The following is a 124,684-nucleotide window of genomic DNA, read 5'->3' as shown; positions in this document are numbered from 1 at the left end:
ACCACGCTTGAGAGTCCTAAGGGTTGGCTCTCACCAGCTCGCTACTGGTTTTTCTCTTCCCATTCCGATCCCCTCCCAAAGTCCATGCTGTGTTGTCTCCTAAATCTCCACTGAGCACTTAGGGGTAAAGAAAAACACAAGCTTGGGGCGCCTGGGTAGCTCAGTCGTTAGGAGTCTGCCTTCGGCTCAGGTCATGATCCCAGGGTCCTGGGATCGAGCCCCGCATCGGGCTCCCTGCTGGGCGGGAAGCCTGCATCTCCCTCTCCCACTCCCCCTGCTTGTGTTCCCTCTCTCACTGTGTCTCTCTCTGTCAAATAAATAAAATCTTTAAAAACAAAAACAAAAACAAAAAAACCTTAAAAACCAGATACAAGATCTGGAAGCTTATAGAAACCATAGACTGTGCCCATCCCCATAGATTCTACTCTTCAGCCACCTTTTAGTTGCCAGCCTGCTCTGGTGTGGCTGATAACATTTCTCTCACAGAGGGGAATGTAAATATAAATGGGATTTCTATTTAGTTAGTCAACAAATGAAAAGTCTATCACATGCTAGGTAACAGAATTTACCCAATTTACCTCAACCTGGTACATTGTTTTCTGCTAGAACACAGTATAACAGAAAGTTCTAAAGTGTCCTTTAATCTTCAGTTCTTTCCAATTTTTGTCTGTATCTAGAAACTGATAGTCCTGTATTACTGTTTTTTTCACAAATTGGGACCTTAGTGTAGTAAGTAACTCATTAACCCCAAGCCACAAGAACATACCTTTCCACATCTGCACAGAACTCCACCATCAAAAGACCAATTTATTGTTCAAATGACCCATGCCAGTCTGTATAAACCAAAATTAGGTATTCCAGTAAATGAGGTTTTGTGGTTAAATGAACTTATTTCTATAAAACACACAAGATCAAATAATGTAGTATAATAATATACTGGGGCCCCTGGCTGCTGGCTCAGTAGAGCATGCGACTCGACCTTGGGGTCATGAGTTTGAGCCCCATGTTGGATGAAGAGACATATATATATATAATCTTTGTCCCTGATTCCTAGCAGAGAGCTTCAAAAACCCTTGGAATTTCCTAGGGGATAGAAGTCTCTGTTAGGCTAATCAGGTGAGTAGTGGAGGACCATTCAGAATAGGGCCAGTTCCCAAGAGGACTAATCCTATGATGGTGATTACAGGGTTGGAACTTTGGGCCAGCCCAACCTTCTGGGAGGACAGGGACTGGAGATTTAGTTCAATTACAGTCACACTGGGCAATGATTTAATCAATCATACCTATATAATGAAGTCCCAGTAAAAACTGCACCAAGGCCAAACAGAGGTTCCCAGTTGGAGAACACTTTGTTGTGCTGGGAGGGTGACATGCCCTAACTCCACAGAGGGGCAGGCAGGCAGCATGCATGCGAGCTCTGTGCTCCCTCCCAGACTTCACCCTATGTTTATAATAAAAGTGTAATCCTGGGCGCCTGGGTGGCTCAGTCGTTAAGCGTCTGCCTTTGGCTCAGGTCGTGATCCCAGGGTCCTGGGATCGAACCCCGCATGAGGCTCCCTGCTCTGCGGGAAGCCTGCTTCTCCCTCTCCCACTCCCCCTGCTTGTGTTCCCTCTCTTGCTATGTCTCTCTCTGTCAAATAAATAAATAAAATCTTTAAAAAAAAAAATGTAATCCTAAGTGTGGTGCTTTCCTGAGTCCTCTGAATGGTTCTAGAGAATTATCAAACTTGAGGTTGTGGGAACCCCCAATTTTATAGCCAGTCAAAAGCATGAGTGTCCTGGGGAACCTCACTCACTTAGAGCTGGCTTCTGAAGTAAGGGCAGTCCTGTGGGGGAACTGAGCCCTTAAACCCATAGAACCTGTGGCTCAGTTGTTAAGTGTCTGCCTTCAGCTCAGGTCATGATCCCAGAGTCCTGGGATGGAGCCCCACATCAGCCTCCCTGCTCCTTGGGAGGCCTGCTTCTCCCTCTCCCCACTCCCCCTACTTGTGTTCCCTTTCTCGCTGTGTCTCTCTCTGTCAAATAAATAAAATCTTTAAAAAAAAAAAAAACCATAGAATCTGATGCTAACTCGGAGGGGGGGGGTCATCAGAATTGATTAAAACGCACCTACTTGGGGGTGAGACTGAATATAAAATTTAGATAACGCACACAAACTTCAATCTACCCTACTAAAGCTGGGAATTCTGGAGACAGTTCACCTCTGTAGGTGGCCTCTTAAAGTTCCAAAACCCAGAGCTTTAACATGAATTCAGGAATGGGGCCCCCGGGACGGCTCACTCAGTGGGTTGAGCGTCTGACTCTTGATTTCAGCTAGGGTCATGATCTCAGGGTCATGGGATTGTGCCCTGTATCGGGCTCCCTGCTCAGTGCAAGTCTGAGATTCTCTCTCCCTGTCCCTCTGCCCCTCCCCCTACTCATGCACATGCTCTCTCTCTAAATAAACAAATAAAATCCTTAAAAAATAATAAAATGCATTCAGGAAGGTCAGCTTTTGAAGTTAACATCAAATACCAAGTAAAGACATTGCCCCATTGCACACCAGGTATAACTAAATATATTTGAAAATACATGGGGGTGCCTGGGTGGCTCAGTCATTGAGCGTCTGCCTTCAGCTCGGGTCATGATCCCGGGGTCCTGGAATCAAGCCCCGCATCGGGCTCCCTGCTCAGCTGGGAGCCTGATTCCCACTCTCCCACTCCCCCTGCTTGTGATCCCTCTCTCACTGTGTCTCTCTCTGTCAAATAAATAAAATCTTTAAAAAAAAATTTAAAAATTAAAAAATTAAAAAAAAGAAAATACGTGTTTATTTAAATGATTGTTCTTCCCAGCTTTCACTTGTCAAATGTCAGCCCTGATCATTTGGTTTTACTAAAACAACATTATCACCACAACCAAAAAATCTCAGTAAATCCAGAGGTGCTTAAAGTCCCTGGCAAACAAGGATCAGACCTGATTTTTCTTCAGAAGAAGTGAGAGACCACTTTGAGTCTAGAAATACGCAAACTTTCCTGTAAAGAGCCAGATAATAGTTCAGGCTTTGTAGTCTACATATGGTCTCTCTCACATATTCTTTGAAATTTGTTTGTAGAATTCTTTAAAATGCCTGATTTAGCTATAATTTACCTACCCCTTGTCCAGATCCTTAACACCTTCTCTGAGGCCAATCATAGAAAAATATGTCTCCTTCAAAAGCCAGTGGTTCTCAACCCTGGCTAAACATTAGAATAACCTAAAGAGCTTTTATTTTTTAATTTTTTAAAGGTTTTATTTATTTATTTGAGAGAGAGAGATGAGAGAGAGAGAGCAGGAGAGGTGGGAGGGTCAGAGGGAGAAGCAGACTCCCTGCTAAGCAGGGAGCCCGATGCGGGACTTGATCCTGGAACTCCATGATTATGACCTGAGCCGAGGGAAGTCGCTTAGCCCAGGTGCCCATATTTAATTTTTTAAAAGATTTTATTTATTTATTTGAGAGAGAGTGAGCGAGAGAGAGAGAAAGAGCTGGGGGAGGGAGAAGCAGACTCCCCGCTGAGCAGGGAGCCCAACATGGGGCTCCATCCCAGGACTCCCGGATCATGACCTGAGCCAAAGGCAGACGCTTAATCAACTGAGCCACCCAGGTGCCCCAGAATAACCTAAAGAGCTTCTATTTATTTTTTTTAAGTTTTTTTTTTTTTTTTTTTAGATTTTATTTATTTATTTGACTGAGAGAGACTGCACAAGCAGGAAGAGCAGCAGAGGGAGAGGGAGAAGCAGGATCCCCGCAGAGCAGGCGGAGCCCGATGTGGGACTCGATCCCAGGACCCCGGCATCATGACCTGAGCTGAAGGCAGTTGCTTAACCAACTGAGCCACCCAGGCGCCCTTAAGATTTTCTTTGAGAGTGAGTGACAGAACACAAGCTGGGGGAGAGGCAGAGGGATAGAGAGAATAGGCTCCCCGCTACTCAGGGAGCCCGATGTGGGCTCAATTTGGGGCTTGATCCCAGGACCCTGGGATCACCACCTGAGCCCAAGGCAAGGCAGATGTTCAACCAACTGAGCCACCCAGGTGCCCCTAAAGAGCTTTTAAAAAAATAATTGATAGGGGTGCCTGGCTGGCTTAGAGGAAAATGAGACTCTTGATCTCAGGATCCTGAGTTCCAGCCCCAGGATGGGTGTAGAGATTATTAGAAAAAAAAAAAAAAATAGGGGCACCTGGCTGGTTCAGTCAGAAGAGCTTGCAACTCTTGATCTCAGAGTGGTGAGTTTTGGCCCCACATTGGGCATAGAGATTACTTAAATAAAAACCTCAAAAATAATAAAAAATAATATATAAGTTTTTTTAAAAAAAAGGGTTTTAGGGTGCCTGGGTGGCTCAGTCGGTTAGGCATCTGCCTCCAGCTCAGGTCATGATCCCAGGGTCCTGGGATGGAGCCCCACCTCCGGCTTCCTGCTCAGCGGGGACTCTGCCTCTTCCTCTCCCTCTGCTCTTCCCCCTGCTCATGCTCTCTCTTGCCTACTCTCCCTCTCAAATAAATAAATAAATCTAAAAAAAATCTTTAAAAAAAAGATTTTATTTATTTGAGAGAAGAGAGAGAGAGAGCACAAGCGGGGGTGGGGAGGGGGAAGCAGAGGGAGAGGAAGAAGCTGGATCCCAGGACCCTGAGGTCTGGACCTAAACTGAAGGCAGATGCTTAATTGACTAAGCCACCCAGGTGCCCCTAAATAAGTACACTTTTAAAAATAAATTTTTAAAAAACAATCAATCAATCAATCAATAAAATTGATATTGGGATGCTTGGCTGGCTTGCTGTTCTTGATCTTGGGGTCCACAATGGGCATAGAGCTTACTTTAAAATAAAAAAATTGATATGGGCTCTGTACTCCCACCCCCAATCCTGATTTAGATTTTTATACTGCTTTAGCACTTGCTCTCCAGATGGTTCTATGAACAGTCAGGGTTGAGAACCTTGGTTATAAATATTACAGTTATTTCTGTCACCTCCAGAAATGTAAGTTTCCCCCAAGGAAAAAAACCTTTCCCATTTCTGTGCACTCTGGTTTAGCTCATAATCTCAACTTATTTCCAGCCAGTTATATAATAGCATCTAGATTTCTGTATAAACAAAAGACTCATTAATAGTAATAATAGCTGGACACCTGGGTGGCTCAGTCATTGAGCCTCTGCCTTCGGCTCAGGTCATGATCCCAGGGTCCTGGAATCGAGCCCCGTATCGGGCTCCCTGCTCCACAGGAAGCCTGCTTCTCCCTCTCCCACTCCCCCTGCTTGTGTTCCTTCTCTCGCTGTCTCTCTGTCAGATGAATAAATAAAATCTTTAAGAAAATAAAAATAAATAAATACCCATGGAAAAAAATAGTAATAATAGCTACCATATAATGATTGTTTATTTTGTTCCTGGTACAAGGCAAAGATCTTAAAACTATGATCTAATTTAAACTTCACAACAATCCTATGAATACTTTTACTGGCACATTTTACAGTGCTGAAACAAGTTTACAGTTGTTTAGAAACTTGTCCAAGCCATCACATCTGGAAGGTGCTGAAGCTGAGTTTTGAACCCAGATATTTGGCTTCAGAACTCCTATGTACAACTACTATATTTCAATGCCTCTTCCCTCAAGAAATAAGTCAGAAAACTTCAAAACAGTAAATTCTCCCATGTCTAGCTGCTAATTTTTCAGAAATTTTGGGAGTCTAAACTCAGGACACTAATCCATATATTTCTCCCATAGACTAGAAAAGAATTCTTACTACTTATTTCAAGTCTGTATATATTCATGCACCATATTGATTCAAAAATTGAGTGCTTATGTTCCAGAAAGTGCATTTCATAAACAGGGAACAAAATGGGCAAGTCACTGTTTTCATGGCTTTTGCATCCCCAAACTGGCTGGTTCATTCATAAGAACATGCAACTTTTGATCTCGGGGTCATGAGTTTAAGCCCCACATTGAGTGAAGAGATTATTTAAAAAACATAAACTTAAGGGACACCGAGGTGACAGTCAGTTAAGCATCTGACTCTTGGTTTCTGCTCAGGTCCTGATCTCAGGGTGGAGACATTGAGCCCCAAGTCAGGACCTGCACTCAACAGTGAGTCTCCTTGAGATCCTCCCTCCCTCTCTTCCCTTCCGTGTCCTCTCTCTATATAAAATAAATAAATAAATCTTTTTTTTTTTAAAGATTTCATTCATTTATTTGACAGAAAGATAGAGCCAGAGAGCACAAGTGATGGGGGAATGGCAGAGGGAGGAGAAGCAGGCTCCCCGCTGAGCAGGGAGCCTGCTGCAGGACTAGATCCCAGGACTCTGGAATCAGGACCAGAGCCTAAGGCAGACACTTAACCAACTGAGCCACCCAGGCGCCCCAAATAAATAAATCTTAAAACAACAACAACAATTTGGGGGCACCTGGTAGCTCAGTCCATAGAGGATATGACTTGTGATCTCTGGGTTGTAAGTTCTCTTGATCTCAGGGTTGTAAATTCAAGCCCCACTTGGGTGTAGAGATCACTTAAAAATAAAATCCTAATGGGGTGCCTGGGTGGCTCCTGTCATGATCCCGGGGTCCTTGAATCCCTGCATCTGGCTCCCTGCTCATCAGGGAGTCTTTCTCCCTCTCCTCCCTACTGTGCTCTCTTCTCAGTATCTCTCTCTCAAACAAATAAATAAAATCTTTTAAAAAAATAAAATAAAATCTTAAAAAACAATCTGAGGGATCATTTATACATTATGGATAATGATATACAAGGTTGTGGTGAGAATAAAATACATATACTTGATTGTTTTTTGTTTTTTAAGATTTTATTTATTTCGAGAGAGAGAGAGAGAGGGAAGTGAGCAGGAATGATGTGGGAAACAAAGGCAGAAGAAAAATTATTAAATTTTCTTACTACCTACAGCCCATTGACAAGTCCTTGAAACAGGCAGAGTGACATTCCTCTAGGGACTCAACTGCCTCAGTGTTAATATTTTGCTAAGGGCAAAAGGCAATCCTAGCCTGACCGCCCCCCCACCAGCCCCCAGCCCCCCCGGATCCTGTAAGTCTACTTTAATGTATAAGAATTCCTTTGGAAACTTCCTTTATCTCTAAACCCTCCAAGATACGTGTTGGCAATCATCCCCCAAGCATATGGCCCACCGATATACATCTGAGGGGTCTCATGACTAAGGTTTTATTAGACGGTAATAAATGACCTTTTCCCAATAATAGCTAGCCCTCTCAAGGTCCTGGAAACATTGCTTCCAAAATTCCTTAGAGACTTACACTATCCCTAACCCCCTCCCAACTTGAAAGTATATAATGGGCCACTCCTCATGACCCTATTGCTGCTCTTTCTGTCCACGGGTCCTATCCCCGTTCTTGAATAAAATCACCTTTTTGCACCAAAGACATCTCAAGAATTCTTTCTTGGCCATGGCTTCGAACCCTAATAACCTCTTTCCTACATCAGGAACAGGAGGAGGGGCAAACGGAGAGGGAGAAGCTGACTCCCTGCTAAGCAGGGAACCTAATGTGGGGCTGGATCCCAGGGCCCTGGGATCATAACCTCAGCCGAACACAGACCCTTAATGGGGACTGAGCCACCCAGGCACCCCTACAACTGTAAAGCGCTTAGACAGTGCCTCACACATAGTAAGGGTTCAATAAATGTTAGGTTTTATTAGTATGTTCTAGTAAGAACTGAGCTGCTGGGGATATAAAAATAAATACCACTCAATTTCTTAAGATCAGTTGAGAAGAGGGAAACAGATATAATGGATATAAGGGTAAGATGTCAAGCACTGGGAAGGGGCTCAGCACTGAGATACAAGGTTGAGAGAGAATGCCTGCGCCGGGTCTTGAGGAATGGAGAGTTTTGCCATGTGATACTGTATTCCAGCTAGTGTTCAACTGGTTGGCTCCAGAGGAGGGAAGAAGGGGACCGGGAGGGGACAGTGCTAAAGGAAGATAAATCTTTATAAAGCAGGTTGAGAATATCAATGGGCTAGATTGGGTAAGCTCCTGTATCCCATCGCAACAATTTAGGATTTTTCCTCGTATGCAGTACAACGTCTAGTGATTTTTTGCAACTGATGAGCAACCCAATAGGAGACCTAAAATTTGTGCTCTAAAAAAAATTTACAAAAACATAAAAGACTCACAATTTTATTTAGCGTTCAACGTCATACCCAAAGCAAGCCACAATAATCGGGACAAAACTCTGGGAAAGGCCTGAAAAGCAGCACAGCTTCCCAAAGGCCAAAACAAAAACAAAGAAAATGAAAGAAAGAAAGAAAACAACAACGAACAGCCAGATGAGAATAGGGGCAAGATGGAGGACAAGGGGATAAAGAAAAGACTCCGCAAAAGACGCATGGGTGGAGTCCGACGTAATGTAAAGTCATTCTAACTCAGGCCCTCCCGCGCTATTGGCCTGACTCTCACTCTTTTTCTTTTTCCATTGGCTACTGGCTCCTTCAATGGATCAAAACAGCCAATCGCCTACCACCATGGGTAAAGCCCGCCCTTCCTCCCTCGCGGGGAGTACCAGAATAGCGTAGGGGACCCAAGGCGCTTGCGCGGGCGCGCGCTCCGCCGGTTAAAAGCAGATTCTCTCAGGAGGCGGTGTCGCGGTGCATGAATATTGATTACGCAGCGCCGCGCGGAGCGCCCGCCCCTCTCGGCTGGCCGACGCTCGCGGCTCGCGCTCGGGCTCGCGATGGGGAAGAAGTCCCGGGCGGTACCCGGCCGCAGGCCCATCCTGCAGCTCTCTCCGCCGGGGCCCCGAAGCAATACACCGGGCAGGGATCCGGAGCCGGAACCCGACACAGAACCGGACTCGACGGTGGCGGCGCCCAGCCAGCCAGCTCCGGCGGCGCCATCGACGGCGACGACCACGGTGACTACTGCCGCCGCGGGCCCGGACGACTCGCCTTCAGAAGGTAAAGGTGTGCGAGGGGCCCCGGTACTTAGGTGGGGGCGTCCGAAACTCGAGCTCGGGGCTTGCGGCCTACGGCAGGGCCGTGGGAGGAAGAGAAAGCGGGGCGGGCGGGCTTCCTCCGCATCCGAGGCCTGCTGCGTGGGGCCCGAAGGGAGTACCGCTGTGGGCCCCAGGGCGGCGGAAGGGGCCGCGGCGCCGTGCGCGCCCGCCCCACTGACCTAGAGGCGCCATCTCTGGTGCAGGGCTTGGCCTGGCATCGCGAGTCTCCTCGACGTGCACCTCAGCTTTGCGTAACTTACGGGATATTTGTGAAAGTACGAGCTTCTCGTCCGAGGCCTCGTGACCGGGAACCTGGCCTTTAATACGCGTCACGTGCTTTTCCTTTCGTTTTTGTTGAAACCGAGAGGGACCCTTGAGAAGTGAGCAACCCCATTTTATTATGCCAGCCAAAGCGAACGTAACCCCAAATTGGTGGGTTCCCAAGTACTTGTTTGTCCCCAGAATGGTACTTGGATTAAGAGGAACTGTTCAGCGTTGCTACGGGGGCCAGATGCCCGAGAAGCCGCGACCGTTTCAGGCGCTAAAAAATCACGTTGGGTAGTTAATGCGGGGGGAGAAAAATGCTGTAGCTGTGTTGTAAAGGCCCAGTAGGAGCCCGGAGATTTATTGTGTGTGTGTGTGTATTTTTAAATTTTTGAATTATTTCAGATGTACTTTTACGTACCATAACCATAGTCTTAAAGTCACTGGTCACGTGCTTGTTTATCCTCTCCCAATTTGGGTCAGTGATGGATTTACACACCGTGTTTTCAAATTGGTGAAATTTAGACTTGGAAGGTGAAATCGAAGATTGTTTTGTCACCTGTAGTGTTTTCTCTGGTCCACCGGCACACTAGTTTTCCTTTGTTCCTTTTTTAAATCCAGATGAACAGGAAGTGGTGGTGGAGGTTCCCAGAGTTGTTCAGAATCCTCCCAAACCAGTCATGACCACCAGACCTACAGCCGTTAAAGCAACAGGTACAATTTTTTTTCATGGTCTCTACAAGGTCTTTCTTTCATTAGGATCAAATTGGGTTTGTATATAAAATATTTTGTTGAATGTTGGGGCGCCTGGGTGGCTCAGTTGGTTAGGCGACTGCCTTCGGCTCAGGTCGTGATCCTGGAGTCCCGGGATCGAGTCCCGCATCGGGCTCCCTGCTCGGCGGGGGTCCTGCTTCTCCCTCTGACCCTCCCCCCCTCATGCTCTCTGTCTCTCATTCTCTCGCTCAAATAAATAAATAAAATCTTAAAAAAAAAAAAAATATTTTGTTGAATGCTTCAATGTTGCTAACTTATATTTCTCCCATAAAATGGAAATTTAAATTTTTTTTTTTTTAAGATTTTATTTATTTATTTGACAGAGAAAGAGAGTACAAGCAGGCAGAGAGGCAGGCAGAGGGAAAGGGAGAAGCAGGCTCTCCGCTGAGCAGGGAGCCCGATGCGGGGCTCGATTCCAGGATCCTGGGATCATGACCTGAGCCGAAGGCAGACGCTTAATGACTGAGCCACCCGGGCGACCCTGGAAATTTAAAATTTTTGAAAATAAAAATAAATTTTTGTATCTGAGGGCTTGCTGGTATATATACTTTAACCAAAGTAAAATCTGTTGTTGGTTTTTCTCTGTACCCAAGATACTTTGTACTACTTTGCTTTTAATGCTGTTTTGTAGTTTTCTGGCTCCTCCACTAGCTTGGTGTTTTTTAGAGACATCAAGGATGTCTTTCATTCTGTGCATTTCTTTTCCAGCACAGTGCTTTGATTGGTACCTAGCGAATATTTGTGGAGCTGAAAATTGCTCTTATTAAATATTTTTTAAGCATTAAGGAATATTTGGATATGCAGGAAGTGCCAAGAATGTTAGTTTTTTTTTATTCTTTATATAATCTTGAAAGATCAAAATATGTTTTGTACTAAATATAACTGATAATAATTTTATTCTTTTCAGTTTGGAATTCTCTCTATACTGTATGAATACCCCTGAAATAATAGATGCTTGTTCTTCTCTCCTCCCATTTGCCACTTCAAAAAAAAGTTGTTAATGGGGTGCCTGGGTGGCTCAGTCATTAAGCTTCTGCCTTCTGCTCGGGTCATGATCCCAGGGTCCTGGGATCCAGCCCCGCGTCGGGCTCCCTGCTCTGTGGGAAGCCTGCTTCTCCCTCTCCCACTCCCTCGCTTGTGTTCCTGCTCTCGCTATCTCTCTCTCTCTGTCAAATGAATAAATAAAATCTTAAAAAAAAAAAATTGTTAAAATATGTTGTTGTTTTTTTTTAAAGATTTTATTTTTTTATTATTTATTTGACAGAGAGACACAGCGAGAGAGGGAACACAAGCAGGGGGAGTGGGAGAGGGAGAAGCAGGTGGGAGAGGGAGAAGCAGGCTTCCCGCGGAGCAGGGAGCCCGATGCAGGGCTCGATCCCAGGATCCCGGGATCATGACCTGAGCCGAAGGCAGATGCCCAACCGACTGAGCCACCCAGGCGCCCTAAAATATGTTTTTATAATATAGTAGAGCAAGCATATCTAATACCTCTAATACCCCGATGCGGGGCTCGATCCCAGGACCCTGGGATCATGACCTGAGCCGAAGGCAGATGCTTAACGACTGAGCCACCCAGGCGCCCCGCATATCTAATACTTTTATGCAGAAGAATATTATGGTAATAGGCATGTGAAATTCTCTAAGGAAAAATTCAGAGTAGCCTCTGAAATTAGATTAATAGACTACTATGATATTTTATTTTATTTTATTTTATTTTATTTTATTTTATTTTATTTTATTTATTTGACAGAGAGAGACAGTGAGAGAGGGAACACAAGCAGTGGGGAGTGGGAGAGGGAGAAGCAGGCTTCCTGTGGAGCAGGGAACCTGATGCGGGGCTTGATCCCAGGACCCTGGGATCATGACCTGAGCTGAAGGCAGACGCTTAACGACGGAGCCACCCAGGCGCCCTGTGTGAAAAAAATTTTTGAATTATTTTGAGGGGTATATTCTCAAAGATGGGATTATCTAGCTGAAAGAAACTTGAAGAGTTTTGTGGGTCTTGGTATATGTAACCAGATCATTTTCTTTTTTTAAGATTTATTTATTTGACAGAGAGAGACACAGTGAAAGAGGGAACACAAGCAGGGGGAGTGGGAGAGGGAGAAGCAGGCTTCCCGCGGAGCAGGGAGCCCAATGTGGGGCTCTATCCCAGGACCCTGGGATCATGACCTGAGCCGAAGGCAGACGCTTAACGACTGAGCCACTCAGGCACCCCAAAAAGATTTTTAATTTTATTTTTTTTAAATTTTTTTATTTTTTTAAAGATCTTATTTATTTATTTGAGACAGAGAGAATGAGAGAGACAGAGCACATGAGAGGGGGGAGGGTCAGAGGGAGAAGCAGGCTCCCTGCTGAGCAGGGAGCCCGATGTGGGACTCGATCCCGGGACTCCAGGATCATGACCTGAGCCGAAGGCAGTCGCTTAACCAACTGAGCCACCCAGGCGCCCAAGATTTTTAATTTTAAAAATTTCTTTGTTTCATCTACTAAATCCTAATTGGCTTGCTTGTTTGAGATGGACACAAAGCAACAAATTCTAACATCAAGATTTACCATGTGCTGTTTTGACAGAGTATGAGGTTGAATGATTGTGTATTTTGAGAAGGCTCTCAAGCAACTATGTGAATGATTTTATTAGCTCTAAGTGCATAATGTAATTTATACTTCTCTGTGGTAGTTCAGTGATGATTTATTTTGAGGTTATGTTCCAGTCTGTAAAAGTAAATGTAAACTCTGAAGAACCATGTCATATTTTTTCTTGAGTACTTCCTGGGGCATACTGGCATTGTTGTTATTAACATTGTTTACCATTTTGTTTCTAGGAGGTCTGTGCTTGCTTGGTGCATATGCTGACAGTGATGATGATGAGAGTGATGTTTCAGAAAAACCAGCACAGTCTAAAGAGGCAAATGGAAACCAGTCAGCTGATATTGATAGTACACTGGCCAACTTCCTAGCGGTTAGTGGTGCTTTTGTTTGGGTTTTTAGTTATTGAAGCCACTTTGGGACCTGGATCTCAAGTGGTTGGCCTACTTTTTTTTATCAGTCTCTGTTTCCCCATCTCCCTTCTTTGCCCCTTCCATCTCTCTTCTTTAGTCCCTCCCCACCGCTCTCTTCTCTTTTTGTAAAGGTTGTAAGGAGGAGGAAAATGGAGAATTAAAGGGCTTGGGGAACTTTTATGTAATTGGAAGGTGAGAGTTTTGATTGGAGAAGCTGAGAACTGATTGTAGAGTTTTTTTGTTTTTTAAGATTTTATTTGACAGAGCACGTGCGCACAAGCAGGGGGAAGGGCAGGCAGAGGGACAAGCAGGCTCCCCACTGAGCAGGGAGCCTGATGTGGGGCTCGATGTGGGGCTCAATCCCAGGACCCTGGGATCATGACCTGAGCCAAATGCAGACACTTAACAACTTAGCCACCCCAGTGCTCCTAGAATTTTTTTTATGGTGATTGTCATTTCTTCAGTTTTCTGGTTTTGAGATTATTAAAGAATTTGTTAATGTTTTCATTCTAAAGGAGATTGATGCTATAACAGCTCCTCAGCCTGCAGCTCCTGTAGGAGCTTCTGCTCCACCTCCAACTCCACCTCGACCAGAGCCAAAGGAATCAGCAACATCTGCCCTTTCTTCTGCTACTTCAAATGGAACAGACTCAACTCAGACTACAGGGTGGCAGTATGATACTCAGTGTTCACTTGCAGGAGGTAAGTCTGATCCTTTGATTTTTAAAGAAATCTAAAATGCAATCTTTAAAGGTGTTCTAGGCGTTGACATTCCCAAAGATGAAAACCCCTATCCTTTAGCCCCAGACTTTAGGATTCTGACCTTTTAAGTACACTGTTTAGAAGATGATAAGGAGGACTGTTTTCTCTGAGAATTACTAGGATAATAATTGTATCTTTTGAAAATAATTGCAAAAAATAAAATTGCCCTTTTAACGGGTTGCAGTTTATGCCAAGTGAATAATAAAAGCCATTATTTTAAAAATTCTTTTGGGCTTCAAGATACATTTTTGGACTGTCAAACTACTTTTTTAAGCCATGGTGCAAAGAGGATTTGAGGAGGAGGAGTTGGACCCCCAGGAGACATTTGACAGTGTCTGAAGATGTTTTTGGTTGTCAAAACAGGGGGTGGGAAATTGTTAGTGCATCTAGTGGGTAAAATCTGGGATGCTGAACACTACATAGGACTGCCCCCACTATATCAAAGAATTATCTAGACCAAATGTTAACAGTGCTAAGGTTGAGGAACCTTGTTAGATTATTAATGGCTTTAGAGCTGACTTGGGATATGAGGTCAGAATTGTGGAGAAATTAGTGCTTTTTTTCTTTTTTTTAAGTTTTTAATTCTAGTATAGCTAACATACAGTGTTATATTAGTTTCAGGTGTACAGTATAGTGATTTAACAATTCTATCCATCACTCTGTGCCCATCGTGATAAGTGCATTCCTTAATCCCCATTACCTATTTCACCTATCCCCACCCCCACCTCCTCTCTGGTAACCATCAGTTTGTTCTCTATAGTTAAGAGTCTGTTTCTTGGTTTGTCTCTCTCTCTTTTTTTTCCCTTTGCTCATTTGTTTTGTTTCTTACATTCCACATGAGTAAAATCATACGGTGTTTGTCTTTCTCTGACTTACTTGCTCAGCATTATACTCTCTAACTCTGTCTGTTGTTGGAAATGGCAAGATTTCCTTCTTTTTTATGGCTGAGTAATATTCCATAGTGTATATATACCATCTTCTTTATCTGTTGATGGATACTTGGGCTGTTTCCATAATTTGGCTATTATAAATAATGCTGCTATAAACATAGGGGTGCATATTATCCTTTCAAATTAGTGTTTTTGTATGCTTTGGATAAATACCCAGTAGTGGGATTACTAAATCATAGTGTAGTTCTATTTTTAATTTTTGGAGGAACCTCCATACTGTTTTCCACAGTGGCTACACCAGTTTGCATTCCCACCAACAGTGTAAGAGGATTCTTTTTTCTCCACATCCTCACCAGCACCTGTTTCTTGTGTTTTTTATTTTAGCCATTCTGACATGTGTGGGGTAATATCTTGTTGTAGTTTTGATTTGCATTTCCCTGATGATGAGTGATGTTGAGCATCTTTTTATGTGTCGGCCATCTGTATGTCATCTTTGGAGAAATGTCTGCTCATGTCTTCTGCCCATTTATAATTGGATTATTTGGTTTTTGGGTGTTGAGTTGTAGAAGTTTTTTTTAATATATATTTTGGGTACTAACCCTTTATCAAATACGTCATCTGCAAACATCTCCCCCCATTCAGTAGGTTGTTTTTAGTTTTGTTGATGAGTATTTTGTGTTTTAAAATTTGTTATATTTTCTTCTAGTTGGAATTGAGATGGGAGATTGGCAAGAAGTCTGGGATGAGAACACAGGATGCTATTATTATTGGAACACACAAACAAATGAAGTGACTTGGGAGTTACCTCAGTATCTTGCCACCCAGGTACAGGGATTACAACATTATCAGCCCAGGTAAGAATAGACTTGAAAAAGAAATTACCTAAGAAGGAAGTTAGAGTCTTATCTTTTGTTTTTAATATTTGCCTTCTGTTTCTCTTGCTAAGTATATATGTGTGTGTGTGTATGTATATATAGATTTTGTTTTGTTTTGTTTTTAGTTCTGTAACAGGTGCTGAAGGTAATTTTGTGGTTAATACAGACGTGTATACTAAGGAGAAAAACATTTCTGTTTCCAGTAGTAAAAGTGGACCAGTCATAGCCAAGCGAGAAGTTAAAAAGGTCAGTTTTACAACTTCTCTCATTTGCTTATTTCAGATCTAAAGAACTTGACTGTTACTCTGGCACAGATGTAGATGCCTTCTGTTGCTGTCTTAAAACCAGATGTGAAATAGGATAAACTCTGATTCTGAAAGCTTTATTTAATTTAATGTTTATGTTTAATACGTAGCATTTATAATAGTTATCCAGTTCAGTGGTTCTTTTGGAACTTTCGAATGCCACAGAGGGTCATTGTGAAGGATGTGGGAGCAGCAGGCAGGGCTTCAGATCTTCTCCACTTCAGAATAGCTCTATTTTGGGACCCCCACATAAGTTTTTTTTTTTTGGAAAAAGATAAACTACCTTAAAAATTAAAAACTATTATTAGTAAAATGAGCATTTCTATAGTCTCATCAGTAAGACAAAGTAAGTTGTATTCTATAGTGTGTGTGTTGAATTTTAATTTATCCTGAGTTTTAAGTGATGGTTTAAATGGGGAGTGTATAGTAAAACGTACTTTCAGGAGGCGCTTGACTGACTGAAGTCAGTAGGTGGAGCATGCAACTCCTGATCCCAGGGTTGTGGGTTCAAGCTCCACGTTGGGTGTGGAGCCTACTTAAAAATACACACACACACACACACACACTTACAGAATCATTTGGTCTTTATAACTCTAGGAAGGAAGTAGAGCAGCTCTTACCCCAATAACTTTACAAAAGTAATTTGTAAAGAAGCACTTTAAGGGGGCACCTGGGTGGCTCAGATGGTTAATTGTCTGCCTTCGGCTCAGGTCATGATCCTGGGGTCCTGGGATCGAGCCCCACATTGGGCTCCTGGCTCAGCAGGGAGCCTGCTTCTCCCTCTGCCTCTCCCCCTGCTCATGCTCTCTCTCTCTCTCTCTCTCTCTCTGCCTCAAATGAATAAATAAAATCTTAAAAAAAAAAAAAAAAGAAGCACTTTAAGTTTAATCACACATTTCATTTTAGAATTTTTTCACTTTCCTCTAAATCACTTTTCTAGCATACTGCAGAAGAGTGGAGATTTATTCAGTCATATGTTGAGTTGACAAAACTCCGATCTTACTTAATTTTCAAATTCTGCTTCTGCTAACGTGCCTTTAGACTTGGAGAATAGGGGGGAGGATATGTATGAATTCCACCCAGAACTAGATTCTAGTTCAAACGCTGCTTTCCTAAAGTAACAATGTTTGCATTATGTTCATGTAAGAAAAATGGTACAACCATATGTACTAATCTGTTGGTAGTCAGTGGTTTTTGAGAATATCCAGTGATTGGGGGTGCCTGGGTGGCTCATTTGGTTAAGCATCTGCCTTTGGCTCAGGTCACGATCCCAGGGTTCTGGGATTGAGTCCCGCATCGGGCTCCCTGCTCAGCAGGGAGTCCACTTCTCCCTCTCCATCTACCTTTCCCCCCTGCTCATGCTCTGTCTCACTCTCTCTCTCAAATAAATAAAATCTTTTAAAAAAAGATTATCCAGTGATTGAAAAATATAGTCCTTTTTGGCATGAACAAATTGAATATATATTCAGGTGAGGGTTTGGTTTTTTTTGGTCTTTTTTTTTTTTTTTTAGATAAATGAGACTAATTTATTCTTTATAGGAAGTAAATGAAGGAATTCAGGCTCTCTCAAATAGTGAGGAGGAGAAGAAAGGGGTGGCAGCATCACTGCTTGCTCCTTTGTTGCCTGAGGGAATAAAAGAGGAAGAAGAGAGATGGAGAAGAAAAGTAATTTGTAAAGAAGCAGAGCCAGTTTCAGAAGTGAAAGAAACAAGTACAACAGCAGAAGAAGCAGCAACTATAGTAAAACCACAGGAAATTACATTGGACAACATGGAAGACCCTTCTCAGGAGGATCTTTGCAGTGTTGTTCAATCTGGAGAAAGTGAAGAAGAAGAGGAACAAGATACCCTTGAGCTGGAGCTTGTTTTGGAAAGAAAAAAAGTAAGGTTTTGAAGCTTTCGTTATATGCTTTTCTCTCTTGCATACTATTAGACTCTGGGATCATTGTGCTCAGTTAACTGCCATTAATGGGATTTTGTTTTTCTTAATCTTGTCTAGATATGTTTAAGCTTATGCAGTAAAAACTTGAACTGTGGAGTTCTTTTGGTTCCTGATGGTGCTTTTGATAGTTGACAACTAATAAGGACTGATACTGCTCTGATTTAAAGATAGCTGAATACAGTGAATAACTTTTATTTAGCTTCTTAACAAATGAGCATTGTAAATTCTTGGCGATAACTTGGTTTTTAACCCAACAGTTAAAGTACGGGTTGACTTCCACTGAGCACCTGTGGGATTGATCACATAGTTAAATGGGCCTTGTAAGATTAAGAGGAACTAATAATGTCATGTGCTTTCCTTTCAAAAAAGATGGTCCACAGGAAACTTTCCTGATCGAGAAATTGATTTTTACCTGTTTTCTGCCCTGATTTTTCTTGGAACAGTTTCATCTACTGCTACTTTGAATATGAAACAAAATCTTAATGGGTGTTATAAATAACAGCAGTATCTTCTTGAAGCTTTCCCCATTTTGCAAAATTTGAAGCTATGGAGAGGGACAAGCTAATTTAGGCTTTATCTACAGTGTTCATATATTGGAAAATTTGTCTCTTAGTGGATCTCTAAGACCCATCCCCTTCAAATCAGTATTTGTTAACTACAATCATGAATAAGCATTTACTGGATACTGATAAAAAAAAATACAAGCAAAATGCTTGGCTCTGATGGGGAAATGTATTAAGAAAAACTTCCTGTCCTGAAAGGTTTTTAATTCTCATAATATGTGGTTATCACTCTTGGTATTCACAAATGCTTAAATGTTGATAAACAGCTACTGACACACTAACTTTTTTGTCGTGTTCATCCTAGGCAGAGTTACGAGCCTTGGAGGAAGGAGATGGTAGTGTGTCAGGGTCTAGTCCATGTTCTGACATCAGCCAGCCAGCGTCTCAGGATGGAATGCGTAGACTTATGTCTAAAAGGGGGAAATGGAAGATGTTCGTTCGAGCTACAAGTCCAGAATCTACCAGTCGGAGTTCTAGCAAAACTGGACGGGAGACTCCAGAAAATGGAGAAACTGGTATGGTAATTCGTGTTTTACTTTAAACTTTCAGGGTTGAAAGATATAGAGTAGAAATCCTTTCCCTTTTTTGGTTCCCTCTTAAGCAAAAAGGAGGAGATAACACTTAACCTTTTATGGAAGTGCTGGAAAGGAAGCTTCCTTTCACTTCTCTCCTTTTCCTACTTCACCTCTAGTGGAGGAGTAAGAGTTAAGATTTGCCATCAGTTGGGTTGTAGATTCACTACTGATTGGGGACTACCTCTTCCTCAAAAACAGAAAAGCAAGATTGACTCCTCTTTTTTAAAAAATCCTGCTACAGTAGTCTTGATCTGTATTAAGCCCACGGGCTCTCCTGAGCTCATTGTTTACAGTTGGTAAGCAAGGCAGGCAAGGACCACCTCTGGCAAGCCCAGCCTCATCTCTCCTCTCTCTTTGTGTACAAGTTGCCCAGCCTCTGGTTAATTGTTCAGATGGATAGGTCCTTTCATAAGGACCCAACTTATCTCTGTTCAGGGTAATGTAGAAGAGAGAGACCCTGCTGCGTCTTTCCAGTCTATTATCAGAACTAGTATCTTGGGATGCCTGGGTGGCTCAGTTGGGTAGCATCTGCCTTCTGCTGAGATCATGATCCCAGGGTGCTGGGATCAAGCCCCAAATGGGCTCCTTGCTCAGCGGGGAGTCTGCTTCTGCCTCTCTCCGGGTTGTACTTTCTCTCTCAAATAAATGAAATCTTTTTTTTTTTTTTAAAGATTTTATTTATTTGACAGAGACACAGGGAGAGAGGGAACACAAGCAGGGGGAGTGGGAGAGGGAGAAGCAGGCTTCCCGCAGAGCAGGGAGCCCGATGCGGGACTCGATCTCGGGACTCCAGGATCATGACCTGAGCCGAAGGCAGTCGCTTAACCGACTGAACCACCCAGGCGCCCATAAATGAAATCTTTTTTTAAAAAAAAGAACTAATACCTTAATCTCCATTTGTCCCTAATTCTGTAGTGGAAAATTAGCAATAAGATTTGAGCACCAAACCTTAGTTGTGCATACCTAACAGAAGATACCTTTATAGCTATGGTTAAAAAACAACAAATAAAAAACACAGAAATAAGTAAATATAACATCCTTGTTTGAATTTTTTTCTTTTCAGTCAACAATATAGAAGAATATGAAGTAGAAATCTTAAAAGTCCCCCTTCGTCTTTTCCCTATTCTCATTCCCTACCCCTGAAGTCTATTTTCTCTCTCTTTTTTTTTTTTTTTAAGATTTTTATTATTTATTTATTTGACAGAGAGAGACACAGCGAGAGAGGGAACACAAGCAGGGGGAGTGGGAGAGGGAGAAGCAGGCCTCCCATCCAGCAGGGAGCCTGATGTGGAGCTCGATTCCAGGACTCTGGGATCCTGACCTGAGCCACCCAAGCGCCCCAAGACTAGAATATTTTAGAGGGCAATTAGGATCTATCAAATTAAAATACATACCCCCCAAAATAAATTTTTTTTTTTTTTTTAAGATTTTATTTATTTATTTGAGAGAGAGAATGGGAGAGAGAGAGAGCACGAGAGGGGGGAGGGTCAGAGGGAGAAGCAGACTCCCTGCCGAGCAGGGAGCCCGATGTGGGACTCGATCCCGGGACTCCAGGATCATGACCTGAGCTGAAGGCAGTCGCTTAACCAACTGAGCCACCCAGGAGCCCCCCCCAAAATAATTTAAAAAATAATAGTAAAAAAAATAAAATGTACATACCCCTTGACCTAGCAATATATCTCTAAGAATCTATACTATAACGACATTAAAATCTACATAAAGATATATATATACCGGGATGTTTATTGTTTTTATTGTTAAGTAACATAACAAATATAAAGAATGAAGTAAGCACTCAAGTAACTACAACCCAGCATTTTGGAGGACTATCACTGGCACTTCTGAAATTCACAGTGCCTCTGCTTTCACATCTACACCAGACATAATAATCTCTACCCCAATGGTGTTTAACCCCCGAGCCAAAGACAGATGCCCAACCAACTGAGCCACCCAGGTGCCCCAATTCTAATGTATTCTTGCAATTGAACACTAAACATCTAGTCTTAGGGGTGTCTGGGTGGTTGTTGGTTGGTCACCTGACTTCGGATCAGGTCGTGATTTCGGGGCCCTGGGATCAAGCCCCGCATCGGGCTCCCTGCTCAGTGGGGAGTCTGCTTCTCCCTCTACCTCTGCCCCTCCACCTGCTCATGCTCTCTCTTTCTCAAATAAAATCTTTAAAATATATATATATTCTAGTCTTAGAGCTCTAGTGGTGCTATAAATTGTTAAATTCTTTTTTTTTTTTTTTTAAGATTTTATTTATTTATTCATGAGAGAGAGAGAGAAGCAGAGGGAGAAGCAGGCTCCCAAGGAGCAGGGAGCCCGATGCGGGGCTCGATCCCAGGACCCCGGGATCATGACCTGAGCCAAAGGCAGACGCTTAACCGTCTGAGCCACCCAGGCGCCCCAAATTGTTAAATTCTTGTACCTAGCACCAAATGTCAGATGTCCTTTATCTCACTATATCCTAATATACCGATTAATTATAAACAAGTGAGAGAGAAGTTGGTTTCAATTTGAAAATGCAGAAGGAATATTAATGATAAAGAGCAAGGCCATTATATATTGAGGTTAAGTACTTAAGGTAAACTTTTAGGCTAATAAAATCTATTGAAAGTGATATTAAAAAGTCACATTACTTCTTTAGATCAAGGATTAACAAGAGTCAAGAAAAAACTAAAATTTGGTTATTTTGTTAAAAAATGACTGATAACCTCATAACAGAATGATTTACATTGTATATGTGGATTGGTTTGGTAAGCAGGTGGTAAGCAGATATAATAGAGTTCATATCTATACTCCATTTAAGTTGATGGTAAGCCTCTTCTCTTTTGAAGATTCCCACTAACAGACATCACCAACCAGGAAGAGTAGGTGGGTCCACTAAAGATTGTCTGCAGGTCTTAACCAGTTTAGAAATAAAGTTATCAGTTAGTTTAAAATTAATGTTCCTCTGATTTTGAAAGCCGTTTTTTTCAAAACCCAGTTCATAAAGAACCCTTATATATCCTAGTTTTGATATGTAGCTTTTTTTTTTTTAAGATTTTATTTATTTGAGAAAGAGAGTGAGAGAGAGAGAGCATGATGGGGGGAGGGTGAGAGGGAGAAGCAGACTCTCCGCTGAACAGGGAGCCTGATGTGGGACTCGATCCTGGGACTCCAGGATCATGACCTGAGCCGAAGGTAGTCGGTCAACCAACTGAGCCACCCAGGCGCCCGATATGTAGCCTTTATTTTTTATTTTTTAAGATTTTATTTATTCATTTGAGACACAGAGCTTCAGAGAGAGCATGAGCAGAGAGAGAGACAGGGAGAGGAAGAAGCAGGCTCCCCGCCGAGCCAGGAGCCAGATGCGGGACTCGATCCCAGGACCCTGGGATCAGGACCTGAGCAGAAGGCAGACTCTTAACCATTTGAGCCATTGGTACCCCCTGATATGTAGCCTTTAAAAGTAATTAAAGCAGTGGTATTCTGGAATAGAAGATTAGAAAAAATAAAATAAACAGGTGAAGGAGAAAGGGAAAGCAGAGACTACAGGGTAATGTAAAACAAATTGTTATTTATAGACATTTTAAGAAAGGTGATTATAAAGGATAAAGTTTTTTGGCTTTATAAAAACAGTAGGTAGGTAAGTCTTTATGGCTTCTTTAATAAGGAAAACAGGCAAAGGGAAAAGAAATAACTTTTTTCAGATATCTCTGCTATAAGGGTAAGAAAATATATATGGGGATGCTATGTTAGTATTGGTCCTTTAGTTTCACGTGGTTTCTTTTGTAGTAATTGGTGCTGACACTTCAGAAAAAATAGATGAGAATTCAGACAAAGAGATGGAAGTAGAAGAATCTCCAGAGAAGATAAAAGTACAAACAGCACCTAAAGAAGAAGAACAGGATTTGAAAGTATGTATATTTTTTAATACAGCTTTAAAGGGGGCAACCATTAAAGTACATTTTTTATTAGCAAGTACAGTGATCTTTACTTATCTCCATATACAAATCATTTATGTAGAGTTAGGTGAAAAGGCCATATTTCGGGCTGAAACATTGAATTATAAGAGACTCGTTCCAGAGAAATTACCTAGAATTCTAAATGCTTTAATTGCTTTCTTAAAAGTTAAGCCCTCATTGGAAAGCAGTAACAGCTTATCAAATGTAGGCTTCTCTAGTTTGGAAGTACTGAAGAGCCTAAAAGTCAAAAATTTAATTCCTGTGTGAACTACTTGTCCTTACACAAAAGTAAATTTGGTTCCAGTTTTATTTCAAGCCTAATATTTTAAGAATTGGACCACGTAAGTATGAGGCTCTTTAAGGATGGTCTGTTGGAAAAACTATTTAGCACATTTTTTTGACCTGAAAGAGTTGACTCAGTCACTGACTAGTTTACAACCATGTGAAAGGGACTGGGAGAATTAATTTTGTTCAGTGTGTAGGTAGTAAAAGCAATTAGTAATGCATAAATGATAGTTTGGACACTATTGGGAGTTGTATCATTTAACATCTATTTATACCTGTTGAATCCTGTGTTGTCTCAGAGTACATATGCATTTAATTTCTCTAGACTTGTCATTATTTATCACCTGTTATGTGAATTAGTTTACTTAGAATCTTGTCTTCTCCACATAACTCTTTAGATGCAGCTGTTCTCAAATGGGCTGTTTCTAGGCAGACCCATTTTTTTTTTTTAGCATATTTAACAATAAATGAAAGATTTTACATAATACAGAAAATATTGCTGATTCAATTTTATTTCTTCCTTTTTTTTCTTTCTTGCATTACAGTTTCAGATTGGAGAACTGGCAAATACCCTGACAAGTAAATTTGAATTCCTAGGCATTAATAGACAGTCCATCTCCAACTTTCATGTGCTGCTCCTACAGACTGAGGTAATTTAGCCATTTTTGGTATAGTTGGTTTTTGAGTAAAGTGCTGTATGTGTGAGGCATTTGTTTTACTTGTTCTATTTATTTATTTTTTGAGGCTATGTTAGTATTGGTCCTTTAGTTTCACATGTATTAGTTTTATTTTTTTAAAGATTTTACTTATTAGAGAGAGAGAGTGTGAGAGATCACGAGCAGGGGGGAGGGGCAGAGGGAGAAGCAGACTCCCTGTTGAGCAGGGAGCCCGATCCGGGACTCGATTCTAGGACCCTGGGATCACGACCTGAGCCGAAGGGAGACACATAGCCGACTGAGCCACCCAGGCGCCCTGTCTTACTTGTTTTAATCCTAAATTTAAATTTTTAACATTGGTGCATATTTGAACCACCAGCCCAGGAAATAAAACTGTATTAGCTAAAACAATATATCAATTATGAAGATAAATACTGAGATTCTGTGTGTGTTGATACCACCTTCAGTGGGCATATATTTTATTAAAAAAAAAATTTGGAGAGGACACCTGGGTGGCTCAGTCAGTTAAGCATCCAACTCTTGATTTCAGCTCAGGTCATGAACCTCAGGGTGGTGAGATTGAGACCCACATCAGGCTCAGCGTTCAGCATCAAGTCTACTTGTCCCTCTCCCTTCTTCCACTTGTTCTCTCTCTCCTCCTCTCCCTCAAAGAGAGAGAGAGAGAGGAAGAAAGAAAGAAAAATCTTTTCTTTTAAATGTAAGCTCTATGCCCAATGTGGAGCTCGAACACAAGGCCCTGCAAACAAGAGTCACATGCCCCACGGGCTGTGAATGGGCATATATTTTAATGTAGACCTGTTTTCTAACAAAATTCTATTGATAGTGATCAGATGAGGCCATGTAATGTTGAAAGACTTTATAAGTGCTACAGGATTATAAATCTATTTAAGAAGAAAAGTTCTGAGGGCACCTGGGTGGCTTAGTTGGTTGGGCATCTGCCTTTGGCTCTGTGATCTCGGGGTTCTGGGATCGAGTCCTGCATTGGGCTCCCTGTTCGGCGGGAAGTCTGCTTCTTCCTCTGCACCTCTCCCTGCTAGTGCTCTCTCCCCTCACCCCCAAGTAAATGAATAAAATGTTTAAAAAAAAAAAGGAAAGTTCTGAGTCCTATTTGTAACCTGTATAGTTTACAGCATGGCAGGTTACAATTAAGGAACCTCCTGTAGGAAACTGACTTCCCTAAGGACTGAACCTTTGTTTTTGATGAAGAACATTACTGAATTGAATGAACTATCTACCAAGCAAAGGTAAAATTGCTAGGGAATTAATATAGTCCAAAAGGGAAAACAAAACTGCGACTCATTTTCACAGATACTGGAGAGTTGGCAGTGTAGAAAGTACTGGAGTCCAGTGTAGTTTTTCAGAACTCTGCAGAGCAAACAAGAATTTTTATGAAATTAAGATGGGATTTCTTTTTTCTTTCTTTTTTTGGGGAGGGTCTTGTCTTCTCTCTTTTTGTGAGAATACAGTAATTGATAGAGTAATACAGTATGGACCAGAAGACATTTTTCTTTTATTTCTGCCTCCTGACATAACAAGAAATCTTTAACTTATTTCTCCATTTCTTGATTCTAGACTCGGATTGCAGACTGGAGGGAAGGGGCTCTTAATGGAAACTACCTTAAACGAAAGCTTCAGGATGCAGCAGAACAACTAAAACAGTATGAAATAAACGCCACTCCTAAAGGCTGGTCCTGCCACTGGGACAGGTACGCACTCTTCTCCCCTTTTCACCTTTCACCTTTGACATCTCAGACATGATTTGTGATCACCACCACCTGACGACATGACAGCCTGTCTGGAGACTGAGAGCAGCTGCGGTTAGCGGTGCTGGGCAGGCAAAGCACCGCAAGCACTTACAGAGTTTGGGCCAGCCACACGGAGAAACAAAAAGCAATGTTTAAAGTGTTCCATGTAACGGATTTTTTCCCAAGATGGACAAAGCTGGTTTTTACTCTCCAGAGTGTTGTTGCACGGAGTAGGGCGGGCTTGGGGGTTAAGCGCATGCGAGAGCTCTGTGCGCTTTACAGGACCTCTGGAAGCAACTACTCCTGATTAACCTCGGTGAAGTTAAGGAAAGCTTCGTGCCTGAAGATGTGAATGAAGAACAAGATTACTATCTTCTGCCAGCAGGTCAGATGAAAACATTTCTTTTTATATTTGGCTTTTCTTGATTTTTTTTTTCGTTATTTGAAATCTTTGCTCTTTTATTTTTCAGCTCCCAGAACCTCTCCCTCTCTTTAGCTTTCACTGTGTTTGATATCAAGAGTATGAAATGTGAATTCCACGGTCCAAGAGGGGAAGAGTCACCTTTCGCAAACTTCGTTGTTCTCTTCTTTGGAAGGGAAATTAGTGTTCTAGGAGATTGAGTCCCTTCGTTAATGAAACTTGAAACCCTGTTAAGCATTGGCAAAAAAAAAAAAAGAAAAGTGTGAGAGGTGTTTCCTAAGTCATCTGTTGGAATGAGAGGGCTCAGGGCTGTATTCACAGAGTTGCTGGCAGTGCAAATAGCTTTGAATTATCCTTGGTTCTTCATCCTCAATTGTCAAAGCTCTTTGTTGCCTTTGTGAATAGCAGTCCATTAAGAAGAGGTTCGTCCCTGTGAGAGCAGACTGCTGTCCTGGGACAGGACCAAATGGAAGTGTCTTTGTAGGAGAATGTGTCTTAAAACCTGTGTTTTCTTTCTTGTAATTTAGGGATCATAGACGATATTTCTATGTAAACGAACAGTCGGGCGAGTCTCAGTGGGAGTTTCCAGATGGTGAGGAGGAGGAGGAAGAAAGCCAAGCACAAGAAAGTAGAGACGAGACTCTTCCTAAACAGACCTTGAAAGACAAAACTGGGACTGATTCAAATTCTGCAGAATCCTCTGAGAATTCCACAGGTGGGACAATTTACCCTGTACTAATTGGAGAGAAATAATTTTAGAGAAAAAAAGACTTGTATTAATTGATATCCTAAAAGAAAAATATAATTCAAATCATAATATAAATTTCTAGTTAAAAAATAGTGGCTTGACATAAAATTGCAAGTTAATACTGAAGAAGACTAAGGCAGTGACTGCTTGGAAATCAGCATACTATTAATATCAGACTTTGCTAAAACGTGAAATGATGAGCCAACATACTTTTATTTTATTTTATTTTTTTTAAAGATTTTATTTATTTATTTGAGAGAATGAGAGAGAGAGAGCATGAGAGGGGGGAGGGTCAGAGGGAGAAGCAGACTCCCTGCTGAGCAGGGAGCCCGATGCAGGACTCGATCCCGGGACTCCAGGATCATGACCTGAGCCGAAGGCAGTCGCTTAACCAACTGAGCCACCCAGGCGCCCTATACTTTGATTTTAAAAGAGTGTCCCATAGGTGCTCCCATCTACTTGTTAGATGGGTTGCTTCCCGATTCATGCATCATTTAATAAAGCCAATTAGATCTCAACAACAACAACAAAAGGATTGTCCTATAACCACTCTTTATGCTACAGACGAAGCTGTGTATCCACTAACAAGAATGCAAATTAAAGTTAAGGAACTAGTAGCTGAATTGTCAATATCTGTGTGGGGTGATAATAGGAGATTTTGTTCTGCCTTTCTACAGAAAACTTTGTTGATATTGCAGCCTCATTTTTCACTCCACTCGTCTTCAAGACGTACGGTTGCTACAAATTAAAATGTTCGGAAGAAATGGTATGAAACTATGATCATTATTTCAGAGAAGCAGAATAATTGATGGGGTGGAAATTGCCAACAATATTCTAGTATAAAACAATCAGGATGGCTCTCAGCCTATTTAAAGTTTTCGTAGAGGTCTTTAGTTGTATACATTTAAAAAAAGGCTTTCATAGCTCCTCAGTTACTCTTGAGAGTCTGAGAGCTTCTCTAAAGAGAAATTGCTTGATTTCCACATTATGGAAGATTCATTTTTCCCCCTCTAAATCCACCATTCTTGAAATAACAAAAATAAGTGAATAGTGAAACATAGTCAAGACTATGATCAGCAACCGTTTTGATCTAAAAAAACTGGTAGCTATTTGTTAAAATGATAGATGAAGCAAGAGCCTATGGTTTGCTTTTAAAATAATAAACCTTTGAAGATAAAGACACGGAATTTGTTGGTAATGTAGGAAGTGAAGAGCTGAATTTTTTTTGTCCTCTGCTTATCAAAAATGATACTTTATTCATTTGGCTCCCTGATCCAATCAAAAAGTTTTGATAATGTACCAAATGAAAGTGATCATGTTACCAAATGATTCTGTTTATTTCTTAAATAGCGTAGGGGTAATTATCAGATCACTGAATAAAAAGCCACGTTTGGCTGCAGTGATAATTTTGCACATAGCAAAAGGATGTTTTTTTTCTACTTTATATTTTAGAAATACATTTTCTCAAGTTATAGGGTATTTTACTTAACATTTTCAGGAAGAGATTTTCTTTTGATTTTTTTTTTCCCCCTCATTCTTTTGGTAGTAATGATAAATATGTCTCATAAGTTGGTTTTATCATTTGTTTGCTTTTCAGTAGTTAGTGAACTGAAGAGGCTTGATGGTGGTTCTGGGAAGGAGGCTCCACTCCTGACCTGACCACTATCTAATGTCCGTTGTATGTTACAGAGCTGAATATTCTAGAAATACCAACTCTTTTAAGTGTTCTGTGAACACCTTAGAGTTAAAGTTATTTTTTCCGTTTGTTGATGACAAACATCGTTGGATACCGTGTGGTAAAGGGAAGACTTGGAGACATTCCTGTCTGATTAAAACAAAACTAATTATGCTGTAGGAAAAAGCCACTGATAAATCTGCTTATATTCTTAAGCCTCTTTAATGAGAGCCACTAAAACTTGATTTAAATAAAACCCAAATCTTGTACTAAGGTCTTTGGGATTTAAGAGTATTTCTGATCACTATTTTAAGCCTATAAAGAAAGTTTATTTAATATATTCTGTTTCTTATCTCAGCAGTGGTAAATACCATCTTTTCAAGAAGAAAAATTACTACATTGTGTAGAGCAGGGAAATTTCCAAGTTCTGTTCATTTTTAATCCTTGTTCATTGTTTGAATTTAACATCATGTCTCTAAAGACAAGTGATATTTGAAGATATCTAGTATGTCTGTCTTATTAGGCTTTGTCACTTAGGTTAAATTTAGCTGCTTTTCAAAAGTCTGTGAAACTATTTTTTGTATAAGTTCCTGCTTTAAATTGCTAAATTGGCCTCTTGGTTCAAAAAAGTTTTCTCTTTGGAGGAATATAGGAAAACAGTAAAGGAAGCCTGCCTTCAAATAAAAACAAAGATGCATAGAAAAAATAGGTTCGTGAAGAGCTCAAAATTTGTGTCCCCACACTGTTCTAAGCCTGTAGTTTTCAGATTTATTAGCGTGTAATAAAAGCTGTGTTTACCTTTAATCTCTCCTTGACTTCAGACTTAAATGTTGTCTTTAAGTGGCAAAATAATACCACCAACAGGGTTATATTTAGAAACAAAGAGAAGCATCACGTAATAGGACATCCTTGGATACTCAGAGATTTCTTAAGTTCTTTGTGTTTAAGCTAAAGGAGATAATTATCAGTATTAAGACACAGCTTTTGTGTTTTGAGCAAACTTAGTGTGCAATTGTGATATTAACCAAAAATGCTCCTTGTTTGCTGCTAAATTTATCAAGTCCAGTTTAGCTAGAATTCTGATTATCTGTTGGAAGTTGTAAACCACTTTATTAATCTTGAACTTATATTTCCTTGAGTTGCTTTGCATAGCAGCACATTATCATCATAAACATATTTGTTATTGCATTATGCTTCTAGATGAGAATATGTAAAATTCAACTTACTAATTTACCTACCAAATGTTGTTGAAAGTTTAGAAGAAAGTTTGAGAAGTTATTAATTCTTGGTATTTATTACCTTAGTTGTGATGTAATCTTGATGTTCTATTATTATGTGATAAAGTAGACTGCTTGGTCATACCCAGACTTTATTCGTCTAAAAGTGTGTAAATTCATATTAGATATGACCAAATATAAAAGTTAAATGAGGCAGTTGAAGTCTTTTAGCTGGAAAACTGCATTCTTGTTTTCTGGTGAATATTTTTTCAGTGCTCTTTTCCTTTAAGTAAGCAACTTCTCAAAATAATTATAGTAACCATGTGAATCATCTTAAAGTCTTTTATAGTAATATATATCTGCTCCATAAAAACTAAAGCTGTCCTAAAAGCCAAATGGTTTATGGTAGCTTTGGTTTTACCTTGGTGAGAACCAGTGTGGTGTCTTGAGGCAACCAAGGTAAAGGGTTGTATCATTGTTGAGAGCCTTTTGTAATAGCACCCTTATTTAACCCAGATTACCACTTTTGACCATGAAATTTAACAGGTGATTGCATTTGGATCTCTACTCCATGAGAAGTGAGATTTATTCACCTGTAATTTCTAAAGCTCTTAGACCCCTGGCATTTCACCAGGTCTTCTTGGTAAAATAGCACTAGACTAGGAGTCAAACCTGGCCACTGAGAGCTGTATGATCTTGGGCAAGTCATTTCCCTCCTGGGTTTCATTACCTTTGAAATGAGAGAGTTGAACTAGATGATTTCTCATGTCTCTTCTACTCCTAAATTCTATGATTTTTAGGGAGAAAATTCCCTTCAGCATTCCTGGGATATATATCTAATAGTCCCATATATTGTGAAACTTCCCTATTGACGATAAAGAGGGATGGGGAAGGCTACAAGTAAGTATATGCTCCTATTTTCTCTAATCCTTAAAGCTTTTCCCAGGAGAGAAAGGACAGTAACTAACTGGCTTTTGCAGAATTTAAGGAAAACTGATTCTGCAACCTTTTAGCTATAATTTCTTAACTCAGACTCCAGCATCAGTTCACATCCTCTGCATCTTCAGACACCTCTTTTGTGTGTGCCTTCATTATCATTTACCTTGAGGATTTGTTGTTCTAAATTTCCCTTTTCTCATTACAGAAATTAAAAAAAAATTACCTTCCTGATTTGTGTTGCTGTGATTTAGCAAATGTAATTCATACAAAGGTGCAAAGGAATGATAGAGTTGACAAGAACACCTTGCAAATGGATTTTTAAAATGTAGTAACTCAAATTAATTAAAATAGGTAGAATTCGAAATAGGTGTGAATGAGTACTCTCTGGGTCATCCCCAGTCCGTCATCTAGCTCACTAAAAAATAAAACAACATGGAATCAGTATTGCAGATGCACATTATTCATTCCCCTCTTCTCTTTTGAAATAAAAAAGACCCAGAGTGTTGCCTTCTACTTGTGTGTGTTGAAACTGTGAATGTTTGAAATAAAAAACTTCAGGTTCAAATGACCAAATTTCTCATTGAGTTGATGTGGTGTGCTTCATTTATTCATCCATAAATCTGGACCCAAAGAACGAGACTAGTATATAACATAGCTGGGGCGAGTGCTAACTGTGAGGTTCATAAATTCATCATTCCATGGTAGTCATTTTTTAACTGAATTGCTTAATATTTCAGTGACCTCAATGTAGAGTAGATGCCTGTGGGTCAGATTTTGTCTCACTAGTCACTTGAACATTGCTGTGGATATAAGCCACAGAGTTTTTGCCTTGCCTTTTCTCTGACTCCTGTTTGTTTTCATAGGTTCTCTTTGTAAAGAGTCCTTTTCTGGCCAAGTTTCTTCATCATCGCTCATGCCACTTACTCCATTCTGGACCCTCCTTCAGTCAAATGTGCCTGTGCTCCAACCTCCTTTACCTTTGGAAATGCCACCACCCCCACCTCCACCCCCAGAATCCCCTCCTCCCCCTCCCCCTCCCCCTCCTCCTGTAGAAGATGGTGAGATCCAGGAGGTAGAGATGGAGGATGAGGGAAGTGAGGAGCCTCCTGCCCCAGGAACAGAGGAGGATACTCCATTGAAACCCTCAACACAAACCACGGTTGTAACTAGCCAGGTGAGAAATACTGTGGGGCTTTTTGAAGACACTCTGGGGACTGGGGCATGATTTGACACCATGTTTTATTTTAGAAGAGGACGTTTAATCAGGGCTTTCAGCCACTAACTAGATTCTCTGTGTTTCAGAGTTCGGTTGATTCTACCGTCTCTAGTTCTCCTTCCACTAAAGCGATAAAAAGAAAAGCTACAGAAATTAGTACTGCAGTAGTTCAGAGGTCGGCTACCATTGGTAGTTCTCCAGTGCTCTACAGCCAGTCAGCTCTAGCTACAGGTAAACGTTGTGATTGAGATATTTTCCTCAGTGTGTTCTATCTTTGCTTTCAGGATTAGATGTCATAAAAGGCTTTTAGATGTCATGTAACGGCTTTTCATTACTTTGTTAAGTAGGCGCCACACCCAATGTGGAGCCCAGTGTGGTTCTTCAACTCGACAACCTTGAGATCAAGAGTCCAACACTTAACCACTGAGCTACCCAGGCACCCCAGAGGCTTTTCATTTTAAAGTACATGTTTCTTGCAGTTACTAAAAACTACTATGTATTCTTCCAGATTGTTTTCTGTGCACTTAACATGATTTCAGTAATTTTAATGTTTAAGTACCTTAATGCTGGGGCGCCTGACTAGCTTAGTCAGTAGAGCATACAACTCTTGAGCTCAGGATCATGAGTTTGTTTATTTATTTAAGATTTTATTTATTTGTCAGAGAGAGCACAAGTAGGGGGAGCGGCAGGCAGATGGAGAAGCAGGCTCCCCGCTGAGCAGGGAGCCCGATGCGGGACTCGATCCCAGGACCTTGGAATCATGACCTGAGCCGAAGGCAGATGCTTAATCAACTGAGCCACCCATGTGGGTTCCAGGACCATGAGTTTAAACCCCATGTTGAATGTAGAGCTTACTTTAAAGAAATAGGAAAACAAAAAAAAAGTACCTTATTGCTAAAGTATTCAGAAACATTTTGCTACCAGAAAATGTGGCTCTATCTATTTATCTTCTATCTATATTTAAAGGTTTTATTTAAGAGAGAGCCCGCGCACACGAGAGAGAGCACAAGCGATGGGCAGGGGCAGAGGGAGAAGCAGACACCCCGATCAGCAGGGAACCCAATGTGGGACTCCATCCTAGGACCCTGGGATCATGACCTCAGCCAAAGGATGCTTAACTGACTGAGCCACCCAGGTGCCCCTGTGGCTACATATATATATATATTTTTTAAGATTTTATTTATTTGACAGAGACACAGCGAGAGGGGGAACACAAGAAGGGCGGAGTGGAAGAGGGAGAAGCAGGCTTCCCGCAGAGCAGGGACCCGGATGGTGGGGCTTGATCCCAGGACCCTGAGATCATGACCTGAGCCGAAGGCAGATGCCTAATGACTGAGCCACCCAGGCACCCCTATATAATTTTTTCAAGATTTATTTATTTCGTTTAGAGTGGAGTGGGGAGTGAGAGAAATCCTCAGGCAGACTCCCTGCTGAGCGTGGAGCCCAGTGCAGGGTTCCGTGTCACCATCCAAAGATCATGACCTGAGTCAGACGTTTAACTGACTGAGCCACCTAGGTGCCCCGTGGCTGTATTTTTTGAGGAAAAGGTGTACTGACATTTTGTAAGTGATCTAACCCCCATGTCTCTTTTCCGTCTTTTCCTTGTTTTTGCTTTGTCATAAGGTCCTTTTTTTTTTTTTTTTTAAGATTTTATTTATTTGACAGACACAGCAAGAGAGGGAACACAAGCAGGGGGAATGGGAGAGGGAGAAGCAGGCTTCCCGCCGAGCAGGGAGCCCAATGCGGGGCTCGATCCCGGGACCCTGGGGTCATGACCTGAGCCGAAGGCAGACGCTTAACGACTGAGCCACCCAGGTGCCCCTCACAAGGTCCTTCTTACAGTTTCACTTTATGTTTTCCATGTTAGGTCACCAGGCAGCAGGGATTGGACACCAGTCTGCAGGGATTGGACACCAGGCAGTATCGGTTAGCCATCCAGCAACAGGAATGGGTCATCAAGCTAGAGGAATGAGCCTACAGTCAAATTACCTAGGACTGGCCTCAGCTCCTGCAATTATGAGCTATGCTGAATGTTCTGTCCCAATGGCAGTGACTGCTCCCACATTGCAGCCAGTCCAGGCCCGAGGTGCTGTGCCTACCACTGCCATTATTGAACCACCACCACCACCTCCTCCTCCTCCTCCTCCACCACCACCACCAGCTCCTAAAATGCCACCACCTGAGAAGACCAAAAAAGGAAAGAAAGATAAGGTATAGTAAATCTGCCTAAGTTTCTATTTAAAAAAAATTTTTAGAGCGCCTGGGTGACTCAGTCGGTTAAACATCTGCCTTTAGGTCACGACGTTAACTGACTGAGCCACCTAGGCGCCCCACGATTTTATTTATTTATTATCCATTCTGGCAGTATACGACTTTTAATTGGAGAGTTTCATTTATATCAGTAAATTACTAAATTTATTATCAGTAGTTACTAATATGGAAGGACTTACTGTTACCATTTTGTTGCTTGTTTTCTGTATATCTTAAAAGGCTTTTTTTGTTCTCATTTCTTCCCTTACTGCTGCCTTTTGTGTTTAGTTGAATTTTTTCAGTGACACATTTTGATTCCCTTGTCATATCTTTTTGCATATATTTTATGCATATTTCTTTGTGATTATGTGGGTATTATATATAATGTGCTAAAGTTATAATACTCTGTTTTAAACTGATACACTCCATTGCAGACAAAAGCTATACAGCTGCACCCCACTCCATTATTGGTGTTATAAATTACATCTTTATATATTTTGTACCCATTAATATAGATTTATAATTATTTGTACGCTTTTGTCTTTTAAATTCTGTAGGAGAATAAGTAGAGTTACAAACCAAAATCATAATTTTACTGGTTTTTATATTTGTCCATGTATTTCCTTTACCAGAGAACTTTATATTTTTGTATGACAAGTTACTTTCTAGCATCTTTTCATTTCAACTTGAAGGACTCCGTTCCCTTAAGCATTTCTTATAAGGCAAGTCAGGCAGTAATGAACTCCCTCAGCTTTTGTTTATTTGGGAACATCTTAATTTTTTCCTCATTTTTGAAGGAGAATGTTGCCTGGTATAGAATTCTCAATCGGCTCTTTTATTTTTTCTTTTCTTTTAACTTTAACAACTTTAAATACATCATCCTTGTGTCTTTTGGCCTATGCCATTTCTGCCAGAAATCCTCTGATAATCTTATTGAGGATCCCTTACATGACAAGTCACTTTTTTTTCCTGCTTTGTAGATGCTCTTTGGCTTTTTTTTTTTTTTTTTAAGATTTTATTTATTTGACAGAGAGAGACACAGCCAGAGAGGGAACACAAGCAGGGGGAGTGGGAGAGGGAGAAGCAGGCTTCCCGCGGAGCAGGGAGCCCGATGGCGGGGCTCGATCCCAGGACCCTGGGATTATGACCTGAGCCGAAGGCAGACGCTTAACGACTGAGCCACCCAGGCGCCCCTCTCTTTGGTTTTTGACAAGTTATGTCACAGTGTGGTCTTTTGATCCTACATGGAGTTTGTTAGGCCTCTTGGATATGTATATCCATGTCTTCCTTAAACTTGGAGATTTTTTGGCTATTTCTTTCTCTTTTTATTTAAAAAAATTTTTTTTAATATATATTTTTAAAGATTTTATTTATTTGACAGAGAGCACAGCAGGCAGGTGGAGAGGGAGAAGCAGTCTCCCCTGAGCAGGGAGCCCAATGCAGGGCTCGATCCCGGGACCCTGGGATCATGACCTGAACCGAAGGCAGACGCTTACGACTGAGCCACCCAGGCGCGCCCCGCCTTTTTGAAGTAGTCTCCACACCCAGCTTGGAGTCCAGAACAGGACTTGAACTTGTGACCCTGAGATCAAGACATGAGTTGATACCAAGAGTCAGACGCTTAAGTGACTGAGCCACCTAGTCACCCCATGGCTATTCTTAAAATAAGCTCTGCTCTTTTCTTTCCAGCCTCCTGGGACTCCCATAATGCATATATTGGTCCACTTAATGGTGTATTATAAGTCACTTAGACCTTGTTCATTTTGCTTCATTCTTTTTCCTCTGCAGACTCAGTAATTTCAAATGACCTACCATGAATTTCACTGATCCTTTCTTCTACCTATCAGTCTGCTGTTGAGCTAATGAATTTTTCAGTTCACATTTTTCAACTTCAGAATTTCTATCTGGTTTGGATTTTTTTATTTCTATCTCTTTGTTAATCTCATCTTGTTCATGTATAATTTTCCTGATTTCCATTAGTTCTTTGCTGATATTTTCCTTGAGCACATTTAAGACAACTGTTTTAGGGCTGTCTGGGTGGCTCAGTCAGTTAAGCGTCTGCCATCAGCTCAGGTCATGATCCCAGGGTCCTGGGATGGAGCCCCACAGTGGGCTCCCTGCTCGGCGAGAAGCCTGCTTCTCCCTCTCCCACTCCCCCTGCTTGTGTTCCTGCTCTCGCTGTCTCTCTCTGTCAAATAAATAAATAAAATCTTTTTTAAAAAAAAAAAAAAGACAACTGTTTTAAAGTCTTTATCTAGTATGTTTTCAGCATGTGTTTATGGTTGGTTTCTAGAGATTTTTTTTTTCCTTTGAATGGGTGTGTTTCCCAGTTTCTTTGTGTATTTTGTAGGGTTTTTTTTTTCTTTGTTGAAAATTAGGCATTTGAGAAAACAACTCTCTCCCAGTCTTTGCAGCCGGGCTGTATTTGTGGAAAGAGCTTCATTAATGAGCCCCGCATGAAGGCTCAGGATCTTTACTTGGGCTTTTTCTGGGCATTTGTATTCCTTGGATTTGTGCTTTTTTTTTTTTTTTTTCCCATTCCCCTGTATACATTCAATTTTAATTTTCCTGAGTCTCACACCTGCTTTTTTCCTAGGAGCCTTACATGCTGTATAGTATTCCTCTGCCCATAATTTCTTGCTCCCAGGTATCCACATGACTGCAGTTTCCCTATGGTTTTCACATGCCACAGTGCCTGCCATTGCCTTTCATGGCTTCCAACCTGAGATCCAAAACATACTGCCATTCCTGCTTGAGCTCCAAGTTAGGCATTATACAGAAACCAGTCCTTCAGGCCGCCACAGACAGGGTAGAACATTTCACCCTTTTCCTTCCCTCCTGAAGGAGGGAACTGAGAATTGGCTGTTTCACCCCAACCACGTGGGAGAGGGTAGTGCAAGGGCAAGCAGACATGCCACAAAATTTCCTGCTGTTTTGAGTGGGGCTGCTATTTCTTTTTTTTTTTTCCAAGATTTTATTTTTACATAATCTCTACACCCATTGTGGGGCTCAAACTTAGAATTCCGAGATCAAAAGTCTCATCCTCTACCTACTGAGCCACACCCCAAGTGTGGCTTCTTGATTGAGTGTTCTCTTGATTGCTGTAGCTCTTCAGCTCATTTTCAGAGTTCCCATAAAGTCATTTTAGTCAGTCTGTATTTGTTCACAGTAATGTTTCTGTGAGGAAACAGGGCCTGGAGCTTCATAGTCTGCCATCATTCTGATGTCATGTCACACTCATGGGCACTTCTGAATGTCCTGATCACCCAGAAAAACTTTCTCATCAGCCTTTCTCCTCTGTGTTAGCACTTCATCTTCTGCCTCAACTGTAATCTTTTGTCCTGGGGGTCAACTGGGCAAATTCATTTGCCTTACCGTGTTTCAAGGAATCTTCTTGAATGGGTTATGCATCCACACCAAATAGACAATGTTTCCAGGTTAAACCACTTGTCCAAGTTGGTACCATGGTTTCAGAAATTACCTGGAAATGAAGCAAATATCATAGAAGTCAATAATAACAATTAAGATAATGTGTAAACCAGACTAATATCAAGCTCTATACCAAAGTATACACAGTTCTCCTGAGTCAGAATACTGTTTACCACCTCCATTTCTTTACTTTGTCCACCAGTCCCGATACTGTTGTTCTTTACACAGTTAAATGTTAGGACAGCCAGTTCTTGGGAATCATTTCTTTTACAAAGCCTTCCTTGACATTGTTCTTCCAGCCCGCCAGAGATCATTGCTTCCTCGTCTTTTCATGCAGTAAGTAATTTTTTAACCAGTCATGCTTTTATGGTCTTATAGTTTGGAAAATCCAGAATTCTAACTTGGTAATACATCATTTTTACATACTTGATATTAAAACAAATGATGGCCTATCTCTGTGTTGTATACAGGCCATTTTAAAAGAATATAAAATAGGGGTGCCTGAGTGGTTCAGTCACTTGTGTCTGACTCTGTTTCGGCTCAGGTCATGATCTCAGTGTCATGAGATCGAGCCCCACATGGGGCTTCGTGCTCTGCTTGGGATTCTCCCTCCTCTCCCTCTGCCCCTCCCCCCATGCGTGTGCTCTCTCTCTCTCTCTAAAATAAATAAATAGGGGCGCCTGGGTGGCTCAGTCGTTAAGCATCTGCTTTTGGCTCAGGTCATGATCCCAGGGTCCTGGGATCGAGCCCCGCATTGGGCTCCCTGCTCGGCGGGAAGCCTGCTTCTCCCTCCCCCACGCCCCCTGCTGCTGTTCCTGCTCTCGCTGTGTCTCTCTCTGTCAAATAAATGAATAGAATCTTTTTAAAAATTGTTTAAAAAAATAATAAAATAAACAAAATCTTTAAAAAAAAATAGGGGCACCTGGGTGGCTTAGTTGGTTAAGTGTCCAACTCTTACTCTCAGCTCAGGTCTTGATCTCAGGGTTATGAGTTCAAGCCCCACATTGGGCTCCATGCTGGGCATGGAGCCTACTTAAAAAGAAAAGAAAGGGGGCCTGGGTGGCTCAGTTGGTTAAGCCGCCGACTCTTGATTTCGGCTCAGGTCATGATCTCAGGGTCATGAGCTCAAGCCCTGCCTTGGGCTCTGCCCTCAGCGTGGAGTCTGCTTGTCCCTCTTCCTCTGCTCCTCCCCCCACACCACACACACTCTCTCTAAAATAAATAAATAAAATTAAAAAAAAAAAAAAAGGAAAGAGGGCGCCGGGTGGCTCAGTCAGTTAACCGTCTGCCTTCGGCTCAGGTCATGATCCCAGGGTCCCGGGATCAAGCCGCACATCGGGCTCCCTGCTCTGTGGGAAGCCTGCTGCTCCCTCTCCCCCTGCTTGTGTTCCCTCTCTCACTGTCTGTCAAATAAATAAATAAAATCTTTAAAAAAAAAAAAAAAGAATATAAACTCATATACTTAATGCCTCGTGTTCAGGAATATTTGAAATACATGTTTTCAGTCTTTTTGCTGAAGGTTTTGTGTGCAGCTTACTAGAAAATAAGTCCTAACCATCCGGTCTTTATTCCTCTGACTGCAGTGTTCCCCTGTGAAAACGTGCATAACAGCCAGTGCAACTCTATATCCATGGTTTTGAATGTGATTGGCAATAAATAACTTCTAAAACATAACTAATTTTCCCATGACTGATAGGAATCAAATGTGATAGAAAATTTTTTTTCACAAATCCCAATAGAAGTCAAAATGAAGCCATAGTGACTACCCAGAGCTTTGTTTTTTAATCACATTTGCCAGTGTTCAGTGAAAGGTTATACCTCGGTGAGCCCTCTGTGCACATGTGACCGTTATTACTTCGTGTTACTTTTTATTCAGTTGGTTCCATGCTAAGCCAGAATGGTCTGTTTTGGTTGCTGGAAGGCTGTGTATGTAGTGTGTGAGGCTGTACCACAGGTGAAATGACAGACTAGATCGTGGGAAGGTGTGTGGAGCTAACGGTGTAAGCACAACACATGGGCCCTCATTTCCCCAGAAGGTTAAAAACTCTGAATTACAGTCAAAGTAGGGTATCGAGTTAGGGAGATAAGTAACAGAAGAAAGACTAAAAATATGAAACTTATTTTCTCAGATTTTTGAAGGCTTAAGAAATGTCTCTCACGTGCAGGCAGGAAGAATAGGTTGGGCCCCCATACCCAGTCCGAGGTGAGCACAGCTGCAGTTAATCACACCTGACCACTCGCGTGCCTGCTTGTCGTGCTTATGGTGTGTGACCTGGTCGGGTCTTCAAACACACAGTTCTGCTGGTCTTCAAAATACAGGGGATAAAGGGCGCCTGGGTGGCTCAGTTGGTTGAGCGACTGCCTTCGGCTCGGGTCATGATCCTGGAGTCCCTGGATTGAGTCCCGCATCGGGCTCCCTGCTCGGCAGGGAGTCTGCTTCTCCCTCTGACCCTCCCGACCCTCCCCCCCTCTCATGTGCTCTCTCTCTCTCAGTCTCTCTCTCTCTCAAATAAATAAATAAAATCTTAAAAAAAAAATACAGGGGATAAAATATTTCTAATGCATACGATTTGTCAGGCATTCTCCTTAGAAGCTTGGGATCCAATAGTGAGTCAGACAAACAAATCCTGTTTTTGTGGAGATTCCCTTCCGGAGGGCTGGAGAAGAAGGGGGAATGGGGAGACAAATAGGCAAGTATGTGCATGTTTGGTGCTTTAAAACAAAAAAAAATGCAGTGAGGCAAAACAATCAGTGTTAGAGGACAAAAAGTAGTCTTTGGGAGGTGGTGCTGTTTCAGATAGGGTGGTCAGGGAAAGCCTCTTAGCTAGAGTGCCTTTGAACAGAGGCCTGAGGGTAATAACAGAGCAAACCATGTTGGACATACATAGTTCTACTTTTCTAAGTATCACCAGCATATTTTTTTTTACTATGATAGTACATATTATAGATAATTTAGAAAATGAAGAAGAGCCAAAAGAATAAAAATAAAATCTTCTCTTAGAACTAATCTTACTAATATTTTGATGTTATATCTCCTTGCATTTTTTATATTTTGTTGCCATTGACTATGTTGCTCTTTACAGAAAAGCTGGCCATTTATTTCTCAGTTCTATTTTTCACTTGATGTGAACATGGCATCCATACTTGATGTGAACACGGCATCTATTTAAAACTTGCCAAAGGCAACACTGTAATTCTGAGCTGAGCTAAGGGCAACAGTTTTGAATTCCATAGAATAATGACGCTAAAGGAAATTTTTCTGACCCGATTTAATAAAAATATGTTTAAAGTTTTAGATTTTTTTTTTCTTTTTTACAGTTTTTAGATTTTCAACCAAGCATTAGGTGCATAGTTGGTAGAAATTTTTGGCAGGAACTTATAATGGTATTTATTTTCTGTGTTTCTGTCCCTTTGGTTTTAAAGTCCCCTTATTCCTTAGAACTAAGAAGGGATCTTGATCTTAGGTGGCTCTCATTTCCATGTTTTATGTATTATCTTCTTCCTGACCTTTAACCTTTGCCCTAGACAAAGAAGAGTAAAACCAAAATGCCATCTCTGGTAAAGAAGTGGCAGAGTATCCAGCGTGAGTTAGATGAAGAGGAGAACTCTAGTTCCAGTGAAGAGGACCGGGAATCAACCACACAGAAGCGAATCGAAGAGTGGAAGCAGCAGCAGCTGGTCAGGTACAGAGAGACTGCAGATGAGTGGGTTGTGCTGGTGGCTTCAGACACTTGTCATAGTCTTTGAATCACAGTCCTTAATGTTTGGTGTTTTTTTTTTTTTTTTTTACAAATGTATCGAAAGGTTTATAACTCACAGTAATGTTTATTTCCCTGTAAAAATTACGATTTACCCTTTTTCAAAATTAGAAATACCAGAGTTTTAACACTTTATCCTTCAAATTGTTTCTCTTAAGTAAAGGAGTGTTTTTAACTCTGAGCATACCAGGAAAAACAGATGTCCCTTTTACCATGTAGATCTAATAGACCCTTTTACAGTTTTTTTAAAAATTATTTTACAATAATTTAAGTTAAAAGGAGGGCGGCTGACTCAGTCCGTGGAGAATGGGACTCTTGATCTTGGGGTTGTGAATTCATGTTGCGTTGCAGAGATTACTTAAAAAGGGAAGGGGAGAAAACTCCATAAGAGATTCTGCTAAGAATTTGTAAACATAATTAACTCAAATATTTTTTTTTTCCTGGTTTTGAAGGTATATAGAGTAAACTCTGAGCAACATACTCATAAGTAGTGCTACTGTATTTCACATCCGTCTCGGATAGGTTCCAGCTTATCATTACTTCTGGTTCTCACACTTGCAACATCAATGAAAACATTTGGGAGAGGATCACCATCTTTTGTTTCATAATTCAAAACATTTTTATTTTTAGATATATAAATACCAATTGGAATGGTCATTATAAGGAAATTTTTTTGTTTCTAAAATGTCCATTTCTCCAGTTATTACATACCTGCTTTTAGCATTTGTCTACTTCAGAACCCTATGAAATAAATTGTAGCATACAGCATCATAAAACCTGGAAGATTCCTATCACGTGTCATTTTAGGGAAATGAGATAGTCCCGGTTATCATTACAAAATAATAGGGTGATGATGTTCCTTTTTTTTTTTTTAAGATTTATTTATTAGAGAGAGAAGAGCACAAGCAGGGAGAGCGGCAGGCAGAGGGAGAGGGAGAAGCAGGCTTCCCGCTGAGCAAGGAGCCCAATGCAAGGCTCAATCCCAGGACCTGGGATCATGACCTGGGCTGAAGGCAGCCACTTAACCAACTGAGCCACTGCCCCGCCGATGTTGTTCCTTTTTAATTCTTAGAAATTTTGTTCTTAGAAATACACTCTTCCGGGGCACCTGGGTGGCTAAGTCATTAAGCTTCTGCCTTCGGCTCAGGTCATGATGCCAGGGTCCTGGGATCGAGCCCCGCATCAGGCTCCCTGCTCTGCGGGAAGCCTCCTTCTCCCTTTCCCTCTCCCCCTGCTTGTGTTCCTTCTCTCACTGTCTCTATCTCTGTCAAATAAATAAATAAAATAGGGGGACGGGGGCGCCTGGGTGGCTCAGTCGGTTAAGTGGCTGCCTTCGGCTCAGGTCATGATCCTGGAGTCCCAGGATCGAGTCCCGCATCGGGCTCCCTGCTTGGCAGGGAGTCTGCTTCTCCCTCTGACCCTCCCCCCTCTCATGTGCTCTCTCTCTCTCTCTCAAATAAAAAAATAAAATCTTTAAAAAAAAAAAAAGATTTAAAAAAATAAAATAAAAAATAAAATAGGGGGACGGACTAGATTGGCATCAATGTTGCTGCACATGGGAACCACTAAAGGATCTTTAAAAGCTGCTTGGACTCCATTCCTCCCCCAATTCTGATTTAATGGTTCTAGGTTATGGCCTGGGCATTAGAATTTTTAAAGCTCTCATGTGCAGTGAAGCCTGACAAGCACTGGACTGGAAAACCACAGACTTGAGCCTGACAGCTTGGGAAATGTGTTGCAGTGCTGCTTTGTCAGGGAGGCTAATTAGCTTTGGCATTCAGAAGAAAGAGGTGAGGGGCACCTGGGTGGCTCAGTCGTTAAGCGTCTGCCTTCGGCTCAGGTCATGATCCCAGGGTCCTGGGATCGAGCCCTGCATCGGGCTCCCTGCTTGGTGGGAAGCCTGCTTCTCCCACTCCCCCTGCTTATGTTCCCTCTCTTGCTGTGTCTCTCTCTGTCAAATAAATAAAAAAATGGGTACTCAAGGGGCGCCTGGGTGGCTCAGTCGTTAAGCGTCTGCCTTCGGCTCAGGTCATGATCCCGGGGTCCTGGGATCGAGCCCCACATTGGGCTCCCTGCTCAGTGGGAAGCCTGCTTCTCACTCGCCCACTCTCCCTGCTTGTGTTCCCTCTCTCCCTGTATTTCTGTCAAATAAGTAAGATCTTTAATTAAAAAAAAGAAATATACTCTTATCAATCTCAAATTTGAGAAAATTCTTCTAGGATATGGTCCTCTTAATACCCATAGTCTGAAATTTTACTTACCCAGTGAGTTCTACCATCATAAATAGAATGTACAATGCCACTGTCTGTTTGCATTTATCTTCTGGCTTGTCTAATATTTGCGGGGTGGGGGCACCTGGCTGGCTCAGTTGCTATAGCATGCAACTCTTGATCTTGGGGTTGTGAGTTCAACCCCACGGTGGGCATAGAGCTTACTTAAAAAATAGTAATAATAATATTGGGGTGGGAGGGGACTATGAAGATGTTGCCTCCAGACTTTTTTACTACCTTGAAAGGTTGTATACTCTTTTTTTTTTTTTTTTTTAAGATTTTATTTATTTATTCATGAGAGAGAGAGAGGCAGAGGCAGAGGGAGAAGCAGGCTCCCCGTGGAACAGGGAGCCCAATGCGGGACTCGATCCCAGGACCCTGGGATCATGACCTGAGCCGAAGGCAGACACTTAACCGACTGAGCCACCCAGGCGTCCCGTTGTATACTCTATATTTGGGGCAGCACAATAAGAAAACTGAGGGGTACTGTTAGTGACAGTTGTATTGCACTTTTGCCTCATCCTTGTGGGTGATTCCATTATTCGGTTTTCTTATTATTTTTTTTGTCTTATTTAGTATTGCTGGGAATTGAGTAATGATTAATTCCTATAATTAAATAGCAGACTATTTCAAGATGATAGGTGGGGAAATCACAAAGATTCTGTAATTAGATTATTTTAGATTTATAAAAGGGTCCAATGCATCCATTCTAGTTATTGTAAGATAGAATCTGAGCTTAATCTATCTTGAAAATAATTGAATAAGCCATGAGGTATCAGTCCGTACAAATAGAACTGTTCATAAGAGAATTTCAAAAACCAAAGCTTCCTGACAGTAAATTGAGGGCTAAAATATACCTTTCCTAAAGAATTGGAACTCTTTGGGACTAAGATAAACTTTCACAAGAATTGTCGTATTCCTGGGACACCTGGGTGGCTCAGTGGGTTAAGTGTCTGCCTTTGGCTCAGGTCATGATACCAGGGTCCTGGGATAGAGCCCCGCGTCGCGTCGGGCTCTCTGCTCCGCAGGGAGCCTGCTTCTCCCTCTCCCTCTGCTGCTCTCCCTGCTGTGCGTGCTCTCTCTCTCTCTCTGTCACTATTTGTCTCTCTCAAATAAATAAATTAAAAAAAAAAAAAAGAATTTTACTCCTTCAGTGTGGCTTTAATGGTTACAGGAGATAGATAAAAGAAAATATGCATTTACGTGTTCATACAACTGTAGAGAGAGCGTGTGTGTCTTTGGTTGATGCATCAGAATTAAGAAATTTGATGAGTATATTGGTAGTTGAGAAACTTTCTGAAGTACATTCATGAACAAAGATGAGAGTTTCAGTGATAGGTACTGGTTTTTGTGAACAGTTTCCTCCTTTTTCTTCCCAGTGAAGTAATCTGTGTGTTGTTTTCACAGTGGCATGGCAGAGAGGAATGCTAATTTTGAAGCGCTTCCTGAGGATTGGCGAGCAAGACTGAAGAGGAGGAAAATGGCTCCAAACACATAGTTTTGTGGGGGGGGCGGGGGGTTTTTTATTACTGATTTTTTTCTTCTTGGCGTTCAGTTCAGAGTCTTCACCAGTTTTACTGTTGTCAATAAACTATAAATGTTATGAGGGAGAGCATATGAATTTCCTGGGCAAAAGCATACACACGTACAGCGTTTTCACATTTGTGAAATGTAATTTTTGTTTTGCTGAAGGGTGAGGTTGACCGAGTGCTTTGACGTGGCTGCCTTTATTCTCACACTGGCAAGCTCAGCATATCAGGTACATTAACCTCATTGATCTGGAACATGTGATTCAGGAGTGTGATACATCAGCAGAGGACTCACTGACAAAAAGTGAAGGATTTTCCGTCTCATAGAGGCTCACCTAGTTCCTAGTGCGGCTCTCTCTCATTAACTTCTACTCCAGAACAAGTGCAATTAAGAAGGCAGCTCTGTATTCTGTTTTGCTTAACTGGGATTATCGGAATCTGACCTCTTCCAGCCTGCCATCCCTCAAGTGCTGAGGTATAGTGAGGCGTTTCCCTTGTGCTGACAGATGACCACACACTCTGGAGAGCTCTTTCTCACACCTAGAACTGGTAGCTCAGTCATTTCACACACTAGTGGCGGATTCAAATTTCAGTACCGGCAGCAGCAGGTGATCCTATCTTTAAGTTTGAGGATTTCCCCTCATCTGTGTGGCAGGAAATACAACAAGAGCCACTGTATGTATTAATGTGTCTCCATTGTCTTAACTTTGTTCCAAAATTCACCTTCCTTTTATGTGAATGTACTCTCCATAAAATTCCAGTATTTAAAAAGCAGTTTACTGTTCTGTACTTTCTGTTGTATCACAATCAGGTAAAAGTCACTTTAAACTGAAGAAACGGCAAATTGTGTTTTAAAGCTGTTTGTATTTCTCCAGTTTCTGGCCTTGTAAATTTGTATATATGCTCTAATAAAGCTTTTTTTATACTTCTGATTGGTTATCCTTTTGCTCTTCTAAGGCTGTTATTTCATGATTGTGTCATCAAGACTTGTTTTAAGGCCAGTCTTAATTGTTTTTTCTTACCAAACACAGCGTAAAGCATGTGTAAACATTGAAGAACAGCTCTCAGGAAAAAGAAGAGCGGCAGGATCTTGAGTCAGTGGGAGTAAGAGTGGGGGTGGGGACAGGGTGAGAAAAACAGGTTTCTGGCACCAGAAGGTTCTATGACTTAAATTTTGGAGCTTGTACTGTATAATATTAGCTAATGTTTGACCTAAAATCCTGGAAATGATGTGATGTGGTTTTGAAGATCGCTTTTTTCTCTGATTATAGAGGTAATCTCTACCTTGGTTACATTCATATAAAGCTAACCAAAGATAACAATTAATAGTTTGAATTTTATTCCAATCTATTTATTTGCATGTAATTGAGAAGTTTTACCTACTCGATGTCCTGTATACCAGTGCGTTGAATTTTATTTACCCATTATGTAGGTTGGGGTGACATTTTGTATACAAACTTTTTCTTGTAATTTGCATAGAGCAAATTTGAAGAAATACCAACTAGCAATTAAAGCTTTTGCTTTAACTGTCTAGCCGTTTTCTAGACTTGTAGGAATTGCTGCAGAGCACCAGTACCTTTGTCACTATCTTTTTGTTGTTGTTAGAGTGAACGAGAGAGAACACTGAGGGGGGAGATGCAGTGGGAGAGGGAGAAGCAGGCTCCTGGATAAGCAGGATGTGGGGCTCCATCCCAGGACCCTGGGATAATGACTGAGCCACCCTTTGTTACCATCTTAACAGAATGGAGCGCTTTAGAGTCTTAACAATTTGATGGTCAAAAAGTGTGGTTTGCGTTTTCTTGTAATTTTTCAAATCTAGCTATGGGGTGGTGAGATACAGGGTCGGAGAGGGGAAACCGCTCCTTTTGAGCCAACACCTGACAGTTAACCTAAAGCTAAGGAATGGCAAAGAAGTTTGGAATTTTAAGATTTATTTTTTTAAAAGATTTTGTCAGAGCGAGCACAAGCGGGGGAGTGGCAGGCAGAGGGAGAAGCAGGCTCCCAGCGAGCAAGGAACCCTATTTGGGACTCAATCCCAGGACCCTGGGATCATGACCTGAGCCAAGGGCAGACGCTTAACGACTGAGCCACCCAGGCGTCCCAACATTTATTTTAGAGAGAGCACGAAAGGGAGGGAGGGGCAGGGGGAGAGGGAGAGAAAATCCTAAGCACACTCCTCGGGGAGCCCGAGCCAAGGCAGGGCCTGAGATCATGACCTGAGCCCAAGCCAAGAATAGGATGCTTAAGGAAGTTAAGAATATTTTTGAGGACCACTAACTGGCATTGTATTCACCAATCCAATTTCGGTGCCCCAGAAGCGGGGCTGCAACATCGGATGAAAGGAGCAATGCGTCTGCAAAACCGGAGGCTGGCGCACCCGGGTACATTTCCCAGGGTCCCACCCGGCCCGGGAGGCGGGGCCTCGCTCCCCGGAAGCGTCCTGCCGCCCTGCCCTCCCGTTTCCGCCTCGCGGTTGCTAGGCTACCGGGGCCCTAGCAGACAGCGGTGGCGGGCGAGCGCTGGGAGCGTGTTCTCTGCTTGCTGCGAGGCTCGGCCGCTGTCCCCTGCAGTGCGGTGGCCTCCCGCCTCGCTTTGGCGTCTCTGCCGCGGCAGGCGCGGCGCACACCCCTACTGCCGCAGACAGGCCGGGAGCGGAGGGGAATCGCACCCTTCCCTCTGCCCTCCTAGGAAATCTCTACGCTCCCTCTCCGACTCTTCAGAGAAACTACCCCTCCTCACCTTCCCCGGCACCAGGAAGCCCTGAACCCCTGAATTCCATTTTCAGGGCCCACTTCCCGGGCCCCTGACCTTTCTTATCTACTCCGAGGCAACTCCGTTGGATCCCTCCATCCCCATTTCTTTCACTTTCTTGTTGCGTCCTGGTGGTGGGCATCTCCCTCCTCCGAGAGGGAAGCATGGGAGCCCCAAGGGTCCAGGTGCCGCGGGAGGCCCAGACTGGAAGACAAGCCGCCCTCCCTCATTCCTCAGGTGTGCCTCCTCTGGGCCTCAGAGTAGGAACCAGTAGCCAGGTGCTTGTATGTTTGAGAGGCTGGATTGGCGGGGAAGAGGGAGCGCTGAGACAAGTTTTGTTTTGTTTTTGTTTTTTTAAGATTTTATTTATTTATTTCAGAGAGAGAGAATGAGAGAGAGCACATGAGAGGGGGGAGGGCCAGAGGGAGAAGCAGACTCCCCGCCGAGCAGGGAGCCCGATGCGGGACTCGATCCAGGGACTCCAGGATCATGACCTGAGCCGAAGGCAGTCGGTCGCTTAACCAACTGAGCCACCCAGGCGCCCGAGACAAGTTTTCTTAAAGTCGCGTGAGAGCCGCGCAGGTGGAGGACGGTGGGGTGAAATCGGCAGGTTTTTTTTCAGTTGTCCTGCTCTGGTTTTTTAGCTTCTGTGTAATCAGCTGCCCTTTTGGAAACTGGGCAGGGGTTGTGGCCGGATGCCGGTGTCACTGACTTGTCTTCAGCATACCATGCAGAAGTAACATGTTCCCAGCATTGGAAACCGAGCTAAAGCAGGAGGTGGGTACACTCCCCTCTCCAGGAACTCCACAGAACTCCACTACTACTAGATCAGAAGGCATATTCTGGTGGCACCTTTTTGTGGCAGGAGATCTTGATCCCCAAGATAGAATAATTTGCGTGAATGTCTTTCACTTGGTTTGTTTACAGATGTCCTCAGGAACTCAAGAACGGTTGTCCTTTGCAACAATTCTTGTGTGCCTTTTGTTAAGAGTTCAGTATTATTTGAAAGGACTTTCCTAATCGATAGGGCTTTTCCTTTCACAGGCTCTTCCTGATCCCTATGAAGATTTTATGTACCATCATCTTCAATACTATGGCTACTTTAAAGGTAATAGCGTATTCTTACCGAGCATCACCTTTCCTGCCTTCATGGAGTAAATGGTTAGATTAACTGGAGACTTACATTTGGATAAATTAATGACAGATTTTTCTAGCACCATGAGGGAAAGATGAAGGGAAGTGAAGAGTACTTCCTTTCCCCATTGATCTGCTATGTCACCTCTTTTGAGTGCCTGTGTATACAAGGGTCTGTCTATCCTTGTACCAATATTTCTTAATTACACTATATGGCATTAAAATAGTCTTGATAATCTGGAAAGACATGTCCTCCATCGTGTTCTTCAGAAGTGTCTTGGCTATTCTTGCCTTTTCCATGTAATTTTACAATTAGCTTGTGATGTTTAAAAAATTGGGATTGCATTGTATCTGTAGATCAAATGTCACAAGAAATGAGAGTTTTCCAATACTGGGTTTTGCAATCTCTTTTTTATTTTTATTTGGGGAGGGTGTTCTGCAACCTATGAATATACTCTATTTCTTCATTTACATAGATCTTGCTTAATGTCTCCCAGTAAAGATTTATATTTTTTTCATGGAACTTCATATTGTTATGTTACCATAAATGGTATCTCTTTATATTTTGATTTTCTAACTTTGTTCTGGTATTTAGAAATAAAATTAAGTTTCAATATTGATTTTCTATCAACCTTATTAAATTTTCTTACTATTTCATTTTTAAAGTCATTTCTAATTTGTTGAAAACTGAATTTCCAGTTTGCCAGATTCAACAGAGCCCTCAAGACAAAGCAGCTTTGGGCACCTTTCTCTTTCCACCCTACCATGCTGCTTCTCAGGTCTCTCCTCACTGTAAAGTGGAGAAAATGAGGCTTCACTCACGGAAATTGGAATATGAAAGTTCTTTGGAAAATGGGATATATTCATTGTAAAGGCCTGTGGTGGTGATGGGTGGTAACAGAAGCAGTGGCAGTTTGGATAGTACCAGTGGTTTTGGTATTGACCTAGATGTTACAGGTGATGAGCCGGCCTTCCAGCACCTTTAATTACATTGCGTATTTGTAGCTCAGAGAGGCAGTTTACCAAACTCAGCCACGCACCAGCATGTTTGGAAGAAGAATCCTCGCTACCTGGTGAGTGGCTCTTTTGGGGAAAGAGAGGATGTGATACCAGACCCGCTGCAAAAGGAGAAGCTACTATGTGAGTAATGATCAGTGGGTGTGAACCCCAGAAATCTCACTGCCTTGAGCCACTCCTTGGGGTATTCGGGAGAACATGACCTAACACGGCAAAAGCCAGAGGAACAGCCTTGGCCAGTTTCTGACATCACTCAAAAAAGTTATATCTAGATCCACTTTGGATTATAGGTTTAAATTAAAATACTATACATTCTGGATTACTTTTCTTCAAATTTTTGGAAAATTTGTTAACACTGTGGTCAAGACTAGCACAATGATTTTTACACAGTTTTGGCAGGTATATTTGTTAAGGCACTTTATGGAAGAGTGGTGGAAACGAATTTCAGCTAGCTTAAGCAAAAATAATTTTGTAAAATTTAATTAATTAATTAATTAGTTAGTTATTTAAAGACAGAGAGAGAGAGGAGGAGCGGAGGGAGAGGGACAGGCAGACTCCCTGCTGGGATTGGAGTTTGAAGCAGGGCCCGATCCCACAATTCTGAGATCATGATTTGAGCTGAAACAGAGTTGGACGCTCAACCAACTGAGCCATCCATGCAACCCCCCAAAAAATAATTTTTCACAAGGATTTCACAGGTTCCTTCTGGAATCTAAGGGCAGGAGTACAGATGAATTTCTCCCTCACTACATAACCAACCAAACATCAATTCACTTTTCCCCATATCCTCCCTGATCCCAGTTCAAGCTACCATCATTTCTCACTATTGAAAGAGCCTCAATAATTGGCCTCCTGAATTCTTCTCTTGTTTCATGCTAACCCCTTTCAATCCATTTTCCATACAGCATTATTCTTTTTTATATGCAAATCTGATTGTGTCCTTTTTCTAAGCCTTTGAATGACACAAAACCCAAAAGCCATAAAATACCGTTAATAAAGCAAAATAACAAACTTAAAAAAAAGATTGTGACAAATATGTCAAAGGATTATTTTCTTTAACATAGTAGCTCTTAATCAATATGTAGGGGCGCCTGGGTGGCTCAGTCGTTAAGCGTCTGCCTTCGGCTCAGGTCATGGTCCCAGGGTCCTGGGATCGAGCCCCGCATCGGGCTCCCTGAAGCCTGCTTCTCCCTCTTCTATTCCCCCTGCTTGTGTTCCCTCTCTCGCTGTGTCTCGCTCTGTCAAATAAATAAATAAAATCTTAAAAAAAAAAAAATCAATATGTAAAAGATGACCAAATACAAAAATGGGCAAAAGACATGAGCAAGCCTTTCATAAAAACAAACACAGTCAGGGTGCCTCAGTAGCTCAGTTGGTTCGGTGTCCGACTCTTGGTTTCAGCCCACGTCATGATTTCATGGGTCATGGGATTGAGCCCTGAGACAGGCTCCATGCTGGATGGGGTGTCAGCTTGGGATTCTCTCCCTCTGCCCCTTCTGCACGTGCATATGCACGAATGGGAGCTCACTCTCTCTAAAATAAATAAATATTTTAAAAAATGTACACAATCAATAAGCTTATGAAAAGATGTTCAATTTCACCTTTAATTAAAGATACAAATCAAAATGTCAAGGTACCATTTTTTAAATTAATGGAATTTGGGTAAAAAATTTTTTTAATTACACCTAGTACATAGAGGTCAGGGTATGGGGGAACACTCTCCTAACTGCTGTTAGGGCTGTGAATAGGTAGACTATTTTAGGAAGGCAATTTGGCGATATTTGGGAAATTTAATACAGTGCATAACCCTTAATGCAGTAATTCCATTTTCAGATAGATGTTTGCTCACACCCCAGTGCCCTGAAGGCTCTTCCATTCTGTGTCCCACAGCTCCTGGCAGGGAATAGAAAGGCAGGGGTTGAGCAAAGGAAACTCATCTTGGTGGGATGGCTTATGATTGCCCCCTTCCATTTCCTCCTGCCCCATTTACTCAAGATAATAAGAAACAATTGCCAGCCTCAATATCATAAACACCATGAAATTCAAAATCTGCTGGTAGAGGTAACACAATATGAATGAGTTTTAGCATGTAATTGATGATAGGACTTCTTTTATTCCTGTTTTGATCACTGGCATGAGGAAGACATTTTTTCATCATCTTTGTAGCAAAGCATTTTTTTTTAAGATTTTATTTATTTTAGAGAGAGAACATGAGCAGGGGGAGGGGCAGAGGGAGAGGGAGAGAGAAAATCTCAAGCAGACTGCATGCCCAGCATGGAGCCTGATGTGGGGCTCGATCCCAGGACCCTGAGATCATGACCTGAGCTGAAATCAGGAGTCCAACACTCAACCGACTGAGCCACCCAGGCGCCCCAGCAAAGTATTTTTTTTTAAAGATTTATTTATTTATTTTAGAGAGAGAGAGAGCAGGAGCACGAGGGGCAGTGGGAGAGAGAGAATCTTATACAGACTCGCCACTGATCGTGGATCCTGATCCCACAACCCTCTGAGATCATGACCTGAGCCAAAATCAAGAGTCAGTGGCCTAATTGACTGAGATACCCAGGTGCCCCACTAGTTTGCCTTCTTGCCAGCAGGTTCTGAGAGTACCTGTTTACTTAACACCTGTGCCGGGATGAATGTGAAAACACATAAATGTTTTTCCTGTCAGGTAAAAAATTAGTATCTACTTGTCATACCGGTTTCTAGTTCTTTATGAGTGAGATTGAACAGCTTTACCATCTTTTCAAATGTTTATTGTCCCCTCCCCCCATTAATCTAGGGAAAAGATTAAGAGATAAAAAAAATAGGGCCCTGAAATTTAAAGAAACAACAAAAAAAGTTTTTTTAAAGAAAAGACAGGTGTCTGGGTGGCTCAGTTGGTTGAGCCTCCGACTCTTGACTTTGGCTCAAGTCATGTTCTCAGGGTCATGAGATCAAGCCCCGCCTTGGGCTCTGCCCTCAGTGTGGAGTCAGCTTGTCCCTCTCCCTTTGCTCCTCTCCCCCCCCCCCCCCCCAGCACACTCTCTCTCTCTCTCTCTCTCTAAAATAAATAAATAAATAAAATCTTAAAAGAAAAAAAAAAGAAGGAAAGGGCACCTGGGTGGCTCAGTTGGTTAAGTGTCTGCTTTTGGCTCAGGTCATGATCCCAGGGTTCTGCTTAGCAGGGAGTCTTTGTCTCCCTCTCCCTCTGCCCACCCCACCCCCCACTCTCTCTCTCACTCTCTCCCTTTCTCTCTCTCTCTCAAATAAATAAACAAAATCTTAAAAAAAAAAAAAAAAAGGAAAGAAGGAAAAATGGGGCCCTAACTGGGGGTTGGGGAGGCGGTGAAAGGGACAGGGAAAGAGAGCAGAGAAAAGAAAGTCACAGATCCCTAGGACAAACTGAGCCTCCTCTTTCCTCTTTCTAGGGCCCACCTGTCTATCTTCAGCGGTGCACAGACAGTTAGATGCTGTGAGCAGAGGTATTCCGCGTCCTTCCAGACTTGAAAACTCAAACTGCTTTCCGGGAAGTGTCTTCACTTACTTCTCTCTCTGCCAGATCTGGCGCTCACCACACCCAGGGCCCTTCCGCCTTTCCTCCCTTTCGCCTTTCCTTTCTTTTTTTTTTTTTGCCTTTCCTTTCTTTTCTTTCTTCCTCTCATTTCCCTTCTTGTTCTCTGCCCTGGAAGCCTCTTTTCCTCCCTTTTTTCTCATTCTGTTTCCCAAGAACTCATCTCTCTCTCCTGCCCTGCTCACTCCTCTGCCCTCCCTTTGGTCCCCTCTTCATTAGTCTCTCTGTTCTCCCAATCACGGTTTTTTGATCTTGAAAGTTAATTTGTAGATTGTTTCACTGTAGTTAATAAAGCCTTAGGTACTTTTCTCCAAAATGCTAATGGGTGAAATGAAAGTTTCCTCTTTTGCCTCTCTCTAAGCAAAACTATGACATAATTTGATGTAAAAGACAAAAAATTTTCTTCAAGCTTTACATTTAAATAATAGACTACACAGAATGTTAATGTAACTTTTTGTAATTTTTTTTAAAGATTTTATTTATTTATTTGACAGAGAGACACAGTGAGAGAGGGAACACAAGCAGGGGGAGTGGGAGAGGGAGAAGCAGGCTCCAGGCTGAGCAGGGAGCCCGATGCGGGGCTCGATCCCAGGACCCTGGGATCATGACCTGGGCCGAAGACAGACGCTTAACGACTGAGCCACCCAGGCGCCCCAACTTTTCATAATTTTGATGCTATTGTCCTGGACTGACTCTTCTTTTTGAAGGAGACGCGTGTCTAGGATCGTGCTCCTGGGCTCATATTCTTTTTTTTTTTTTTTTTTTAAGATTTTATTCACTTATTTGACAGAGAGAGAGACAGCTAGAGAGGGAACACAAGCAGGGGGAGTGGGAGAGGGAGAAGCAGGCTTCCCGCCGAGCAGGGAGCCCGATGCGGGGCTCGATCCCAGGACCCCGGAATCATGACCTGAGCCTAAGGCAGGCACTTAACGACTGAGCCACCCAGGCGCCCCCTGGGCTCATATTCTAATACAGTGCTTCCAGTTAGTCGTCACAGTCGAGCAGCAAAGACCCCACGGAGGAAACGAAAGCCGTTCACTCATTCTCTTCCCCTCTGCAGATTCCCTCATGCTCGGTTCACCACTTAAGAGCAGACAACTTCTTCATGATGAATTTGGCGAAGTAAACCCATGTCTCCGAGAACCCCGAGATCTCTTTGCTGCCTTCTCTAGCAGCGGGCTACTGCAGGCTCCAAGGTGGCCGATAGAATGTGAGGTCATCAAGGAAAACCTTCATCATATCGGTAATGTGACTTATGTGTCGTGGTCCTGCTGTTCTGACAGACACTGTTTTTTTTAAAGATGTTATTTATTTAGTTGACAGAGAGAGCACAAGCAGGGGGAGCAGCAGGGAGTGGGAGAGGGAGAAGCAGACTCCCTGCAGAGCGGGGAGCCCGATGTGGGGCTCGATCCCAGGACCTTGGGATCATGACCTGAGCCGAAGGCAGACACTTAATGACTGAGCCACCCAGGCGCCCCCTGACAGACATTGTTAGGAGAACTTTTGAAGTCCAGCAATACTGAAGTACAAAGCAGGACAACATATATTAGCTCATCCTGAGCTGATTAAGCCCCGAGAAACTGATACATACTGGTCAAAGTAAAAAGTTACACAACTGTGTAAACGCAAATGCTTCCGAGGTATAGGAATTCGAGGATATCTTTCTAGAGGCCAAAATATATCAATACTTAAATCTGTTTTCTAGTATTCCTGTCTCAGTATTAATATGCTTGGTTGAGTTTTAGGAGTTGTATTTTTACCAGCCTTGGTATAATTGATGAACACTGTATGTACCAGAACATAGAGTTTATTGGTTTTAATTGTATTTTGAGTTTGTTGGAGTTTTTTTATCGGAATCATAGAGACTATTTTTGTGAGATTGCTGGTTTTATCTTTGAGCTATTGGTGGTGCAGATATAATCTTTAGCATTCATTACATGAGGCATTTCAAAAGTGGGTTCCATTGAAAAATGGGGACTTTTCTAATGGCTGGAACGCTTGTGTCTATCAGGCATTGTGTGTTCTAGGCTGCTAGATAAACAACTGGATGTTTCTTACTTTCACACTTCCCTCTTACAATATTCATTCAGTATATATTTACTAAGCCTCTGCCATATGGTAAGTACAGTACTTGGTGTTCAGATATAATGATGAACAAGATGGAGACACCCAGAATTCACATACTGGTAGGGATACTGATATAATGAGGCAATTGCATACAGTTTGGTCCCTCTGCGAACACTTAACCCGAGCCTGGAAGATTAGGGAGGGTTTCTTTTTTTTTTTTTTTTTAAAGATTTTATTTATTTATTTGACAGAGAGAGACACAGTGAGAGAGGGAACACAAGCAGGGGGAGTGGGAGAGGGAGAAGCAGGCTCCCTGCAGAGCAGTGAGCCCGATGCGGGACTCGATCCCAGGACCCTGGGATCATGACCTGAGCTGAAGGCAGTCGCTTAACCAACTGAGCCACCCAGGCGCCCTAGGGAGGGTTTCTGAGAGGAGTTGACATGTAAGCTGAGATCTGATGATAAGTTACAAGTGATCCAACTGAGAGGGTCAAAGAAAGTATTCCAGTTAGAGGACATGGAAAAAGAGCATGGCGTGTCTGGGCAACCAGGGAGCATTGAGCATGAAAGACATGAGCTAAAGCTGAAAATACAGGGATGTGCTCAATGCCTTAACTGGGACAGAACTGCTCTTCAGGTGATTGGAAATGGGGGGAGGGGTGGCATTTTGAGTTGGCACAATAGCTGAGAAGTCCTAAGAGCATTTGTCCCTGCCCTGTACAATTTTTAGATAAAAGTCCAAGTTGATAGGCAAAGAAAATTCCCGTGAGGATTTTGGACTCAGTTCCAAGGGAGGAAAAAAAAGTGGGAAACTGGAATTTAAAACCAGTGGTAATAGTAAAGCATGAGATTTTTTTTTTTTTTTTTTTTTAAGTAAGCTCTGTGCCCAACATGGGGCTTGAACTCACCACCCCAAGATCAAGAGTTGCATTCTCTATTGATGGAGCCAGCCAGTCACTCCAGCACTAGATCTTTTAAAAAGTATTTTTTTTTAATTTCAAGGAAATTTAATAACAAGCACCTTATGGTTTCAAACAAATTGACAGCCTCATCACTTCCTACCATCTTAAAGATAAGAAATTAGCATTGTTTTATTACTGAGCTGCCTTTATTATTTTTTCTTTCTTTTTTTTTTTAAGTTCAACCAATAAGAAGATGATACAAGAAGCAGTAAAGAAAATTTTAAGGACAGATGTTGGAGTAATACCAATGAGATTCTAGGCCCAGATCCACCACCTACTAGCTGTATGACCTTGAGCTAGTTATTTTTTTTTAATTCAAGTTTATTTAAACTGAAAAAACAGGGGCACCTCTGTGCTCAATCAGCTGAGCATCCGACTCTTGATTTTGGCTCAGGTCATTATCTCAGGGTTGTGGGGTTGATCCCCACATGAGGCTCTGTGCTCAGCAGGGAATCTGTTTGAGATTCTCTCTCTCCCTCTGCCCCTCCCCCCCAAAATAATAAATAAATCTTTAAACTGAAAAGACAAAAACAATTTACTCATTTCTCCCACCCACCTCTGGCAACCACCAGTAAGCTTGTTTTTTTGGTCTTGTTTGTTTTGAATCCAATGTGTAAGAGAGATCATACAGTATTTGTCTTTCTCTGTGTGATTGATTTCACTTATCATAATGTCCTCAAGGTCTTTCCATGTTGTTACAAATGACAAGATTTCATTCTTTTTTATGGATGAATAATATTTCATTGTATATTTATACCACAATTTCCTTGTCCATTCATTCATTGATGAACACTTAGGTTATTTCCATATCTTTGCTATTGTAAATAATGCTGCAATGGGAGTACACTTATCTTTTTGAGTTAGTATTTTCATTTCCTTCAGATCAATACCCACAAGTAGAATTAGTGGGTCATATGGTAGTTCAATTTTTAATTTTTTTAAGGAACCTCCATACTGTTTTTCCATAGTGACTGCACTAATTTACATTTCCACCAACAGAAGGTTCCCTTTTCTCCACATCCTCGCTAACACTTGTTATTTCTAGTCTTTTTTTTTTTTTTTTGGTAATTTTTTTTATAGATTTTTTTTCATTTAGTTTCTTTTTTTGATCTCAGGGTTGTGAGTTGGAGCTCTATGTTGAGCTCCATGCTGGGCATGGAGCCTACATAAAAAAAAAAAAAAAAAATCAGGGGTGCCTGGGTGGCTCAGTTGGTTAAGCATCTGCCTTCGGCTCAGGTCATGATCCCAGAGTCCTAGGATCGAGCCCCACATCGGGCTTCCCTCTCAGCAAGGAGCCCTCTTCTCCCTCTGCCTCTGCCTGCCACTCCCCCTGCTTGTGCTCTCTCTCTCTCTCTCTGACAAATAAATAAAGAAAATCTTTTTTTAAAAAACGAAAAAAAAAATAAATTCAAAAAAAATCAGGGAGCATGAAGTCTCCAGCTTTGTTCTTCTCTCAAGATTTCTTTGGCTATTCAGAGTCTTTATGGTTCCATAGAAATTTTAGGATTATTTGTTCTATTTCTGTGAAAAATGTTATTGGATATTTAAAAAATATTAATTCTTCCAATCCTATGAGCATGGAATATCTTTTCACTTATTTGTATCTTCTTTAATTTCTTTCATTAATGTCTTATAGTTTTCAATATACAAGTCTTTCACCTCCTTGGTTAAATTATTCCTAGGTATTTTATTCTTTTGATACAATTGTAAATGAGATTGTTTTCTTAATGTCTTTCTGATAGTTCATTACTAGTGTATAAACATGCAACATATGTTTGGGTATTGATTTTGTATCCTGCAACTTTACTGAATTTATTTATTCTAACAGTTTTTTGATCAAGTCTTTAGTGTTTTTTACATATAGTCATCTGCAAATAGTAACAGTTTGACAGTTACTTTTTTTTTTTAAGTGGTTCTTTTTGTTTTGTTTTGTTTTAAGATTTGATTTATTTATTTGACAGAGAGAGACACAGCAAGAGAGGGAACACAAGCAAGGGGAGTGGGAGAGGGAGAAGCAGGCTTCCTATGGAGCAGGGAGCCCAACGCAGGGCTCAATCCCAGGACCCTGGGATCATGACCTGAGCCAAAGGCAGACGCTCAACGACTGAGCCACCCAGGCACCCCGACAGTGTTACTTCTTCCTTTCCAATTTGGATGCCTTTTATTTCTTTTTCTTGCCTAATTGCTCTAGCAAGGACTTACAATACTATGTTGAATAAAAGTTGCAAGTTGATGCATCTTTGCCTTGTTCCTGATCTTAGAAGAAAGGCTTTCAGCTTTTACATTTTGTTTTTGAGATTTTATTTACTTATTTGTCAGAGAGAGAGAAAGATGCAGGACTCGATCCCAGGACCCTGGGATCATGACCTGAGCTGAAGGCAGATGCTTAACCGACTGAGCCACCCAGGCATCCCACAGCTTTTCACATTTGAGTATGATTTTAGCTGTGGACTTAACATATATGGCCTTTATTATGTTGCGGTTCCTTCTGTACTCGCTGTGTTGAGTTTTTATCATAAATGGATGTTGAATTTTCCCAAATGCTTTTTTTTTTTTGCATCTATTAAAATGATTATATGATTTCTACCCTTCGTTTTGTGAATGTGGTATATCACATTAACTAATTTGCAAAGGTTGAACCATCTTTGCATCCCTGGAATAAATCCCATTTGATCAGGTATATGATCCTTTTAATGTACTGTTGAATTTCCCTTGTGTCTTTATATGCTCTTGGTGTTCATCAATGGCTACTATACTTAAAATGATACTGAGAAGTTGCCCAAGTCCCATATAAGAAATCTTTTAGAATTGAGTGTTAATGAAAAGTTTTGTTTCCCCTGAAATAATTGATATACTTTTTCCTCTATAGTAATAAAAAAAGTACATAGCTAAACATATTTTCCTAATTTTAAAAAGAAGCTTGGCACACCTGGCTGGCTTAGTCAGTGGAGTATGTGACTCTTGATCTTGGGGTTGTGAGTTCAAGGCCCATGATGGGTGTAGAGATTACTTAAAAATACAATCTTAAAAAAAATAAAAAATAAAAATAAATAAAAAGCTCAGGGCTAAATTTTGAAGAGTTATTATAGCAACTATATTGACCTTTCTGGCGTTTTTGTTTTTGTTTTTTTTTAAGATTTTACCTATTCATTTGAGACACAGAGACACAAAGAGAGAGAGAGAGAGAGCATGAGCAGGGGGAGAGGCATAGCGAGAGGGAGAAGCAGGCTCCCGCCGAGCCAGGAGCTCGACGTGGGGCTCAATCCCAGGACCCTGGGATCTTGACCTGAGCTGAAGGCAGACGCTTAACCATCTGAGCCACCCAGGCGCCCCTTTCTGGCTTATTTTTAAGTCTTCTATTTAAAGTTTATACTTCTGTTATATATGCTTTTTGTTAAAAATCTCATAGTCTTTATGGAAAGAAGGAAGACGTAATTAATTTACAAACAAATTGGAAACTTAGAGTGGGAATTTGGTTTGATTCAACCAAACTAGTCACTTGAATAATAATTATTATAATTGTATATTACTTTTGGATAAAGAACCTTTTATATTATTTCTTATTTTTTGCTTCTTTAATGTTTTCTTTCAGAGTGGGTTCCACCTCAACCAGAATATTTCTATCAACCTACAGGAAATGAAAAGTTACCAGAAATTGTAGGAGAAGATAAAGGCACAGTTGTCTATCAATTAGATTCAGGTATTGTTATTACACTGAACAGTTGGTGATTAATCATGACAAGATTATAATAAACATATTTTCTATAATAACAGTGTTTTTTTAAAAATCTGTAGTTTAGTGATAAACTGTCTTTCCAGACCAACCTGAATAGGAACCCTGATATTCATGGCCAATCAGCTTTAAAATTTCAATTGTTTTTTTAAAATTATGGTACTTTGTCTTAATAGTTCTAAGCCCATTTTAGAGCTTCTTCTGTGTCATTCCCCTTCCTGAAAATCAGATATTGGATATTCGGGGAACTTGCTCTTCTTTTCTCCATCTCTGTATGTACTTTAGTGAGTACTTTGTAGTATGTGCAATGACTATCATTTACTATGTGGTTTAATTGATTTCCATTAATTTGTAAGCTTCCTACAGGTAGAATCCATGTGTTTTTTTTTTTTAAAGATTTTATTTATTTATTTGAGACAGAGAGAATGAGAGACAGAGAGCATGAGAGGGAGGAGGGTCAGAGGGAGAAGCAGACTCCCTGCCGAGCAGGGAGCCCGATGCAGGACTCGATCCCGGGACTCCAGGATCATGACCTGAGTCGAAGGCAGTCGCTTAACCAACTGAGCCACCCAGACGCCCGAATCCATGTCTTTTTAAAAAATTTGTAGAACACTGTACCCAACAACAATAGCAAAATACATATTCTTTTCAAAGGCACATGGTACATTCCCCAGGATACACTATATGCTAGGTTGTAAAGCAAGTCTTAATACATTTAAAAAGAATGAAGTCATACAAAATAAATTCTCTGACCACGACAAAATTGAATTAGAAATCAACAACAGGGGGCGCCTAGGTGGCTCAGTCGGTTGAGCATCCTACTCTTGGTCTCAGCTCAGGTCTTGATCTCAGGATCATGGGTTTGAGCCCCACGTCGGGTTCCATGCTGGGCATGGAGCCTACTTAAAATTAAAAATTTAACAAAAAAAATCCACAGCAGAATGAAATCTGGGAAATATACAAATATTTGGAAATTGAACAGCACATTTCTAAGTAACCCATGGGTTAAAGAAATCATAAGAGTTTAAAAATGTCTTAAACTGAGTGAAAATAAAACAACATATTAAAATTTAAAGGATGCAGCTAAGCACTGCAAGATAAATGTATGGCTTTGAATGCCTATATTTGAAAGGAAGAAAGATGTCAAATCAGTTACCTAAGCTTTCACATTAATAAATTAGAAAAATAAGCACAAACTAAGTCCAAAGCAACCAGAGGGAAGAACATAAAAAAGATAAGAATGGAAATCAGTGAAATAGAAAACAGGAAAATAATCTGGAAAATCAAACCAAAAGTTAGTCCTTTGGAAACATCAACAAAATTGACAAAACTTTAGCTAGACCAACCATGAAAAAAGAAGAGGAGATACAAATTATCAAAATCAGGATTGAAAGGGGACAGAAACATCAAATCTACAAAAATCAAAAGAATTACAAGGTACAACTTCATGCCAGCAAATTAAACAACATAGATGGGGGCACCTGGGTGGCTCAGTCGTTAAGCGTCTGCCTTCGGCTCAGGTCATGATCCCAGGGTCCTGGGATCGAGCCCCACATCGGGCTCCCTGCTCCATAGGAAGCCTGCTTCTCCCTCTCCCACTCCCCCTGCTTGTGTTCCCTCTCTCACTGTGTCTCTCTGTCAAATAAAGAAATAAAATCTTTAAAAAAATAAACAACATAGATGGACGGGAAAAGCTGTTAGAAAAACACAAATTACCACAACTGACTGAGGGAGAAAGTTTAAAAGTCTGAATAGACTAAAACAAAGAAATTGAATTAGTAATTAAAAATCTTCCTGCAAAGGGGTGCCTGGGTGGCTCAGTCAGCTAGTGTCCAACTTTGGTTTCTGTGCAGGTCATGTTCTCATGGATCATATGATCATGCCCCACCTCAGGCTCCACACTCAGTGGGGCGTTTGTTTGAGCTTCTCTCCCTCTGCCCCTCCCCCCACTTGTGCTTGGGTTTTCTCTTTCTCTCTCTTTCTCTAAAATAAATAAATAAATAAATCTTTAAAAAAAATCTTCCTGCAAAGAAATTCCTTGCCCAGATGGGGACAGGGTTTGTTTGAATTGTATCAAACATTTAAAGATGAAATAGTACTAATCCTTCATAAACTCTGAAAATAGTAGCAGGAGGAAACATTTCCAACTGTTTACGAAGTCACTATTCAAAGTTAGACAAAGACATCACAGGAAAACTGTATTCCTTATGAATATAAATACAAAAATCCTCAACCAGATACTAGCAAAGAGGGGTGCCTGGGTGGCTCAGATGGTTAGGTGTCTGCCTTCTGCTCAGGTCATGGTCTGTGGGTCTTAGGATAGAGCCCCGCATCAGGCTCCCTGCTCAGTGGGGAGTCTGCTTCTCCCTCTCCCTCTGCCTCTCCCCCTACTTGTGTTTGCTCTCTCTCTTTCTGTATCTCTGTGTCTCAAATGAATAAATAAAATCTTTTAAAAAACCCCAAATACTAGCAAATGTTACTGTGGGCTATGAATAGGATCATCTTTAATGTTGCCTGAGAGACTCAAAATTCCTGTATTAATTGTAGAGACTGGACCATGTGGGTCCCCAGCTTTTTTTTTTTTTTTTTTAAAGATTTTTATTTTATTTATTTATTTATTTGAGAGAGAGAGAGAAACAGCATGAGAGGGGAGAGGGTCAGAGGGAGAAGCAGGCTCCCTGCTGAGCTGGGAGCCTGATGTGGGACTTGATCCCAGGACTCCGGGATCATGACCTGAACTGAAGGCAGTCGCTTAACCAGCTGAGCCACCCAGGTGCCCCTGTGGGTCCCCAGCTTTTAATTGGATTACGTGTACTCTTTCTTTTTTTAAAAAAGGTTTTATTTACTTATTTGAGAGAGACAGCATGAGCAGGGGGAGGGACAGAGGGACAAGCAGACTCCCTGCAGAGCATGGAGCCTAACATGGGGCTCCATCCCAGGACCCCAAGATCATGACCTGAGCCGAAGTCAGATGCTTAACTGACTGAGCCACCCAGGAGCCCCGATTATGTGTACACTTGGGGCCTCTTCTGCTCCTGCCTCCTCTGTGCTTGCTTTCTTCTATTATGTGCTTCCTTATATGTATGCTTTCTCTTTTGCTCTCCTTTATTATCTAAATGTTTATTACCTGAGTCTCCACAGTGACAGAGTTGCCTATCAAAGCAAAAGTCATAATATGAAGATATTTGCTAATGAAATAATAATAAAATAATAAAATAAAAATAAATAAGCCCCCATGCTAATAAAATAAGCCCCCATACTGTTTCATGCTGGCATCTATCCTGCCCCATGGTCAGCATCTTTGTTGGTATCAGTCACTTGCTGATTGGTGGATATTATTAATATCTGACAATATAATGCAAGTACAGTAAAAATCAGTTGCAAAGTGAAATTATCCTTACAAGACATGCAGGATTTTATGAAGTTATGAATGTTGAAGAATTGCTTGAATCACTTACAAAGCTACTGACAAATGAGAATCTAGAAATTTTTTTTTTCAGTTAACAAAGAGAAAATCAACAAAAGATGACAAAACAGGTTCTTCTAGACACAATGATAAGAATATTGTGGTACAGGGCGCCTGGGTGGCTCAGTTGGTTAAGCGACTGCCTTCGGCTCAGGTCATGATCCTGGAGTCCCGGGATCGAGTCCCACATCGGGCTCCCTGCTCAGCAGGGAGTCTGCTTCTCCCTCTGACCCTCCCCCCTCTCATGCTCTCTCTCTCTATCTCATTCTCTCTCTCAAATAAATAAATAAAATCTTTAAAAAAAAAAAAAAGAATATTGTGGTACAAAGTCCTTGGGGAAACTATGAAGCCCTAAAATAGTTTTGCAAAAGTAACTGTAAAAATCAAAGATGTCATATGGCAGTCTCATTGAATTTGCCTGGCTGGCTCGTCAGTGGAGCATGTGATTCTTGATCTTGGGGTTATAATTTCAAGCCCCATGTTGGGAGTAGAGATTACTTAAAATAAAATCTTTAAAAACAAATTACAGGGCATCTGGGTGGCTCAGTTGGTAGAGCGTCTGACTCTTGGTTTCCGCTCAGGTTGAGATCTCAGGGTCCTGGGGTTGAGCCCTGCATGTGGGGCTCTGCACTCAGCAGGGAATCTGCTTAAAGATTCTCTCTCTGCCTCTCCCGCAGTGCTCTCTCTCTTCCCTCTCCCCAAAGAAATAAATATTTTTTTAAAGTTTCAACCCCACCAAAAGGATAGAAAGAGGTGATTATAATCTAATTTTTATTAAATAAATTTTATATTTTTTTGTTTTAGCATCACTTTAAAGATAAAATTTCAATCAGAACCTTTTCTTTTCTCTAATTACTATGATATTTTCGTTCCCTTCATAAGTTAATTCACCCATGCCAATTCTTCCCAAACTTCTAATTTTTTTATATTTAAATCTGGAAGGATATACCAAAAAATTATATGAAGTATACTTTATTATCTCTTTTTTGTTTTCTCCTTTACCCTTTTTTTAAATTAATAAATAGGTGCTTTTTTTTTTTAGAATTAAGACTGTAAATGATGTTCTATGTGGAAAATCATTTGTCCACATGCTTTTAAATTAGGGCTTAAGTGGGTACAAATAGTATCTGAGATGCCCAGGGCACAGCCATGCAGCAAAAGGAAGTGCTCTACACCACCTTAAAGGTCTTCAGAGAAATCCGATGTTTAAAATTAAAAAATCTTGGGGCCCCTGGGTGGCTCAGTCATTAAGCGTCTGCCTTCGGCTCAGGTCATGATCCCAGGGTCCTGGGATCGAGCCCCACACTGGACTCCCTGCTCCATGGGAAGCCTGCTTCTCCCTCTCCCACTCCCCCTGCTTGTGTTCCCTCTCTCGCTGTGTCTCTCTCTGTCAAGTAAATAAATAAAATTTTTAAAAATTAAAAAAAATAAAATTAAAAAATCTCAGCAGGGACGGTTGAAAATCTGAATATTCATTATTGTTAACCTAGTATGGCATCAAACACACAGAGGAGCTCAGTAAATATTGGCTGGATGAATGGATTCTAAGTGGAACCCACCCTAAATATGTCTGTCTCATCCACAGTACCCACTGAAGGTTCCTATTTCACCAGTTCCAGAGTGGGAGGTAAGCGAGGGATTATCAGGGAGCTTGCTGTCACGCTGCAGGGACCCGAGGATAATACTCTCCTGTTTGAGTCAAGGTTTGAGAGCGGGAATCTGCAAAAAGCTGTCAGAGTGTGAGTAACGGGAATTTCCCTAAGGGGCGATAACCGGAGGGACTGACCCATGTCTTCAGGTGTCATGTTAGGAGTCAGGAGTGTTTTTGAAAAAGAGAGAAGTGGTGAGAAATGGTCATGAGGATGAAGAATGGAATAATTGGGACTCATTTTCCCCCAGAGCAAAATTTATCTACACTGGTTTGTTTGTTTGTTTTTTCTTGTGAATGATTTTCGTGCTCATTTAAAATTTGTATTAATAGGGGCACCTGGCTGGCTCAGTCAGTAGAGCATGTGACTCTTGATTTTGGGGTCGTGAGTTCGAGCCCCACCTTGTGGTAGCAATTACTTAAATAAATAAAACCCTTTAGGGACGCCTGGGTGGCTCAGTTGGTTAAGCGTTTGCCTTCAGCTCAGGTCATGATCTCAGGTCCTGGGATTGAGCCCCACATCGGGCTCCTTGCTCGGCGGGGAGTCTGCTTCTCCCTGTGCCTGCTGCTCCCCCTGCTTGTGCTCTCTTTCTCTCTCTGACAAATAAATAAAAATCTTTAAAAAAAAAACACCCTTTAAAAATTTTTTGTATTAATAAAAATGCATAACATTAAAAAAATGAAGTCCTATAATCGTATCTCCCCAGATACAGCAACTGTTAACAGTTCAGTATATGTGCAATAATTTTCCCCCTCATTCCATGTATTCATAATATACAAAATTATTTATTTATTTATTATTTTTTTAAAAGATTTTATTTATTTATTTGACAGAGAGAGAGACAGAGAGAGAACAAGCAGGTAGAACAGCAGAGGGAGAGGGAGAAGCAGGCTCCGTGCCAGGCAGAGAGCTGGACACGGGGCTTGATTCCAGGACCCTGGGATCATGACCTGAGCCGAAGGCAGACGCTTAACCAACTGAGCCACCCAGGTGCCCCAGAAATTACTTATTTTTAAAAATAGGATAACGGTATTCATACTGTTTTACAAATTGCTTTTTGCCACTTAATAAATTTTAGATGTTTTCCTATGGAAGTACCGCAGATTTATCTCCGTATTTTTAATGATTCATATTATTCCTTTTCTTTCTTTCTTTTTAAAGATTTTATTTAGGGATGCCTAGGTGGCTCAGTCATTTTTTTTTTTTTTAAGATTTTATTTACTTATTTGACAGAGAGAGACATTGAGAGAGGGAACACAAGCAGGGGGAGTGGGAGAGGGAGAAGCAGGCTTCCCGTGGAGCGGGGAGCCCAATGTGGGGCTCGATCCCAGGACCCTGGGATCATGACCTGAGCCGAAGGCAGACACTTAACTGACTGAGCCACCCAGGCGCCCTGGTGGCTCAGTCATTTTATTTGACAGAGAGAGAGAGAGCACAAGCAGGGGGAGCGGCAAGCAGAGGGAGAGGGAGAATCAGGCTCCTGGCTGAGCAAGGAGCCTGACACAGGGCTCAATCCCAGGACCCCGGGATCACGACCCAAGCCCAAGGCAGATGCTTAACCAACTGAACCACCCAGGCGCCCCCCAAATAAACTTTCTTTACCCAAATTTCTGCCAGCCTAATAGTATGAGTTGGGGAACTACGTAAATTAGAAAATTAAGGCTTGAAGTAGCAGGCTTTCCTGTTGTAATAAGATCTGTTTTTGCCAGGGGGAAACAACACTTTTTTAGATTTCTTTTTTGTAGGGGTGGGGATGTGAGGTGACAGAGATACTCTTCTGTTTTCTCCATTACAGAGATACCTATGAGTATGAACTCACCTTGCGAACTGACCTCTACACAAACAAACACACTCAGTGGTTTTATTTTCGTGTTCAGAACACTAGAAAAGATGCCACCTACCGCTTCACCATTGTCAACTTGCTCAAACCCAAGAGCCTTTACACTATAGGGATGAAGCCACTCATGTACTCCCAGTTGGATGCCAGCACCCACAACATTGGCTGGAGGAGAGAAGGAAATGAAATCAGGTACTATAAGAACAACAGGGACAATGGACAGCAGCTCTTTTACTGTCTCACGTGGACCATTCAGTTTCCACACGACCAGGACACTTGCTTCTTCGCACACTTCTACCCGTATACATACACTGATTTACAATGCTACCTGCTGTCAGTGGTGAACAACCCCGTCCAGTCTCAGTTCTGCAAACTCCGAACTTTATGCAGGAGCCTAGCAGGAAATACCGTCTACCTGCTTACCATCACCAACCCAGCCCGGACCCCGCAGGAGGCGGCTGCCAAGAAAGCCGTGGTCTTGAGCGCCCGAGTCCACCCTGGAGAAAGTAATGGCTCGTGGATCATGAAGGGCTTTTTGGACTTCATCCTTAGCAACTCCCCAGATGCGCAGCTCCTCAGAGATATCTTTGTCTTCAAAGTGGTTCCTATGTTAAATCCAGATGGAGTGATCGTGGGGAATTACCGGTGTTCACTGGCGGGACGGGACTTGAACAGGCATTATAAAACCATTCTGAAGGAGTCTTTCCCTTGCATCTGGTACACCAGGAACATGATCAAAAGGTGAGCCCCTTTATCTGCTGATCTTCCCCCGAATGCTGTGAACACTGTCTGACAGGTGCAAGGGCTCTGCTTATATGGGACTTGGGCGCGGCTTTGGAGACTGTCTTTACCCTTCTGTTTGCAATCACGTGGGTGTGGTGTGGTCGGTTCCAAACTTTTAAGTCCTGTTTTATCTTTTTTTTTTTTTAAGATTTTATTTATTTATTAGAGAGAGAGAACACGAGCAGGGGGATAATACTACAGAGGGAGAAGCAGACTCCCTGCCGATCAGGGAGCCCGATGCGGGGCTCGATCCCAGGACCCTGGGATCATGACCTGAGCCGAAGGCAGACACTTAACAAGCTGAGCCACCCAGGTGTCCCAAGTCCTGTTTTATCTTTGGGTTGAACCTGAACATGCAATATTTCAGCTAGAGGCATTTCACTTATTAGTGAAACAATGGAATAGAGGGTTCAGAAGTCAGAGAAGTTCATAGGCCTTCGTCATGAGGCCTGTGTAGTAATAATAATGGTACCTAACAATTAGGTAGTGTTTGTGTAGAGGGGACAGGTAGTACTCTCAGTGCTTTCCACATGGGGCCCATGTAGTCTTCACATTAACCCTCTGGCGTTGGCACAATCAGTATCCCGTCTGTAAATGGTGAGGAAATTAAGGCCCCAAAAGGTCAAGCAACTTGCCCAAGGTCATAGAGCTAAAAAGCGACAGAGTAGATATTTGAACACAGGATCTCAGGTTCCAGAGTCTGAGTTCTTTATTACCTCTTATATTGCCTCTCGTAAGGGAAGAATAGTAAATAAATCAGTTAATATTTTCCAAGTTTGGGGCGCCTGGGTGGCTCAGTCGTTAAGCGCCTGCCTTCAGCTCGGGTCATGATCCCAGGGTCCTGGGATCGAGCCCCGCATCATGCTCCCTGCTCGGCAGGAGGCCAGCTTCTCCCTCTCCCACTCCCCCTGCTGGTGTTCCCTCTTTCGCTGTCTCTGTCAAATAAATAAAATCTTTAAAAAAAAAAATTTTTTTCCAAGCTTCTGTGAAAGCAGTTGAGGGCTATGGTGTAGTGGCACCCACCTTACCGGAAATGGGACCACAGCACAGAAGAATATGTGGACGTGCACACCTCGTAACTGTATCTGTGGGAGAGGGTGGGAGTCGGGTGGTGTGGGGCTGGCAGGCAAAATGGCTAAGAGCACGTGTGTGGGAGTCAGATAGGCCTGGCTTTGAGACCTGGTGTTGCTACGGGCCGGCTCTGTGACCTTGAAGTGATTGTACCTCTTTGCACTTCAGTTTTCCCATCTGTGGAGTGGGGCTAAGCTCGCCTGCCTCGGGTGGTTAGCGGATTAAATGGGAGGATCCATGTCATCTGGTTAGCACAGTGCCCTGCATGTTGTGAGTGTGTGGCATTACTGCCCTCCTCTTCATCCTGTCATCCTCATCGTGGAGAAGGTGACCATGTTTGGAAGACTGAGTAGATGCCTGGGTGAGGAGGAGACAGAGGCGCTGAGCCTGACAGGAGCTGGCCCTGGAAAGTCAGGGACCCAGGCTTGCTTTCTCAGTTTCAACCCAACACTTACAGCCTCTCTACTTCTGTCCCTCTTTCCCCAGGGCTGCCCCCAGGTGGGCTTTCTTTCAACAGATTTCCTCCCCTTCCTTGTCAGCTTACACAAGGCGTACCCACCACCCCCTTCCACATCCGCGCATTTTCATCTCAAGTCCCTGTGACCGGCAGGGGCAAGGAGTGCTGGTAGCATGTTTACAGCAGTGGCTGAGGATGGGCATAGGGTCCTTGGAAGGGGTTGACCTTTTCTTTAGAGGAATGGTAGCAACAGACATACTTAAGGAAGAGACTATAAAAGATTATTGTCATGCATTTGGATGTCCACTGAGTCCTTTGTTTGCCCCCCTCAATAGGCTTCTGGAAGAAAGGGAGGTTCTCTTGTATTGTGATTTCCATGGCCACAGCCGCAAGAATAATATCTTCTTGTACGGCTGCGGCAGCAGCAATCGCAAGCACTGGCTTCACGAGCGAGTCTTTCCTTTAATGTTAAGCAAAAATGCACCGGATAAGGTAAGCCCATAAGGTAATTTCTCATCCGTTGACTAAGGAAGAAAAGAACTCACTGCACCCTATATGCCACTTTGCATCTCTTTTCATTCTTAGGTAAATCCCAGCAACCTGGACCTCAAGAATTTACTCTGGTTTTCTTTTTGTTTTGTTTTTACAATATAATGGTTCAACAGTTCTATACATTATTCAGTGCTCATCATGATAAGTGTACCCTTAATCCCCCTTATCTATTTCACCCCTCCCCCCACCCTCCTCCTCTCGGGTAACCACCAGTTTTGTTTTGTTTTTTTTTTAAAGATTTTATTTATTTATTTGACAGAGAGAGACACAGCGTGAGAGGGAACACAAGCAGGGGGAGTGGGAAGGGGAGAAGCAGGCTTCCCGCTGAGCAGGGAGCCCGACGCGGGCCTCGATCCCAGGACCCTGAGGTCATGACCTGAGCCGAAGGCAGTCGCTCAACCAACTGAGCCACGCAGGCGCCCCTGTTTTTTGGGGTTTTTTTTAAGATTTTTTTTTTTTAATTTATTTATTTGAGAGAGAGAGAGCACATGAGAGTGGGGAGGGCCAGAGGGAGAAGCAGACTCCCCGCTGAGCGGGGAGGCCGATGCGGGACTCGATCCCGGGGCTCCAGGATCATGACCTGAGCCAAAGGCAGTCGCCCAACCAACTGAGCCACCCAGGCACCCGGGTAACCACCAGCTTGTTCTTTGTGCTTAAGACTCTACTTTTTTTGTTTGTCTCTTTTTCCTTTGTTTGTTTTGTTTCTTAAATTCCACATATGAGTGAAATCATATGGTACTTGTCTCTCTGTCTATTTCACATAGCATTATACCTTCTAGATCCATCCATGTTGTTGCAAATGGCAAGATCTCATTCATTTTTATGGCTGAGTCATATTCCATTGTAGATCTGTACCACAGCTTTATCCATTCATCTATTAATGGACACTTGGGTTGCTTCCATGTCTTGGCTATTATAAGTAATGCTACAATAAACATATGGGTGCACATATCTTTTTGAATGAGTGTTTTTGTTTTCATTGGGTAAATACCCAGTAGTGGAATTACTGGATCATATGGTAATTCTATTTTTAATTTTTTGAGGAACCTCCATACTGCTTTCCACAGTGGCTGCACCAATTTACATTCCCACCAACACTACAAGAGGGTTCCTTTTTCTCCACATCCTCCCTAACACTTGTTATTTCTTGTGTTTGGTTCTAGCCATTCTGGTGTGTGTAAGGTGATACCTCGTTGTGGTTTTGATTTGTATTTCCCTGATGATGAGTGATGTTGAGGATCTTTTTATATGTCTGTTGGCCATTTGTATGTCTTCTTTGGAAAGGGACTTCAAGAATTTAGAAAGGTGTGGCTTTAAGAATTACTCTGTGTAGGGGTGCCTGGGTGGCTCAATCAGTTAAGCATCCAACTCTTGATTTTGGCTTAGGTCATGATCTCAGGGTCATGAGATCAAGCCCTGTGTTGAGCTCCATGCTCAGAAGGGAGTCTGCTTGAGATTCTCTCCCTCTCCCCTCTGCTCCTACCCCCACTTGCACCCTCTCTCACTCTGTAAAATAAATAAATCTTAAAAAAAAAAAAATTACTGGGGCGCCTGGGTGGCTCAGTCAGTTAAGTGTCTGCCTTTGGCTCAGGTCATGATCCCAGGGTCCTGGGATCTAGCCCCGCATCAGGCTCCCTGCTCGGCGGGAAGCCTGCTTCTCCCTCTCCCACTCCCCCTGCTTGTGTTCCCTCTCTCGCTGTGTCTTTCTCTGTCAAATAAATAAATAAAATCTTAAAAAAAAAAAAAAAGAATTAATCTGTATATCCACAGAAAAACAGATAAATAAAAGGTGGTATATATCCACACAATGGAATGTTATTGGGCAAAAAAAAAAAGAAGTATGAATATGCTAAGACATGCGTGAAGCATGCTATGCAAAAGAAGCCAGACCCAAAAGGCCACATTTTGTGTGATTCCATTTTTTTTTTTTTAATTTTATTTATGTCTTTGAGAGAGAGAGAGTGCATGCACACAAGTGGGAGGAGGGGCAGAGGGACAGGGAGAGGGATAAACAGACTCCCTGCTGAGCGGGGCACCCAATGTGGGGCTTGATCCCAGGACCCTGGGATCATGACCTGAGGCAAAGTCAGACTCTTAACCTACTGAGCCACCCAGGCACCCCTATATGATTCCATTCTATGAAATCTTCAGAAGAGGCAAATCTGTAGAGACAGAAAATTGTTTAGTGATTGTCTGGGGCGGGGAGGAGGAGGGCAGCATGACTGCTTTTAGGTGCTGGGTTTCTTTTTGGAGGTAATGAAAATGTTCTAAACTTAGATTATGGTGATGGCTGCTCAACTCTGTAAATATACTGAAATCATTGAATTGTGTACTTTAAATAAATGAGTTTTATGATATGTGAATTATATCTCAATAAAGATGATTTTTTTAGAGCGGGCGAGGCAGAGGGAGAGGGAGAGAGAGAATCTTAAGCAGGCTCCATTCCCAGCGTGGAGCCCAACATGGGCTCGATCTCATGACTCTGAGATCATGACCTGAGCCAAAATCAAGAGTCAGATGCTCAACCAACTGAGCCACCCAGGTGCCCTTCAATAAAGATGATTTTTAAAAATTGCAGGGCTGCTTTGCTTGGGCACAAGTTCAAACTCTTAGTAGATAATTTGTCCTCTTTTTTTTTTTTTAATGTATTTCTTTTAAAGATCTTTTTTTTTTTTTATTTGTCAGAGTGAGAGCGACAGCGAGCACAAGCGGGGGAGCAGCAGAGGGAGAAGGAGAAGCAGGCTCCCTGTTGAGCAAGGAGCTCCATGTGGGACTCGATCCCAGGACCCTGGGATCATGACCTGAGCCAAAGGCAGACGCTTAACAGACTGAGCCACCCAGGTGTCCCGATAATTTGTCCTCTTTAATCCTGTGGTTGGCAGTGGAAGAAGGGATTGAAGGATAAACAAAGTGCTAATATTGAATGAGCCTCCACAGAATAGTTTCTGTAAGACAAGGTCACAGGGATGCCTGGGAGGCTCAGTCAGTTAAGCGTCTGCTTCGGCTCAGGTCCTGATCCCAGGGTCCCAGGATCGAGCCCCATGTCTGGCTTCCTGCTCAGCTCTCCCTCTCTCTCTGCCCCTCCCCCTGCTCATTCTCTCTCTCTCTCAAAATAAAATCTTTTTAAAAAAAGATCACAGGGTGCCTGGGTGGCTCAGTCGTTAAGCGTCTGCCTGCGGCTCAGGTCATGATCCCAGCGTCCTGGGATCGAGTCTCACATCGGGCTCCCGGCTCGGCGGGAAGCCTGCTTCTTGCTCTCCCACTCCCCCTGCTGTGTTCCTGCTCTCACTATCTCTCTCTCTGTCAAATAAATAAATAAAATCTTTAAAATAAATAAATAAAAATTTTTTAAAAATCACAAATAACTGTAAGATAGTAACAAGTGAATAAAAACAAGTTAAAGCTTCATCTAAAACTAATGATGTAATGTATAGGGATTAACATAAGAATTAAAAAAAAAAACAAAACCAAGTTAAAGCCTTAAACAGTTGGCTGAGTACCAGCTCTGACAGTTAGGCATATACAGAGTACCTGCATTGGCTGAGAAGTGGGTTTTCAGTATCATAAATAGATCCACAAAATGTAATGTCATTAGAAAGAAGAAGTTAGGTTGGATTTAGAAAAGTTTTTAAATGATAGTACATATTTTGTCCCATAAAGATATATAAGACAAATATTTTATTTTTCAAAGGTTTTATTTTTATTTATTTTACAGAGAGAGAGTGAGAGAGAGTATAAGCAGGGGGAGGGGAAGAGGGAGAGGGAGAAGCAGGCTCCCTACTGAGCAAGGGGCCTGATGCAGGGCTTGATCCCAGGACTCTGGGATCATGACCTGAGCCAAAGGCAAACGCTTAACCAACTGAGCCACCCAGGTACCCCAAGACAAATATTTTATATCTGCTATTCTTATCTGTTAAATAAGAAAAAGGAAAGAGGAAGCTTTTCTTTCTTCCTCTCTCCCTTTTTTCCTTCCTTCCTTTTTTCTTTTTTTTTAGGTCTTTCTATTTTTGCCAGCGATCTCTTTATTTTTTTAAGAGATTTTTTTTTTTTAATGATTTTATTTATTTGACAGAGAGAGAGACAGTGAGAGCAGGAACACAAGCAGGGGGAGTGGGAGAGGGAGAAGCAGGCTTCCTGCCGAGCAGGGAGCCCGATGTGGGACTCAATCCCGGGACCCTGGGATCATGACCTGAGCTGAAGGCAGACGCTTAATGACTGAGCCACCCAGGCGCCCAAGAGATATTTTATTTTTATATTTTTTTATTATTTTAGAGAGAGAGAGAGAGCACGAGCAGGTGGTGGGGAGAGGGAGAGAATCTCAAGCAGACTCCCCACTGAGCATGGAGCCCCACATGGGGCTTGATCCCATGACCCTGAGATCATGACCTGAGCTAAAATCAGGAGCCAGATGCTTAACTGACTGAGCCACCCAGGTGCCCCAGGGAATTCTTTCTTTAAATAAAATGACGTCCAAATATTCATCTTGTAAAAAAAATAAATAATTTAAAACATTTTTTAAATGACATCCAGGGGTGCTTGGGTGGCTCAGTGGGTTGAGCACCTGCCTTCAGCTCAGATCATGGTTCTGGAGTCTCAAGATCAAGCCCTGAGTCGGGCTCTCTGCTCAGCGAGGAGTCTGCTTCTCCATCTCCCTCTGCCCCTCCCCCCGCTTGTGTTCTCTCTCACTCTCTCTCTCCCTCTTAAATAAATAAATAAATAAATAAATAAATAAATAAATAAATAAATAAAATCTTAAAAAAAATGATATCCAGAACCCAGTATCTAAAACAGTTAAAAGCAGAGCTACACTAATTGAAGACAGATAGAGGGCTTGGGCTTGGAACCTTGCCCATTCTGCCTCCTTCAGTCCTTGTGGCAGGAATGCCCGAGGCTCCTCAATAGAACCCCTGGATTCCAGGGTGCACAACTTAAAAACCGCTAAGTGGTGAGATACCTTCCAACTGTAAGGCATTTTCAGCAGGATATGGTAGGTTGGGATGGGTGCCAAGTGTATGTTACAAACCCCCAGTAAGGAAAGAGGGTTGGGGTGGTCATGAAAGACAATGGAGGATATTGAACTCCAAGCCGAGAACATTAAGTAAGAGGGAGTGAGAATTCCAGGCAGAGATTACAGGGGTGAGGCATACCGGAATCCAGATAGAGGATAAACCCAACTGGATCCAAGAGCTCAAGTTGGGGAGGGGTAGAAAGAAACCTTAGAAAAATGTCTTGAATGCAAAGTAAGCCAGCATTCACAACCAGGAGTTCAAGGCACCCTCGTCCAGCAAAATGTCCCCGGGAAGGGTGGGAAAGGGAAGAAAAGGTCACTGGCAGTAAGAAACAGAATCTACTCTCTCCCCTTTGGAGACTCACAGTCGACAATAACATACTAAATGCTCTGAGAGATCCTGCATAGGAAGTCTGTGTAATTTTATTAGTCCTTCCTTCTTCTGACCAACATGACCACAGTACTCATTTTCTCCTCTGTAATACCTGTTAACATCCCGTAAAACTACTATTTTATGGAACATATGTTAGGAAATGATATATAGACCCCCCAGGAAACCATTCTTGTATTGTAGTAATGAATCTTAGGCATCTTAACGTTTGCCAGTTTATGTTTAACAGAGGATTTGGGTTTCTCTTTAGTTCTCTTTTCATAGTTGTAACTTTAAGGTGCAAAAGTGCAAGGAAGGAACGGGCCGAGTTGTGATGTGGCGCATGGGGATCCTCAACAGCTACACCATGGAGTCTACCTTTGGGGGGTCCACCCTGGGTAAGCTCTCATTTGTATATCATAGGTCAGCACGGCAAGGGGAAGCCAGGCAAAGCACGGAGGGCATGAAATCCCTTTGAATGCTGGAGAGATGATTGACCTAGAGGATTTTCCTAACTGTGCCTTCTGCTGAATTTGACAACCTAAATTTGAGTGTGAAATGTAATACTTGACAGGGCAATATAGCATAGCGGTTGCTCAGGACCTGGAATCAGGCAGATCCGGGTTTGACTTTCAGCTCCATTTCCAAGTGGTGTGATCCTGGCTAAGTTACTTAACTCTGTGAACCTCATTTTTTTAAAAACTGGCAATAACAGTAGTACCCGCCTTGTAGGTCCTACCTAATGAGATAATGCACATAGAGCCCTTGGCATAGCACCTACCATAGAGTAAAACTTCAGTAACTATAGCCATATGACTGCAGACTTATTCATTGTCAAAGATTCTTCTGAACCAAACCAGAACTAGAGGGAGAAAGACCCTGTCCAGAAGCACAATATTCTAGAATCAGAGGTGGTGTTGTTAAGGAAATATTCATAAATTAGATTGCATTTGCTCATTAGGATTTAATAAGAAATGTTTATGGATTTTTTTCTTCAGGCAATAAAAGAGATACTCACTTTACCACTGAGGATCTGAAGTCTCTAGGTTACCATGTTTGTGACACCCTTCTGGATTTCTGTGATCCTGACCGAACCAAGGTAAGAATGGGCTTTCAAGAACAGTGGTGATGCTACTGGGACCAGTTTCACATGGGGCCAGGGTCAGCCCAATGAGATTATAGGTGGTCTTTATTTTCCTCTTAATATCGTTCAGAAGTTTTTATTATCATTAAAAGTAAGAAAGCCCCCAGCCTGCACACTCTCCGCAAATGGCAAGACCTCATAACTTGCCAAGAAGGTAGAAGCCTTCGTGCCGACTATCCGTCAGCACACTTCTCCCTCACTTTGCTTTTCAGAAAAGCAGGAGTCCTTTCTCTTCTCCAAAACAAACCCTGCCCTTTGCGCACCTGCCAGCCCCCCACTCCATGGCCTCCCTAAGGTCTTGCCTCATTCATTCCCTCCTCCTTTTCTGTGTCCTCAGTTTTTTCATCCTCTTACTTCTTCTCCTCAACTGCACGTGTTCTTAGCTGCCCCTGTCCTGACTCATACACGGGTTTCCTTTGGCCTTGTTTCTCTAGCAGAGAGTCAGGAGGGTAGTTCTATTTCCCTTCATCGCTCAGCTTCTCAAAAGGCATTGCTCATGGGCTCAGTCTAACTCCTCTCTCATGCCCCCTCTCAGATGGCCCTGGGGACACTGGTACAGACTGCTCTGGATGCAACTGTTTAATAAAACATATTTAAAGGAGAATGAGACCACAACATGGCCTGTTAAATCACATCTGCCATGGGCCAAAATCTGAACAAACCCATTCCAACATTTCCTTCCTTGCTATTCAAAAAAATAAAATAAATCAGACCTTTGCATTATTTAAGAAGTTTATTATTGCCTTTAGCCAGAGAAAAGTGCCTAAAGCAGTGTTCAGTGATGTTCTGCCCTAGAGACACTTACTACAGCTCATGTAATTTATATGTTAATATGTCCTTACTAGCAGAGGTGATAGCCCACTCATCTTTATGTCCCCAGCAATAAATAAATTGCCTTTCAGCATATACTTAGTAAATATTTGATAAATAAATAAATAAATGAGTAATAAAAAATGTTTTTTTTTTCACTTCCACAGTTCATGCAGTGTTTAGCAGAGCTTAAAGAGCTCTTACAACAGGAGATCCGTAAGAAATTCAATGAACTTGGACAAGATATGGATTTAGAAGGAAGTTGGAGTGACATCTCTTTGTCTGACATTGAATCCAGGTAACAAACTTCATTTCAAAGAAAAACCAGAGAAGTTCTATTATTATTATTATTATTATTATTATTATTATTATTATTATTATTGTTTGCTCTTGTTGTTTCATTGGTTTTGAACCTCAGGTGCAAAATATTGAATAAATCTTGGCACACTTAAATATATTTCATTTCTTCAACAACTATGTATTGAGTGCCTGTTCTTTGACAGCCTCATTTTTTTTTTTTTTTTTTAAGATTTTATTTATTTATTCATGAGAGACAGAGAGAGAGAGAGAAGCAGAGGGAGAAGCAGGCTCCCAAGGAGCAGGGAGCCCGATGCGGGACTCGATCCCAGGACTCCGGGATCATGACCGGAGCCGAAGGCAGACGCCCAACCGTCTGAGCCACCCAGGCACCCGACAGCCTCATTTCTAAGTTAGGGAGATGGGCGGGCAGTATGTGTAGGGCCTTTAGGCGATTGTAAAGCCTTTGTCTTTTACTCCAAGGGAGGTGGAAAGCCTTTGGAAGGTTTTAAGGAGAGAAGTGTCATGTTCTGACTTGGATTTTAGTTTCAGTAGGAATACCCTGGCTGCTATGTGGAAAATAGATTGTAGAGAGGAAGGTGTGTAAGCAGGAACATTCATTAGGAGGCTCTTGCAATAATACAGGTAAATACAGACAGTGGTCTAGACCTGAGTAGTTGTAGTGGTTAGGGGTGTATGAATTGGTTGGATTCTAGGTATATTTTGAAGTCTCAAACATTAGGACTTTCTTGTGGATTGGATGTGGAGCATGAGAGAAAGAGAATGAGTCCATAATTGGTTGAATGGAGTTGCCTTTTACTGAGATGGGGAAGATCAAGGGGGTGGAGAAGGTTAGGGGAGTGATGAAGATCCAGAGGCTAGTGTTAGGCACGTTCATTCTGAGATGTCTATTAGACATCTAAATGGAGATATTGGATGGGCAGTTGAATATATGAGTCTGGAGTTCAGTGGAGAGGTCAAATAGAGTCATCATTGGATAGATGATATTTAAACCTAGAGACTAGGGATACCTGGGTGTCTCAGTCAGTTAAGCATCTGACTCTTGGTTTCAGCTCAGGTCACGATCTCAGGGTTGTGAGATCAAGCCCCGCATCGGGCTCCATGCTCGGCATGGAGTTGGCTTGAGATTCTCTCCCTCTCCCTCTGCCCCTTTCCCCACTCACATGCATGCACTCTCTCTCTCAAATAAATAAATAAAATCTTTAAAAAAAATAAATAAAAAAAATAAACCTTAAGACTAGATGAGATCCGAAGGGAGCAAGTGCAGCTAGAGTAAAGAGAAGGTCCAAGTCTAAGCTGGGTACCACAGCTCTAAGAGGTCACAGAGGTAAGGAGGAGCCAGAAAATGAGGTAAAAAGTCCAGGCTATAGTATCTGGCCACCTTATAACCCCCACCCTCAGCCTCTCACACGCCGCTATGGCTACACTGGCCTCCTCACTCTTCTGCCTCAGGGCCTTTGCACTAGCGGTCCCAGCTGCCGAGAATGCTCTTCCCCTAGATATCTACATGGCTCATCCCTCACCTCCTTCAAGTCTTTGTTTAAATGTCAACGTTTTCAATATGGCCTGCCCTTGTTACTGTACTACTGCCTCTTGTTCCCCAGCCTTTGCCTCCCTGCCTTTCATTCCCTGTCCCTCTGAGGTGCTCTCCTTTTTCCCAAAGCATTTCATCACCTCTGTCCTTCTATGTCATTTACATCTTTATTGTGTTTATTATGTATTGTCTGTTTCCCCTATGAAGATGTGGGTTCCACAAGGTCAGAGATCTTTATTTTGTTCACCTCTGTATTTCATGCACCTAGAACAGTACCCAGCCCTTAGGGAGAGCTCAATACATATTTATTGAATTAATTTAGTGTGAAGGATCTCAGCCCCACACTCTCCACAAGTATTTTAGGAAGCCCCCAGGTGGGTGAGTGTCTCACAGGTGTGCAAGAACACCTTCTACTCCAGCCTACTGGCCAGGGTGCCTCAAGCCTGCCCCAGCTGCCCTCAGTCAGGTTTCTGGGCTGGACATGGCAGTCCTCGGCCAGAGGTGGCGCTGTAGACCGCAGTGGACAGGGCGAAGGGGCTGGTCTCCCTCCTACTCTAAGTGGCACATCGACATCTGGGCCCTGAAGCAGTTCTGCAGTTCTGAGTCTCCCAAATGTCTCCTTAGGAACCTTAAATCAGAGCGTCAGACCAGGCAGTATGCCCATTCACCATGTTGCCTCCTCCACTCTCCCAGAATTCTCTGCCTAACTCTCTGGGACCACTGCACAAACCACGCTTCACTTTCAGCCTCAACAGCAAAATGCCCCTGGATGTCAACCCATTAGGATAGAGCCCAGGAGAAGTCACCTCAGAAACAGGGAGACTGCATTCTAGTATCTAGGGGTACCCTGATACGGTGAGGTAAGAATTACTGAAACCAGTTTGCCAGCATCTGCATCAGGAAGCCGGCTGTTACAAGCCTCCACGGGGCTCCACCTGTCCGTTCCCACCGTGACGCAGAAAAGCAGACTGTGAGTGTCCAAGCCAAGTTTGAGTGTGCCCTGTGTGTGCACCTACATGGTCTTCAATATTTTCTGGGGCATACTGCATCTAATGCTTTTATCCTGTTTATTTTTTATTTTTTTTTTATTTTTAAGATTTTATTTATTTGCGAGAGAGACAATGAGAGACAGAAAGCATGAGAGGGAGGAGGGTCAGAGGGAGAAGCAGACTCCCCGCCGAGCAGGGAGCCCAATGCGGGACTCGATCCAGGGACTCCAGGATCATGACCTGAGCCAAAGGCAGTCGCTTAACCAACTGAGCCACCCAGGCGCCCCTATCCTGTTTATTAAAGTCTTCCGTTATCTCCGAAAGGGACTTGAGAAACTATTATCCAATGGCCTCAAGAAAGCTACTCTCCAGACTAGAAAAGCCTTTCAAGAACAGGGAATTGGGAATTAGATCAGAGAAGAGAGGGCTTTCTTCCTGCTGTCTTACTGTGGGGTTCCTCATTGTGCACCAAAGGGAGGGAGGGGGAGTGTGAACAGGATGAAAGGCATGAGCAAAAGAATGGTTTGAAATGCCATCTTTTCCCAGGAGATCTGAGTTTTGTGCCTAAGACATTTTTTTATCTATGGAGGCCATGTGGTAGAGCACAGCTCCCAGTTCTAGCCGGCCACACCCCAGAAAAGGGAAAAAGACAATGTGACACTTGAACAGTGGATGTGATAGAAGAAGCAAGGTGGATTATCTGAGCCCTCGTTCAGCCCTTGTTCATCCTAGCCCTTGCAGGAAGGGGGGCTGCCCATTTGTGGGGGAAGACGTTATATCAGTCTGGACACGCATCCACAACTTTTGAAGCAGGAATTGGGATAATGAAAGTAGTATTCCTGGTCTCCGACCTACAGAATCCTTGTTATCAGATATGTTTATGTGTATATTCAACGCAGTTTTAAAGAGTACCTGGTAGGATCCTTGCTCTCTGAACTGGTACTGGCCAGACAGAAATGAATGAAACAAACCCTGCTTTCAAACAAATCACAGTCCCCTGGTCTTGTCCAGGGCTGCACACTAAGAATCTTCCAGCCTCTCACGGTCGCTGCCAAGGGCAGCTTGGCCCACCTGGCCAGTATTTATTTTGCCACATGGATTGCAAACTCCGTGGGGTCAGGGGCTCTGCCACGTTCATCTCTGTGCTTGATGCACTGCCTGGCGTGCAGTACGTGTTCAGGATGAATGAATGAATGTGCTTGTCAAGAATTCTTAGTCATCGAAATGCAGGCATTGGGGGCAAGTAGCAGACTGGATATCCTAATCCCATGCTGCTGGTCTGGTAAATGTTCCCCTTCCTAGACATTAATAACAGCTGTTTCCCTTTCCTCTTTCCTTCTGGAAACAGCACCAGTGGTTCTGACAGTTCCCTCTCAGACGGTCTCCCTCTTCACCTACTGAACATAGCACATGAGGTAAGATAGTATAGACAGTCACCCCCAGGAAGTAGCAGCCTTAAGGACAATATGACCCTCCTGGATAATTTGGTGGAATGTTCCAGCTAAAGTCTGTAGAAAAGGGGCGCTTGGGTGGCTCAGTCGTTAAGCATCTGCCTTTGGCTCAGGTCATGATCCCAGGGTCCTGGGATCGAGCCCTGTATTGGGCTCCCTGCTCAGTGATGAGCCTGCTTCTCCCTCTCCCTCTGCCTGCCGCTCCCCCTGCTTGTGCTCTCTCTCTCTGTCAAATGAATAAATACAATCTTTATTTTTCTTACTTTTTTAAAGATTTTATTTATTTGAGAGAGAGAGAGCAAGCATGAGAGGGGAGAGGGGCAGAGAGAGAGGGGGAGAAGCAGACTCCCCTCTGAGCAAGGAACCTGACATGGGGCTCAATCCCAGGACCCTGGGATCATGACCTGAGCCGAAGGCAGACACTTAACCAACTGAGCCACCCAGGCGCCCCAATAAATACAATCTTTAAAAAAAAGTGAAAACTGTCTTAAGAGATAGAGGTTGTTAAAAATGACCCATACTTATTTATTTATTTAAGACTTTATTTTTATACTATGTCTCTACACCCAACATGGGGCTCGAAATCACAACCCCAAGATCAAGAATTGCATGCTGCACCGACGGAGCCATCCAGGCACCCTGACCCATACGTTTTTAAAAAGTATTTCTTTATTCATGTAGTCATAGATAGTTTTATATTTCCATATATTAAGTATTTTTTTGCCCCATCTTGTTCACAGACTTTTTCTTATGTAGATGATATAAAAGCTTTAGAAACAACAAAATATTTGTTATAATTCATTATGCACATGATTTCCTAGTTGCATTAAGAAATATCTCCATCATAAGTTGAGCTTAAGGCTGTGCCAGGTGGAGCCAGCCAAATGAGATTGGACCGTATAAGTTTTTCAGCTGGATTTACATCAGTATAAACTTCACCACACCATAGGTCCCCGGATAATTAGCCCTGAGCTTCATTTGCTTAATTATTAAAGCCACCTTGTGGTAATGGCCAAACTGAATCTTCTAAATTTTACAAAAAATTTTTGTCTTTTTTTTTTTTAGAGAGAGAGAGGGTGAGCGGGTTGGGGGGTGAGGGGAGTGCCAGAGGGAGCAGGAGAGAGAGAATCTTAAGCAGGCTCCTCCACACGCAGCACAGAGCCTAATAAGGGGCTCAGTCCCACAACCCTGAGATCATGACTAGAGCCAAAGGAGTCAGACGCTTAACTGACTGAACTACCTGGGCACCCCAGCCGAACTGAATCTTTTAACCACATACCTAATGATCAGTATTATCTGTACCTGACATTATTGCCATGACTAATCTGGTTTTATATTTTGAAACACAGATACTTGGTTATTGGTATAGTTGCCCCTTTGGCAGTATACCTATAGTAGTGGGATTTGGGGATGTTAAATGGGGAGTGGATTCTGCTATGGAGGTACCTGAACTGTTTATTCCCCAAACCAGCAGGAGGTCAGCACCATGGGGCCCACGTACTGGGTTAGCCCTTGTGGCTTGAGTGTCCTGTGGAAAAGGGCTCCATGTGGGTACCATGTACCCACATGTACCTCTGGAATCCCCAATGACGACTTTCTCTGTGCCTTCTGGAATAGGTGAATCAAAAGAAGAAGATGTATAAGAAGAAAAAAAAGAAGCCACTTCAGACGAGGAAACAGCGAAATGAACAGTATCAGAAAAATAATTTGATGAGGGAGTTAAAGTTAACGGAAGATGTCCCGGTAAGAAGGCTCTGGTCAAAGAGCATTCCATGGACAGAGCAGGACAAGGGGATAAAGTTTACTCTAAACCAGAAAGGGAATGGGGAATGGGGTAGAAGGAAGCTATTTTGAGTTCTTAGCTCTTCCATGAGTCCTCTGGACATCTCTGAGCAGATCTCAGCCTTGGCCCACCGATTCTGTTCTACACTCTGGCATGGATTTTGATCATGGTGGTTACTAGAGAAGTGGTGGCTGGAGCCAGTCCAGGCTTGCTGGGTAGCTCAGGTGTCCGGCCTTGTCCAGTAGAGGGATGCCAGGCTCCTTCCCAGTCTCCTCCCAGCTGTCATCCCCACTCCATGCCCCCTGCTTCCTAACAATGAAAATGCTTTCAGACGTGGAGATTTTACTGTTGAGTGAATTGGGTCAATTATGAGTAGAGTAATTGCAATGGATCAATTGAAAAATATTCTCTTTGCACTCAATCCTTCTAGGAAAGGGCAGGGTTTGCTTCTACTCTGCAAAAACAGCCTACCTTTTTCAGAAATTCAGAGAATGCCAGTTCTTCCACGATGCGAAATGACAAACCAAGGTTGAATGAGGTAGTAGTTTTGCTTACCTTTTTTTTTTTTTAACTCATTCATAGAAAATTTATCAGAACTTTTTTTGGGTAATATATTTAAAGTGTACAACATGGTATTTGATATATTTACACACAGTGAGAGGGTTCCCAGCACTGAGTTAATTAACACATTTACCACCTCAGGTAGTTACTTTTTTTTTCTTTAATAACTGAAAGTTTATACCCTTTTGCCATCTTCTCCTTATTTCCCCACTCCCCAGCAACCACCATTCTGCTCTCTGTATCTACGAATTTGATCTTTTTTTTAGGTTCCACACTTAAGTGATACCATGCAGTATTTGTCTTTCTCTCTCTGCCTCCTTTCACTCAGCATGATGCCCTCCGGGTTCATCCATGTTGTCACAAATGGCAAGATTTCCTTCTTTTTTAAGACTGAATAACATTATTTACAGATATTTTCTCTCATTCCATAGGTTTTCTTTTGATTTTGTTTTTTTGGGGGTAGGGTAATTTTTTTTTAAGTAATCTCTACCCCCACCATGGGGCTTGAACTCACAGAGTCACGTGCTCTACCAACTGAGCCAGCCAGGTAAATAAAATCAGCCTTCTGATTTTATTAATGATTTCCTTTGCTGTGCAGAAGCTTTTTAGTTTGATCTAGTCCCGCTTGTTTATTTTTGCTTTTGGTGTCAAATCCAAAAAATCATTGCTAAGACCAATGTCAAGGAGCTTATCCCTTATGTTTTATTCTCGGAGTTTTATGATTTCGGGTCTTAAGTTTAAATTTTTAATCCATTTTGAGTTGACTTTAGTGTATGGTACAAGATGGGGTATGGTTTGCATGTGGATATCTAGTTTTTCTTTTTTTTTTTTTAAAGATTTTATTTATTTATTTGAGAGAGAGAATGAGATAGAGCATGAGAGGGGGGAGGGTCAGAGGGAGAAAGAGACTCCCTGCCGAGCAGGGAACCTGATGCGGGACTCGATCCCGGGACTCCAGGATCATGACCTGAGCCGAAGGCAGTCGCTTAACCAACTGAGCCACCCAGGCGCCTGGATATCTAGTTTTTCTAATACCATTTATTGAAGAGACCATCTTTTCCCCATTGTATATGTTGACTCTTTTGTAAAAAATTAATGGATCTTATATGCATGAGTTTATTTCTGAGCTCTCTATCCTGTTCCATCTTTGATTCTTTGTTGCAGATTCTCTGATTTTTCCAATTAATATGTCTCTTCCATAGGCCGAAGAATACAATAGGCCTCTATCTGTGTTACCCTCCTGTTGGTGCCACAGGGAGCAGGGGAACCTTAAATTTACTGGGGACATTGACAATATTTTGGGTTAGACACTACTGAAGTCTGACAACCATTGATTTGTGATTTTATACCTAGAACATAAGAACAGGCTGCTGCATCATCTGTCCATCCCTGCATTCAACAAATCGAACTATGTAACCACTACATGCTACACCCTCTACTGCGTGCTGGGAATGCAACATTGAACAAAACACTGTCTCTGCCTTAGGGACCTTAGAGTCTACTGGGGATTTTAACAAGGAAGCAGGGAATTACATCAGAGAGTAGGATGAAGTAGAAGCACAGAGGAAAGGTGCCCAGTCGTTTGTTAGTACTTTGGCATTGGATGGCTATAAAATCTTTGGTTGGGTTTTTTAAGATTTATTTATTTTAGATTAAGAGAGAGAGAGAGGCAAGGGGAGGTGCAGAGGGAGAGGGAGAGAGAGAATCTCAAACAGACCTCCTGCTGAGCACAGAGCCTGATGTGGGGCTTGATCTCACAACCCTGAGGTCATGACCTGAGCTGAAATCAAGAGTTGGATGCTCAACCGACTGAGCCACCCAGGTGCCCCTTTGGGTTTTTTATGTATAAAAATAAGTTTTGGTGGGGCACCTGGCTGGCTCAGTCAGAAGAGCATGCCACTCTTGATCTCGGGGTCATGAGTTCAAGCCCCACACTGGGTGTAGAGATTACTAAAAATAAAAAGTAAACTTAAGAAATTCTAAAAGTAAGTTTTGTATCTTAAAAATAAGATATAAATATCTTAAAAATAAGTATCTTAAATATAAGATAACTCTTAGTGGATAGGGTGCGTAATAGGCCCTTCTCATGCAGAATGCTACCCTGTGGTTAGCAGTGATATACTGCGGTCCCACTGTGTTACACTGAAGAACCCCCGCAGAGCACGGCCCACACTGAACGTCATTTGGGGTCTAGTGTGATGGCGGCCAGAGCACAGCTTTCAAGTCTGTCTTGAGTTCAAATTCCAGCCTCACTATCATTTTTCATGAGTTACTTAACCACTCTGGGACTCCGTTTCTGGGTAATAATACATGCATCATAAACATTGTTGCGCCCGGGACGAAAAAAGATTAAGAACCACTGGACTAACGTGGGTATACTAGAGAGAGAATGGACAGTTCTCCCAAGGGGAGTTTCACAGATGTGAAACTGTAAAGTGCCTGGTGTATGGTAGGCACTCCATGAATATTAGTTTCCTTCTTTTCTTCAAATTATTATTCATTTGTGGCTTGCCTCTCTTTCTGTGTTACAGTACCGTAATGACTTAACATGCAGGAATAAAAAACACTCAGGGTCTGTTCTGTGTAATCACACTTGTGCAAGTGGGAACTTTAGTGAGAACGTGTTCGTTTATCTCCGTCACAGCTACGTGGGAGAGACAAGGGCACCTCCCTGGGCCCATCAAAAATGGCCTCCTTGATCCTGACGAAGAATACAGAGAGAATGCAGGTATTTCACCTACGATGTATACATGTATGCCAGCAACTAATTTGATTTGGCTTTCAAGGGTATGATGTGATCTGGAGGGGTAGTGATCCACAGTCCACAGTTTTACCTTCTAGGATTTGCTCCGCTCAGGAGAACGTCTGAGCCACCTGACCACCAAGGGACACAGCCCCACAAGGTGCCGCAGGATGGGAGGAATCCCACCTTGAGCAAAAAGCTTACCCTGGAGAATTTAGTTTCATTTTAGCAAACATTTGTTAGGCGGCTGTTATTTTGTAAGCCTGTGGCAGCAGCTGAGGTAACAGTGATAGTGAATAATGCAGCGGTTCTCAACCCTCGGAGATGTTAACAACAACCTGGGGTGCCGCCATCAGTCGTGAGGTACCTCATGTCCAGAGGTCCCAGAGATCATTCAATACCAATGTTTGTGAATGGTTTGCTTTTTTAAAAGAGTAAGTTAGAATGAGTTAGTATTTATCCCTCTAATAACATCTCTCTTGCTCATTTGCATTTGCATTTTCTCTCCTGAGAAGGAGGAAAAAGAGGTGGAGAAACAGCTAGTAAGCTGTCGAGTCAGCCCTGGGGAGTCTATGGGAGGGTGCCACTCACATGCGCCCGGGACGAAAAAAGATTAAGAACCACTGGACTAACGTGGGTATACTAGAGAGAGAATGGACAGTTCTCCCAAGGGGAGGTCCCTGCTGTATTCCCAAGTCCCAAGGTTCGGGACTTCTCAGATTGGTGCTCCCATTTACCCATCCGTATCTTATGGAGACCCTACAAGATGCGGGGCCCCTTGAGGACTTTTTTTTTTTTAAGATTTTATTTATTTGACAGAGAGAGACAGCGAGAGCAGGAACACAAGCAGAGGGAGTGGGAGAGGGAGAAGCAGGCTTCCCGCCGAGCAGGGAGCCCGATGTGGGGCTCGATCCCGGGACCCCGGGATCATGACCCGAGCCGAAAGCAGACGCTTAACGACTGAGCCACCCAGGCGCCCCCCCTTGAGGACTTTAAGACATGATCCCTCCCTTAAGGCAGCAATCCTCTAGGAGGGGTGGCAAGATAGAGTCCACTCACCATGACATCACAGAGCCTGGAGAGCAGTGGGAAGACAGGTGTAGGTAAATTCAAAGAGGATTTCTGTCCTGACAGGCAGGTGAGCCACAAGCTGCCCCCTCTCCTCGGAGGTATTCACTGCAGGACGTCCCCAGTTTGCTCAAGCCACATCCCACAGTTGGAACCTCTTAGGCTGCAACATGTAACCAGGGATTCAGTTAAACCCGACGTAGCAGGTGAATGCCATCCAGGCTTTTACGTTTGCCTCCATTTTCTTCCTCTTCTTTTTTTTTTTTTTTTTTAATATTTTATTTATTTGTTTAAGAGAGAGAGAGCATGAGCAGGGGGAGGGGCAGAGAGAGAAGTAGACTCCCGCTGAGCAGGGAACCTGACACGGGGCTCGATCCCAGGATCCCGGAACCATGACCTGAGCCAAAGGCAGACGAAGGCAGACGCTTAACCAACTGAGCTACCCAGGCACCCCCACCTCCATTTTCTGGCGGAGCATTTCTCTAGCAGAGACATAGGCATTTAACTCACAGACATAGATAAGCAGAGTCACAAACAGTGGGGCAGTCTCCTATCTTGTAGATTAAGTTCTCTTTGTGTAATGTCTCTAGAGAGTTTATGAAATGCAGTGGTTGAACTCAGGGCCATTAAGGACCTTTCTTCATCTCTCTGAAGGCCTAGGGCAAATGCTTGATTCACCTCTGCCCTGGAACCACATCAACTACTTTGTACTTTGGTATTTGGGGGGAAATGCAAATACTTCTAACTCCTTTTAAAACCAACCCCAACCCTAACTATAACTTTAGAAATCACAACCTAAAGTGATTCAACTTTTTATCTTGTTTGCACAGACAGAGAAGCCAGGATTCACAGTGTCATGCACTCCAAAGAGAAGCGCAAATCCCAGCCAAGAGCCGGTTCCAGATAGGAAGCCAAACTGGTCCAGGAACAGATATCCTGCCACAAAGAGAAGCCGCGCCACCATGACAGTGTACCCATCCTTGCACATATACACATACCCATAGGCTGCCATGTTTTGGGTCAGACACATTCTGTAATGAGGGGAGTTGTATGATTGGGAGCTTCGTTCACTTGCGGTATACTGTGTCGTGTGTTCATCATGCACTGACCTTACTACACCAGGGGCTCCCATTGCATGCAAGCCCTCACGATACATACCTCATGAATTAGATTACTTTTTTTTAAAGTAAATTTTATTATGATGTATAGAAAAGCTTCCTTTGTCAGAAATTGAAGTGTGTGCTCATGAACCTACAGCCCAGATACACATTTTAACCAGTAGACATTCTCTCTAAAATTATGTGCAAATCAATTTTAAGAGTTCAAATTCTATTTTAAACATATTCTGAGAGTGTGCTTTGTTCAAAAAAAGTCTTCCGTCAAAGCTTTCTAGCAATGAATGGTCAATGATTTATCAGGTTTGCTCATGCTAAGGTGTTACCACATAGAGAAAACAATTCATGTATTAGCCAGAGTTTAGTATGACATATATCATGTTCAACACGGTTACGTACATTTTTTAACCCACTGATTAAAATTCTTTCTCTCTAGCCAATTGTTTCCTTTGATCGGTTAACTGCATCACCTTACGTGAACAGGTGTTTTATATTTTTAGCTTTCTCTCGAGCAGCAAGCACAGCCTGCCAACTGCAGCCTGTCATGTCCACATGCTGGGGTCGTGTTGAAGAAGGGTCACTTGAGTTCATGCCAGGCCTCCTGTTTTTACTTTCCCCTGTTCCTATCACATCGGATTGAAAGTTTCCCGGTGTATTTTTCACTATCACTTGTAAACTCCGTCAGCCACCACCATGACCTGGATGACTAATGATTAGAACCACATGGCAACACAAATTTTAGTACAAGTCCAGTGTTTGTGCTTTTTTTTTTTAATATTTGATTTATTTGACACAGAGAGATCACAAGGAGGGGGGCAGGGCAGAGGGAGAGGGAGAAGCAGGCTCCTGGCCGAGCAGGGAGCCTGATGTGGGGCTTGATTCCAGGACCCTGGGATCATGACCTGAGCCGAAGGCAGACACTTAACCGGCTGAGCCACCTAGGTGTCCCTTTTTTTTTTTAATTAATAGACTTTATTTTGAGAACAGTTTTAGATTTACAGAGAAATTGAGGACACAGAACAGAGAATTCCCAAATACTGCCCACCCCACATCCTGCCTCACACACTGCATGAGTCTTTTTAAAGGTGATGATATCTGCTGAGCTCTTTTTTGTTTGTTTGGTTTGGTTTCTAATAGAGAATACTTCACGAACTTCCGTGTCTTCCTTCTGCAGGCCATGCTAATCTTCTCAGTATCTGTATCTACTTCAGTGTATGTGCTGCCAAAGGGAGCCTCTGCCCTTCTCCTATTCCATACCTTACTCACACCCTAAAACCTAAATTCACACCTGAAAACTCAGCATTTTAAGTATCTAGAAAGCACACAGCCAAAACCCCACTTTTTGTCCCAAAGAGGATATCTTTCAAGGACAAATCCCTAAACAGTTACAAACCGCTGAGGGCAAACCTTTGAAAGTTGTTCGGAAATACTTGTTTTTGCTTCAAATAATTTTGGATAAAGTTTATAAAAAGCACCCCAGTATGATGATATTTTTGGAATAAAAAATCAGAATGTGCAGGGGCACCTGGGTGGCTCAGTCGGTCAAGCCTCCGACTCTTGAATTCAGCTCAGGTCCATGATCTCAGGGTCGTGGGATTGAGCCCCGTATCGGGCCCCACGCTCAGCTCAGAGTCTGCTTGTCTCTGTCCCTCTGCTTCTCCCCCCATCTCATGTGCACTCTCTCTAAAATAAATTTAAAAATAAAATCTTAAAACATAAATAAGTTAATCTTTAAAAAAATCAGAATATGTGATCAGATTCTTCCCCCAAACTTACAAGATTTATTTTTCATAAAACATGCCCTTTTATATTCAACACTGAGGATTTTATGGTCTGAGATGATTGGTAAGAGTGAGTTGGCAACAATGTATAGAAAAGAATCATAAAATAGTTATTGTACTTCATCCATTAAACTATTTGGAGTAATGGAGTGATGAAATTTTGCCTGCTTAAGCAATCAAGATCTGTGGAGTTATGATCATGGGCAGAGGGGGAGGGAGAGGGAAAGGGAGAGAATCTCAAGCAGACTCCACGCTCAGCACAGAGCCCAACACGGGACTTGATCTCAGGACCCTGAGATCATGACCTGAGCCGAAATCAAGAGTCGGACGCTTAACTGACTGTGCCACCCAGGTGCCCCTTTAAGTACTTTTTTTTTAAAAGATTTTATTTATTTATTTGACAGAGAGAGACAGGGAGAGAGGGAACACAAGCAGAGGGAGTGGGAGAGGGAGAAGCAGGCCTCCCACAGAGCAGGGAGCCCGATGCGGGGCTCGATCCCAGGACCCTGGGACCATGACCTGAGCCGAAGGCAGACGCTCAACGACTGAGCCACCCAGGCGCCCCCCTTTAAGTACTTTTTGAAAGTAAAAAACTTCCTGAGATGGGGGCAGGGGGGAAGCTTCCTGAGATGTGGTTTGGATGCTCAGATATTGAAGGGGCAAAAAGGAGAGAATCCACGCAGTCCAGGCACAGCCTCCACATCTGGTAGTCACCCAAACGTGGTGTGGCTCAAGTTGAGCCCTGCTCAGCTCACAGGCCTGCAAAGGAGCAGCTATGTGTTTTCTTTAGAAGAGAGGCAAGCTTTCCTGCTCCGGTGATTAGGGAGAAGTGACCCACCCGGCATTTATATGCAGCAGGGTCTGGCAGTCAGAGTGCCTGTCATTTCTCATTGTGCTTTTTTTTTTTTTTAATATTTTATTTATTTATTTGACAGCACAAGCAGGGGGAGTAGCAGGCAGAGGGAGAGGGAGAGAGAGAATCAGGCTCCCCGCGGAGCAGAGAGCCTGATGCGGCGCTCGATCCCAGGACCCGAAAGCAGATGCTTAACCGACTGAGCCACTTAGGTGCCCCTCATTGTGCTATTGGTAGGAGGCTGAGAGGGGTGCCTCTAGCTGGAAACTTTAAAATGACAAACTAAGATGATTGATTCTGTGTGGACATAACAAATCTCCTGCTGCAGGACAAACAACCCAAAGCATCTTGATCACTAAGAGTGAATCGTGAGAATGGAATCAGGGAAAAGTGGAAAAAAGCATTTTAGTCAGGTCAGAGGCCAAGATCAACTTGACATTCAACAGTTGTCGACAAAGGTTAGGGTCGGGGGGCAGTGCCTGGCAGGCTTAGTCGGTAGAGCATGCGACTCTTGACCTCAGGGTCCTGAGTTTGAGCCCCACGTTGGGCATAGAGATTACTTAAGATATACACATATTACTTAAAATATATACATATTTTTTGAAGGGAAAAATAATGCATTTCTTTTTTTTTTTTTAAGATGTTATTTATTTATTTAACAGAGAGAGACACAGCGAGAGAGGGAACACAAGCAGGGGGAGTGGGAGAGGCAGAAGCAGGTTTCCCGCTGAGCAGGGAGCCTGATGCGGGGCTCGATCCCAGGTCCCTGGTATCATGACCCGAGCCAAAGGCAGACGCTTAACGATTGAGCCACCCAGGCGCCCCAAAACAATGTATTTCATACTCTGTTTTCTTTATAAATCAAATGCATAGTCACTGATAGCATTTTTTAAGATTCAAGATGGATTTCAGGTGAGCATATTTTCTTTAGCAGTCTTACTTTTGGGACCATGTGGTCACAACTGAGGTCCTCAGTCCTCAACTGCTCTCAGTGGAGAGCACCTCCACTGTCTTTGGAGAAGTGACAACACCTCTTGAAAGTGGCAGAAACACGTCCAAACAGGTAAGGTGAGGACAGTAAGCATTCCCCTTAAGTTTCTGATGGAACATTAGATACAGGAACTCTGTATGGACATAGAGGCTCCTTGAAAAAAAAAAAATAGAGGTTGGTTTTGGTTTTGGTCATTAAAAAGGTGCAAGGATTTTGGAGAGCTCCTAGTACCTGGCCACTCTGATTCTACCGGTGATCTCCGGTTTAGTTATGTTGTCCCCAGTGTTGATCCCAGCGTTCAGCAAAAATGCCACACAAAAGGCTCTGCTTCACAGAAATAGAACTGCTACTTCTGGTTTTCCAGGCTGTTCTCAGACTAGTTCTGCTTTCATTACCTAGAATAGCAGAGATGTTTCCAGAGCTCAGAGACATGGCACCTTCTGCACAGGATGCCTTTGACACCACAAGCTTACTCTGTCCTTTAAACTACAAAGGCAAACTGTAAGGCATGGCTAGGTTTAGCTGAGCTACATTCCATCAGAGACCTTTCTATTTCTTAGTGGAATATTCCTGGGGAAGATAAGCCCGCCTCTGTTAATGCTTGCTGAGGCCCAGCATCTCTGTCCCCTTTTCCTCACCCTGATGCTGCCTGACCAAATAAAAGGAAGCTCCGAATTAATTTTCCCCTTTAAGTGGGTTCCAACGTAACTTTGTGCAGCTCATGGTCTTCGAGAAACAAGCTTCCTTGTGAAACTGGGTTGAGAAAAGCATTGTTTTAATTAGTACATCTACAGACAAAGCTCTGGTGACAAAGCATACACCACATGTCCAGAGCAGTGCTTGCTTTAATAAGAGTCAAAAGAAAGGAAGATACACAAGAATACAGAATGAAAGAACGCTACTAGGAAAGTCGGGCTCCCTGGGATCCTTCTTCCCTAAGATATGCGCTCTTCTCACCGATTCATCCATCAAAAAGAATGCCCCGAGCAGTGACCGACACGTGGGAACACCATTCCTGCCCCTGTACTTCAAACCCAGGTAGGAAACCAAGACTCGCTCTGCGCTACAACAAACCAGTCAGGAAGACATTCTGCTAGCTTCAGAACATGGTGGTGCGTTAAGGAGAGCCACCAACTTAAACTTAAAGCCCCTGGGTCTGAACCCCACCCAGGCTGGTGGGGGAGGAGGTGTGGACCTGTTTCCTGCCCTTAAAGTGGTAAAATAATCTCCAAGGTCTCTTCATTTTTACAAAATCACATTTATTTGAACACTTCTCACAGCTGTTGATCAGACACTACTGTGCCCGAGACAGCCTCCCTCTTCAGCCCGGGCCAGGGTGGTCTTCTCTCTCAGCCTCTGCTCCTTGGGGTAACAAAGGTTCTTCAGCCCCTTCCATCTTGCCTCCAGCCAGATTTGGTCCAAGCCATCTCTCCTCCCAGTCCCCTGAACTGGCTACTACTAGACCGTGGGATTCAGTGACCAGCAATTACTTCAATAAACCCCTTCGCAGCCCAGCCCACGTCCCAGTGACTCTTTCTCCCTCTTGGCTTCACTTCCTCCCCCATTCAGCCCAGACTGCAGGGCACATATGTCAACCACTCTCTTGCCAGCACCCCGGAGTCCTCGCTCTCTGTCCTTCTGCCACATCCACCTGGTAGTTCCCCAATGTTGGATCAGTCTAGCCATCCCAACCATCTGTCTTCTCTACTCCTACACCCAGGCTGTCAAGATGGCTGCAGGAAAACATGCCCTCAAGTGAACTGGGGCCACTGCTCATGGATCCCCTCCAGCCTCTGAAATTAACTTCCTGCTTCTGAAACTGAAGTTCCCTCAGCCTCCCCCTTGCAGGGCTATTTCACACCCCCTTCATTTCCTCAAGGGCTCTGCCCCTCCTTATTACCATCACCCTGCCAGCTAACAACCTTGCTAGGAGGTGGTGGTGAAGAAGGTGCTGGTGGGGTGCGCTGGTGGGGTGGGGTAGGAACAGAAATTCAACCAAGTTCTGAACTATCTTTGGTAGGTTTGTTTATGTGCTGGTATTAGCAAAATGATTCTGAAACTCTTTTAGATGTATTATATGACTGAGCAAATGAATACAGGAGTTGATGTTAAGAGTCGGGGTTCTCAAGCTGGAAGAAGAAACACACATATTTCATGGAGGGAAACAAGAAAAACTGTGACAATGGATTGGAATTGGAGACATCAGTGTGGACTCATGATTTCTAGAATATGTATAGGTGAGTACATTCATATGTGTATATATACATGTATGCATGTATATTCAGCTCTGTCTGCTAAAAGGGCCTAAAATCACATTCCACTCCATTAGCAATAAGCACATTTTGCCCTGAGATCTTGTTCTCTAATACCATTCCCATCTAAAAGGAATCACGTTTTTGTTTTTTTTTTTAAAGATTATTTATTTGAGAGAGGTGGGGAAGGGCAGAGAGAGGGAGAAAGAGTCTTAAGCAGATTCCGAGTTGAGCACAGAGCCCAACACAGGGCTTGATCCCATGATCCTGAGATCACGACATGAGCTGAAACCAAGAATCGGTCGCTTAACCAAGTGAACCACCCAGGCGCCTTGGAATCAGGGTTTTTTTAGAGAAATGGCTGATTCCAGGGCTGGGGCATTGTAGATATGAGATGAGGAGCCTGGAACATTGTGTTAATGCCAAAAAGAAAGTACTTAAAAAAAAAAAAGTAGGAGGCATGTCACAGGATAAAGGAGCCAGCTTTGAAGGGGCTGCCAGGAGCCAAATCTGGGATATTAGGCACCAAAATGATTAAGGCATTAATAAATTATACCCCATTGAAAAAAATCAGAATCAATGAGTTCATGTCCTGAAAGAGGAGAGAAAGGAGGGCTCTTGCTCAAGTGGAATGACACTGAGAGCCAAACAGGGGGTCTGGGGGAAGGAGTTTTGTAGCCATCACAGTGAAATAGACAAGAATCATCCATGAAGGCTAAATTTAGGAGGAAACATGATGAGGAGCAGGATGAGGTTTTCCTTCTTTTTTTTTTTTTTTAAGATTTTATTTATTTATTTGAGAAAGAGAGAGAGAGCACGAGAGGGGGAGTGGGAGAGGGAGAAGCAGGCTTCCCGCCGAGCAGGGAGCCCGACAGGGGACTCGATCCCAGAACTGAAGGATCATGACCTGAGCCGAGGGCAGTTGCTTAACCAACTGAGCCACCCAGGCGCCCAGGATGAGGTTTTATTTATTTATTTATTTATTTATTTATTTATTTATTTATTTATTTATTTATTTATTTTCAGGATGAGGTTTTAAAGTGTCCACTCAGGGGGCGCCTAGGTGACTCAATTGGTTAAGTGTCTGACCTCAGGTCGTGGTCTCAGGGTCCTGGGGTCAAGCCCTGCATCATGTCAAGCTCCCCACTCAGCAGGGGGTCTGCTTTTCCCTCTTCCTCTGCCCCTCCCCCTACCCTCATGTTCTCTCGCCCTCTCTCTCTTAGATAGATAGATAGATAAATTAAATCTAAAGTGTCCACTCAAATTGCTTGTTAGTTGAAAGGGAAAAGATACTATGAAATGGAGAAATTGGATGCACTTTGACAGAGTGACCACTGAGGGGCAGAAAGACATCAAGTGCCTTCTGATGTGATGCTTGAGAAGGATGTGTCACTTATGTAGTGTTCTGGTCAGAAATGCATACACTGAATCTGATCAGGAAGAAACATAAGGCAAAGCCAAAATAAGGAACATTCTACCAGAAATTAGGATGTAGACTCTGGCATCGGAATTCCTGGGCTCAAATGCTAAGCTCCACTAGCTCTGTGACCGTAGGAAAGTTACCCTCACAGACTCCATCTCCTCATCTGTAATCAGGATCACTAGCAGAACCCACCTTTCAGGGGAGTTGGGAGGACGGGATGGAAAAATGCGCACAACGCAGAGTGCCCTACATACAGAACGCACTGGGGAATGGTTAGCGCCACCCTGGCTTCCTTCCCTTTGTTCTCAGAGAAAAAAAGTGCCCAGCTAGGGTTTAAGGCTAATTTTCAATTCCATCTCCCCCCGTTATCTTCTCAAACTTTCTGCATTGCTTTATCCCTTCTTCCATTTGTCTCCCTCTTTACCAGCAACTTCCCTGTAGCCTAAAAACATACCAAGCCTCTACCATCTTTCAAGAAAACATAAAATCTTCGACCATTCCTTACCATCTCCACTGCCTCCCACCCAAAGCTCTCCCCTCCCTTCATAAAAACCACCATTGATTAGAGGCCTGCTATGCACCAGAAACTTTACCCTACATGGCAGAGAGCCATGATATGCATTTCACAGATGAGAAAATTTGGGCTGAGAGAGGATTTGAACCTAGATCTGCCTCATACTAGAACTGTCCAGTTAGGTGGCCACGGAGCACTTGAAATGGGACTGGTCCAAACTGAGATGTGCGGTAGATGTAAATACATACCATATTTCAAAGACTTTGTACAAGAAAAAAAACACTGTAAAAGATTTCATTGATATCTTTATATTGATTATGTGTTGAAATAATTTGGGGGTATTTCAGGTGAAATAAAATATATTAATAAAATTAACTTTGGGGGCTCCTGGGTGGCTCAGTCGGTTAAGCGTCTGCCTTCGGTTCAGGTCATGATATTGGGGTCCTGGAATCGAGCCCCAAGTTGGGCTCCCTGCTCAGTGGGGAGTCTGCTTCTCCCTGGCACCATCAGGGATCCGGGCCTTACTGTCTTCCAGCTCTGCCACCTTTGGTGCCAATTTGGTCCAACTTTGTTGGCTGCATAGCAGTAGCAGATCCAGGCAAAGCACCACATTTAACAATGCCCAGCACTAGAGAACATTCTTTTTCTTTTCTTTAATAACCTCTTTTGTTTGGAACAATTTTTGATGTATAGAAAAGTCACAGGGGCACGTGGCTGGCTCAGTCGGTGGAGCAGGCGACTCTAGATCTCGGGGTTGTGAGTTTGAGCCCCATGTTGGGTGTAGAGATTACTTAAAAATAAATCCTTCTTTTTAAAAAAAGATTTGATTTATTTATTTGAGAGAAAGAGTGAGAGAGCATGAGCAGGAGGGAGGGGTAGAGAAAGAAGCAGACTCCCTGCTGGGCAGAGAGCCCGATGAAGCACTCGATCCCGGGACCCTGAGATCATGACCTGAGCCAAAGGCAGCCGCTTAACCAACTGAGCAACCCTGGTGCCCTTAAAATAAACTCTTAAAAAAAAAAAAAAGTCACAAAGATAATAGAGTTCCCATATACCCCTCACTCTTCAGTTTCCCCTAATATCATCATCTCCCATTACTGTGGCCCATTTGTCAAAATCAGGAAAACATCAGTAATTACTATTAACTAAACTCCAGACTTTGTTCAGACTTCACCACTTTTTCCTTTAAAGTCCTTTTTCTTGGGGCGCCTGGGTGGGTCAGTCATTAAGCATCTGCCTTTGGCTGAGGTCATGATCCCAGGGTCCTGGGATTAAGCCCTGCATCGGGCTCCCTGCTCAGCAGGAAGCCTGCTTCTCCCTCTCCCACTCCCCCTGCTTGTGTTCCCTCTCTCGCTGTCTCTCTCTGTTAAGTAAATAAATAAAATATTGAAAAAAAATAAAATAAAACAGAAGTGATGAATACTTTCTTAACATGATAAAACATAACTATTTTCAATTCAAAAACTAGCATCATGTTCACTGGGAAGCACGAGAAGTATTCTCATTAAAGTCAGAAACACAAGATGTCCACTGTTACCATTATTACTTAATATCGTTCTGGAGTTAATATCCAATTTAATTAAACAAATAAGCTAAAGAAATAAGTATTTATTTCTAGAAAAGGGGGTAATAGTAAAATTAATATTTGCAGATGATATAATTTAATACTTGGAAAACCCATGAGAATCAACTGAAAAACAACTACAAACAAAAAGAATTCAGCGATTCACCTATGTACAACGTTTATATACCAAAAAATTACTTTCATATATATAAGCAGCCAATTAGGAAATACAATGGAGGGGTGCCTGGGTGGCTCAGTCGGTTAAGCGTCTGCCTTCGGCTCAGGTCATGATCCCAGGTCCTGGGATCGAGCCCCACATCGGGCTCCCTGCTCAGCGGGGAGCCTGCTTCTGCCTCTCCCACTCCCCCTGCTTGTGTTTCCTCTCTCGCTGTGTCTCTCTCTGTCCAATAAATAAATTAAAAAAAAAAAAAAAAGGAAATACAGTGGACTGAAAGACCCCATTTACAATAGCCATCTAAAACAATGTGACACTTAGGGGGCCTGGGTGGCTTAGTCGGTTGAGCATCTGATTCTTGGTTTCGGCTCAGGTCATGGTTTCCCGGTCAGGTTGTGGGATCAAGCCCCAGGTCTGACTCCGCGCTCAGCACAGAATATGCTTGAGAGATTCTCTCTCTCTCCCTCCCCCTCTATCCCTCCCCAGTGCTTGTGGGCATTTGCTCTTTCTCTCTCAAATAAATAAATAAAATCCAAAAAAATGTGACACTTAACCAGAATGTGAAATCAGAAATGTGAAATGTCCAAAAGAAGAAAAAAGTTAAATGCCAGGAACACAAAAGTGTTGACATATGGAAATATTCTTGTATGTAAGACTAAATGTCATGAATATGTCAATTCTCTTTAACTTCAAATGCTAATTTCATGTGAATTTAAATTTCAAGCAAAAATACTAATTAAAAAATTTGTTAGGGCAAGCTTATTTTGAAGTTCAAGTGAAAAAACTGAAAAAGCTGGAAAATTCTGGAAGCAAAGAATAATGAGAGACTGGCCTTACCAGATATTAAACCATAGCCTCCAATATTTAAAACAGTTTGGTATTAGGTTATAAATAGATAGATAGATCAATGAATCAGAAAGTCCAACAATAAGAAACAAAGAAGTGCAATGAAGAGAGAAGAGTTACAACCATAAGAAGGAAAGGAAGGAAGGAAGGAAGGGAGGGAGGGAGGGAGGGGAGGGGAGGGGAGGGGAGGGAAAGAAAGCCCAGCAATAGAACACAGTGCTTTAAAAATTGTATATAATTAAGGGCCACTTCAAATCAGTAAGGAAGAATTCTTCATTAGAGTTTTTGGTAGCAGGGCGCCTGGGTGGCTCTGTCCTTAAGCGTCTGCCTTCAGCTCAGGTCACGATCCCAGGGTCCTGGGATCGAGCCCTGCATTGGGCTCTCTGCTCGGCGGGAGGCCTGCTTCTCCCTCTCCCACTCCCCCTGCCTGTGTTCCCTCTCTCACTGTGTCTCTCTCTGTCAAATAAATAAAATCTTAAAAAAAAAAAAAAAAGAGTTTTCGGTAGGGATGCCTGAGTGGCTCAGTTGGCTGAGTGTCCAACTCTTGATCTCAGCTCAGGTCTTGATCTCAGGATCATGAGTTCAAGCCCTGCACTGTTCTCCACACTGGGCATGGAGCCTACTTAAAATAAATAAAAAAAAAAAAATCGAGTTTTGGGAACATGTATATAGATATTTGGGGAGAAAATCAATATATACCAAAGTAAATTGCAGGTGAATCCAAAGTTTAGATAGATAAAGTAAACCCATATAATACTTGGATAAACTATTAAAGAATTTAAAATATATAGAGAAGTCTATAAATATATGAGGGCTCTAAAAAGGATGTTTGAAACAAAATATGCTTAATATTCAAACTGTGCATTCTTATGGTGTGTGTGTATGATTGTGTTCTTGTCATTGTTAAGATTAGGTACGCTGACACCAGGGCATTTCAATCTCAGCACTATAGACATCTGGGTCAAATGATTCTTCGTTGGGGTGCCCGAGGGCTCCGTTGGTTAAGGGTCTGACTCTTGATCTCAGCTCAGGTCTTGATCTCAGGGTTATAAGTTCAAGTCCCATGTTGGGCTCCATGTTGCCCATGCCCAGCATGGAGCCTACTTCAGAAAAATTTTTTTCAGGGGCGCCTGGGTAGCTCAGTCATTGGGCATCTGCCTTCAGCTCAGGTCATGATCCCGGGGTCCTGGGATCAAGCCCCGCATTGGGCTCCCTGCTCCATGGGAGGCCTGTTTCTCCCTCTCCCACTCCCCCTGCTTGTGTTCTCTCCCTCGCTGTGTCTCTCTCTGTCACGTAAAAAAATAAAATTAAAAAAAATTTTTTTTTCAATAATAATTCTTTGTTGTAGTAAAAGGGGCTTTACAGACATATTAAATTACTGATCTTGAGACAAAAAGATTATCCTGGGTTACCCGAGTGAGTCCTAAAACACCAGGTCCTTATAAAAAGGAGGCAGGAAGATCAGAGTCAGAAGAAGGAGCTGTGATGAAGAAGAGGTTGGATCGATGGAGGAAGGAGCCATGAGCCAAGGAATACAGGCAGCCTCTAGAAGCTGGAAAAGACAAAGAAACAGATTCTCCCCTGGAGCCTCTAGAAGCAATACAGCCTTGGCAACAGCCTGATTTTAGCCCTGTAAGACTTATTTCAGACTTCTGACCTCCAGAACTGGAAGATAATAAATTTGTGTCATTTCAAGCCACCAAGTTTGTGATAATATAACAGCAATAAGAAACTAATACGGCACCAGTACATTACATAATAACTCTCACAGCAGTGTTGTGGGAAGAAATACGATACTGCTTCCCCTGCCCGGGGGTCATTTACCCTTTCTGCCCCTCAACCTGCCCCTGGGGCCCAACAAGGTGTCACCACTTTTTCAGCCTCTCTCACGACTCCATTTGCCTTTCCTTTGATTTCAGCACCTCAATTTCCCTCCCCCTCAACCCTTCCCCTCGGCTGCCCCCACTCATGTGCGCTCGCTCTTTCTCTCTCAAATAAATAAATAAACTCCAAAAAAGGGTGACACTTAACCAGAATGTGGGGGGAGGGAGAGAGAGACTCTCTCAAGCACACTCCGTGCTGAGCACAGAGCCAGACCTGGAGCTTGATCCCATGACCCGGAAACCATGACCTGAGCCGAAAACAAGAACTGGATGTTCAACCAACTGAGCCACCCAGACTTTCCAAGTGTCACATTGTTTTAGATGGCTATTATAAATAGGGCCTTTTACTCCACTGTATTTCCTAATTGGCTGCTTATATATATGAAGGATTTTAATTTGGGGATATATAAACATTGTACATAGCTGAAGACAGACTTAACCAACTAAGCAACCCAGGCGCCCCTAAAGATTTTATTGTTAAGTAATCTCTACTCCCAATGTGGGGCTCAAACTCACAACCCCGAGATCAAGAGTCGCATGCTCCACTTACTGAGCCTGCCAGGCGCCCCTTGACTTATTCCTCTCACCACTTGAATATGGATCACCAAACTACAACTCCCCATATTGAACTCTATCAGGGAACACCACTCATTCAGATCATAGTCTCTGTGAGTTGCACAGTACACAGCTCGGGCAGCTGCGTATAACAACCCTATACCTTTTGCACTTTGCTTATCTATGCTACTGACTTCAGTTCCCTTTCTGCAGATTCTCCCAAAACTTTATGGGTAGCTTCTGCTTTGCACCACTGGAGAATATGGTAGAGCACCCTGCATTCCCCACCCACCCATCCTTGCAAGAAGCTCTTTACCTCTCAGTGCCCACAAGCATCAGTGGGGCAGACAATGGATATTTTCTTGGCACCATTAACGCACAAAATCAAGAAAAAAGAGTACTCTCGGTAGATGGTCTCTATTGGTAATTAATCATTGTCTGGTTAGACACTATTGTTAGTTATCAAATGTATTGATGTCTAAATAATTTCTGGATTTAGTTAGAAGCAACGTGTAAGTTTCTTGTAATTCTAAAAGCTACAATTTAATATATATATGCATATATATATGTTAAAGATTTTATTTATTTATCTGAGAGAGAGAGAGAGTGAGCACGAGCAGAGGGGAGGGGCAGAGGGAGAAGCAGACTCCCCGCTGGGCAGGGAGCCCGATGCGGGGCTTGATCTTAGGACCCTGAGATCATGACCTGAGCAGAAGGCAGACACTTAACTGACTGAGCCACCCAGGCACCCCTACAATTTAATATATTTTTGTGAGCCAAGCTGCATAGGCATATTATTTCATTCAATCCTCACAACTGTTGGAGTAGACATTACTATACTTATTTGTCTAAGAAGATTCAAAGATGTCCTGTGACTGCCTACCATCACATAGTTAATAACTGGTAGAAATGGAATTTAGACCAGGTCTATTAGCCTTCAAAGACCATGCTCCTTCTGGCTTTATAAACTGCCCCCCAGTACCACCTAGCACCATGCTGAGTACAGGATAATAATAATTAAAACTATTTCAGGGGCGCCTGGGTGGCTCAGTTGGTTGAGTGAACAACTCCTGATTTTGGCTCAAGTCATGATCTCAGGGTCCTGAGATGGAGCTCTGAGTCAGGCTGTGCTCAGTGCAGGGTCTGCTGAAGATTCTCACCTTTCCTTTACCCCTCTCCCCTTGCTCATGCTTTTTTTCTCTCTCTAAAAACAAAAAAACAAAAAAAAAACCCAACTGTTTCAATATACAGTTTTTTAAAAATCTTAAACTATACATAATTCCACTTGCCAATCAATAATAACCCTGAGGGGGCGCCTGGGTGACTCAGTCGGCTAAGTGTCCGACTCTTGATTTTGGCTCATCTCATGATCTCCGGTGGTGAGACTGAGCCCTGCCCTCTGACGCCAGAGTCGGCTTGAGATTCTCTCCCTCTCCCCACGGCCCCTCAAAGAAAGAAAGAAAGAATCCTGAGAGGTAGGTAGTAGTGTTATCCTTAGATACAAAAACTGAGTAACAGAAGATAAAATGTTTTCTGAATCATTTAGCTACAAAGGAGAGCCAGGAACCAAATGCAAGTCTTCTCTAGGTACTTCATTCTCTGAGCCATGCTCCGCCTCCGTAAGTGTTGTTTGCTACAGAACATGTGAACTAGAGGCTGAAGGGTTAAGGACAATGCCCTTTTCCTTTTGCCTTTAATAGCCTGTAGCCTCCAGGGCACTGAAGTATTTGTTCATTCATGCAATATTTACTGAGCACCTAGTATGTGCCAGGCGCTGAATAGACAACAGTGAACAAAGGCTGTCCCAGTTCCTGAACTCACAGAGCTTGTATTCTGGTGGAAGACACAAATAATTTCAGACAATAAGTGCCAGCGGACGATATGGTAGAAAATAAAGGGCAGGTAAATTTAAATAGAGGTCAGAGAAGCCATTTCTGAGAAGGTGACATTAATTGAATGAATGAAGAGCAAGCCCCTAATGAGTTCATTGTTCGATATCAGACTTAACTAGTTTATATTGGCCATTAGGTTGTTTATGGTTCCGAAAACCCTTGTACCTTATGTTGCAAATGCCCAAAGGGCAAGTGGTAGAGGCAAAGCATAACTAAGAACTCTCTTCAATTCTTTTATATTCCTCTGACCTTGCCTTTTGCTGTCAGGGTCACACCCCCCATTGCCACGCCCATTCTTCTCCAGCGGACGCTCCTGGCCTGCGCAAGCGCAAGAGAAACTGCCATTCCTAGTGGAGGGCGCAGATCCCACTATAGAACGCATGCGCCCCTGGCCCGTAAGCCCCGCCCCTACCCCCGCGCGGGCTCGCGAGCGCCTGCCGTTTCTCGGGGCGGGGCGGTGGGCGGGGACTGGGCGAGGAGGCGCGCGCCGGTGCGTGCGTGCGCGCGCGCCGCGGGCGGGCCAGTGAAGCCGGCGGCCCTGGCACGTGATCCGGGAGCGGCTTGGTCGCTTAGTGGCTCGGTCTGTCTGTCCGTCCGCGGGTGCCATCATGGCGGATGCGGCCAGTCAGGTGCTCCTGGGCTCCGGCCTCACCATCCTGTCCCAGCCGCTCATGTACGTGAAGGTGCTCATCCAGGTATGAGTCGTCGCCATCCCCTTCCCCGCTTGGCGCCTTGTTCAGTCGCCGCTGCCCTCGGCGCTTGGCGATCGGCTCCAGCCTTCCCGGGCCTTCAGTCCCCTGAGATGCTGCTCCTTCCCTGCTGCCCCTTCCTTCCCCTTAGGGACAGCTTCCACTGCCCGTGGCTCATTCCACTGCCCGTAGGCCTTGCCCAGGTCTCGCCCCCTGCCAAGCGGGGAGGCCCGATCCTTTCCCCGTAGCCAACTGCCGTCCTGCCCTTCCCGTCCTGGTGGCTCCTCTGAACTTTGCTTTTTCTTCCCGGAGGTTGATCCTGGCCAGTTGCCACCACGAGCTTCCCAACCCTCCCCTCCTGCCCCTCTGAAATCAGCATTCACCTCCTCCGCCGCCCCAAACGCAAGACAGAAAATGTGTTAAAGACAAATTTGAAATTCGAAGGGACCAACACTTTATTAGCTCTTTTTTTCTTTAATTTTTATTTGCAGCTGTTACTGCTGCTATTCTGTTCCGAGATTTTAGCACCAGATACCCAGGTAAACACAAGGAGCTCATTCAGAAGTGATAATGAAGTGGTTGCTGATTCAAATTTCGGAAGGATTCACTGAGCTCACTGAGCGCTCACCCAACAGCGGCCCATGTGGCTCATGACCCTGAAAATCGCATCTGTCTGAGCTGGAAATAGTTCAGATGAAAGAGTTCAAGCATTTAATGTTAGTTTCTCATCTACTGTGAAATAATCCTTAAATGGTATTTTATATTCACAGGCAAGTAAGCCAGGTTTTAACTGATGATGATACACTATTTGATAGTATTTTCAGTTGCCTTTCTAGAATTCCCTGTGATGGGCATGTCATTCATTTTTTTTAAACCTTTTTTGAGAGTTGACATAATTATGTTATGCATAGTACCAAGGAAGGAGCAGTTGTTAGAACCTCTGTCCTCTCCTGTCCTGCCTTTCTGTCAAAAATATGCAAGTTGCTAGGGAGAGCCACATTTCTTATTCTTGAGTTGATGCTTCTCCAAAATGTGTGTTGCTTGGTTGACCCATTGGATTCAGATTCCATATGTAAAACGCTACTATAAAAGAAATTTTAACTAAGAACAAAGACTTTGATTGAAATGTGCTGTGACGTCTCAAACAGAATTGGCACATTTGTAGCTAGATTGTGTCTTGAGGTGACGTTTCACAGTAAAACTGATATGAGCCCATTACTCAGAACTTCTTGAGGAGGCAAGGGTTTTCTAGTGACATTTAGAGCTCTTGCCTCAAAAAATTCAAATATCCTTAACCCTGTTGCCAAGTGTCTTAAGGGTTTTGGTGTAATTTCCAAATACTCAGTTTTAAAAATAGTGGTATGGTAACACTTTGAAGAAGCTCAGTCAGAAGTTATTTAATTGAACAGGTTAAGAATCATGGCAATAGAGGGTCAAAACCAAGTCCTATGGCATTCATTCTCTCAAGTTTCCTTTTAGTACTAAAAATGCTGAATATATTGTAAAAATAAATGATAATCATTAACTCTAAAGTGGCCTTCATTAGATTGTTAATGACAATCTGCTTGTTTAACATGGATTTAACTTATAATTATTTCCCACATGAATTATCCAGCTCTCTCTGCATTTGCCTTTTGAGTGTTTCATCTTCCTAGCCAAATACAAAGTTGATGGTGGCTTAGGGGCACCTGGGTGGCTCAGTTGGTTAAGCAACTGCCTTCAGCTCAGGTCATCATCCTGGAGTCCCGGGATCGAGTCCCACATTGGGCTCCCTGCTCAGCGGGGGGTCTGCTTCTCCCTCTGACCCTCTTCCCTCTCGTGCTGTTTCTCATTCTCTCTCTCTCAAATAAATAAAATCTTAAAAAAAAAAAAAAGTTGATGGTGGCTTAGTCTGTTTTGTCCAAATATAAAAAATGCATTTGGGGCGCCAGGCTGTCTCGGGTATAAGCGTCTTTTGATCTCCCAGTTGTGAGTTCAAGCCCCACATTGGGCATAGAGATTATTAAAAAAAAAAACAAAAAAAAACCCCACAATGTGTTAGAGGGGCACCTGGGTGGCTCAGTCAGTTGGGTATCCCAACTCTTGGTTTGGCTCAGTTTGTGATCTCAGGGTCATGAGATTGAGCCCTGCGTCAGGCTCCATGCTCAGTGCCAAATCTGCTTGAGATTCTCCCTCTGCCCCTGCCTCCCTCCCCCCACCCCAGCACATACACTCTGTCTCTTTCTCTAAGATAAACAAATCATTTTTTTAGGGACACCTGGGTGGCTCAGGCGGTTGAGTATCTGCCTTCAGGCTCAGGTCATGATCCTGGGGTTCTGGGATCAAGTCCCACATTCGGCTCCTTGCTCAGCGGGGAGCCTGCTTCTCCCTCTGCCTGCTGCTCTCCCTGCTTGTGCTCTGTCTCTCTCTCTCTGTCAAATAAATAAATACAATCTTTTTTTCTTTTTTAAAAAAGTGTTAGATTTTCTTTAGAAAATATTTTTGATACTCCTTAGTATAACTGTAACTTTCCTAACACAAAAGTTGCCTTATTTTATTTTCAGTTTTATATTAGTCTATCTCAGCTACATATTTTACTTTGTAGAATTTGAACCAAAAGAAAGCTTGGAGTTTATTGAGACTAGTCTTATCAGTTGATATAATAAGAAACTGACAAGGATGATACTTCATCATTGCCTTGGAAAATATACACTGCATTTTCACTGGGGTTAAAAATTATAACCTTGCAATCAAGACATTTTGGGGAATATTGCTTAGTATTAATATATTCTCTTGTTTTTAAAGGTGGGATATGAGCCTCTTCCTCCAACAATAGGACGAAATATTTTTGGGCGGCAAGTATGTCAGCTTCCTGGTCTCTTTTGTTATGGTAAGTGTTTTTGATTTATTTGGAATTTGGAGGACATTGAGGACGGTGCTAGGTAGGCAGGAGTTTTGGAAAGAAAAGATATAGAAAGCCTGTTGACATGAAATTTCTGTGTAACCATTTCTTACAGCTAGAATTTAAATCTCTGACTTGTGTTCTCAGCTCAGCACATTGCGAGCATCGATGGGAAGCGTGGGTTGTTCACAGGCTTAACTCCAAGACTGTGTTCAGGTGTCCTTGGAACTGTGGTCCATGGTAAAGTTTTACAGGTAAGAAAATCAAGTAATCTTCCCATAGATTTAGATTACCTTTTAAGCACAGTTTGTTCTACTGACCAAGAGCAATTTCAAAGATATATTTATGACCATGTCCTTTCTTCCTCTTGAAAAGATTTACTTCAAATACCCATTCATAATTCTTCCCTGGGATGCAAGGGGAATTTGTATAAAATGAGGTGATAGATTTTGATCTGCAAGCCTTCTTCCTCTGAACCAGTTATTCTGAGCAGAAACACTTGCTCTCCTGTATAGCTCATTTTATTTCTTTGAAGGGGGAAAGAAGCTGATTGAAACACATATTTCTTTCTGGAGTTATTTTCCTCTTATTTCTAACATCACCCCTAGTAAAATATTTTTGTTACAAACTTATTTTTAAAAATATTTTATTTATTTATTTTTAAAGTAAGCTCCACTTCCAGCGTGGGGCTTGAACTCACAACCCTGAGATCACGAGTCACATGCTCTACAGGCTGCGCCAGCCAGGCACCCCAAAAACTTATTTTTTGAAAAAAATTAACAAGATGAACATAAAAGTCAGGATAGTGGTTATTTGTGGGGAGAGAGTAGAGAAAAGGGATCATGCATGGGGCCTAGGGGTAATGGAAATGATTTTCCTTGACCTGGATCATGACTATATGGATATTTGCCTTTTATTTATTTATTCCATTGTACATTTGTATTTTGTGCCCTGCTTCTGCAAATGTGTTATGTTACATAAATTTGGGGGCGGGGGGAACACCTTTTTTTTTTTTTTAAGATTTTCTTTCTTTCTTTCTTTTTTTTTTTTTTTTTTAAGATTTTATTTCTTTATTTGACAGAGACACAGCGAGAGAGGGAACACAAGCAGGGGGAGTGGGAGAGGGAGAAGCAGGCTTCCCGCAGAGCAGGGAGCCCGACCTGGGGCTGGATCCCAGGACCCTGGGATCATGACCTGAGCCGAAGGCAGACGCTTAACCACTGAGCCACCCAGGTGCCCCAAAAAACACCTTTTTTTTAACCTTACCAAAGTGCACATCAGTTGTAGGCTAGTGGTTACTTTTGGGAAGTGGGGGAAGAGATGAGAGGTGGAACTTTGGCTATCTGTTTCTGTGGCATTTTATTTTAAGGCCAGAGATCCGAAGCAAAAGGGCATATGTTAACAAGTTTAACCTTGGTGATGGATATGTAGGTGCATTATTAATTTTTCTTATGTTTGCAGTGTTTCAAAAAATGTTTGTTAAAACATCAAGGTTACGTTTCTTTCTTTCTCACTGATCCTTTTGTTTTGCCAGCTTCTTTTCATCTCAAATGCCAAAGCTAATGATTCTGATAGTACTGGTTTCTCAGTTGTACCAATTACCATTTAGGTCAAACAGAATGGCCCTTTATTGTATTTATAAAAGTGCTATGAATACAAATTCTGTACTATTTAGAATAGTCCATGGGAAGGTATTTAGCATGAGTGTAGTGGAGAATATAAAACTAAGGGATTTCTAGTTCATTATTTTGTCTCCTACTGGCACCAAGGTATGTTATCCTCTGTGCTCTTAACGCTCAAAAAATGTTACAGTGTATGCTAACCAAATCTATATAATATTATCAACCTATATAATACATCGGATGTGTTAAATTCCAAATGGTTACTAACTGCTTATTTAAATAGTACTTGGCACAATCCTTCACTTATTTTTATAGGCTTTAACATTAACCCAGTTATAGGGGCCCCTGGGTGGCTCAGTCGTTAGGTATCTGCCTTCGGCTCAGGTCATGATCCCAGGGTCCTGGGATCGAGCCCCGCATCGGGCTCCCTGCTCCGCGGGAAGCCTGCTTCTCCCTCTCCCACTCCCCCTGCTTGTGTTCCCTCTCTTGCTGTGTCTCTCTCTGTCAAATAAATAAATAAAATCTTTACTGAAAAAACACACAAAAAAAACATTAACCCAGTTCTTATGTTTTATCATCTGATGAGCATGTCTTGATTTTGTTAAACAGTTTCATGATCTAATTGGCTTAGATTTTTATTTTAAGTTTTTATTTGATTCCAGTTAGTTAACATACAGTGTAATTATTTTCAGGTGTACAATATAGTGATTCAACACTTCCATACATCACCTGGTGGTCATCAGGACAGGTGCCCTTCCTTAATCCCCGTCACCTATTTCACCCATCCCTCCACCCACCTCCTCTCTGGTAACCATCAGTTTGTGCTCTCTAGTTAAGGGTCTGTTTCTTGGTTTGCCTCCCTCTCTCCTTTTTTTCCCTGTGATATTTTGTTTTGTTTCTTAAATTCCACATGAGTGCTAATTGGCTTAGATTTTAAATTCTCTTCAGCCTTCCTTGATTTTTGAGTTGGAGAGGTTCTTCGGTAGGTTCCTCACGTGGAAGCTGTTTCACCCTTCAGTCATTTTGTTATTCTTTACACTCATTCTTTTTTTCTTGTTTTTTTAAGTAAGCTCTATGCCCAGTGTGGGCCTTGAACTCGCAGGCCCCATGACACTGGGGTCAAGAGTTACATGCTGTACCCACTTTACACTTATTCCTCTTGTTATGCCTGTGGGCCAAATGTGGACATGCAGGTGGCCCATGGGTCAGAGTAATGGAGTCTTAATGGGCCCGTGTTTTTGGTGGATTGATGACTGGTCTTTCGTCCCCAGCCACACCCTCCCCTGGGCTCAGTGAAAGTGTTGCCCTTACTGAAGTGAGCTTTACATATGGAAAGACAGCTGTCACTAGTCATCCGGCTTTGTGTGTAGACTTAGAACAAAACTGAAAGTACTGCTAGAGAACAAGCTTCTTTACATACAGGAAAATTATATTTATAAAGGTGCTATATCTGTATTCATTACAAGGTGATCTTCTGGTTATCATACAGGAAAAGTAAGATAAAGTCGAGTTAAGCAGGTACCCTGAATGTGTGTTTCACATGTAGCATGACAGGCGGTTGGTATTACATTTATTATCAAAAGCGGCTTTATGCATCAGGAAGAAAGACCAGTTCAGGGTTGTTGAAATTGTTAGCCTTTTATAAGAAAGAGTTTTGTATATCTGAACAAGAATGAAATTGAATTCTGTTCAGAATAATGTAGAAAGGACAGGTAGAAAATTTTATTAACGGGGTAAAAAAAGCAAAGTCTAGAAATGAGCAAGGATTTTTAAATACGCCTGAAATTGAAACTATTAGAATTACTGTAACTAAAGACCTGGAATTTGACCCAAAAACATCATTTTGCTTAGTCTTGAAATTTGTTCTCTTTCTTCTGATTTTCTTTTAAATCTTTTTACAAAAGAAAGTGTTGTCTATTTTTTTAATCTGGTATGTCTAGCGGCTCTGTTGTCTGATTCTTTTATTTCACCTAGCCCGTCTTCTATTTCTGAAATATCCCACAAATAATAATTTCCTCTTCCAATATAGTCTGAACTCTGGCAGTATTTAGTATTTTAGAGGAGAACAAAATCTCTCTTGCTTGTTTTAGAAACAGATACAAACAGAAAAGTGAGACGATTTTAGCTATTCAGACTTGGCACCAATTCTCTCTTCTTTTGTGCAGTGAAGAAAAGAGCCTTGCCCTAATTTGGTATTGGTACTACTTTTTTTTTTTTTTTTAAGTGAGGTAAAATCAGTACATTTTAAGTTTCAGGTGTACATTATAATTTGATATCTGTATTCATTACAAGGTGATTTCCTGGTTATCATCCATCACCGTACATTTGACTCCCTTTCCCCACTTCACCCATCTTCCATCCCCTTCCTTTCTGTTAACCTATTCTTCCTGTCTGTAAGTTTGGTTGGTTGGTTTGTTTAGAGTCCACATGTGAGTGAAATCACAGCTTTTGTCTTTCTCTTTCTCACTTATTTCACTTAACTTGATACCCTCAAGGTCCACCCATGTTGTCACAAATGGCAAGATTTTTTTTTTAACGGCTGAGCAATATTCCTTTGTGCATATATACCATAATTTCCTTATCCATTCATCCATCGATGGCCATTTAGGTTGTTTCTGTATCTTAGCTATTTTGAATAATGCTGCTATAAATACCAGGGTGCATATATTTTATCAAATCAGTGTTCATATTCTTCAGATGTGGAATAGCTGGATTCTATGGTAGTTCTTTTAATTCTTTTTGTTTGTTTTATTAAGTTATCTCTATGCGTGGGGCGCCTGGGTGGCTCAGTTGGTTAAGTGTCTGCCTTTGGCTCAGGTCATGATCCTGGGGTCCTGGGATCAAGCCCCGTGTCAGACTCCTTGCTCAGTGGGGAGCCTCCTTCTCCCTCTCCCACTCCCTCTGCCTGCTGCTTCCCTTGCTTGTGCTCTCTCTCTCTCTGTCAAATAAATAAATAAAATCTTAAAAAAAAAAAAATCTCTGTGTACAACATGGGGCTTAAACTCACAACCCTGAGATCAAGAGTCCCATGCTCTACCAACTGAGCCAGCCGGGCGCTCCTATGAAAGTTCTCTTAACTTTTTTGGGAAACCTCCACACTGTTTTCCATAGTAGCTGTACTAGTTTACATTTCCAACAACAATACTGGTTCATTTTTCTGCACATCCTCTCTAACACTTGTTATTTCTTGTCTTTTTGGTGATAACCAATCTAACTGATGTGAGGTGATACCTTGTTGTGGTTTTGGTTTGCATTTCCCAATGATGAGTGGCGTTGAACATCTTTTCATTTGCCTGGTGGCCATCTGTATATCTTCTGTGGAAAAATGGGTATTCAGATTCTCTGCCCATTTTTTAATCGGGTTGTTTGGCATCGGTCCTGTTTTTTCTTTTTTTTTTTAAAGATTTTATTTATTTATTTGACAGAGAGAGACAGCGAGAGAGGGAACACAAGCAGGGGGAGTGGGAGAAGGAGAAGCAGGCTTCCCGCGGAGCAGGGAGCCCGATGCGGGGCTCGATCCCAGGACTCTGGGATCATGACCTGAGCCAAAGGCAGACGCTTAACCACTGAGCCACCCAGGCGCCCGGTTCTGCTTTTTCATGAAAAAGCCATGAGGCTTTTTCCATAGCTTTTGTGCTAGGTTATGTTTTTACCAGCTTATTTCTGCTGAATGTGTGTGTGTAGTAAATAATGCCCTTGGATATTTAGTTTTGGTTTGTTTTCCTATTCTTTTTAGATAAGAGTTTCCATGAGCATTTGCTTATTCCTCCAGCTGGCCAATATGTTAAACTTAGCAATAAGATCATCATAGAGACACTTCTTTCCAACTGATTAATTAGAAATAGAAATTACTGGAGATATGCAGCCAAAAAAAAAAAACCAACTTTTCATTTTATGTCCTCTCTCAGTGACACTATGACAGCCCTAATCATCCTTTCTTTTCTTTTTTCTTCTTTGTAGCATTACCAGGAATGCGACAAGGTTGAGGTATGTTGGAGCTGATTTGTATGCGTGGGCCCATTTCCCTTGCAAGTTGTTATTGCTCTTTGGTTGTCTTTCGGAGAAGGGACCAGCAGTCAGTTCCCCTTTCATCTCAGTGAGTGTTGGCATACAGGGTGGCCACCGGTTTGAATAGTTCTATTTAAAACCATCAAGATAGGGGCGCCTGCCTGGCTCAGTCAGTGGAGGGTACAACTCTTGATCTTGGGGTTATAGGTTCGAGACCCATGTTACATGTAGAGATTACTTTAAAAAAATAAAGCCTTTAAAAAAATAACAATAGTATCAAATAAAAAATAAAACCATCAAGATACCTGTCTTCTTTCATTTTGATTTCCAGGATTTAGGCCCCGGAAATGTACAGAAAGAAGTCACACCTTCCTTTGACCAAGTTATCAAGGAGGTAAGAGACTGATTATGTCCTATGCTGTTTCCCTGAATCACAGTGTATGCAATGTGGCAATTTGTGGAATCGGGATCATCAGGCCTGTGTGTTCAATGTTTATTTTGAATGAAATTAGACCTTCAATTTAATTTGGGCTTTTCTACATGTATACCATAAAAAAAGAGAAAAAAGCATTGCTTGCTATTTGGATTAGATGCATTTCAAGGAAACTAATTTTGTCCACTCATTTCATCTTTAAAATTGAACAGGTTTCTACTGAGTCTTCTAACAGAGGTGTAAACCTCTGACACAGGGGTGTTGAAGTAGTGGCCAGGCCCTTCGTGTGTTGGATATTATCTACCTGGAGATGCTTTTACAACATTATTTTGACTTGGGATTGTTCCTCATACCCATTTCCCATTCCCTTCTTCTGCTATTGCAGCTTGTTTCGTGCCTGACCTAATATTTATGACTTTCAAAACTACTCTCTTATTTCTTAGTCTTTACATTGTTTAACCGTCTTCAGTAAATGCTGCCTTCTAAAATATATATTCCTAAAGAAGCAGGTCTAGATGTCAGATGAATCAACTTTGTTTTCTGTAAATTTTCTACTTTATTTTAAAAGCAGAGGTACACGTATTAGTATTTTTTTTTTTTAGTAGTTTTTGTGTTTTCTTAACTTGAGTTAACTCATCCTGTCCCACAGGCTCTTCTCACGACTATCATTGGCTTAGGGGCGAGGGATGTCTTAACTAGATGACTGAAGATAATGTTTAAATGCATAAATGAATAACAGACCTGCTCTATTCACTACCTACCTCCCCAGTGTTGTAATTTAATTTTCTCTGCTACTTCTTTACAGAGTCCTGGGCAAGAAAGGTAAACTAGGATAAATAGCAGCTCTAAGATACTGCACAGTCACAGGGTTGTGGTGGAAAAACTGATCAGAGCTGTTACGTAGGCACAGATTAAACAGAGCCTGACATTTGAATAACATAGATCTCAGAGATCTCTGAAATCGCCCACAGGGAGAACGCAGCTTAAAAATCTAAATACCAGGCCTCATAGTTTTATTCCCCGCTTGGTTACTGTTTGCTAGTGACCCTCTTCGTCTTTGGTTTTGTTTTTTTTCAATCTGTAAAATTGAGAAGATAAGAGAAATCTGCTTTGCATATCAATTTTGAGAAGTAACCATAACAGAACATTGAAATCCATGAGGGCAAGGTATGCGAGGACTGACAATGTATTATATTGTATCACATTCAGGGCAGGAGTGCCGTGTCACCCACGTTATTTCTCACAGGAATCTGAGTGTCGTTTATTTAGATTTCAGACGTGTGTGTTGATTGTTTCTAGACAACTCGAGAGATGATGGCCCGTTCTGCTGCTACCCTCATCACACATCCCTTCCACGGTAGGTTTATAGTTGGTAACTGAAATCTGATTTGTGACCTTACTTTCATAGCATGATCTCTCCTGACTGCTTAGATAGGTTGATATGGGAGTTCACTAAAGTGCCTGCTTGTTTTGGCATTTATCCAGTTTATCCAGAGAGCAAAGTGTCTTTAGATGGAAAAACTTTTTTTCTTTTTCAGGGCTATCAAAATTTATCTCGACATAGTTTTAAAAATCTTTTCTCTATGTTCTGCAGTGATCACTCTGAGATCTATGGTACAATTCATTGGCAGAGAATCCAAGTACTGGTAAGTGTTTTTGTTTTCCAGTACTCAAAGAGATCTGTTGAAGTGCTTTACGTTTTTATGGTGCCTTAGAGTTTACAGAACAAATTGATAGATCATTTGTTCTGCACAAAAATGAACAAAAACTGGTAAAATAGAAGAAAATGGCCCAGGCAGGTTTAGGAACCTACCCAGGATCTCAGAGTAAGTTGCAGGGCCACTAAAGCCAAAACTCAGCCTGACTCCATGTGACTGCACCCTTAGGTCGTGATATCTCCACTCCTGTCTCCAAATGCAGCTGTCTTTGCAGAGGGAGGGTGGCAGAAAAGGGAGTGGGACATAAATTCCCTTGTCAAAAGTGATAATTGAACATTTTCTTTAATAGCTCCAAAATAATCTTTATGTATTTTTGCCTTTCCATCTTCTGTACCTAGTGGACTTTATGACTCCATAGTAACCATCTATCGTGAAGAGGGCATCCTAGGATTTTTTGCGTAAGTAAATTGTTGACTTACGTGTGCAATTATTTGTGGGAGTAGAAAGCTTTAATGAAAATCAGGACACGACTCTTTGTTTAGTCCTTGGAGAAGATGTACTCTCTGGGTTTACTTCATGGGAAGCTCTGTTAAAGCCCCTCTGACTTCGAGAATTCTCTTGTCAAGATCCCAAACTTTTGCTTCTAGACATCTAAAACATTGGATATTAGGGTTTTGTTTTTTGTTTGGGGATTTTTTTGTTTTGTTTTCAGTTCTGTTAAAATTTTGTTAAATTCATTCCAAATTTCTACCTTAATAGTAAGTTCCTAATGATATACAGTTGATAAACTGGGGAAACTTAATTTTTGAAAAATGGGAAAATTATCTTCTTTATCCTGAGAGTAATACATTTTTGCAAGGCTGTATTCATTCCCTTGGGTTTCCTTTGGAAGAACTTAGACTATCACTCTCGTTCTTCTGTTAACAGCAGAAACTAGAAATGGTCCTCTTTCATTTTCAGAGTGTTTCCATTAACTGTTTTTATTTGAGTGTCATAGCCTCAAATAAAAGGGGGCCCCTGGCTCACTCAGTTGGTAGACCATGTAGCTCTTGATCTCAGGGTCTTGAGTTCAAGCCCCACGTTGGGAATGGAGCCTACTTTAAAAAAAAAAGAATAAAAATAAATAAGTAAATCGTCTAGGAGATAGGATAGCTATTATATTCTTATTTTAGAGAATAGAGAAAGTTGGTGCTCTGGGGAGTTCATTTGCTGCCGTCACACAGCTGATAAGTGATGGAAGTGGCATTTGAACCCTGGTCTTCAGTCTGTGGGGTGAGGTTCATCCCACTGCCTCACCTAGGCCACCTAGGCCCTGGTGTTTTTTGATGTCCCTCACCTATCTCTGTTTGGGCCATTCTCATTTTGTAATTTTGTGGTCATTTTCGGCCCTGTCAAATTTGAATATCAAGTAGCTTAGCCAAAACCATATTTAAGTCTCTTCTCCAAAACAGGCACATTTTTGTCCCCCCGCTCATAGTTCTTAATAGTAAGGTGAGCGAGCCATTGGGTGTAGCTTTGAGGGGGTATAGCTGGCCTGCATTTGAAAAATGGGAATGAAAGTCATTAGAGATTAACCTCAAGTACAGTTATGTTAACTGGAATGAACTAGTTAGTGCTAGATTCTGGCATTCAGTGTCTTTTCAGTTCTCTCAAAAGACTTTGAAATCTCTCTTTGAGAAGTGTTTGTATTGAGTGGATTATCTTTTTACTGATCACAATTCTTGGTTCTTATTTTTGTTGTTTCTTCATGTAGGGGTCTTATTCCTCGCCTCCTAGGTGACATCATTTCTTTGTGGCTTTGTAACTCACTGGCCTACCTCGTCAATACCTATGCCCTGGACAGTGGGGTAGGTGTGATCTTGATAAGATGTGCTGGTGCTGACTGTATTGTATTCACTGGGCAGCTTGGTTCGCTTTATTTTTTTATTTTTTATTTTTTTTAAAGATTTTATTTATTTATTTGACAGGGAGAGACCGTGAGAGAGGGAACACAAGCAGGGGGAGTGGGAGAGGGAGAAGCAGGCTTCCTGCTGAGCAGGGAGCCTGATGCGGGGCTCGATCCCAGGACCCTGGGATCACGACCCGAGCCGAAGGCACCAAACGACTGAGCCACCCAGGCGCCCCAGCTTGGTTAGCTTTAAAGTAAGGTGGTGGGGCACTTGGCTGGCTCAGACAGTAGAGCATGTGACTCTTAATCTCAGGGTCGCAAGTTCAAACCCCAGGTTTGGCATGGAACCTACTTTAAAAAAAAGATAAGGCGGCATTTTGCCAGACTCATCGTTATATGGCTAAACATTGTCAGTCAGGTTTTCAAAGGCTAATGGGATGACCTAGACTATTTACCATAGAAAGATGCACCTAAAAAGTCCCTAGGGTATAGCTAAGGAAGCCTAAGAAATCTAGCCCTGTCTCTGTGCTGCGAAGAGATCACCTCTGTACTGATCTGTGATTTTTGAGGACACTGCGAAACAGGACAGTTTTATAGTGTATCAAGGGTATTTCATCTAATCTGAAATGTTAAAGGGACTCCTGGTTTGGGCTTTTTAGAAACCTCAGCCTGGGAGGTTTTGAGAATCAGCCTTTCCTGGAAGCTGCGGGCCTCTCTGTACAGAGGCAGGTGGGAAATAGAACACACGGAGGGAGGACTAAACCCACACACACAGTGCGCTTCTAGAGTACGGAGACTGGTCTCTGCAGCATCTGGGACACAGCTGGGCGCATACAGAGATAGTGACTTGTCCCTCAGATACACCACAAATGTCGTTTCCAGGGATTGGATTTCTAGGACATGGCAAAAGATTACCAGTCTCACTGCCTTTTTTTTTTTTGCTCCTCAGCCATCGTCGTCTCATGCGAGTTTTCTCTTCATATTGAACAAAGTTGATCGTTTTGTCCCCTGCCTTTTTATGCTCATAATCAGTATTTTATGTTTTCATCTTGAAATTAATTTTCCGGCTGTCAGAGACACTAAAAATTTAGAACAGATTGATATGGTTGGGGACAATTCGCTCTTAACATCATCTTCATTTCCTTACTCGTTCTAATACAGGCTTTCTTCGTGTTTTAGGTTTCCACCATGAGTGAAATGAAGAGTTATTCCCAAGCTGTCACAGGAGTGAGTTTTTTTAAATCCTCTTAACCTAGGGACAGTTGTGTTTTGTTTTGTTTTCTTTTAAATTTCACTTGGGTCATGTGTTATCGCTGCTTTAAGACAACGAGATGTCTCAAAGGAGAGTCTCTTAAGTTCGTTAATGTTTGTCAGAGGTGAGAATAACCCAGAGTCCCTGCGTCACAGGAACGGCACTAACAAGCCCACATGGCTTGGTCTGTTTGGCTTGCCGGGGGTGGGCATTTCTCACCACAGCCTGGCCTCCAAGTCTCAGGCCTGCTTCCCACTGCACCCTGCTGATCCTGCCCTGGAGAGCTTCACCCTCTTGAGTCGAGTGAAGTCTTCCAGTAGTTGACTTCTGAAGTAGCTTCCATCATCTTTGGAAGGACACTCACATTTTCTTACTGTCTCCAGGGGTGTTTCAAAATGCTTCATTGTATTTAATTGTGTTTATTTTTTCTGTTAAATAATGTGCTTCAGTTTACTCGAAAGAGGACTCAGTCACAATAAGAGAAGCCTTCTGGCCTTTTGTTAAATTGTTGGATGTAGTGGGATGTTAGGAGGAAGCGTCTCCTCCTATTAGGCTCAAAAATGTGTGATTTCGTCTTTCCTGGGATGCTGAGAAAGCAAAACCAGTGTTGGAGTATTGGCCGCAGTGGCTCTAGGACTTGAGAGGAAAGAAGAGACTAAAGATGCGGAATGACCTAATAACTTAGCTGTCTCTTACCACTTTACAGTTTTTTGCCAGTATGTTGACCTATCCCTTTGTGCTTGTCTCTAATCTTATGGCTGTCAACAACTGTGGGTAAGTGCCTTGCATTTCTTATCCTGGTAGTTGGCTGCCTGAACACCTGACAGGCAGAGCAGTCCAGGGAGAGATTTGGGGAAGAAAAGTACAGTTGATGCCTGAATTTTTTCTCTGTCTGCACCATGCACAAGCAACGGCATCAGTTTATATTATAAGCAGCCCCCTCATGTCCTCTTTGAGAATAGAGAAGGGCATAAAAATACCTCTCAAGTACTTACAGAAAATGTACACTTGCCTGTGGTTTAGGCGGGATTGTGATCAAATTACTCTATTTCCACATCCTTCCTTTATCTTAAACCTTTATCCTCCTTCTTATGAAAGTTACAAAGGGTATGTCAGGGATTGGATGGTAGCCTGTACCTGTTTTTCCTAGGGGCCGCATGGAGAAAGTAAGTTTTAAAGAAAGAAAAGTAGGAAATTTGGTCCCTAGAAAGGTTCTTTTTTTCTTTTTTTTCATGGGAAGTTTCTTAACCTTTCACTGATTCGGTTGGGAGGGTGGGTGGTGGTACGGTGGTAGGCACCACTCATTTCCAGCTTCTGGATGCCCAGAGCCTGCACCACATTGGGCAGAAATTTTGCCTCCTGCTTTAATTCAGGACTGTTCCAATACAGTCCCTGACACAGTGTGCCATGAGACCTGTCATGGTTTTCAAACAAGAGGTCAAGCAGAGAGCCGTGTGGAGTTTTGAACATAGTTGTCATATTTCATATCATCTCGCATTCTGTTTGTTTTGTGATTGGTAGGACGGTGGCCACATTTTAGCCCAGGGCATACTTGAAGGATGAGTTGAATGTATTACTGTTCCTTACAAATGTTTAGGGAGGAAGTGATTATGGGTTATACGTGAGTAAAGCATGTGATCGCCACAGTTTAGATGTATTGTCCTATTTAGGTTCTTTTGAACACCACTTAGTTTTTAGTTTTTATTTATTTATTTATTTATTTATTTATTTATTTATTTATTTATTTAAGATTTATTTGACAGAGAGAGACACAGTGAGAGAGGGAACACAAGCAGGGGCAATGGGAGAGGGAGAAGCAGGTTCCCCACTGAGCAGGGAGCCCGATGTGGGGCTCGATCCCAGGACCCTGGGATCATGACCTGAGCCGAAGGCAGATGCTTAACAACTGAGCCACCCAGGCGCCCCAAGTTTTTAGTTTTTAAAGATTTTATTTTTTTATTTATTTGACAGAGAGAGCACAAGCAGGGGGAGCAGCAGAGGGAGAAGGAGAAGCAGGCTCCCTGATGAGCAGGGAGCCCAGTGCAGGGATCGATCCCAGGACCTTGGGATCATGACCTGAGCAGGAGGCAGACGTCTAACCGACTGAGCCACCCTGGGCGCCCACCCCCCGACTTAGTTTTTAAATCCCCTTTCTCTGCACTTTAATCATATAATTGCTATATTCTGGAATTATATTCATCCTCAAAAACCCGGGTGTTTTTGAAAATTCATAACTGGTTGAAGTTTCTGTTTACTTGTTTCAGAGCCTAAATATGAGGGGCACCTGGCTGGTTCAGTCAGGGAGCGTGCAACTCTTGATCTCAGGGTTATGAGTTCGAGCCCCACATTGGGTATAGAGATTACCTAAAAATAAAAATTCTCGGGGCGCCTGGGTGGCTCAGTCGTTAAGCATCTGCCTTCAGCTCAGGTCATGGTCCCAGGGTCCTGGGATCAAGCCCCACATTGGGCTCCCTGCTCAACGGGAAGCCTGCTTCTCCCTCTCCCACTCCCCCTGCTTGTGTTGCCTCTCTTGCTGTGTCTCTCTCTGTCAAAAGAATAAAAATTAAAAAAAAAAAAAAGACCTAAATATGAGGGAGGGAAATCCTTTTTGGATGCTTTTTCTTTTCCCTGCTCCAGTATAATTTGTTCCATTAAAACTAAAATTGCCTCTTGGGGAACTTTCTAGGTAGGAGAATATTTTGGCAAAGATTTATCGAACTCTTGAGAGAATGCTTTGGAAATGTTAATTTGAATAGCTCTTTTTTTCTTCCCCCCCCCTATTTTCAGGCTTGCTGGTGGATGCCCTCCTTACTCCCCAGTATATACTTCTTGGATAGATTGCTGGTGCATGCTACAAAAAGAGGTACTTCTGTCTCATTCTCTCTCTCTCTCTTTCTCTCTCCATTCTTCCCTCCCTCCTCACCCCTCCTCTCTCTCATACTTTGTTTTGTTTTTGTTTGTCTTCTTAAATAATGTCTCTGGAATCCCAGGTTAATTTTTGTAGGTTACCCTTTAGTTACCAATTAATGTACCCTTTACACTGTTCTGTATGTCACTCCAGCATAGCAGTAAGATGTGCTGCTTAGAAGTATCAGGAGGGGTAATGAGTTAAGAATCCCTAGGTGTGACCTAGAAGCCATTTGAGCGATCACATTCAAATTATAAATAGGGTCTGGGTAGACAGTTATCCTGGGTTTTAAAACGATGACCTCAATTTCAGATTATTTTTTTCTAACGTTACCTCTCTTTGTAACTTCTCAGGATCTCTTTATATATTCAGGTGTTTTTCTCCAGTATAGTAGAGAGGAAACTGAGAAACAAGAGGTTGTTTATGACATTATTTGTCACAGTGATGTTGATGGAGCTGGTCTCTTACTTCTAGAGTCTTTTTAGAGAATGATTTTATCCAGACTCCCAATTTCTTCTTTGTTACTGCTGTGAAGTGTGTCAACTACAACCAAAAATTCTCAGCCAGTCTAGGCAAAGCTTTATTAGGAACCAAAATAATGGGTGGCTGTGTGCGAAATTTAACACAGGATCACTTTAAGTGGCCATCAGTTTAAAGCTGTTTTTAAGTGGCAAGCACTTTTTCAAGGATTGTAGAAGATAGTGTATGAGGAACCTCTTTGTTGCACTAAACGATAGCACTAGTAATGTGTGTGAGAAAGGCCTCTGTTCACAGAGCTCGGGCTCCCCCCAGCCTGAACTCCAAATGAAAAGGCCTAAGCACTACCGTAGTTGCCTTTGCCCAGCATGCAGGCCAGGCAAGCCCCTCTGTGGAGCCAAGCCCCTCTGTGGAGCAAAGCCCCTCTGTGGAGCCAAGCTGCAACACCTGGATCATTTCCATGCAGACCTAACAGTGAACATTCTGGGTTTCATTCTGAGTCTTACACTCTCTGTTAGGCAATCTCCTATTGTGGTCCCCATTTAAAAGGAAAGATGGCCCTTCTTTCCCTATTTTCTAACTAACCCCCTGCTGTACGAAGAAAGTAGATAGAAAATGTATTAGGGTATCAGATACCTTACCTAGGGAGCTGTCAGTCCTCTAAGTGCTTAGGACAACAACAAATCTTGATGGGGTATTTACTGGGTATCAGGCATCGTGCTGAGAGCCTCCTGTGTATCAGCTCCTGTAACCGTCAAAATAACCGTATGAGGATAGGTACCATTCTTTATCGTCCCACCTCACATCTGAAGAAATTGGGACTTTGAACCGTTAAATAACGCTAATTATATAATCCAGGGTTACACAGCCTATGTTTGTGAGAGTGGGATCTATGTGCAGTCTATTCAATTAAGCTTACAACATTATTACTCTAATTGTAAGATTTTATAAGTACTTCCTGGAGATCTGACCATTCCATTAAAAAGTAAATAAAAGCTAGCCCTTAGTGAGTGGTGGGACCGTCTCAGCACTCTGTATGTATTGACTCATATGATAACCTAGCTAGCACGTGGCAGAGCCAGAATCCGAACTGGGAGTTCTGTCTAAATAAGAGATCCTTGCCTTATCCACGTGGCAGCATCGTAGTGAATTCCCAGAAAGCTCGGCTGGGGTCAGAGTGCGCACTGCTGCTCCGTGGTAAGAGACCCAGTCTTGTCGTGGCCCTTTTTAGTCACATCTCCAGAAAAGTGTGCAGGTGCATCTCTGCTGATTTGGACTGGCTGACCTCATGTTCACACTAGACTTTATTTGTTTTTATTTTATTTTTTTTTCCAGGGAAATATGAGCCGAGGAAATAGCTTGTTTTTCCGGAAGGTCCCCTTTGGGAAGACTTATTGTTGTGACCTGAGAATGTTAATTTGAAGATGTGGGGCAGGGACAGTGACATTTCTATAGTCCCAGATGCACAGAATTATGGGAGAGAATGTTGATTTCTATACAGTGTGGCGCGCTTTTTTAATAATCATTTAATCTTGGGAAAATGGAGGTGTTTGGTGTCTGCCTTTTTTGTTCTTTTTATCAGCACTACATAACTTACCACTGATGTTCCCCCTTTAGTTATTCTGAAGTGGGACATTTTTGCTCCAAACTCATTCTTTTAAACGGGGAAGAAAAAAAAGTTGTATTTTCCCAAAAGGTATAGGCAGGTTGTTATGTGACTTGAGTCTTAATTTTAAGGCTTTGTAAAATGTAGAGTACATTCTCAAGAAGAAAGAAAGAATTCTACAGAACTTAAGAAATGTAATAAGGTAAACTATATGGGAGGTTATGAATTACCTTTTCTTTACTAAAGTAGACCCTAAAACCTCAGCATCCATCAGAATCTGCCTCCCGTTATATGCTTCTAAGGATGTTTGATTAACCCTGTCTCTCGTCCTTGAAAAAGATAATCCATTGCTAATGACCCTGGAAAATCTCTACACAGGGTATGTACTCCTTCAGTCTCTTACTGCAAAGTAATTATTGCCAACAACAAAAAAGCGGGGGGGGATTACAGAGAACAAGCAAGATTTGGAAAGGAAACATATTGGCTTCTTTTTCCCCAAAAAAGAAATTCTTGTCGTATAAAATATGAGAAGCGAATACTGCAGCAGTAGGCCCTTCTCTAAGAGCTAAGTGTTTGCCAGTCCCTAAATTGTATCATTATACAGTTCTACGCGTATATAATATTTCTGTACCGATTATCATCTTACAATCTTCTGTTCAGTTTTTAATTTTGTTTCTTTGTTGTTGTTGCAGAAGGTGAGTAGTTTGCTTTTCTTTCCTAGTGACGGCCCTTGGAAAGTGTACTTAAAACTTCATACCTGGTAATGCACACTTAGGTCCACAGGGCGCTTAGGATATTGACCACCTCGCATGTCATACCCTCAGTTAGTCATGTTAGCATTCATAGGAGGAAAAAACCATTTTAGAAGGAAATCATTGCAACTCAAGCATAAAGCTCCTATTTACTCAGGCCTTTTAAAAGCAGTTCAGATGCTCAAAGATGAGAAAGCATATGGTTTCACTTAAATAATCCACTGGGATTTTGCCAGTGAGTAAGCACTTAATTTGCTACTGCTCAGATTTCTCTGTCAAAAGAGCAGCACCCATCATATCAGATTGAGCATGCAGGGGTCTCCTCCCTCCCGCAGGGTTTGGGACTACAGCCTGAAGCTCATGAGCATGAAATGTCTTTGATGTCTCTTACTTTGTCTCAAAAAGTAATGTAAATTTTATATTCTATTCAATATTATCTGCATTTGTTTTCATATAAAAATGTTTTGCATTACCCACTTTCTCCGCCCTCCCCCCAAAAAAAAAATCTTCAGTAAAGATGATCTAGGAAAATGTGCCATGTTTATTATCCTGTGGCTTCTGTGCTCATACATGCTTGCCTATTCCTACTGGAGAAGCTTATGACCGTAAGAACCAGTCTGCCGCCAGAGGGCGCCAAGGCTTCGGTTTTTGCCTATGCAAGTTGGGCCATGAAGAATTTTAGGAAGGCCTGGAATTTTTCTAAGTGTTGTCCAGTCAGTCAGTCTTACTTCCTCCAAGCTATAGATCCAATAAGGGTAGCTACACCAGTGGTCCTCCGTGAAATTATATAGGCTGTTAACATAATCAGACATCTAAAGTTTATTCAAGGGTTAGT

The 124,684-nt window shown here is 42.4% G+C and overlaps 3 protein-coding genes and 1 non-coding gene across 7 annotated transcripts in view; 3 read left to right on the top strand and 1 right to left on the bottom strand.

Moving 5' to 3' along the window:
- The first annotated feature begins 8,702 nt into the window (after positions 1-8,702).
- On the top strand, positions 8,703-45,952 carry FNBP4 (formin binding protein 4). Of its 2 annotated transcripts, none has more exons than XM_035012852.1 (17): positions 8,703-8,931; positions 9,849-9,941; positions 12,827-12,963; positions 13,519-13,705; positions 15,362-15,509; positions 15,656-15,776; positions 17,375-17,716; positions 18,644-18,854; positions 22,692-22,813; positions 23,692-23,796; positions 25,396-25,529; positions 26,517-26,704; positions 31,432-31,742; positions 31,871-32,015; positions 33,652-33,995; positions 40,989-41,146; positions 44,899-45,952. In XM_035012852.1, exons 1-17 carry the CDS (start codon positions 8,703-8,705, stop codon positions 44,987-44,989), a joined length of 3,066 nt encoding a protein of 1,021 aa, XP_034868743.1. In that variant the 3' UTR covers positions 44,990-45,952. The 2 variants fall into 2 exon arrangements, with proteins under 2 accessions (XP_034868743.1, XP_034868744.1); XM_035012853.1 differs by having other exon boundaries at positions 8,703-8,925; positions 44,899-45,310.
- A 1,214-nt stretch (positions 45,953-47,166) lies between these two features.
- On the top strand, positions 47,167-89,421 carry AGBL2 (ATP/GTP binding protein like 2). Its single transcript, XM_035012851.1, has 18 exons — positions 47,167-48,008; positions 48,416-48,548; positions 48,816-48,879; positions 49,911-50,045; positions 53,333-53,386; positions 54,536-54,718; positions 60,097-60,204; positions 65,289-65,442; positions 67,148-67,930; positions 69,836-69,992; positions 75,702-75,828; positions 76,429-76,529; positions 77,552-77,682; positions 81,574-81,640; positions 83,294-83,419; positions 83,890-83,997; positions 86,665-86,748; positions 88,662-89,421. Exons 2-18 carry the CDS (start codon positions 48,513-48,515, stop codon positions 88,833-88,835), a joined length of 2,592 nt encoding a protein of 863 aa, XP_034868742.1. The 5' UTR covers positions 47,167-48,008; positions 48,416-48,512; the 3' UTR covers positions 88,836-89,421.
- Positions 89,422-90,075: 654 nt separating this feature from the next.
- On the bottom strand, positions 90,076-90,179 carry LOC118016390. Its single transcript, XR_004680807.1, has one exon. It is a non-coding gene; the product is annotated as a U6 spliceosomal RNA (small nuclear RNA).
- A 14,002-nt stretch (positions 90,180-104,181) lies between these two features.
- Positions 104,182-124,684, top strand: part of MTCH2 (mitochondrial carrier 2) — a 21,614-nt gene continuing 1,111 nt past the window's right edge. Inside the window, exons 1-13 of one of the 3 annotated variants that reach the window (XM_035012848.1) lie at positions 104,190-104,370; positions 107,149-107,233; positions 107,393-107,499; positions 112,828-112,854; positions 113,207-113,269; positions 114,608-114,665; positions 114,903-114,954; positions 115,365-115,424; positions 116,720-116,813; positions 118,034-118,081; positions 118,813-118,880; positions 120,894-120,969; positions 122,827-124,684. The exon at positions 122,827-124,684 is cut by the window's right edge and continues 1,111 nt beyond it. In XM_035012848.1, coding sequence (XP_034868739.1) covers positions 104,284-104,370; positions 107,149-107,233; positions 107,393-107,499; positions 112,828-112,854; positions 113,207-113,269; positions 114,608-114,665; positions 114,903-114,954; positions 115,365-115,424; positions 116,720-116,813; positions 118,034-118,081; positions 118,813-118,880; positions 120,894-120,969; positions 122,827-122,913 — 912 coding nt within the window. In that variant the 5' untranslated portion in view covers positions 104,190-104,283 and the 3' untranslated portion in view covers positions 122,914-124,684. Of the gene's footprint in view, positions 104,371-107,148; positions 107,234-107,392; positions 107,500-112,827; positions 112,855-113,206; positions 113,270-114,607; positions 114,666-114,902; positions 114,955-115,364; positions 115,425-116,719; positions 116,814-118,033; positions 118,082-118,812; positions 118,881-120,893; positions 120,970-122,826 lie in introns of all 3 variants that reach the window. The other 2 variants (XM_035012849.1, XM_035012850.1) reach the window with 2 other exon arrangements.

The sequence above is a fragment of the Mirounga leonina genome, unplaced genomic scaffold, assembly GCF_011800145.1.
Source record: "Mirounga leonina isolate KUSES-001 unplaced genomic scaffold, KU_Mleo_1.0 Mir_166, whole genome shotgun sequence".
In the NCBI taxonomy this organism is placed as follows: Eukaryota; Metazoa; Chordata; class Mammalia; order Carnivora; family Phocidae; genus Mirounga; species Mirounga leonina.
The sequence above is the reverse complement of the archived record's forward strand: the minus strand, read 5'-3'. Positions and strand labels throughout refer to the sequence as shown.

What these genes read in the sequence shown, in the direction of transcription:
- FNBP4 (XM_035012852.1), top strand. Translation starts at nt 8,703, where the DNA reads ATGGGGAAGAAGTCCCGGGCGGTACCCGGCCGCAGGCCCATCCTGCAG. An exon ending in TACAGCCGTTAAAGCAACAG is followed by an intron (nt 9,942 to 12,826) that starts GTACAATTTTTT and finishes TTTTGTTTCTAG; the next exon opens with GAGGTCTGTGCTTGCTTGGT. An exon ending in AAGAAGAACAGGATTTGAAA is followed by an intron (nt 22,814 to 23,691) that starts GTATGTATATTT and finishes CTTGCATTACAG; the next exon opens with TTTCAGATTGGAGAACTGGC.
- AGBL2 (XM_035012851.1), top strand. Translation starts at nt 48,513, where the DNA reads ATGTTCCCAGCATTGGAAACCGAGCTAAAGCAGGAG. An exon ending in CTTTGGGGGGTCCACCCTGG is followed by an intron (nt 75,829 to 76,428) that starts GTAAGCTCTCAT and finishes TTTTTTCTTCAG; the next exon opens with GCAATAAAAGAGATACTCAC. An exon ending in AGTTAACGGAAGATGTCCCG is followed by an intron (nt 83,420 to 83,889) that starts GTAAGAAGGCTC and finishes CAATCCTTCTAG; the next exon opens with GAAAGGGCAGGGTTTGCTTC.